Here is a 108353-nt window from a genome sequence, read left to right on the forward strand (position 1 = left end):
ATTTCCTTCTCCATTAATGGTAATGAATATAGTAATAAATATCAATATCATATGGGGGAATTCTTTTTTTGACCATATCACCCAGCCTTACATAAATGTCTCTTTACTAGCTGGAAGATACTGCAACACGCATTTAATGATACTGATCTTTGTTTGACAACATCAAATAAACCTAAGCTTTATTTCCAGACAGACATCACTTAAAGCATTAACACAGTTTGGAGAGTCAGATGTTGATTCAGTAAACAATTCTTCAGACCAATTCAAACCAATACAGGCCCATCAATTTCATCATTAAATATCTGGTCCCAAATTAACTAGACCCTGAGTGCGATCTTCTTTTAGGCTAAACTCACAGTTTCGGATACTTGCACCTCTGTTACCCATTCATGGCACATTGCTTTAAAATTTCATTAGCGTGGATTTAAATCTGTTGCATTTTGGCAAACAAATCAGGACATGGCTGAGCTCATGACAGAACTTGATAACATTTGATAAAAAAAAAAAAAATTAAAAAGACAGTTGAGTTTCAGACACATTTTATTACAGTTACAAGACTGATTATAAGGGAGATCAAATTACAAAATCCTGCGTAACAGAAGTGAAACCATAAAATATCAAAACTAAAATCGAATGAGGATGACTCGTTATTTTGATGGCGGTCTTCCAGCGGTCCGTTGAACAGAAGTGGGCGGAGTCATTACATGGCTTCTTCAAATCAGAGGATCACCAGGCTCAAAATACATGGAAAGGCTCATAACGTAACCATAACAATGACATTTCTTTAAGACTCATAATAAAAAAAAAGAAAATCTCTCCATTTCTAGTATATTAATAATTACCTGTTAGAACGACCATTCATAATTAGTCAAAACCAACTTCAAGAAACATTTACAGTAAAGCCAAAATGATTTGACATAAGCTAAGCAAAAGACTTTCTATTGCAAAACTTAATGAAACGATGCCACCATGTGGTCACCATGTCTAACTGCATGAAGGACTGAGTGTAGAAGATCATGAAACCGTACACTTCCCCAAGCTCCTCTATTCCTGCCTTCTTCACCTCAGTGCTGATGGATGGCAGAACCAGGAACGATGGGTAGATGGGTAAGAACAGTGCTTGCTAGAGTCGATACAGCAACCAATGGGAGATACAGGCTGGAGAGCTCAATCAAATGGAATCAAAGTTCATTTAGATTGTGATCTCATTCATTCGCTGTCAAATTTTATGGAGTTCACTGAGGTGGAGATGGCACCACCAACGTAACTGCCACGCTTCTTCTTGGTCTTTTCATGCCGGAAAGATTTGCCCTTGGTAAATTTAAGCACATTGTTGGCTTTCTGGCCCCAGTCTCCGTTGGCGCCCATCTTGAAGTAAATAATCAAGAGTCAAACAAATGAAACAAAGCACTACAGATGCACGAGGACAATCTCCTTACAGTAAATAATGGCCTAATATGCATTCACACGGTTAGAATCTCACCTTTGCGTCAAATGAATTGTCTGCCAGTCGGGGGTCCACTTCAATTTCCTCGTCTCTTACTCTACGGAAAGGAGCATTGCTTTCCTTTACAAGCCACACAACCGAGAAACAAACAGAAAATGCATTTAAGCAGAAGTGCATAACCAAACAGTCGTGGTAATATGGCTGTGTGGAGCTTCCTACAGCGGGAACGGAGAATTTACCTCTCCTAACAGACAATTTAATAATAATTATTATTATTTTTAAAAATGTGTTTGACAAAATGTGTGTTTTACCAGTTTTAAAACTTGTCCACCAGACAAAAATGTAATTCTATTTGAAGACTTGGTCTAAACTTCTCAAATCATATTAGAGCTGCACAATTAATCAGTAAAAGATCGTGATCTTACTCCTCAATGGCCACGATGCCATGTCTATTATGCCTGTTTCACATGGCAAGCCTCAGAAGAGCGTGAATTGCCGCTGCCCATGTTAACGAATGATGCGTGTCCACTGGTGCGTTTTCAGTTCATTAATATGGAAGCTGAGGTTCACGCTCGCGCTTGTGTAAAGCTGAACTTCAACAGAAATGAAATGAAAACGCTCGCTCTGCTTCTCGCCGGTGGACACGCACATGAGAGGGCGACATCACGCTTCAGATGTGAACGCTCATTCATTGAAATGGGCAGTGACAAAACACGTGCTGCTGACGCTTGCCGCGTGAAACGGTTTAAAACTAAGACTCAAGTTAAGCTTTGAAAGTACGATCATCACTGCAACGTTCGTGCTGCCGCTGATCTGCAGAAAGCAGCTGCTATATGTGAATGTCATCTTTCCAGGAATCCGAATCCTGGGTGTGTTTGAATATGCACTGAGCCGACATCAACACACACAATCACAGGCATTTACCTTCTGTTTGGTTCTGGGAAAGGTCTGAGGTGTGGATGTGGTGACTTTATTCTTGGGTGTTGTCTTGCTCTGTGTGCCTGCGATCAGGAGGAAGAGAGACAAAAAAACAAATGTGAGTGCTTTAAAATGAAAGTTCAACCATTCACAATAAAAACTTACAACAGTTTTATCAACAGTTTTACACTGACATTTTAACTTTGTCCTTCCACATCAGTGTCCTAACAAGATGGAGCAAACCTAATTTGCTTCAACCTAATGTGCTGTGTATGTTTTTTAGAACATCACATTGTTAGCATACCAACATGCAAACTCTATAAACACCACTGTATTCAATTATGACTTGTGTTCATTCATGTAAGAGCAGTAAAGCTGTAAACATTTTTTAATAGGGCTGTCGCTTTAACGCGTTCATTTAATTGGTTATGGGGAAAAGTAATGTGTTTAAAGTATTAACGCACCCGACCTCCGCAGGTCATCTTACATTACAAATTCGATTGTGACTAAATAAGAGACAAACGCTGACTTTATTTTTGAGTGTCATTTTACAAAAAAAAAAAAAAAAAAAATAGCATTTCACTGTGCCACCATTGTTTTTCTATGTAAATATACCCTTGATGTTTGTCTTTAACTATTGCACTTACATCTTGCACAGTCAATAAAAAAAAAAAATAGTCTTGGCTTTTTTCCCAATTCCACTGACCTTTGTCTTGAGTGAAGGCAAAAACGCATCTTCTGTGAACGTGCTAAATGGTGCTCACATCCCGCACATAAGTGCCATGTTTTTATAATAACATCTCAAGTTAGTTTAACTCTAAACTTATACATTATAAAATGTCTCGAGACTTAGCTTTTTTATTTTCAAGTGCTCAGTGGTGCAGGCGAAATTGTTGAAAGTTTAGATTTTTTTTGTGTTTATGTAATACATAACGCTCTGTTAAAGGTAATGAGAACTGGCCTGAGAGCCAGTAACACAAACACACGTTTGCATCAGATATATGGAGCGCTGATAATACCGTTTGTTGCAGAAGGGGTCTTGGTTTCCTCTTCCTCAGACGAGTCCTCAGAAGAGCTGCTGGCTTTGGCTTTAGCAGCCTGTGCTTTTTTAGCGGGTGGAGTTTTGACAGCCGGAGTTTTGACAGCCGGTGTTTTAGACGGCTCCTCTTCATCAGAACTGCTGTCATCCGAGGATGAAGACTCTGCTGTCTTATTGGCCGGCGTCTTCGCTGCAGAGGTGGGGGTTTGTTTCGCAGCCTTCCCATTGGTCACTGCAGGCTTGGCGGGAGTCTTCTTCACTTCCGTCTCAGAGTCTGAGCTGTCAGATGAATCTGAGCTACTGCTCTCGGCTTTCTTCACGGCTGGCTTCACCACTGGCTTCGCGACTGGTTTAACTGCTGCTGCTTTGGGCGCCACAGCAACCTTTACTTTCTTCTCGTCTTCACTGGAACTGTCGTCTTCACTGCTGCTGGACTTGGCTGTGGTCTTACTGGCTGGAGCCGGTGGTTTAGCAGCAGAGGCAGGGCTCTTAGCAGTAGCAGCCACTGCTGGTTTCGGGGTCTCGTCCTCTGAATCAGAGCTGTCAGTCTCAGAGTCTGAACTGCTCCCGGCTGCTTTAGCTGCAGGTTTAGCTGGGGTAGCCGGTTTGGAGACCGGCGTGGTGACGGCTTTCTTCTGTGGTTCCTCATCTGATGAGCTGTCTGAATCTGAACTGCTTTCAGCGGCTTTAGCTGCAGGGGTAGATTTGGCTGCAGGGGTAGATTTGGCTGAGGTAGCCACAGGTTTAGGTTTGGATACAGGTGTGGCCGCGGCTTTCTTTTGAGGTTCCTCTTCATCTGAAGAGCTGTCCGAGTCTGAGCTGCTCTCCGCTGGTTTATTGGTTGGTTTTGCAGGTTTGGATACCGGTGTGGTGGCAGGTTTCTTCTGAGTGCTCAAAGGCTTGGACGTGGCTGCCGGTTTAGCTGGTGCCTCATCTTCAGAGCTGTCCGAATCTGTGGGAGGTAAAACAGATCTATAAGCTAATACAATCTTGAACATGATATTACTCCATTTCTCTGGATCACTTCACTTATACTTGCATCATTACAAACCTGCATGAACAACTAACCTGCATGAACAACTATGATGAAACAAATGTTAGTTGATATTCCAAATAATGCCAAAAATTTTCAAAACAGGCAGTTGAGATTTGCTATAAATTAACGAGTTCTGCATGCAAGAAAAAAGTGGCTAGATATAATGTATCCAATTTTAGTATATGGAGCTGTACGATAGCTTACATTTTTGCGATGATATGATAAGCGAGTTATTATATAGTATATATTGCTTTACACCAGTCTACTGTATGCAGGGTATGTACAGATAATGTCAAATGACATTCCAGGATTTTCAAGGACTTTAAGCACTGCTTTTTTTGCATGCACTAAAATGCATTTTTGAACCATTTTAACTGAAAGCAACTTGCACTAATGTCTTAAAATATGTGCCATTGTTTTGTCTCAAGATGCACATCAGTAATGCTTTTTTTCTTCTAAAGAACGCTTATAAATGCTACTTAAATGTCCTAATTGAACTAAGACCTAGTCCTGGCTTAACCTAAGCCCTGTATGCAATGACTGTGCAGAGTAATGGTATGGGAACATTAACAAAGCCCTAGAATTTTCAATGAATAATGGCAAAATGGGCATAAACTTCCTATACAGTTCTTTTTCGATTCTTTGTAATAACAAAAGAAAACAAAGGGCTTTACCTGTAAAAAAAAAAAGTAAAGCATTTCTTTGTAAATAATTACAAAGTAATTACATTTCAATCTAAGGATTTACTTGCCCCAAAAATTGATTTTCTGTTTTTTTTACTCAAATTAGATATAAGGTATCCAAAATACAACTTAATATATATTAAAACTATTATTGTTCAATAAATAATCATTTATATTATTGTTAACGTACTTGGTATAGGCGGATCTTTTGTGACGTCATTGTTTATGTTTGTCGCGTTGCATCATGGGAATCGTGTGGCAGGAAACACCGCTAGATACCTCTAGATACCTGTAATTTGATTGTTTTGCACGTTTGGAGGAGGATTTAGAGAAGAGGATGGTTCACTCTTGCTGTGTGGTCGAGTACGGCTCGTTGGGGGCCTGATAAAAAGTTTTTCCGAATTCCCTCCGAAAAGGATCGCGAAAAACGAAAGAAATGGTTGCGTGCAATTAGGCGATTGAACCTGGACGCTCCGAAGAAAGCCTGGATTCCTGCAGCTAACGTTACTGATCGAGTTTGTGAGGCTCATTTTGTTCATGGTAGGCCTAAGTCTAGTGACTATGTATTTATAGAAGATTGAATAAAAAAAATTATAAAACTGAGTCAAATCAACCGAGTCATATGTTTTCGCGTTCTGATTCAGGTGTCCCAAACCGCGATCCACAGCACCCAGACTATGTTCCTCACATCAAAATGGGCTATTCTGGATCGCAAAACTTAAAAGCAAAAGAAAAGGCTGTTCTAACCTCTGCTTTTAGCACGATCACTGCTTTCTGTTTGGCAGAAAAGATCGGCCCAACTTTTCGAAAAAACAAAATAATCATAGGCCTCCAGACTTTTGAAAGCCTTTAATCTTTCATGAGTGAAGGGTCCAGGGGTTTCTATTAAATAAGAATAAATGTCTCCCCAGCAGATTGGTGGCCAAGACACGGGCAAGTCGGACCAACGTTTTTTGTCATCCCAGATCTCATATGGGCTTTGAATAACTTCGATTTTGTCACCAATACAAATTTTGAGCTTCTCTCCAAACCTCCTCCGGTCTTCAGATGTTAAAGTGCTTATATATTGTGGATTTCACCCGCTAACTCTCTTGAAAATGCTCGTCGCGTCTTTACTGCCCGCAATACTGTTTGTTTTGTTGCCACACAACCACTCGCGCATGCGTACAAAGATGTCAACAAAGATCCTCCTATAGAGAAACAGTCTGATGGGGGTTTATCAACAACTTCAGTGCAGGTTATATAGTTGCAACAGTAGGTGGCGACAAGAGACCGACTTTAAGAGCGAGTTAGTAGACCATTCATTTAAAAAAAAAATGCTGATTCATTCTGGAACGAAGCAAGGTTGTAAACAAAGAAATTATTATTTTAACTTTGAACGACACCTTAAGGCGCAACCGACAAGCAAAACGGGGTGAAGCTGAATCTGACGCTTCACAAAGAGATCAATTCATTGACCAGTGCCATATCAATCATGGGAAATCCCCTTAACCATTGAAAGGATATTATGACAAAGATCTTTTTTCTCATTTAATTAGATTTTTCTTGACCTGAAGAAAGAAAGATGTATCATATACCTGGAAATATATGAGCAACACCACACTCACAGCCAAGTGAAATGGCTCCATATCTATATCAGACAGGCTGCAGCGTTAATTTAGTGTGAAAAGATTATATTTGTGTGTGTTTTTATTATTAAACTAATTTTATAATTCAAGCACTTTTCAAGTTCCTCTTCATAAATATGGCTTTTTCCAAGGGTTTTGCAGGACTTAATTTAAAAAATAACAATCAAGCATTATAGTACATAATGTGAGTGCACTATGTTTCCAAGTAATTTTGGATATAATATAACTGGATATAATGACGACAACTGACCTGAACTTGAGGAATCATCTTTCTTAGCAGTTGTCTTTTGAGGTGCAGCTTTAGCAGGGGTTGCCTTTGGAGTAGCAGCTTTTACAGGAGTTTTCTTTTGAGGAGCAGCTTTAGCAGGAGTTGTCTTTGGAGTTGCAGATTTAGCAGGAGTTGCCTTGGCAGGAGTAGGCTTTGTGGCCGGTTCGTCATCCTCAGACTCTGAGCTGGATGATGAAGATTCTTTTGCAGCAGGCGTGACTTTAGCTGCCGTTTTCTTGGCTGGCGCAGGTTTAACTGGGACAACTTTAGCTGCTGGTTTCTTGGCCTCTTCATCGTCAGAGTCTTCAGAGCTAGAGGATTCATCAGCAGCTGGAGTCACTTTAGCAGGTACGGCTTTAGCTTGAGTGACTTTAGCAGGTGTAGATTTAGCAGATGCAGCTTTTGCAGGTGTGACTTTGACAGCTGGCTTTGCTGCTTCGTCCTCTGAGCTTGAAGAATCTGAACTTGAAGAGTCCTTTTTCTGAGCAGGAGCAACCTTTGTAGGAGGCTTCTTAAGTGGGGCTGCTTTCACGGGCACAGCTTTGACCGCTGGCTTCTTTGCTTCATCCTCTGAGCTTGAATCTGAGAAAAAGAAAGTTCATTAGCACTAAAGTGACACAGAGGGGAAAAAACAAACCCCCAAAAGTGACTTCATGGCGATAATCTGCAGAGAGTGACGTACCAGAGCTGTCAGAACTGGAGTCCTTCTTAGCAGTAGCTTTGGGAGTCACAGTCTTCACTGCGGCTGCTTGGAAAAAGGATGGGAAAAAGAAATTATATTTTGCTTGAAGAAATTACACCTATACCAGAGATGCAAATGAGCCTGTGCTCCCCATGTACAATGCGTCCGCTTTTCGTTTTATGTGCTGAAATCGTGCTTTTTGATCTGTCCCTATACAAATAATGTCGTTTTAGGATTAACAGGGTTCCTTACACATTTTCAGACTCAAATTTCAAGACCTCATGTCAAACGACTTTTCAGACCATATCTAACAAATGGTTCACACAGCATTATTTTCGGTAAATAGTAGTCATCTGTAAATATTTTTATGTTCTCTGTTTTTCTCAAAGTGATAACATGCGCTTGCATGATGAAAAGAAACATATCGGCCGATACCGAGCTGGCCTATAAATCGTGCATCCCTAATTTTCTGTATTCAAAGTATAATTTATAGCCGATTCATGAAAGCACACAAGTTGAATTCTTTAATAATGCTTAACGTTGCTTACAGACCATGCAAGGCCCAAATCCTTGGAGATAATCTTTACTAAGATTATCAATAATGCAACAATTATAACAGCCTTGAGCAAAAATCAGTGTAATGCATGGCCTCTCATAACTTATAGCTGTAGTAAATTCTACAGGACACTAGGGCTGTGCAATTAAAAGCGAGTTTTGATTTCGGCTTCCAATGATTTTGAAACTACTATAATCGAGATAAAACTATTATTGTGCCGCATTCCGGTGTGCTTTGCTCCTCCTTAAAAGCGTGCAAATCAGTAAAATCATTTAACATGATATTCGTAAAATGGGACGTGCTTTATATTAAAAAGAGTTATTAAAAGCGTGTGTCAAAATGCCCAGCTTTGCGAGTATTTAAGTAAACAGTCAATTATGTCACAAGTGAACGTTAACAGTTGTATATCCGGTGTGTAACAACAATTTTATGTTGGATCTGTGCATTCGGTCTTAAAGTTACAGCAGCCTAATATACTTGCTGTCTGTGTCATTAATGTTGACAAACCTAAACAAGAATAAATTTTTTTTTTTTTTTTTTTAAATCACTGCTCTCAACTGAAGGACTTTTGTAGCTTTAATAAGAATCACAAGTTTAAAACTTACAGTAAAGTTTATTTTACATTTGATTACGTATTCATTTCTGTAGCAGGCTGTTAGCTGAATACTAAGCACTGTTATTTTTATAATCTTGTTTTTCTATTGTATTTTATCTATTGTTTCTAATTTGCTTTTTTGTTTTTATTGCATTACTGACAGTTTACTTATTTTCAAAAGTTTAAGGACTTTTTTTTTGCCTGCATTAGTTTGCCTAGTATTGTGCTGTGGTACTGAAATTGGTATTGAGAACTGTGAAAATTACAATGCAGATATCATAGCAACCTTATTTCCAGCAAATATATACTTGCTATACTATTTACAATGTATATCACCATCGTAAAAAATATATATTACTATAAGGATTTGGTCATATGGCCTGCTCACAATCGAGTTAAATAATAGTGATTATGATTTTTGTCTTAATGGAGCAGCCCTACAGGACACCTCAAACTCTTACCGGGGGCTTTGATTGGAGCACGAGTTGTCAGTGCTGCAGGGGGCGGGACGGCACTGAATTGTCCTGTGAATAGAGATGCTTAATCAATTTCACATTGGTGTCCTTTTTCAGAAAATAATTTTTGCCTCATATAAGGTGCACTAAGGTTTTTTAACAAATGTTCAAATGAAATATGTTCATGACAGAGTCATATACTGTCCTGAAAAGCAGTTTAATGTTATGTTGAGATCACATGATCTGGTGAATGCTGCACCCATGTTGAAGTTTTCAGTGTAAAGACCAAGATCACTGTAATATTGGTAATATAAGCCAGAAAAACCCTCTTTTTAAGTGCACCTTTAAGACAGATGTGAAAGAAATACCAGTAATACCAGTCTTGGCTTTCTTAGTAGGAGGGGCATCTTCCTCGTCTGAGGATGACTCCTCACTGCTGGACTCTGCAGGGGCCGCAGGTTTGGCTGGAGGGGTCTTCACTGGGACTGCTGCTTTTACTGCTTTCTGTGATAGTGAAAAACAACACAAAAAAACAAATTACATATAAATGTGGAACTGTGAAATTTGTGAACGTTTTTCACATTAAAAAGTACATAAATCATGGTTTATAACACTACTTTATTCTTAAGTCCCGGTATGTTAGCCAAAATAAAAAGGAACTTTACCAATCTCATTTGATTACATTTTACAGTAGGGGTTTGCGATATCATGATTTTTGATCGTGGACAATTAAAAGTCTCCACAATCTGCTTTTGAAGAAATATCGTAGTATCGCGCTACAGTGCATTCTATCAGTGGCAGTTCTAGCACCTCTGTCTCAACACACTGTACAACGTGACGTACGATCACATCACGTGTTAACGCAGAGGTAGAGTTACACTCACGGGACACTGCAATTCACTAAAGTTCATTATTAGCATGTGCTTTAATGCCTTATCGGTTAAACATTTCATTCGCGTGCTGATGCGCTGTTCTAACATGAGCTTTCCTGAGCGCTTACACCTGAAGCGCACAGGCACTAGAAGCCTGCAAACAGCGCCTGGTTACAAAGGCTGCGTTCACACTGCAGGCTGAAACGACCCAATTCCGATTTTTTTGCCCCTATGCGACCTGTATCTGATCTTTTCATGACAGTCTGAACGACACAGATCCGATCTTTTCAAATGCGACCCAGGCCACTTGGGTATGTGGTCCCAAATCCGATACATATCCGATCTTTTCAAATGCGACTTCAGTCTGAACGGCCAGGTCGCATGTATCCGACCCGCACGTCATTGATACGCGAAAAACGTCATAATCCTGCGTTGAAGTAGTCGTCGGTTTGAAAACGGACTGGATATTCGTCGAGCTGAGGTAAATCTGCCGAACGGGTCGACCTCGACGAGCCCGTTAATTAAAAAATAAATAAATAAAAGCCCACGGCCATTATATATACGTTATGTTAACTTATTTGTGCTGAATCTGATATTAGATAGGTCAGCGGCTGCTGTCTGGCTCTTGTGTAACGGTCGCTGCGCGCGCTCGTGTGTGTGTGTGTGTGTGTGTGTGTGTGTGTGTGAGAGAGAATCACAGTTAAAGTTTAGCTACTTCCGCAAACAACAAGTGACGTCGTTGACCGTTGAGTACTCTTCTGCGCATGCGGGTCACTTCTGGGTCATTTCACGTTCACACAGGAGATCACAAAAGGTCGCATTTAATTGGAAATGTGAACGGCCTTGCAAAAAAATCGAATTTTTTCAAAAAATCGGAATTGAGCATTAAGCCCTGCAGTGTGAACGTAGCAGTAACCAAGTTATCTTTCGAGTCTTATTGCGCTAATACACACAAGGTTTACATTAACACAGTCGATTACGTCTAAAGTGAAAGCAAACATTTGAGAGAAAATCGAGTGTGTGCTGTCATATGCATGTATATTAGATGCGTGCAGGTCTTAAAGAGACAGTAGCCTAATGGTAAACATACTGCCGCTTGTCCTTAAAGGGACAGTTCACCCAAATATGAAAATTCTGTCCTTATTTACTCGCTCTAATGTTGTTCAAAACCTGTATTAATTTCTTTCTTGTGCTGAACACAAAATATGATATTTTGAAGAATGTGGCTAAAAAAACAGCTGCTGGTCCCCATTAACTTACATAGTAGGAAAAAATATGACGGAAGTCACTGGGGACCAGCAACTGTTTGGTTACCCACATTCTTCAAAATAACTTCTTTTCAACAGAAGAAAGAAACTTATTTGGGTTTTAAACAACTTGAGAGGGTAAATTATGGCAATCTTTATTTTTGGGTGAACTATCCCTTTAATGTTAATAAAAAAATAAATAAAAAAACAGAAAATCACTCAATGCTCTTAACTGAGAACTTTAATGGTAGCTTTAATAAGAATCAATATATAATTTATATAGTGAAGTCTATGTAGTGTTTTATTTGTATATTTGTTCATTTCTTAAATGTTACTGTTAAATACACCTACTGTAGCTGAAAAAATAAAGCACTGTTTATTTCATTTGTAGATTGTGTTAAGTGTAAGTAATATGTATCTTTGTTCTTATCTTTTAATAGCAAAGAAAATAATGACAGATTTTTATCTTGGTCACTTTGGCCTAAATGTCAGCCATTCTTTTTTTATTTTATATTTTGTTTCCTTGTAAGACTGTTTTTAAAATAGGGACATTAGTTTGGCTGTAATGCTCAGTCACTTGCAAAACATTAAAACCATCATGAAAAAGAATCATAATCCGTGTATCATTCGTTCAGTCGTTTTTTGAATTAATATTGAATATAGAAAAATGAGAAAACGGTCCCTTTTTCGTTTTTTCATTTTTTACAAAAAAAAACGAAAAACAAGAATTCAGCTGGATTTCTCGTTTTTCGTTCTCAGTTAGAAAAATGAATAAACAGCTTGAATATTCGATTTCTACACGTGGGCGGGAATTAAACGCCCCTTTCCTCTGATTTGTCAGCCGAAGATCAAACTGTTCCGTCATCAGTTCTGCACAGCAGAATAAGAGTCCTCCGTTGTGCGGATTCTTAACGTATTTATTGCAACTACATTTAATCTTTTTCTCATCAAACCACCAGACTAACGAATGTCTTGACACAACCCGTACCGGGGAATAGACTAGATAGGGCTTTCTTCTGTGTATATATAAATTCACCTACGATTTGCATCAGCCGGCTGTTAGCCTATATTGTCGCACTCGCCCAGTAATTCATATATATATATATATATATATATATATATATATATATATATATATATATATATATATATATATATATATATATAAATTAAGATATAAATCAATATAATTAGTTGTAAATTAAATATTTTTAACACTAATACAAAAAGAAAAGAATAATGCATTGACTATATAATTGGCCTATATTAACGTTAACGTATAAACTGTCATTCAGACTGACTAGCCTATCTAACAACTGGAGAAGTTTTATGATGTTGGCCTTGTGTTTCATTAAAATGTATTATAATTTATATCTCTAGGATGCGCGCTTGTGCGTGGCGCGCCGGGTCATGTTGAGAGGGAAACGCGCGCGTCACATCGTTGTAAAAAAAGCATATTCATAAATAGTGTAAAAGACCGGTAAATAAAATACAACATTAACATTATAAACACTATTAATAACATAATATGCGTATTTTAACGAGAAACTGAAACTGTACAGGAGCAGACGTTGGTTTCGGGCATCTCTCATTCGTCCAGTAGCCTATCCATATTTGCAATGTAACATTTGGATGCTAATTAATAATGTAAAGAAGGCTTCGTACTTCATTCGAGTCCCAATACTACACGTAAATCAGCATCTCCACAGCAAGGGAAATTAGTTTGGAATGTCAACAGACCAATTAAGCAGAATAACGTTTTATATGTTTGGTTGACTGTTTTATTTTAATAACGAACAGGCTGCGACACCCGACATCACTTGGATGTGTTGCTCAACAGGGGATTTAATAGCTTCTGTCGTTTAATACTCTCATTCGAAACAGTAACATTATATGTCTATTTGTGTACTTTCAAAATGACTACAACATATCATATGCCTTTGAAATTATTATATAAGAATAATAATTATTATAAATGATTATTATATTCTTTCTGGCGCACACCAAAAATCAACCAAAATAGCCTACAGCCAATAGCCTTCTTGGCGCGCCTATATATTTTTGAAGGTCAACATTAAGATTAATCACAGCGTGCTTGTTAAAAAAAAAAACCCTGTGACTTGACTTTACAATCCGGAAAATAGCAAATTATTTCACGGACCCCCTGGCACTTGAGAACTCCTGGTCTACACAGAAGAAAGCCCCGTCTAGTCTATTCCCCGGTACGGGTTGTGTCGAGACATTCGTTAGTCTGGTTATTTGATGAGAAAAAGATTAAATGTAGTTGCAATAAATGCGTTAGGAATCCGCACAACGGAGGACTCTTATTCTGCTGTGCAGAACTGATGACGGAACAGTTTGATCTTCGGCTGACAAATCAGAGGAAATGGGCGTTTAATTCCCGCCCACGTGTAGAAATCGAATATTCAAGCTGTTTATTCATTTTTCTAACTGAGAACGAAAAACGAGAAATCCAGCTGAATTCTTGTTTTTCGTTTTTTTGTAAAAAATGAAAAAACGAAAAAGGAACCGTTTTCTTATTTTTCTATATTCAATATTAATTCAAAAAACGACTGAACGAATGATACACGGATTAATCATGATTAAATCGTGAATCAATTTAACTTAGTAATAAGTAATTAAAACAATTTGGGAAACAGAAAACATGGAATTTGGGGTAAAAAAAAAAAAAAATACTGAATTCTGATGCATGTTAGTATGTTAAAAGACCTTAGCTGGAGCCTCATCCTCAGATTCACTGGAGCTGTCCTCACTGCTGCTGCTGTCCTGCTTCTTCTGAGCTGCAGGGACAGGGGTGGATGCCGATGTAGGGGTCCCTGCCACAGGCTTGGCCCCTGGAGACCACAGATCATCACTTTGAACATGCAACTGACTTTGAGTAAAGCTAGTATGCCCCGAATAATACACGGTAGGGCTGGGCGATATGGCCTAAAAAAAACCCCAGATTTTTTCACAAAAAATCCGATTTACGATTTAAATAGATTTTTTTTCTTCCCCTACTTAAAATCAATCTGCAGATGACAAAGAAATTGTTCAAAACAATTTTTAACTTTTATTTTGTTTTGATTTTCCCTTCTGGGATTTGATTTGGATTTTCCCCTTGGGGTTAAAGTGCAATCAGAAACAACAAGACAAAAAAAAAAGATGGCAGGCCCTGCCTTTGTAAACAGTGAAAATGTAACATAACGTAACATAACATGAAATGGGTGGATTGGGATTGGTGGGGAACGTGAAAAAAAAAATTGTACATCACAATAAAGTGTATTGTGATAGTCAAAACATTTGGTAACTAAACAGAATTTTATTAAGTTTAGTGACAACACAATGTTTACATGGTACAATGACTGGTATGCTACTGTTTTTATTATTGCTTTCACAATTTCAATTCTTGTGATTTGATTCTGATCTTGATTCAATATCGATTCCTTTGGATAAACACTAGGTACAGTAGATACATGTTAATTTAAAGCCCTGTCGGCTGGTATTATTATTAAAGGTTAAAAATAACATCTCAAATTAAATATGCGTTTTTTTATAATAACAAGTTCAACATTATAATATTTTAATGATATAGGTAAAAATATAATAAATATGTAATATAGTTATCATATTTAGCAAAATACTACTCTCTACAGCAATTATTTTAAAGTCCAACTAACGTGCTATGGTCATTAATGGGCTTTCCAGAGGTAAATGTAACTTTACGTGACGTATTGTCCTCTAGATGTTATTATAGACCTCTTTCCGCAGTTGAAAAACAGATTCATTTCGGTAAGTTGAACTGTATCTTTCAAATGACCTATTGATCATTCGTGTTTATTTAGCCTAACGTACAATTAACTAGTAGTAAAGAGTAACAGATGATCGATTCACGTGCCGCTTGAACTGTCAGTGATCAGTCAAGCGCCAAAACTGTGTTTTTGTTTGAATTTCATAATTAAATCGACAGAATCTGAGAGCTGAGAATTTGTTTCATAGCAATAGTAACCTTCTCTGTCTTGTCTGTCGGTGTCAGTGTCCTCTTTGCTTCGCGACTTTTCTATGCGTGAGAAAATGGATGTGTGGCGTGAGAGCGTTTAAAAAGTGACAATTGCGTGAGTCTCACGGTGAATTCATGAGAGTTGGCAGCCCTGCGGATTCAGTTTGTAAGACTGTAGGTTGTTTTTTGGCGGGTGTGTTTGTGCTGCCGCGGTCTTGCCGTGTTGTTTGTGTATCTCTATGCCAAACGCGTGGGGGAAGAGCTGAGCCCATTCAGAGCTACGGGAGCCCAGAGGGGAGCGTCGGCAAACGTTAAAGAGAAAACCGATTTTTATAAAAATAAAAATCGACGTAAACTGCACATTCGAATTAATCGATAAAATCTATTTATCGCCCAGCCCTAATACACGGGTGTAGTAGTGATTGAGAATATGAACTCGTGCTTCAGCTCACCTTTAGCTGGAGTTTTGGCGGGCTCCTCATCAGAGTCGGACTCTTCACTGCTGGAACTGGTGTCTTTCTTTCTGGCTGCTGCCACTGGCTGAACAGCAGGTTTCACAGCTGCAGGTTTCTGCACAACAATTCAACACGCCAAGATTCAGGAAGAGGCATTCTAGCAGAGAAATCCCACACGCTCATGTAAACAACATCAACTTCCTGACCTTTGCTGCTGTTTTAGCCGGAGCTTCATCCTCAGAGTCACTGGAGTCTTCAGAGCTGCTCTCTTTAGCGGCTACAGCTGCTGGCTTCTGTGGAGCAGGAGCTTTCACTGGAAACACACAGTACATCATATCAGTGTACAATGTAGTGTTTAAAAACAACCAAGAAATTAACACTTATTCAACAAGGACATATTCATTTGATCAAGTGTCAGTCAAGACATTTATAATGTTACAAATATTTCAATTTCAAAGACAAAAACAATTTTCCAAAAACCAGGGATTCGATAAGGCGCACGCATTTCGATTCCGCTTTATCGATTCCAGGTCATGTGACAAAAAACAACCGACCTTTCCGTACCAACATCGAAAGCTCGGCCGAGCATCTGATCATAACTGTACAGGGTGGGTTTTTATTGACCATCTCTATATATCTAGTAGTAAAGCTAATGCAAGGTCTAGAAATCATTTAATACTTTGCTGATACTTCCTCGTCATCATAGAAGGCAAAGTTCATCATAGTACGTCACATTCATGACTGACCGCAGCAAGCGTTAAAAAGTTTGGTTATGTTTTTTTTTTTAAAAGACGAGAATATAGAAAAATGCAACACATGCAACAAGTACATTTCATCCAAGGGAGGAAGCACATAAAATATGATGAAGCATTGCTTCAACAATGCATTAATTTAAAGGAATGAAAACATGTTTGAGTTGATGTCTCCCAGCCAGATATATCGAAAATTAGCAACAGCAGCATCTCTCACTCAGGTAAAAACATACAGATGAGCCAACTGCATAATTCAAGAGAAACTGAGAATCTATTTGGTTTAAAATCATTTTTGTTTTGTTTAAAATGGAGATTACGATTACATCTACACAGAATAACATTTTCCAGTCTATAAAAAAATAAATTAAAAAAACTAATTTGATTCATTATTTATTTAATGAGTGGATGATTCACCATTTTTTTTAATTAATCTCAAGTTTTCTTGAATAAATGATTCATCGAAAAATAAAATTTAACAGTGGATTTAAGCTACCTTCTGGAGTAATACTGTAATCAACACAATCTTTATTTGACAAGATGGCAGGCCCTGCCTTTGTAAACAGTGAAAATGTAACATAACATAACATAACATGTAATGGGTGGATTGGGATTGGTGGGGAACGTGAAAAAAAAAAATTTACATCACAATAAAGTGTATTGTGATTGTCAAAACATTTGGTAACTAAACAGAATTTTATTAAGTTTAGTGACAACACAATGTTTACATGGTACAATGACTGGTATGCTACTGTTTTTATTATTGCTTTCACAATTTCAATTCAATTCTTGTGATTTGATTCTGATCTTGATTCAATATCGATTCCTTTGGATAAATACTAGGTACAGTAGATACATGTTAATTTAAAGCCCTGTCGGCTGGTATTATTATTAAAGGTTAAAAATAACATCTCAAATTAAATATTATGCATTTTTTTATAATAACAAGTTCAACATTATAATATTTTAATGATATAGGTAAAAATATAATAAATATGTAATATAGTTATCATATTTAGCAAAATACTACTCTCTACAGCAATTATTTTAAAGTCCAACTAACGTGCTATGGTCATTAAATGGCTTTCCAGAGGTAAAAGTAACTTTACGTGACGTATTGTCCTCTAGATGTTATTATAGACCTCTTTCCGCAGTTGAAAAACACAGATTGATCGATTTTATTTCATTTCGGTAAGTTGAACTGTATCTTTCAAAATAAAAATTAAATTTAACAGTGGATTTAAGCTACCTTCTGGAGTAATATTGTAATCAACACAATCTTTATTTGAAGAGACTCCTTTCAATTCAGCCATTTTATTGGTTATTGCTTAAAATTAGCAAGAATAAAAGGTAGAAATATTAATTCTTCAAGAATATGCCCTTTGTTTTTTTAATACTGGAATCAGAAACAAGAACCGATAAGAACCGGATTCGATAAGAAGAATCGCTCAAATTGAAGACATACCCAACCCTAGACCCCCTTTACACTTGTATTTAGCGTCCTCCGCTTGTGATCCGATCGACCAAAACGCATCTCGATACCAGGTGTAAACAGGGCCTTTAAGTGGAATCCTAATAAGAAACTTGTTAAATCCCTATGAGAAAGATAAAGTGACAGCTATGTACCTTGTACTGCTTTCTTGGCAGGTGCTGCAGCTTCCTCTTCACTGCTGGAGTCTTCACTGCTTGAACTCTCTGCATCTTTCTTTGCTTTCTTGGCTGACGGGCCATTGACAGTCGCAGGGCCACTGGTGACCGCTTTACGCTTTTTGGTTTCTGGGGACCTTGAGGAAAGAAGTTGTAGTGATTACAACCCAACAGTGGAAATGACAGCAAAACTACGGGCATGAGCAAGAGTAATAGTGAGCTACAGTTGCCATTTAAACAATTAAAGATAGCTTATACATACTTCACCCAGAAATTGAAGATGTCCAGGAGGCTGTCGTCATTTTGGTCCTGGGGTTTCTGATGAGAGGAAACAGATAAGATTGCAAATTCTAAAACTTAAATACCCAAATGCTACGTATATATAAATGTAAAGTAGTAGAAACTCAAAATGTGAGGGGTGATCAGCAGCAGAGACACTCTAAAACTAAAAGATATTAAGACTTCTGTGGCTATATAAAACATTTGTAAGAATAATTAATGCAGCATGTCAATTTTGCATTCTTGTTTATTTTTGTCAACTGTTATGTTGTATAAATGTATTACTTAGTTATCCCAGGCTTTATATGTTTTACTGTAAGGTCTGTAAAATGTTATACATTTATAGTTTGATTCCAACATTGTCCAACACTGAACCTGTTGCAAATGTCTATCTAAGAAGAATAGTGATGAATATAATTCATTCTGGACTAAGAATAAAAATGTAAACGCAAAAAAACTGCTGTAATGGCACAGGTCGAAATTATAAAACAACCGGCAGAAATTAAATGTATTAAAGCACATCCTATAAAGCGGCTCGTAAACACGTGTTCGGCACAAACTGCGTGTCAGTTCCACGCGTGTGCAGAACTACGCGCCCCGATCGACACATCACAGGACCACTGCCTCCGCGCGCACGAAGGCTTCTAATAAACACGTGAAAGGCTCTTACCACTTTAGACTGCTTTATAAACTCTTTCGCAGCTTTGGCGAACTTATTCTCCACGAGGAAAGAGTACACATGCTGGTAGAGATCGCTGGGCACCTTGCCGTCTTGCGCCATCTTCGCTGCACTCATGTGGAGGAGGAGCGCGATTGGCTATTTCAACGTCACGTGGAGCCGATGAAAATGGCGCACGATGAGTGCGTCATACTAAATGTACGATTATAACATTTTCGACTTTTAGATAGGACTTGCTGAATTCTTCTTTCATGAATTCAGGTTTTTGAAATCCCACAACCTCCTCCTCATTCTTGCTTCCATCCCACTGTAACGTTACTCTCGCAAATGAAAAAGCTAAATAGTTGACATTATTTTCAATGAGTTAAGTGCCTTGTAGCTTATCACCCCTTGTGTAGATTTGTTTATGTACACTATTTTTTATATATATATTTTTTAATTCGTTTAATGTCTTTTCATTTGGATTTTCAAAATTCTACCACTGTCATAGGCTATGCACATGCACTTCTTATGATTGTCTGCCTTTTGTAGTTTGTTAATATTTTCACTTGATGTCTGTTTTGTTTACAAATATTAAGTATAAGTTCGTTTATACATTATACCACGCACATTGGTGAAGTTGTCAAATAAATGGGTAGTTGTGCACACATTAATAATTAGCACCAGGCCTATTAATTTGTAGTTGTTTGTGTGTGGGTTGTGAAATGCTTAAAAACCACGAAAAGAAAGTCTCAAAATCCAAATGAATCAAGATGAGATTGCCTCAGAAAAGACTTCAATGATTGAACGTGTCACCTGATCCACAAACGCACATCTTCTTTGTTGCATGCGCAAATTATGATACACTAATAAAAAAAAACATTTGTATTCACAAAAAAATGTCTCTATTTGTACAAATTGCTACACATTCATTCAATTTAGAATTTTGCACACGAAAGTTGAAAGGCATTTGGTTGCAGATAGTAAAACATATGTGCAACCTTTATCAAGTTCATGGATTATAGTGCTTGCACGTGTTAATTATTGTGATACTATAATAGACAGTATGATATTCACCCATAGGCGTGCGATCTAGTCTGTAAACCCTATTTTCTGATTCACACTCCGGATCAGAAGGTGGCGGAAATGCACCAATAAGCTGGAAGCCAACCGACGTAAAATAGCAGGAAGAAGAAGAAGAAGAAAGCATAATCCTCCAATGCTGTAGGTGGCGCACTGCATCAACCTCCACATGTCTTTCCACAGTATCCTTGAAGAAGATACACATGCACTTAAGAGCAGGCTCTGTGTGACATTTGTCTTTGCGATAACAGCACCGGGAGATGCCGCGTTATGAGCTGTCCGTGATCCTGAAGGCGATGCAGAGGCCGGAGACCGCGGCGGTGTTGCGGCGCACCGTGGAGACGCTGTTCGAGCGCGGCGCGGTGGTGCGGGGTCTGGAGAACCTTGGGGAACGCAGGCTGCCCTACAACATCTCCAAACACAACTGTCTCCACACGCACGGAGGATACTTCTCCGTGGACTTCCACGCCTCGCCGAACATCCTCAGCGGGCTGTTAGATCACCTCGAACGAGACATTGACGTGCTGCGTCCGACTGTTATAAAGAAAGACGTCGAGGTTTCCAAGGCGCAGTGCTGTGGCCTACAGAACGAGAAAGCAAAGAGTACATCCCGTTAAATGTGAGAATTTCATGTTTCCCTCGTCTGTTTTTACTCCGAAGATTGGGATAACTTAATGGGTTCAGATTTGGAAATAATATAAAACTATGAATAGATTGTTCATAATTAAGTAGTATTTTAACCTGTGTGGACTTGAGGAGAGTTGAGTTCATTGCTACAAATCAAAAGTTTAAACGCAAGTTGCCATAGTCTTTTCTACCCAGTTATCTGAAGCGGAACGAACAAGAGAAAACATATGGCGGGACTTGATTTTGTCCTTTCGGAATTGATTAGATGGTTGTGGTTTGCTATTGGTCGATCTTATGTGAGTGACAGTTTGTCCCGCCCTCGCGCCAGTAAACACGTCATCAGAGATGCTGCATCCGAAATTGCATACTAAGTAGGTACTTCTTTTGAATTACTTCAAGGCTTCACACAAAGTACATTTTATATAGTACTACGAATGTGTGTAGTATGAATGTAATCCGGACTTACTACATTCACCATGTCATTATCACATGACCTACCAGCCTCAGTTGCATTGCTTCACCTCCATTCACAAATCCTCTCCCGTGGCCTCATGGGATAGTAAAGTGTCCATTGTATGCACACTTCAGAGTCTTGCTGGAAGTAGTAGGTCATCCAGGTACGTTTTGCGTATACTCCACATGAGTACTGTGAATTCAGACATGATACTTTTGTCACAAACTGTTTTTACCAATTAATATATGTGACCCTGGATCACAAAACCAGTCTTAAGTCGCACGGGTATTTGTGGCAATAGCCAACAATATGGGTCAAAATTAAAAAAAAAAAATTTTATGCCAAAAATCATTAGTATATTAAGTAAAGATCATGTTCCATGAAGATATTTAGTAAATTTCCTACCGTAAATATATAAAACATTTATTTTTGTGAGTGAATGCAGCACAGTTGTGAACATAAATGGACACTTTAAAGGAGATTTTCTCAATGTTTAGATTTTTTTGCACCCTCAGATTCCAGATTTTCAAATAGTTGTATCTCGACCAGGAATTGTTCTAACAGACCATACATCAATGGAAAACGTATTCATTCAGCTTTCAGATGATGTATAAATGTCAATAAAAAAAATAAAAGACCCATGTGACTGATTTTGTGATCAAGGGTCACTCACACATTAGGGAATTATGCAATTTCGGATGCAGCCGAGATGTCGTTGCAAGTGGGAGGCGAAGTTATTTTGATCACAAGGTCACATGAATAAAAAAAACCCCGATGTGCATGGATAGATCATTTATAATAAATAGCCTACTGCAATGCAATATTCTATGAAAAACAATAATTGTTCTTTTGATTTAAAGTAATTGCAAAAATGCAAAAGAAAAATTAAGTTAGTGTTGGGAAAAAAAAGGTCAATCATAGTTTCTTTTCAGGTGCCACTTGGATTGATCTGCAATGAAATCTGTGCCAAAGTGTTCAAAATGTTCTTGGGTTCACAGTCACACTTCTGCTGTAGTGTCTGTCATTTATTATTATTTTTTTTAATAAGCCTGTTGTTGATCATATGTTCCACAAGTGAATTCCTGTCGTTTCCCCCTAGGACTGTGAAGATCACCTCATCTGCTGGATTATGTGAACGGACAAGACAAGCTAGTAAAAGCCAGCAGCCTTCTTATGGCTTTGGAGCAGTGCATTTACTTCAGCTAATGATGTCATGTGTATTTCTGCAAAGAACTCTGTACATATGATCTCTTTGCTGGATCAATATTGTTTTTGGAGTATTTAATTTTAGTATGACAGAATCTGCTTTAATAATTACATGCTCAGAAATAAATGATACAAAATTCTTTATTTCAGTCTATAGCAGTCATTCTCTTCCACTAAAGGGACAGACATAAAGAGCTACATTTAAGTGGAGTAGAGGAAAGCTATAGAATAAATGATTTAGCCCCAGGACACAGTCATGTGAGAAGTGCTATAGAGATTGTTGTGCAAGACTCAAAGAAATCCACTCTACTTTTCCTTGTAGAGAATGTAAAAAAAAAAGGTCAGCAGAGAAAAGATACACCAGTTATTGCATACACAAGTTTTTAATCGATTCAAAAGCAAAACAAACAAGGTACTGAAATTAACAATACAAAGTTAATTTTCAAAGTTTTTTCTCAGTCTCTTATCATATGGTTCATAACCCTAACTACTTTGTTCTTAAATCTTGTTTTTGGTTGAGTGGTTTTATTCATTCTTTATCTCATGCAGAGATGTTTCCCTTAACTAATGTCATCAACATCAATTGAATCAACATAATTGAATAAATTAAAGTTACTTGTATTATTAGGTTAAAATTAAAGAGGTGTCCAATACTACAACTGTGTCATAAGTTTGATTTTTAATAAATGGGTTATAGTTGATACAGCATTATTTTTGGGTAAGCTGTTCCTAGTCAAAACTATTTTTGATAAAAGAGTCTTATTAAATGAAGGGGAAAAGCCACATAAAAGTGAATGTTCCAGGGGCACTTTGATGAAAATATGGTAACCATGGTACTGTACTATATATATACTATTAAAATTGTTGTATATTGATTTACATGGTACTGTAGTCAAGTCACCTTTATTTATATAGTGCTTTTTACTATCCAGATTGTATCAAAGCAGCTTCACAGTGACAACATGAAAATAATACAACAAAGTTTGTTTCTAGAAGAAAATTGCGTCATCGTCCACCCTAAGTAAGGCAGATCAATAATATTGTTGAATATTAAAGGTCCCCAACTAAGCAAGCCAAAAGCCAAGGCAACAGTGGCAAGGAACCAAAACTCCATTAGTGACAGAATGGAGAAAAAACCTTGGGAGAACCCAGGCTCAGTCGGGGCAGTTCTCCTCTGGCCAACGAGCGAACAGTGTATGATTATGATCCAGGCACCATTACAGGTCAGAAAACCTGTAATGTACTATATACACTATTAAAATAGTTGTATACATATATAATGGTTAACATACTGTTATTACCACAGTAGATGTCTTACAAAACATGGTAATATAATGGTGATTTTGTAATTGTAGAAATGACAATAGTAGCCTAAATGGAAATTAAATGGTAGCCTACTGTACAAAAGTATCAAACCATTGTTTTAATTTTAAACCATTGTAAAAATCGTTTCAATCTTTAACTTGCATATTTGACATAAATTTGTATTCCCAACATTAAATATTATTCTTAAAATTCTTCTTTTGCAGGGTTTATATGATTCACAATTTCAAAGGGCGCCTCTTTACATTTAGGGTTCACAGGAAATGAAAGAAAATCGGTCCTAATTTCACACACTTCTTTCTCCTCATAATCACGGAAATATGACCTTTTTACAGGTCCTGGGAAACATTATTGCACTAAACAATTCCTCAAAAATGTGTTAAGAGCATTTTCTATCACCAAAGCTTACATTTTATATCGTAAGATCGTGTATATTTTAGGTACTACCAGTGAATATTGCAAATGTTCCTTTACTCATTTAATCATTGGCATTGAAATACTCTAGATGATTTTATCATAGACTTTAAGGAGCACCTTAGATATGTTAATATGCAGAGGTGGACAGTAACAAAGTACATTTACTTGAGTACTGTACTTAAGTACACTTTTTGAGTATCTACTTTACTTGAGTATTATTTTTTGTGGAAACTTTTTACTTTAACTTCACTACATTTGAAAGACAAATATCGTACTTTTTACTTCACTACAATTCTGTCAAGGTCCTTGAGTAGAAAGTAACATCAGTCAGTGGATGATTTTGGTTGCAGGGGTTGCATTTTGGTTGGAAATGCAAGTCGGGTTTACGTCAGAACCCTGCATCTGATTGACATCAGAACCCGACGTCAGATTGACGTTGGATATTGATTGAAAATAAAAGTAGGGTTGACGTCAGAACCTGACTGATGTTGGTTTCTGACGTCAACCCGATTTTCATTTTCAACCACAATACAACGTCTGTCCAATGTTGGAGATCAACGTCAATCTGACATTGGATTCTGACATAAACCTGATTTTCATTTTCAACGTTGGGTTTGGTTTTCTAAATGCGAATTTTGTCACTTTTTTGCACACTAGCTTATAGATAACAGTAACGCTAACATATTCATACTAAAAGCCAAAAAACTTTAAATAGGGCAATATTTGAGGGAACAGCCATTTGGGTGTCCGAAACCATTGTGGACGTTATTGAGTGCACTTATTCAATCTCACATTCAATCCCACTACTGGAACTGTGTTCTAGAAATAAATGTGATATTGATATGAGGGTAGGTATGCAGGCATAGATTCAGAGGGATACGGTACTTTAAGTATTACATACAACAATGCAACAATAATAAAACAATGCACTGACATTTACTTTTTACTTTTGATACTTAAGTATTTTTAAAAACGAGTACTTCTGTACTTTTACTTAAGTAAAAATAGGTCTTTACAACTTTTACTTGTAACGGAGTAATATTTGACCAGTAGTATCTGTACTTTCACTCAAGTAAGGAAGTTGTGTACTTCGTCCACCTCTGTTAATATGTTCCTTAAGTTTTGTCCACACAATTTGAAATGATAAAGGTCTCTGCTCATGAAGCCACGCCCCAGTCAGTCACGCGGTCAGCTGACAGTGAGATCAGCATAAAGCCTCCTCATCATCACACGACCCATCGATTCACTGCAGCACAAACACCATCAGCAGACCCAGACCAGACACATAACACGATACTGCTGCTCGATAGAAGCGTTCCCGAAGACATGATGCTTCTCACGCTTCTCTTTATCTCCACGGGTAATATATGTTTTGGTTTTACTGAGCTCCACATTATTGTGTGTGTTATTTCCTTGTAAGAAGTGTGTCATAGCTGCAGTTAATGGCGGAGGGAGTGTTTGGTAAACATGTCATGTAAGTTAGCTGCTAACGTTAGGTTACCGAAAGTCAAGCCCGCTTAAATGGAAATGTTATCTTTGAATACACGTCCTAACTTGTTCTTCTGTTCAAGAAAGCCAGAATAAAGAATCTTATCTAATAATAGCAATATTAATATTGTGTTCCCGTTTTGTTTTTTGCAAATCTTTCGTGTGTTGACGTGCTGTGCTAACTGGCTAACTTAACGTTAACGTTAGGTGAACAACAGACTGCTAGAGCCCAGCCCACGCAACGTTAAGTCTCATGACTTTCCGGTGTTTAAAAAAATATTCGAAATGATTTATTTGCGTTGACTTATCTGGTATTTGGGTTTTTTTTTTATACGCATGTGTGTTTTTGCGCAGTCAGATATTTTTAACCTGTCTAAACTCTGACTAGTGAGTTTTAATCTTTATCTGCCGATTGTTTTGTCTGAAACTGATGTAAATGGGTTGGTTTATTATAGTCATGAATGCATTACATTTTAATTTCGTTTCTTGTACTTAATGTGAATCATGTCCGCATTATGACTCATCACTTCTTATATCGTTCGTCTCGTGCTTGATCGATTTAAATGATTTCATCACATTTATCTCTTTCTTTTGAGCCCTGATAGATGTCCGTGTCTGGATGTTGTTGACACAGTAAATGCAACCTGATTATCAGCGTTGCCTTTATGCTGATGTACTCAGACTGTGTTTTAACTCCAAGTTTTCTTCTTAGATCTGACAAATCAATGACAAATTTTGATATGCGTTATCATTTGTATCCAAGCAAGTGTTGTTGCTTGTCTGTTCTCAGTCCCAGGGATAAGATCTCTGTCCACCAGTGGTTGCCACATCCTCTTCTGTGTTCCTCTTTAGGATTCCTCTTTAGGATTTCTGCTTGCAGTCACTATTTAACTTTTTCTTTTAAATCTTTTTGCAGAGACGTCTGAAAGCATAGTCTTTCATAAATGTTTGGTCAAGTCAGAGCTTCTAGCTTGTGAAAAATGATTTATTAATAAAACCACACATTTCTCTCAACCACAGAATGTTCCACTTCTCAATGACACGCAGTTTTCTCAGTAATTGCACAAGAGGAAGCTGGACGCGATTGGCCAAATAGACCCGGGGCATGACTATTTATAAAAGTTTAGTGAAATGATTTGGCTTTGGCATCTCGAGTATGTGATCATGTTTGCTCTTGACTTATCACTAGGATCACTTTTGCATTTCAGGTAGTTTATCACATTAAGATTATTTTTTTAATGTAACATCAACTGTTTTTGTTTACAACTTTGCTTTATGAAGTTCACTCCAGTGAAATTTAAAAACGTATTCCATGTACTCGGTCTCCATTAAAGGGTTAGTTCACCCAAAAATGAAAATCCTGACAGTAATTACGCACCCTCATGTTGTTCCAACCCCGTAAGACTTTCGTTCCTCTTCAGAACACAAATTAAGATATTTTTGATGAAATCTGCGAGCTGTCTCAGTCCTCCATAGGCTGCTTGGTAATTGATATCTGCCATCCCAGAAAAGTAAGCAAAGACATTGTTAAATTAGTCCAAGTGATTGCAGTGGCTCAACCTTAAGTTTATTAAGCGACGAGAATACTTTTTGTGCCCAAAACCCCCCCAAAAATAACGACTTTATTCAACTATTAATTTTCTTCTTTGTGGGCCTCTGAGTGAGTTCACGTAGTGTAACAGTGCAGCGCATCTGGGTTGTAAGTCAGAACGTAGGCTCACTATTGGCCAACGCTGGTCATGTGTGTGTGATGCTGGCCAATAGTGAGCCTACATTCTGACACACAACCCAGAAGTGCTGCACTGTTACACTACGTGAAGTAATTACTGACAGAATCTTCTTTTTTTTTTAACTAACCCTTTAATATGAGCTCAAACTGCATGTACACATTTATAACAGAATTTGAAAAATGTTGTTTAGAGTAGTTTCTTGTCATTACTTGACATGCTATGTCAACTACACATTCCCACAATGAGTCGACTGTTTTGTCTAGTAGTGATCGGTGATTAAAGCCTGTTTTCTGGATTTAGGCCTATCATAAGTGCTGGTAAAATTTAAGTACTTTATGGTGTGCAGGGCAAAACACTTTCATAACTTGAATGATACCCAGTTTTACAGCCAGTTCTTAGGACATAGTTTATTGCATGGCACTTTCCCATAATCTGTACTTCTGCACCTTCTCGCATATTAAGATATTTTTCTGATTTGATTTTGACCACTAATATGAATTGCAGAGCAGAAGTGAAAGTCTGGTGGTTTAACAAACCGTAGTGTTTTTCATAGGGATGTGCATGACTACTTGAAAATGACAGCTGCAATTGATCATTAAAACGATGATTGCTGTGACTTTAAAAAAATATTACTTTTTTCTGATTGGCTATAGCGGCATTTTGGTAAGTACCCAAAGGTCTAATTGGTTGGCATGGGCATTTAGTGATGCCTGGATGCACTTACATAGACAGTTAAATCTGCTAGATGTGCAGCGCCAATCTGTGGACCAAAATGTCCACCCCTTGCTTTTCATTGGTAATGGTATACTTGGTGCCTTTTGCTTTTGGTTTCTTTGTTTAAAAAGAGTTTAGTCCTTTGGGAATGTTTCCAAGTTTAAGCTGGGAGTACACAGTATGCTTGTATGGTCGCGACTCGTATTGTGTGCTGAGTACCTTTCAAGCTCCTGATCATTTTTAAACTGGTTTAAAAAATTCGGGGAGTCGGCCTGATTTTGACGAGTGCATAGGCTGTCCCCATTGCCAAATCATACACAACAAAGTCATATTATGCTAGATCAATGAATATTATAGCCCAGTGACTTCAACCCTACAGTTTGTGCATACACTCACACACACTCGTGCACACAAAAATACTTTCTAGTGGTGTCATAAGTCATTACAGTAAAATACAAGTGTTAAGTCATTTGTTAGAAGTGCACTTGCTGTTTCACATCTGGGTTTTGTGAACTTGTCTTTTGTACAGTCAGCTATAGAGGGTGATGCTGAGCTGGCAGAAACAGAGACTGGATCATAAGACTGCTCACGCTCCTAGTTTTTGTCAGTGCATGTGTCATATGTCAGATTATCTCGCCTATGAATTTCGGACTGGAGTCTGCAGTTTTTTTTTTTTGCTTTGTTTTTTAATGTTGATTTCAGGAGTAGGAGGAATAATTCAGATCCAAAGCTGCCATTCTGATTGTGCAACTAGAGTTCAGTTTCTTATGATCAGCTCGAAGCGGAAAGAAATCTGCTTTCACTGGCTTCACATGAGCCTGTTTATTCCTGATTTGACTGTTCGTGTCATGGAAAGTTTTAAAGGAACTATAATTAGGCGTTGTACTTGGTGGAATCAGTATTAACTGGCTTAAGTTCTGGGGACTTTCCAGGCACATGCTGTCAAAACTGTAATAAAAAAAAAAAAGAAGAAATTGTGTCCCACACTCCCCACCCCCGTTTTTGTTTCAAATCCAGTTTCAGTTCTGTAAAGTTGCTTTGCTCTAACATCTTAAACTAGTCTCAATAGCAGTTCAGCTCAGAAATTCTGATTGTGAAAGCCTAAAGTTTGAATAACCTGTTATAGATCACCTGGATGCAATTCTACCTGTATACAAAGTTAAAGCGGAAAATTGTTAAAGAGACAGCTTCCTTATTCAACGACAACAATACTACTAGAATACAAAACATGTTCTAAACTTCTTCTTCTTTTCTTTTTAAAATTAAAATTAAGTGTCATAATTTTTGGAAGGCTGATCCGATAAGAAAAATATGGTACAGATAGAAGTGCTATTTGATGTTGCATGGGTCATCTCACATTTGTGTCCATTGCAGCTGTTCGTAACACATCTAATGTTTTCTTGTTAGCTGTGGCGAGTCCCCTGTTGGGTACGGAGCAGTGTGCCCGCGGTCCCCCCTACTGGTGCCAGAATGTCAAGACTGCTTCTCTTTGTGATGCCGTCCAACACTGCCAACAGAATGTGTGGAACAAGCCTCAGATGGTGCGTTGACCTGATTCTCAGAAGCTCTTTAGTATGCCAGTGCATAATTCCTGAGCACTAAGTGTATAAAACCTTTCTTGCAGAAAACTGTGCCATGTGATCTGTGCAAAGAGGTGTTGATGGTGGTGGAGCAGCTTTTGAAGGATAATGCCACAGAGGTATGCAAACATGATAACACTGGTGTTTTGAGTGCTTTTAATGGAGGTCAAAGTCTAAATTCTTATGTTGAATCTAGAGCGAACTCCTCGGATACATGGAGAAGGCCTGTCAGCTGATCCCTGATGAGGGCCTGTCTGGCCAGTGCAAGGAGATTGTTGACAACTACTTCCCCATTCTCATGGGCATCATCCAAGGAGAGCTGGTGAGCTGAATGCTTCCCTTTTAACAATTTCCCTTTTAGTTGATTTGTGATTTGTACATGGTGAGTGTTTAGTAACAGTACTCTTTCAAACACAAGCTGCCTCTTTATGAGCAGAAACACTGACTACGTTTACAAGCTGTTAAAATTCAGGTTATGGTAGGGTTAAGGTCACTATTTGGGTTTCTGAAACATTCAGAATAACCCGTTTACATGCGTGAGTAGAGAGTTACTCCTGTATACATGGAATTTGTAATCAATTGGCAATATCCCGATGTAAACGGCGACGCACGGTTAGCGTCTGGACGTACGGACAACGTTAAGACGCAATGTGCGTCATTTCCGATTCTTCCTGTATCCAAAGGCAACAGCAGCAGCACGCGGATAATGAATAGTTCAGGGCAGATAGCGATCGCCTTTGTTTGCGCTTTCCTCCTCGCTTCAAAAGTGTGGTGCTGTGCTGCGTCTCGCCATGTTTACCTCTACTTGTTTACTTCCGGTATACTGCACGCGGGTTTTTGTATGCGCCGTCTCTACTCAAAAGACCAAGATTCCTTGTGAATAGAACATGCGCAGAACACAAATCAATGTTCCTTTTGATGGTGATATGCCGATACGCGTTTACATGACCAAATATTCGGGTTAGAAAAGGGGTACCCCAGGGATAATATCCGGGTTTTTAAAAACCGGGATATGAGCCCGGGTTTTTGCCGGTGTTTACATGGCCGTGCGCGACCGGGTTATTGCTAATATCCCGGTTTTGAACGGGTTATTGGCTGCATGTAAACGTAGTCAATGATCATGCTTTTACAAACCTATTTGCTTAAAATCAAGCCCAAATTTTACTTCGGTTTTTACGGGTAAACAAGTCTCCGCGTGGCTCAAATTTCTTCACCAGAATATTCTTCGTTCTGCCCGATTTTTGTAACCCTGCGTACTTTGAACACGCAGGTCACACATGTGCATTGAATTTGTTTTGCATTAATCAGTTGTTCCACAAGGTGACAACACTTCCCTGGGACATTGGTTCACGGTAGAAGGCGAGACTAAAGAGACAGAACAAAATCCCGGAGACTGCAACAACATACGCGTGCATTGACTAGGGGTGTGGACGAATAGTAGAATATTTGATCTCTAATTATTATTAAAAAATAAAATACTATTATAACTATAACATTATAGTAAAAAAAAAATTCTAATTTTACATTTAATCTCAACATTAATGTAGTAACAAAGTATATATATATTATTCAACTATTGCTTTGCATAACGATCATTGTATATTACATTTAAAGGGATAATTCACCCAAAAATGAAAATTAGGCCATGAGTTACTCTCCCTCAATCCATCCTTGGTGTATATGACATTCTTCTTTCAGACGAATTCAATCCAAAGTTATATTAATGTCCTGGCTCTTCCAAGCTTTATAACTTTCTGTTTTGAAGTCCATAAAAGTGCCTCTATCCATCATAAAAGTGCTCCACACTGCTCCGGGGGGATAATAAAGGCTTTCTGAAGCAAAGTGATGCGTTTGTGTGAGAAAAATATTCATATTTAATATTGAATAACATAACATGAGTAAAATTCTAGCTTCCGGCCAAACGGCCATACGCAGTCTACTTGCGCAACTTCCACAACTTGTGACGTCAGAAGTAGCGTAAATATCAGCAGTACGTTGCATTACTCGCATAAGTTGTGCTTTACACTCAAGTGGAATCCGTATGTTTGTTTGGCCGGAAGCTAGTTATTTTACTTTATAAAGTTTTAAATATGCATATTTTTCTTACACATGCTTCGCTTCTATCACATGCAAAATCTGAGGTGAATGACATTTTGTTTTCCACTCCAGATATGCACTCTTCAAAACGATATAATTGTAATATGTAACACTAACACGACTATTTTTAGAAAAGCTACGTTTCTTACAAAGCAAAACATTAAATGTGCAAAAAATGTAACTACTAGTATTTCCAAGTCGACGAGCACCAGTATCGTTAAGTGACTATTCGAATAGTCTCGCACATGCTGATAATTAAATGCCTAATATTAGCTGATATGCTAATATCTCATTTGACTATTACATCAGACCCTATAAGACCTTATGTAGCCCCTCCACTTTTCAGCGCTGTGCTCGTTGTCTCTTGCCTTCAGGTCTGTATTTTCACAGCGATCTTGCGTATTTATAAATGAACGGCTTGTTTTAAAATCTTCCCTGTCTACTGACATTAAGACATTAAAAATCTGCTTTAAACATTACAATCCTCATGATAATTTTCGTTAACTTTGCATTAATTAAATCCACTTCAAAAGCTAATTTCTCCTGGACAGCAATGCCATAGAAATATACAGAGCGACCGCAAAAACGGAAGTTCAAAGACAGTATTCTTAAGATGGCTGCACCCTTGTTTCTCTGGCGCATAAGGTCTATAGAGTGCACCACTTCATCAGAACGTTGATTGTGGCTTTTACAAAACCAAATAGAGAAGTTGGTCTAACAATGGAAATCGTTTTATTCTCAACTGCAGTAAAAGAACTGGGGAAAATTGAAGCTAAACTCACACATTTTCTTGACTCCAAAACTAACTAAAAGCTTTAGTGTGACTAGACTTTAAATAGATAACCATCTTATCAGCGCTAGACCAAAGCAGCCTTTGTGTTATGGTCTCTTCCTTCCTGTTGAGCCTCATCAGTCACAATCCTCTTTAAAGAACTGAAGGGGGTCAGTGTATTCAGCTGCAGATCCTCTTTGTGTGTATCATGTTTGACAATGCTTCTGTTGTCCTTCATCTTGCAGGATGACCCCGGTGTGGTGTGTGCTGCTATGGGCCTGTGTGTGTCCCAGCAGGCAGGTCTGGCTAAAGCTCAGCTCATGTCCAACGAGATCCCCCAAGTGGAACTGAACCAGCATGAACTGAACCCCTTCCTGCTCAACATCCCCCAGCTGCTCTACCCCCAAGAGAAAGTCAAGGAGAGCTCAAAACAGGTGAAGCTGTCACACGCCTGTTTTAATGGGGATAAAAAGCCATGGGGATTCTAAATGTTGAACTTGATGAATATTATGTAGTGTTGCCATTAGGGATGTAAACGATTAATCGACGATCGATTAATTGTCTAATACATTTAATCGATACAACTTATCGATCATCGATTAAGCAAGTTCATGCGTGTGCGTGCTGCTCAACCGCGAAACAAAGCGAGCGCGTTTTGTTTGGGACCATTTTACACCTTAATCATGACTAAGTTTGCGTGTTCATTCGCAGCCTTTTGTTTTTTGCAAATGTAAGTTGTAATAGTGTTTATTTTGTGTATGCCTATCTTTATCTGATTTATCTTATATTGGATGCATTTGTACCCCTTGAATTAACGCTGTAGTAAAGCGTGATCCGCTTCAGCGCGCGCAGCTCAAACGGCAATGCACGACTAATTATGACTATTGGGACTGTTATATTACATAACATTATAAAGAGAACAATATTGTAATAAAACATTGTGAATTATTTGAGTTTAGTTGCCGTGTCGCTCCAGGAAGAGCGCGTCCACAACATGAGTCATTCTGAATGAATGGCACGTAACTTAGTTCAAGTTCACTTGTGCATTCACGTCATTTTGTGCAGAAATAATTTGTAATGTTTATTTTGAATATATCTGATAAATCTCATATAGGATGCGTTTCTTTGAGTTAAATAACGCGCTAGCAAAGAGCTCCAGTTTAACTGCCTATTCATTCAGCGCGCGCAGCTCAAACAGTAATGCATGACTAATAATAACAATGAATAATTAGGGACTAATATATTACTTAACATGAGAACACTATTGTATTAAATCGTTGTGAATGAATGCATTGGGTTTAGTTGCCGTCTTCAGTGCGTTGTTCCAGGGAGAGCACGTCCACAACACTCACACATTCTAAGAACGCATCTGAGGCGGCGTTGGTGACACGTTGTATTAGTAGTAGTCATTATATTTGATAATTAAATAATTTAATTAAATGATCAATCACATCAAAACATTTTACAATCCTACTAGCCCTTTATTTAGATTAAAAAAACCATTCTCATTCATTTGGTGAGGAACATAGCGTTTTGAGCAGGATTTGCAGACCCTGTCATGCTGTGGCTATATCCACTGGAGCAGATGCATATTGCAGTATTAAGGCTAACGATTAATTGATCGTTAATTTAAACGACGATCGATCATGGGAATTTGTGAAAATTGACATCCCTAGTTGCCATGAATGTGTCATCCTGTATGTTCCCTAACTGGCTGGTTTTCTCTTCTGTGTGCAGATGAGTGGAGATGTAGTGTGCAAGGACTGTGTTACGTTCCTCACTGACACTCAGGAGGAGGCCAAAGCCAACGCCTCATTTATCAGCGCTCTGATCGCACAAGTGGAGAGCCAGTGTGAGCTTCTGGGACCTGGCATGTCTGACATGGTGAGAACATGAGCATTGAGTTTACGGAGTTTGTGTGCTCAACGTAAAGCTGCCATGCTTTGGTGTGCATTGCATGTCTGGTACATATCTTGCTATCTTATCTTTGTTTTTTTGTTTGTTTTTTTAACAGTGCAAAGAGTACATCAGCCAGTACGGCCCACTGGTCTTTCAACAGCTCATGTCTATGGTAAGTCATTTTGCATAAAATGTCTTCTCATTTGTGTAGGCATTTCAGTAGTTTCATTCTTCCATTCTTCACTCCCAAAATGGAATTTGAGTTCCACTCTTGTGGCACACCACAGTGAGTTATAAAGGGGTCATATGAGGAATCAAATTTTAATATACTTATCATAGTGTGCTCTATAATTTCCAGAACTCTACTTTCTCCCCAGCGAAAGCGCATTTATTGGAAGTTGGATTAGTTTAAAAATCAAACACTTTTGCAGCTCTCTTGCAGGTGCATATTAAATGCAAATTTGGGAATTTAAATTAACTAGGTTGAAACTTCAAGTTCTCCTGTTTAAAATGATATATGGCACTGACTGCTATAATGGGTTAGAAAAACAAAGAAAAGTACAGGTGAGTCAGGTGCCCCAAAAATGTTCTAGGTCTTTAAGGGTTAACATGAACTAACAATGAATAATACGTCTAAAGCATTGATAATCATAGTTAATTTCCTCATTTACCAACACATGATTTAAATCAAAAGTTGTATCTGCTAATATTTAATGGACCTAAGCTAACATGATCAATGAAGAGTTATTTTCATTAACGGTCACAAAGGTTAACAAATGTACAGTAACAAATGTATTGCTCATTGTTATTTAATGTTAGTAAATGCATTAAACAACATTAACGGAACCTTGTTGTAAAGTATTACCCATTTCAGCAAAGTGCTTTCAACATTCAGAAACTTTGTCCGGCCTTGTTTATACTTCCTAAGCAGGAAGAGTAGAGTAAATACTCCAATCATTTTAGTTCTGAGGTTTAGGAATAAAAAGTGAAATGAGTCTGTGTGGAGCACCTGCGGTCTTTGAAGGATCCTAGTGTTACAAAGGAGCAGCTGAAGTTTGTCTCGAACGGGATCCCAAGTCATTTCACATTGATGCCTATTATTATATTGTCACGGTATAATGCAGAATTTGCAACTAGGCTGATACTGAAAGAGGGGGATAAAAACTGTTGGGATTGTTTAGTCTATAATGCAAAGAGGGTGTTTCTATTAAAGGCACAAGCAGCAAAAAGCATCCTGTTTAAAGGGTCAAAGAGAGGGTGGAAAATGGTCGTGAAAATGAATTCTGACCGCTGCATAAATGACTAGCTTTTATAAGTGGACCGCAGGAGGAAAACACTATTAAAATATGACCCCTTTAATTTGTAGAGCTTGTTGGAAATGAACAAAGCTGCTTGTGTTCCCTTTTCCTGTTAAGACTCTCTGCCTGTCTGCCAGCTTAATCCACATCTCTAATCACTTGTCTTTTTTTTTTCTCCCCATTCTTTACTCCCACCTTCATTTTTTCTTTTTTTCTTGTGGTTTTGTTTGCTCTGGTCTTCAGGAGCAGGTAGGTTTCTCTGAGCTGCTAGTCTCATCTAGCTTGTCTTTCAATCTGTCCTGTGGCTAATCACCTGTGCTGTTTTCTAATCCAAGCCACCATTGCTAATCTGTGCTGTTGTGTAGAATAGCCACTCACACGTTCTTAAAATAGACCTAACCTTGAGGGTTTCATGTTTGTTTGATTGTAGATGTAGTACCAGAGTGATCTTCAATTTATCATAACATTTGTCACACATAATGCACTATCTGTGAGCAGGGTTGGGAACCATGTACTGGTTATTATTCAGTAACTGGTTCTATTTAACAAAAGATCATTAATTTCCATGCAATTTTTGCTCCTCATTCTTCACCAGAAGGATGGAAGTGACACTAAAATCTCGTTTCCTGAATGTCATTCAGTGGCAATCAAAAATAAGACTACACAATTCCACTAACATGTAAACTGGCATGTCAATCATCCTCTACTTTTCATTTAATCTATATTTTCCTGCTGTATTGGAGAGAAGTAGCACATTGATCTGCCAGTCGTGGGTCTTTTATGTGGAGAATTCTCATATTCTTGAATAATGATGCATTAAGTTAATGGCCAAATGGATCTTTTATAAAAGTTCATGTTGCAAATGAAATCAGATGAAAAATAATTCAGGTTAAATGTTTATTAGTCACTCAAACCCCTTTATCTAAACCTCTCCACTTAACCATTGGTCGTGCACATCCGCCATGTTTGCAGTTTAACACTTTATTCGTGTATGTAGTTCTGAACTTAATCCTCCTCCAAAGCACAATGGGTTGTGGGCAATATTAGTGTGCACGGATCCACACTTCGAAAAAACAGAAATAATAGACCATCTGGGGACTTTTGCCATACTCTTTTCAACATGCTATGCTTTGGGATACACTTATTTCGCATACTATTTAGGGAACAAAATGTATTCAGTTAACTCTTGAAGGCGTTTTTAACAAAGTTAATCATATGGTTTGAGAGTTTAGTAAAAATAAATTGTAAACACCTGATAGTTTTACCATAAATTTATCGCCATGAAAATAGCGACAGAAGCTGGCCTGGCGTGTATTTATAAAAAAAAAGGATGGACACGTCACAGTCTGCACATTTGGACACGGGCAATTTATGTGTTTGAATTGGTCTTGCATTGACTCCCTCAGTGACCGAATCGGTCTGAACGAATCTGGACTTGGGGCCTGTCCCAATACCCACACTTACAGTTTTTACACTCCTCTATTTGCATGATGTGTTTCTGGTATTTAACCAGTGTTCAAGTGGGTGTGCGGAACTCTTATCTGATGGGACACACTTATAGTGATGACGTTTTTACGGAGCTGTATTTACACATTTTGATTTTCAATACTGTAAATATCTGAACCGTCATCAATAGGTAACGGGCGACAGTTTATTAATTGTGGTGCTTTTAATTGACCAAATCAATTGCAAACATTTTAAATGCCTCTCATCTCTCTGCACCAATAAAATGTGCAAAACTTTAGTTTTACTACCAAATTAAATGTAATGTCTAATTAATTTAAATTAACTGCAAAGTTTTCCTCAATCTCACGATATCGGGTCATGTGAGTTTTTAAACATGATGAATGATGGGTATTAGATATAGTATGGCATTAATGTGCGTTAAGGGCACAGAGTTTTGAGTTTTATCCGACATGGGACAGTCTTGTGCGCTCACCGGTGTGTGCATGTCATCTCAAGTGACTAAGACCATGAGTGTGGGTGTTGGGAAAGGCCCTTAAAGTAAGTTGCCTTTGTGTCCAATTACTAAAAGAATTGTTAACTCAATCATTTGAGAACTGATTAACCGTTATTCACTTAACCACATGAGTTAGATGAACAAGTTGGTTCATCAGATCACACTTGCACATGTGGTAGTCCTCAGACTGGCAGGGTGATGTGGGATACTGTGGGCATGAGGTGGAGCAGGATCATGGGTAATCTGTTAGTCAGAGGGATGCTGCATGATGATCCTAGATGTTGTATTAGCAACAGTCAGTGCATGCCTGAGACTCTGCTCATGTTGACACGTCATGTTACTCAGTGAGTGTCTGTGCCTCCTACCATTTCTCCAGCAACCCAAGGATATCTGTGCTCGAGCTGGCTTCTGCCCCATCAAGAAGTCTTCTGTGCCCATGGAGATGCTGATGCCTGCCAAATCCATCCCTGCCAAATCCATCCCTGCAGTCAAGATGTTTCCTGCAACCAAACTGGAAACACCTGTCCTATCCAAGCCTGCTAAGGTACAAAATATAGCTTCTGCATTCTTAAGAAAGTAGGAACCATCCATACGTTAGGATCAATGTTGTGGGTTTTTTTTTCTTCAATTTTGATAATGTAAATGAACTGACTACAAGTTGTTGGCAATAAATGTGAGCTCTAAATATTCAAATAAAACTCGAGTAGGGAAGCTGTGTAAAAATGTAGGCTGTTTTCTTGATGCACATGCATTTGTTTTTAGAATCTGGTGCGAGTGCGTGACTCTCCTCAGTGTGCCATCTGTGAGTTTGTGATGAAGGAACTTGAGAGCATGATTGAGGATCACACATCTGAGGTATGAAGCCAACATTGACAATCTTAATTTTACGAGTTTAAAAACCTCATTTCGATGCTACAACAAATAACGGAGAGTACCAGTAGAGTACATGGAAATAAATTAGGCAAGCGAGATGTCGAGGGTTGATAAAGCCAGCGAGGCAACCTTATCAGCAGGTGGGACTGATGTAAAAAGGTCTTCATTCATTGAAGAGAAAGCACATTTATTAAAGTGTAATGGCATGCATGCTGGTTTTTGCAGCATTGGCCAACAAGCCGCTGCAAAAAAAAGTCCATCACAGTTGGAGACTAACAATCTTTAAAAAAACTAAATCTTGTTTTAATTTGCTTTCGTTTATCTTCAAAACAATTGGAAGATATTTTTTTGTGACACCTGGGGCCTTTACAATGAAGCGCCGTTACAGGATTGGTTTCAAGTTGACGACCAGCATCTGTGACAAAGCCTGATTGGGTTGATTTGGTTATCAACTTTGTCAACTCTGGTATTGATCCTGAGCTCATGGTTAACTATGGCGTGTGTACATGAAAGTGTGAGATCAGTAGCAGTGACTTAGTGCAGCAGATGTTCACTTTGCTGACAGCTGATTGGTCCAATTTTGGTTTGACCTCTTACCCAGAACAAAACCTGCCTCCAAACAGGTTAGCACTATGGCGTCGAACACTGGTATAAGACTCCATGGTACTTTCAACCAAGGGTTGCCACAAACTAATGGCGAAAAACAAATTCATGATGCAGTCCCCTGGACTTGTCCCTCATTGAAAGTCTACCCAAAACATTTGCTTTAAATCTGTGATGCAAGTAGACGGGATTCCCCTGTTGAAGCTGACATTTGTTGTGAATTTTTAGGCAGAGATTGTGCAGGCTGTGGAGAAAGTCTGCAATATTTTGCCATCCTCACTCACGGCTCAGTGCAAGGACCTTATTGAGACCTACGGGCAGGCCATCATTGATCTGCTTGTGCAGGAGGCGGATCCCAAAACACTCTGCTCTTTACTCGCGCTCTGCAATGGGGTCAGCCATGTCCGTAAGTGATGTTTGTTTTCTGCATAATGTTCCATTTTGTTTCTCTGTTGGATGCAAGACATTTCCATTATTGCCTTGCTCTTGCTTATTTGTCCTGTCTTGCAGCTGTAATGGAAAAGGAACAGTTTGAGGCGGGTGGTTTCTGTGACGTGTGTAAGATGGCAGTGCGTTATGTGGACGGGATCCTGGAGCAGAACGCCACTCAGGCAGAGATTGAGGAGGCCGTGATGAAGGTCTGCAGCTTCCTGCCTGAAGCAGTCAGAGATCAGGTACATCAAACCTGTCATTATTCTTACATCCGTACTTCACACTTGCAGTACTTCCAACAGAACCACAAATGATTGATTACAATTCAGTTGAAATGTGTCACCACTGAGCTGTTGTCTAACTTCATGTAGGGCACTATGAAATCTGTTTTACTTTACCCAAATTAATTTTGTCCATTTTAATGATTTAATTCAAAGCATGTCTAATCAACTGAATTTATGAAACTTTAACAATTTAATAATATATTCATGTTTACTATAATAGGGCCCTATGAATAAAAAAAAAAAATAATTCCATTAATTACTATTACTTGAAGTATGTTCTACTGTACAATAGTAATTTGTCAATTTCAAATTAAATCATACTTTTTAAGTTTGTGTATCTGATGGTAGTTTTATAAAACAAATGATGAAATGCTGGTGAAGTGACTCTGGAGATCAAGTTCATGTGGAATGTCTACATATAGACAGTGAGACTTGATATTCACAGACACTTTTCCATATTGTGATTTGATAATGTACAGCCCTACTTTTTTCGATCCAAGTTTTGCCAAATTCCATGTCATACTGTGAATGCCGTTTCATGACTGGTTTCTGTCCGTGCTTTCCACATCACATAAATCATAGGGCTCTAAACATGCCGTGTGTATCATTCACTTTGCAAAAGCTGGTACTTGTTAGTGAATTGATTTGAACAGCATTGAGAATCAGACACTGATTTATACAGGCTGTGTGTTAGGCTTGCTGTGGTAGTCGATGTGTGTACACGGTTTTTGGCCGTACACTGACTGCATTACTTGCCCACTGCGGCAACTGAACTAATTTTTAATTTCTATAAAAAAGCTAAACGACAGTTAGACAACGGACGCTACAATTATAAACCGAAAGAGTCTGCTCCTCTTCATACAGCACAAGCTGCAGAGTCACAGCCGGAGTCAGATTTCACTTATGATAGGAGAGTAAAGGGAGATGACTGAAAAGATGATGGCGAAGGATTAGCACGCCATATACTGACCTTCATTATAGGCCTATATACAGATTTCCAAATGAAAAGAGCATTCATTCAAATGCGATTCCTCTCTCCCTGTGTTATGGCAAGTTTATATACTGGTGTGTAAATATCCCTACGGTGTATGTGACTGCTCTCCTCTCCGCAGTGTAACCAGCTCATCGAGCAGTACGAGCCTCTGCTGGTGCAGCTGCTGCTCCAGACACTCGACCCTGACTTCGTCTGCATGGTAAGATTGAAGATTTACACTGCTCTCTCAAACTCCAATCATGTGATCAAATGATGAGCCCAGACTGAGGTGCTGTTGTTGTTTGTGGATCCAGAAACTGGGAGCATGTCCTGAGGCTGTGCAGAGGCTGCTGGGAATGGAGCGGTGCAGCTGGGGACCAGCATACTGGTGTAAGAATGTGCAGACCGCCGCTCGCTGTAATGTGAGTATTGCCTTTCCGGCTCCAGAAGATGCACATTCATGTGTGGAGCATATAATATTGTCTTACACCACAACAGGCTGTGATGTAAATGAAGCTTCGGTGTTTGTGTGTCGTAGGCCATGGACCACTGCAGGCGTCACGTGTGGAACTGAAGGATGAGGAGAACGTTCCAGAACAATCTTGGGAAACTAAAGGAGAATTGCTGTAGCGCTGCTTTTCTGTTTTGAAATCAATACCTGGGTTTTCTTTTAATAAGTGACATTTGAAATTGATCTGTCACATCTAATTTAACAGCCTTGTTTCAGGGGAAAGAAAGCTTTTACTGAAAGGACATGTACACTTTTGAGGGGGCAGGGGTCTGGAGGGAGGTGTGACTGGCAGGTGTAGATATATGAGAAATACTTGCACTGAAACTGGAATTATTATTTTTTAGTGTTTAAGTTGTACAATCCTTTAAATATGCACATAGCATCTGAGAGTTGCAAGAGAACTTTATATGGAAATAGATTGTGCCTTTTAATGGAAGAGGTGGTCTGAGACCCCTGAGAATAAAGATGAAATGATTTAGGATGCTCTAATATGCCTGCCTCCCTTTTTAACTGCAAATACACCTGCAAGGCCAGTGATTTAAACTTTTACTTTTAATGGGTGACATTTTGGTCCTAATATAAGTTGATTCTCTAACTTTGTCATTTTGTGTTTGTTATTAATGAGCTGATGGGGAAAGTGATGTTGACATTCATTTGATCCACTAATCCCTCACTGATTTATCAGTCACTGCTCCCTATGTCAAATTTTATCCTTATGCTTCACACTGTTCAGACTGAGCCTTTGTTTTTAAAAAATAAAAATTAAACCTCAAACCCCTTCTCTGTGGCTTCTTTGTTTTTAAATGCCTTTTTTTCTTTTCTTTTTTTTCTCTGTATAATGTATAAACAGTAATTTAAAGTAATAACTTGATCTTACAATGTAAGCATGACTTTTCCAATAATTTAGTCTGCTTAAACCCGGCCCTTTCTAAAGTTGTGAGCATATTTACCATTGCTTGCTGAAATTACACTTGAGGTTGAAGTTTGCAGATTTTGTGTTAAAGTTAAAGTGTTAAAGTTGGTCATGCAAATTCACCACGATGAAAAAACACCCCAGAAAGTTACTTGTTTTGAGTGTCTGTGTGAGCAGTGCTTCAAGAATTGTTACATTGACAATAGACCTTTTTATTTTGTCTCTGATTTCTGGTCAAAAGTTTTAATAATATGATCACACCTCAAAAGCAAATTCACATTCAGATCTGCCTCCATTTGAGTGCAACGTCCACCTCTCCACTGATGGATAAAGCTAAGGCTGTGTTTAATTCCCTTGCTAACTTCCATCTTGTTAATTCAGATGTACATCATGGCATGAGAGTGCCCACTACTGGCTGAACCCTTGCAATGTGTTTAAAGGGATAGTTCACTTTGAAATAAATTTTTGGTATGTTTTAGCTTACCTCAAGGGCATCCAAGATGTAGGTGTCTTTTTTTCCGCAGTAGTTTCAATTTTGATATTTTTAGGTCAAACCGTTCTTGTCTGTCAGTCATATAATGCAGGTCTATGGTCATTATCTCAAAGAGCATGCACAGAGTCCAAATTAAAACAATTCCCCGTCGTCCAAATTAAACAATTCCCCATCGTAAGTACACATTGATGGCCTAAGACACGAAACGAGCGGTTTGTGTGAGAAAACGAACAGTATTTATATCGTTTTTACCATTTATACACAGCCATGTCCGAGTGATCTGATCTGACGTGTGCGCAGACTGGTGCATAGATATATACACACTAGATGTCGCCTTGTCTACGGCAGTTCATTGGAACGAATGTCTTTAAGGCGACATCTAGTGTATATATCTATGCACCAGTCTGCGTACACGTCAGATCAGATCACTCGGACATGGCTGTGTATAAGTGGTAAAAACGATATAAATACTGTTCGTTTTCTCACACAAACCGCTGTGTGCATGCTCTTTGAGACAGTGACCATAGACCTGCATTATATGACTGACAGACATGAATGGTTTGACCTAAAAATATCAAAATTGAAACTACTGCGGAAAAAAAGACACCTACATCTTGGATGCCCTTGAGGTAAGCTAAAACATACCAAAAATTAATTTCAAAGTGAACCATCCCTTTAAATGGATGCACTAAGACCTTGATCACCTGGACTTGAGCAGATTTATATAAAAATGTTCCTTTATAAATGAGGCAACATTCTACAGGCCTGTTTGTATGCTTTGGCTATTAAATGTAATAAATATTTAAATATAATTTAAAAAATACACAAACGAAAACAATACAATGAACTATAACTGTAAGAAACTCAGCTTAAGGTAGTTACAAATATTAATGGGGTTAAATGTAAAAATAACTCTAATATCATTCACTAGAGTTGTGGGGGTAAATTAAAGGCAATATGCTGTGATGTTGCATTGTGGTCTATGGATCTGCCTGAGGTTTACATCTCAAGTAGACTTGATCCCTCTGTCAAAATCGAGGGGTCGAGGGTCTGTCAAAATAAACTCTCAAAATTCCCAACAACTTAAAATTCTTGAAATCACATCAGTTTCCCTTCATTTTCAATATTTTGCAGTAATTCTCAAAATACACTTACTGTATTTAAGTAAATCATGTTGGGGGGAAAAGTGTATCAAAGGTTTTTACTAATAGTTTTAGTAATTTAGCAACCTTGGCAAAGATGCAGCATGTGTCAAAAAGATGAAAACAATACAATTTGGCTTTAAAAAATTTGCCAAACAAATAAAATCACATTTAAGGCATTAAATCATAATATACTTTTTCAGGTCCACAGCATCTGTATTCAGTTCACAACAAATGAAAAATGTACAAATATTCATATAATTTTATACTTCACATCACAGGTATTTTCAGAGGTAGAAGATATGAGATAACCGAGGTAGAGTTATGTGGATGCTGTGTAAGGCTGACATTTCAGTCTTTTATGGTTGAAAAGCTGAAAACTAATTTCCTGATTTCAGGGTTCAGAATTTTAAAAAACAGAACCAGTGTCATTGCATCACTTCCAGCGATTGATCCGACGCAGTTGCACGTACGCCAGAATCAGAAACACGATCATAATGCCTGTCAGAGCTACCTGGTTCTGCCAAAAACCCCAAGTGCTGTGGTCGATCTCTTGATGATCCAGGTACATGTCTCCTGTCATCCTGCCGGTCAGAGAAAGAGAGAGAGAGAGTTTCTTAGGTGTGCAGCTGAAATCTAAACATCTCACTGACCTCTTGTGGCCACTTCGGCTCAAAAGATTTGATCATTCTGTTTATTTCCAGTAGGTGGCGCTGTTGAGCTTGAGCGAGTCCTACCTGGTGTAGTTACTGGTGAAGACTTGATCTTTTAGTTCATTGATGGCAAGTGCCTGAAGAGAGACAGTGTGGTTGGGTTACTGCTGAACTGCAAATTTATATACAGCCTCAAATTTGTTGTAAAATGTTTTATGGTCTTACATTGTAGCCATATCGGAAAATACTGGCCCATTTCAGCCAGGACATCCAGCTCAGCATTGAATTCAGGTTCACCAGGAAACCCCCAAACACCTGAGAAAGCACAGAGGACAGGAAAACCAGAGCTATGACCCCAAAAAATGATATACGTGAATCCCATGAGGGTTAGACTCTAGACATGACCTTCATGTCAAAAATGGACATTTACTTAATATATCTGGAATCTAAGAGCATTTTCACACCTGGCTCGTTTGAAGACTTTAATTTGGAAACTGGCACATTTTCTCTGATAGTTTGTTTCACACCATACACCATATTTGTTTGGATTTAAATAGGGAAATGATTAAAAGTCTATGATTGGATCATTATTGCAGTGATTATTATGTTTCTAGTAGTTATATGTTTGGCAGCAGTTCTTCTAACCATAATTGATGGAGTGTGTAGCTCCTCTGAGTCCAGACCTTAAATTAATTGAAAGTGTTTGGGATGTGCTGGAGACTTTACAGAGTGCTGGATTCTTGCATTGTCAATACAAGGTCTTGACCAAAAAATGTATGCACCTCTTAATAGAAAATAAAAAAACATCACAACATGTATATCCATGAAGAGGTGCGTACATTTTTGGTCAAGATCTTGTATATATTTACACTTTGAAATGTTAAAAAGCAAACTAAACCAATGAGAAAGTGCAACATTGTACGTCTCTGTTTTGTAACAAAGCAAACAATCTAAAGCTCTGAAAACACTCTCTAAAAGGCCATTCACCCACAACACATTCTTGCAATTAAAAACGTGAGACCAGGTTACAGGAACTAAAAAACGAGTGCAACGGTCGATCATGTCCGTCTAGCGCGTAAAATTAAGTCAAGTCAAGTCAAGTTTATTTGTATAGCGCTTTTCACAATACAGATTGTATCAAAGCAGCTTCACAGTATTAAATTAAAATAATACAACAAAGTTTGTTTCAAGAGGAATTTATTGATTGATAAAATTAAATATCCCCAAAATATCCCCAACTGAGCAAGCCAAAGGCAACAGTGGCAAGGAACCGAAAAACTCCATCAAGTGACCTAATGGTGTCCTAAAACTCCATCAGGTGACCTAATGGAGAAAAAAAAACCTTGGGAGAACCCAGGCTCAGTCGGGGGCCAGTTCTCCTCTGGCATTTATGAGCTAGAGGCCGGATTGTAGTTTGAACTATAGGATTATATGAATGCCTGGCTGAAGAGATGCGACTTTAATCTAGTTTTAAACTGGGAGAGCGAGTCTGAGCAACGAACAGTATCAGGAAGACTATTCCAGAGTTTTGGAGCCAAATGTGAAAATGCTCTCCCTCCTTTGGTGGTTCTGGATATCCTAGGTATGACCAAAAGCCTTGAATTTAGTGATCTTAAAGAGCGCGATGGATTATAGGGCGATAGAAGATCCGTTAAATAGACTGGAGCTAAGCCGTTTAGGGCTTTATAAGTCAGTAGCAATACCTTGTAATTAATACGGAGCTTTATAGGTAACCAATGCAGTGATGATAAAATCGGTGTTATATGATCATATTTTCTTGATCTCGTAAGAACTCTAGCGGCGGCATTTTGGACTAACTGTAGCTTGTTTATTGAGGATGCAGGACAACCAGCTAATAAGGCATTACAGTAATCCAGTCTCGAGGTCATGAATGCATGAACTAACTTTTCTGCATCAGAAACTGATAGCATATTACGTAGCTTAGCAATGTTTCTAAGGTGGAAAAATGCTGTTTTTGTAACATATGAAATATGATTTTCAAAAGACAGGTTGCAATCGAGTATAACACCCAGGTCTTTTACTGTAGAGGATAAAGTAACAGGACATCCTATGATGTTAAAGTTGTATTGTGCGAGGTTTTGTGGGCGGTTTTTTTAACCGATAAGTATTACCTCTTGTCTTGTCTTGTCTGGATTTAATAAAAGAAAATTACGCGTCATCCAATCTTTTATATCTTTAACACACTCTGTCAATTTGGAAAATTTAGCGTTTTCATCCGGCCTTGATGAAATTAGAGCAGTATAATGGAAAATGATGGAAAACCATACTCTGTGTGAACCTGCCCCTAAGTAAATATCTTCTGTTCCACCACACTCACCATCATAAAGACAAACGGCAGTGCGATGAGGATGTTAGCCATGGCGAAGGAGCCCACACTGGCACTGACCAAGAAGGCCAAGCTCACCGCTGACAGACTGACCATGCTCATGGTCAGACAGTACAGGAAGAACGCCTCCACATCAGGCTTCAGACCTGAACTCATAAAAAAGGGCAGATTATGTTCATACGTGTCATTTTAGGAGATGGTAACAAGAGGTCAAAACCTAGTGCTTTCTTGCTGTCTTTTAAGGCGGCAAGAGTCCGATCTGAAACGCTCTACATTGTGCATCAACTCTTTGATCACAACTGATTTCAATAGCATGTTACTAAGCTAATAACGCAATACTCTATTATAAGCAAAACATTTACTATCTACTTTATACAATACTTTAAATTTGTAAAATTGTGCCTCTTGCTTCATTTACCATTTTGGATTTTTGTTGTAATTCATTATGGGATTGTCTTCTTGGAAAAGGATACATGTGACCTTTGTCCAGAGAAGGTATCATAGAAGGTAGTGCCACTACTTACCCATCATGAAGTACGGGATGGCAGAAAAGATGAAGACGGGGAGGATGCGGTTTGGAATGAGGTCAGCAAACACTTTAGACAGGAAGTAGACAGAGGTGCGGTAGAAACCGCTCGAGTTCTCATGGCTGAAGATGAGAGGAACATGTGTTAATGGTCTTCTTCTAACAAGCTGGAAAGCTCATGTTTAGAGGTTGACTCACATGAAGAGCACTCTCTCGCTGATGAAGAGCTCCACCGCAGACAGATTGCCAAACACCATGTTGATGACCAGAAAAAAGAAAGCTCCCGTTCTGAAGAGAGAATTTTTTTTAAACATTTGTCAGTATTTACATATTTTCTTCATAACCTCTGCAATTCGCTCTGCCATGCTGGAAATCAGCTTCTGGGCCAAATCCCAAATGATTGTGAACCATTCTTGCCTTATTAGTGCTCAGAGTTTATCACAATTTGTGGGCTTGTCCACTCACCGTTTGAGGATTGACCACAGGTTCTCTATGGGCTCTCTAAGATCCAGGGAGTTGCCTGGCCATGAATTTAAAATTTGAATGCAATGATCTGCGAGCCACTTCATGATCATGATTCACCTTGTGACATGATGCTCATCATGCTGGAAAATGCATGGATCATCACCAAATTGCTCCTGGATCGGTAGGAGAGGTTCTCTTGCAGGATGTTTTGATACCATTCTTTATTCAGGCAGTTTTTTTGTTTGTTTGTGAGAGAGCCACTCCCTTGGATGAAAAGCAACCCCACACATGGATGGTCTCATGATGCTTCACTGTTGGCCCGACACCAGACTCAGGGTCGCGTTCACCTTTTCTTCTCTGGACAATCGATTTTTCCAGAAGTCCCAAACAGCCAGAAGAGGGCTTCATCAGAGAAAATAACTTTGCACGTGTCTTCTGCTGTCCAATCCTTGTATTTCATGCAGAATTTCAGATAGTCCTTGATGTTTTCTCAGAGAGAAATAGCTTATTTGCTGCCCTTCTTGACACCAGGCCAAATTCTTCGCCTCACTGTGCGTTCAGATGCACTCGAAATCACCTTTTGCCAATATTGAGCAAGCACTGCACTGGTGGTGACATGATTCAGTAGGAGATGGTCCTGGTGCTTTCTGGACACTCTGGGACGTCCTAAAGCCTTCTTCACTGCAGTTAAACCTCTCTCCTTGAAGTTCTTGATGATCCGGTAAATGGTTCTTTCAGGTGCAATATTCTTTGCAGCAATTCCCTTACATGTGAGGCCATTGATGCAAAGCAATGATGGCTGCAAGTCTTTCTTTGAAAGTCACCATTGCTAACACAAGCAATATATATTCATAATTCACGTACCATGAATGCAAATTTTCAAAATGGTGGCAAAAAGTTAAGTTAGAACCTAATGAACACTAACTTTGAGCCATGGGTCTGGTAGCAGGGTCTCACCTGTTCTGAAGAGCCTCTGGTAAAGTGTGTGGGATCTGGTAGTATATCAGTCCCACTAAAATACCAAAGAAAATGTTGAGGAACAGTTGGGCGTAGGACGTCTGAGGATTCCTCAAGATGTTTCTTACAGTGCGGCCACTCACCAGAAGGAGCTGCAACATAGACATATGCTCATTACAAATGTACAGAGTTCAAATCACCTATAATTTTATAGTGTTTTTTACTGGGGATGCACCGATATGAACATTTTAACCGATATGATAATTCTTTATATTTGAAAGCCAATAAACGATATATCGGCCGATAAATCTAATTCCAAATTTTTATACATTTTGAGAGCCTGATTACAAAACAAAAATCTCACTATTAAAAGCTGTGTCCCAAGTACACAATTATAATGTTCTCATTAAATTTTTATGTAGCCTAAATGACAGACTTGCGCTGCACGTTGCACTAAACTATTTTCCTTTTTTGAAGTGCTTTCAATCATATTTCAAGCAATTCAAAACCATCATCATGAAGCGTCTCAGCTGAAGGAAATAATACATTTATTATTTATTAATACATTTATTAATACATCTGCCAAATTTCCTTATCGGGCCGATAACTATAATATTAAAAATGATCATATATCGGCCGATACCGATATGGTGGCCGATATATCGTGCATCCCTATTTTATACAATACATATTGTTTCAAAGCAGCTTTGCAGTGATAAACTAATAATGATTCAAGGATGCAAAGAGACTTCAATTCTGCTGTAAAGCAGCATTAAAAAGAACATAATAAACAGTCATTATTCAGTTGAAATCAGTGCAGTGTTGATTCAGTTTAATTCAATAACTGTGTAAAGTTCATCAATTATGGAAGGTCATCTATTGATGTTATTCTTGGTTATATACCTGATGAGTCAACATAGGTAAAGCTAACCAGTTGCGTCTACGTACCTGGTAATAGAAAGGTGTTGCATAACCGACCCGGTCACCTTTAGTGACCTCAGGGTCAAGCCCATCTGAAATCTGACCGAGTCTGTCTTTCACTTTGATGAAATGAGTGGACTGTCTGTAAACTACTGCCAGAGGGTTCTCATTTTCCACAGTCTCCTCACTGCTGCTGCACTTTTCTATAAACACCCCAAACACAGATGGTTAGCTGATCACATAGTAGTCCATAAATGTAAAACTTATATTTTAGAGTTACCACGAATAAAAACGTAGAAATGTCCATGTGAAGTACCAAGAATTACAACCAGTAGTGGCCAAAAGTATTGGGGATATTTGATTTTAATGACCATACAAATAAAAAAAAAACCATCAAAATATGAGGAAAACATTTTGTATTTTTTAAATATTTTAAATAATAGGGAAGAACAAAACACTAAACTTTGTTAAGGTATTTATCTGACAAAAAAGGCAAAAACTACACCTACAGGTTTTATTTTACTATGCAAAACAATAATGTATAAAAAACAAAAAGCTCAAAGGAAAAAGCATACACTACAACATAATCAGTTCTTTCATTGGTTCGCTCTTGTTTTTGAATGTGTTCATAATTTCTTTGTATGGCCAAAATGTATGTCTGCACAGTTTGGCATGTGTCATTGCTTTGTCACAAATAAAACAATTGACTCTAAGCACAACTATGCAATATGCTTTCAAAATCTTTTTAATAATATTTAAATGAAGGGTGAAAATGTCAATTTTCCTAGACCAAACATCTATTTTGGCCACTACCGTATGTTCACTAAAATGTCATTTTAAACTGACAGTTCCAGTTTTGCATTCTGATTGGTCAATATTAACTTACAGCCGTGATAAAATATATATAGCCTCCAGTACTGATGACTGAAACTGTCCTGTCGGCCAATTTCTCTTTTTACAAATTTGTATCCTTAATTTGTATGATGCAGCAAAAATTATAATACAATTTTATTATATTATAATTTTTTATTAGAAGTATGACAAAATTAGATTTTAAGTATATGTAATATGTTATTGAAAAGTCTGCTCACTATTTGATAAAAATACAGTAATATCATGAAATATCATTACAATAACATTTTTGATTATATATATCTTTTTTTTTTAATGTAATTTATTCCTATGAATATTCAGCATTATTACTCCAGTCTTCAGTGTCACATGATCATTCACAAATCATTCAATTATACTGATTTGGTGTTCAAGAAACATTTCTTATTGTTATCTGCATAAAAAGTTATGTTTATTTTGTAGCATTATAAGCGTCTTTACTGTCAGATTGGATCAATTTAATGTGCTGAATAATTTTTTTTTTTTTTTAAACCACAACAGCACCTGATTTATTGTTGTGAATCTGAGGAAGGACAGTTCCATTTATGACATCCAGGAAGAAGTCTGCCGGGTTGTTGAATGGCGCACACTTGTAGCCTACGACACAGCGACACAAGTTTGAGAATCATAGTACACATGCAATGATGTAATTAGCGAATCACAGCTCATTTGCTTTTGAATTTTTGGATTATCATCAGTATGTCAGTACCCAAGTCCTCAAAGTAGGTAATGGCTTTGTCGGCGGCCCCTGCGTAGATGATTTCTCCTTTATTCATGAGGGTGAGGTGGTCAAACTGGCTGAAGATGGAGTAGCGTGGCTGGTGAATGGAGAAGATGACAGTCTTCCCCTTTTTGGAGAGCCTGAGTAACACAACAAGAAGTGTAAAACCAGTGTAAAAACTAGTTCAAGTAAATGAACAAAACATCAATCAATCTCTAACTCGCCCATGATCAAAACAGACAAAAAACACCTTGTGACTGTGCTTTGCATTTGAAGTGGAATGTGGTTTCTTCTGACAGCTACACAGTACAAAAACCTTGAAGGTGAAAACATGTTACATGTTGTGTAACTTTCCGGAAGTTTCAACACAACTTAAAATGATCTGTGACAGGCTGTCATTTACCACACATTCCCTCAATCTGAAGCACAGTAAAACATGTAGATTATGCATTATGAAAGGATGTCTATGGGAAGAATGCACCAGAGGGTTTCAAAGCAGAAATATGAAGCTTGTACTTTTTTAAAGCACTTCATACAATGTTTTGAGAGACCAAACCACACTTTTATGAAAAGGGTGAAGTATACTAAGGCTTTTTGTTGTCTCAGCATATTAACCCTATAAAGCCTACTGTATCATATTTGAAACACAAATTTCTAATGCCTCTAAATTATCAACATGATCAAAACTTTGCTGAAAATCCTTTGGTACACAATCTACTACATGATTTCTGTCGTCTGATTAATAGTTTATATTTTTTTAGTAAAAGGCCTTTTCACATGAGTCTTTTTGCTGTAAAATCTGAAATCTACATATATATTTTTTAAATGAACGTAAGAAGAATACATTTTATATTGTACTATTTCAAGATGAGCATTTACTGGAATGAAGCAGCTTATAATTATTTGATTTTCCATCCATTTATTTTATTTTAAATCATGTTAAAATGTGAGTATCAAAAATGATAAATCAGGCTTTTGTTTTGAGGAATGTTTATTTGTCCATCTCTAAATCATCATTGTATTGCACTGCATTATATGTTTTGCCCCCACAATAAAAACTACAGAGCTTTGATCATAAAACTAAGTATCTTACTAAGATTGTTGGGAAATATAGAGTGACAACTTATATTTATATGATATATTATATATATATTTATATATAAGTAATCTGCGGTACTGTTATAAAGATCGCATGTGTAAGAACTGATTTTCCTGCTAAGACAAAACTCACCCTGCAATAAAGCAATAAAACGCACTGGACACAAGATCGCAAAGAAGATCGCACAGGAGGACATTGTCCTGTCCAAACTTTTCTCCTTCCTTATCTCTGCCCTTCTACCTTCCTCTCCCCCTGAGTCAAGTTACCAAAAGTTCACTAAGAACTTTCCCATTGGAAAACACACACACCACTGTATGTCTCTGTCAGGAATGCATTGCTTACTTTTAGAGTCATCTTTGAGTAATTGATGTCATGCATTTATTATTTCTGAATTGGTTTTTAATCACTTGTGTAATTGGCATGATACATTTTTACCTGACAAATAAATGTTACATCTTGATTTATTCTGAAGTATTCTGAAATCATTCTTCCTAGTAGATTAATGTGCAGTCTGGTGTTACGGCAAATCTCTGTGTCCAGGATAGATCAAACCGAAGGCACTAATGAATGGAGCATGGGGCACATTATTAAGGAGACCTTCCGATTTCTGACTATCACTGACTTAGCACGTTGCAAGCTCGCAGCTATTAAAAAAATTACACCTTTGTTATGAGTCAGCAGTGAGCAGCCGCTTAGGATAAAATAGTTGCACGGCACCCTCTGACTATTTCAGAACTGGCTAGTTTGTGATCGTGAGCGCACATTTGTGACGTGACGTCTCAAAGCGACACCGGGTCCTTAATGAACGAATATTTGAAATGATGAGATACCCAGAGTAATCAAAGATCTTCATAATCAATATTTATGATTATTTTCTAATAAGAAACACGATCTTAATTTGATTATCATTTGAAATTGGAGTCAGATTAAGCGCAAAGCTAAAGTAATATTGAAACTAAATTCCAATAAATTAAGTGAACTTCACTGGAGCGTTGAAAAGACATACACGCATTATCCCTTCGCCCATACCGTTGGACTTCCGTCGTTGGGCCAGTGGGTGGTCTTTACACATGGATTTACATGACATGCTATCAGAATTTCATCTTACTTTTTGGCCATGTAAATATCAGCAACTGCAACAAATTACATATTTTTGTTTGGGCCTCTGAATAAAATTAAGGTTTATTCCTCCTCGATAAGGAGCTCCATATTCTCATACTATATGAGCCACAGAAGCCTGATGCATCAAATATGGTACTCAACAAAAAACACATTTAAAAAAAATATGTTGTCTAAAGATTCAATAAACTCTTCTATTAAAAAAATTATAATAATCGGACAATTGTTTAATATGTCAGGCTTTCCAGGTGAAAGGAAGAGTTCACCCAAAAATTTAAATTTCCATATTATTTACTAACCCCAAGGACACCTATGATGATGCACGTTTTCTGAAAATGACGGATGGTTTTGCTAGAACAGACCCTTATTCGTCAGCTGGGGTCATGTGGAGCCCTTTCAGGACGCCTTAATATGGATTTTTGACTGTCAAAATGGTCTAGACTACATTGGGCACCATTTACTTGCATTACATGGAGAAAAATCCTGTGGACTTGAATCCTCCAAAACCTTAATTTCTCTTCAGCTGAGAAAAGAAAGTTATATACATCTTGGATGGCATTGGGGTGATTAAATAATCAAGAAATGAACATTTTTGGGTAAACTATTGCTTTAAGCTGGGTGTTTTTTTTTGTTTTTAGTTTTAAATGGCTCACTTGTAGTGAACCTAGAACACTGTTTACAGCAGAGGAAGTAGGTATATTTGATGAGAGCGTGTGGTACTTCTGCAGTAGTTCCATGATGGAGTTGGCAGTGTTGGCGTCCAGGCCTGTGGTGGGCTCATCCAGGTACAGGAGAGAGGGGGAGGTGATGAGCTCCATACCGATGCTGCACCTCTTCTTCTCTCCACCAGAAACACCACGCAAAAACATCGTCCCAATCTGAGACGAAACAAGCCCATATAAAGGACACATTCCTCCCCGTCACACAGTATATTCTGACACAGCTCCCAATCGTTTTGTTAGAAATAGTTTTTGTGTGACTGAAGCACATGTGACCTTGACCCAGTTCTTTCAAACACTCAGTCTGAAGTAGGGCTGAACGATATTCTGTTTTAACATCGACATCGCGATGTGCACATGAGCGATAGTCACATCACCGGAACATGCGATGTGAAGGGTAGTAGCACCCATGATGTATTAAGAGAACGGTAGCACCAGGGTAGCACACAGTAAACACGAGTTTGTTGTATGGCTTGTTGCTGGGGTGACATGCACGTTCCGCGTTGCCTGCACAGTGATTGGTTCGCTGTGCCGTTGCTCACCGCTCACAGCCAACATTTACTGGCAATCTAAAAATAGGCGACGAAGAGGATCCGCTGCAAAAAAATTATGATTTCGTACCAAAAAGAAAGTCAAAATCAGGACTATTTCGGCTACAAAAAGGAGGATGTTGACCAAAAAGAGGTACTTTGCCTGGAGTGTTATAAAGTTGTGGCCACAAAACAAGGAGGTTGGGGGTTGGTGTAAAGCTGCTGTTTTATTTAAAAATGTGTTCTGCTTTTGTGTTTACAGAAATATGTTCTAATTTTGTGTTTACAGAAATATGTTCTAATTTTGGAATAAAATATTAAGTGACCTTTTTGTCACTTGTAATGAAGCTTGCTTATTAGTGAAATTATTAATATCATGGAATGGTAATTATTGACTTTAGCCTGGATTGATGGCTCGCAATATCGCAATATATATCGTTGGGGACAAAATATCGCAATGTAATTTTTTTCCAATATCGTGCAGCCCTAGTCTGAAGAGAGGATGTTTTGTTCATACCAACACAACAAATCATTTTCAACATTCCTCTTCACGAGGCTGAAGTCCATTACCTTAGTGTCTGCGCAGTCTTTGAGGCCGAGCTCCTGGATGACGGAATCGACCCTCTTCTCTTTGTCGGATGAGGAATACTCCTTTCGTGACAAACGAAGATTGGCAGAGAAGGCCAAGTTCTCTCTTACGGTCAGAGTACCCATCAGAATGTCATTCTGAAAGACAAACAAAAGGAAATGTATGATTTCATCATATTTGCTACCAATTATCCAGCAATTCTTATACAAATCATACTGTAAAATAAAAACATTATATACACTACCGTTCAAAAGTTTTTAGTTTTTTTAAAGAAATAAATACTTTTATTCAGAAAGGACACATAACATTTATCAAAACTGACAGACATTATATTGTCACAAAAGATTTCTTTGTTAAAATGCTGTTCTTTTAAACGTTCTATTCATCAAAGAATCCTGTATCAAAGTTATCACAGTTTCCACAAAAATATTAAGCAGCACAACTGTTTTCAAAATTGATCATAATAATAAATAATAATAATAATAATAATAAAAAAGCAGCAAATCAGCTTATTAGAATGATTTCTGAAGGATCATGTGACACTGAAGACTGAAAATTCAGCTTTGATCACAGGAATAAATTTAATTTTAAAATAAAAACAATGGTTATTTTAAATGTAAAACTATTTCACAATATCACTTTTTTACTGTATTTGTTTTTTATTTTATTTTTCTATGTAGGAGTCAAATATACATTACAGAATTAAAAGAAAAATTGGATACACTCAGTCCAGCTGACTTCCTACAAATTTCACAATAAAGTCGTAATATTTACAGAACCTGAATTATTCACAACAAAATAAAAATAAATAAATAAGGTTGAGAACAAAAAAATATATATATGCATGTATAATTGTGCATGCATGTATAATGAAAATAAAAAGAATAGGGTACAGTAGTCAAGTGGAAACTTTACATAATTACACAGTTTAATGTACAACAATAATCTATGATTATATAATTATTATATTATATAATTACTATTTCTCAATTTTCCACAAATTCCTTCCATCTTTTCGACTACAGAGCCCCTTTTTGCTTTTTTAATTCTAAAGAAAAGGTAAGGAATTCCATCTTATATATTTCAATTACAATTGCTTTCCAGTCCTCTATAGCGGGTGAAGTATGTTGAAGCCATTTACGAGTAAAAGTCTTTTTAGCTGCAACCAGAAATATTCTCCATAGGCATGTATAATTGCTTTCATGCGTTATAGAAATATTTTATGTAATGGGTATTTTCAACATTAAATGTACAGAGAAAGGCAAGTATATACTTTGCTCAGGTCAAAGGCCATATATACTTAACCAAAAAGTGCTAAACACAGTAGAACTAACAGTCATATGATTAGCTAAGATCAGTACAAACCAATCACCAGAACAAATCACAGTGAAGAAGATTTTTACTCAACTGTTTGATATAAATGTACATGTATCAATCTATTCAGGAGACTCACTTGGTTGTTGTGACCAGTGATCTCCCGGCTGTGAATAAAACTTCATTTCTACAAAGAGCAACTTGGGAGTCGTGTCAGGTATATGAGCTGAGAAATAGAGTCTATGCTCAAAAGACAACAGCAGAACATCAAGTGTGATTGAGGTAGTAATAGTAGCTTCATCGACGGGACGCTGTCACCTTACTTCAGGGATGTATTGTATTGTATTGTATTGTATTTTTAACAGCTGCAAGTGGTAAAGAAGTCAGATTATGTAGGTTGTATTCGTATTAAGAATTTCCACGACACATGGAAATCCAGATTTCTCAAATATAAGACACAAAACTGGAATGGAATTTTGATATTTAAAATAGCCTCTAATGTACTGTGTACATCTTTCCAAAATAAAAGAATGACTGGACACGCCTAGAATATATGGTAATGAGTTGCTACTTTACTGTATTTTTGATCAATCAGATAAATGCAGCCTTGGGGAGCATTAGACTTCTTTAAAAAATATATATAAAAATCTTACTGACCCTAAACTTTTGAACAGCAATGTATACATCAATTCTTTAGTAATGTGTCTTTTGAAGAACTAAATTAATTAATTTAAAGGGGACCTCTAGGTGCAACCTCTTCCTGAGTCTCTCCATAAGGCTGCACTCTGCTACGGGTTATTTCTGAGATTTTGGATGATTGAGATTTGCGTGTTTTGTTATTGCCAGAGTATCCGAAGCTCATGTATAGGATCGGCCGTCTTCTGAACAGGGGTGGAGAGCAGCAGCTCATTTGCATTTAAAGGGACACACAAAAACGGCGTGTTTTTGCTCACACCCAAAAAGGGACAAATTTGACAAGCTATAATAAATGGTCTGGGGGGTATTTTGAGCTGAAATTTCACAGACACATTCTGGGGACACCATAGATTTATATTACATCTTGTGAAAAGAGGCATAATACGTCACCTTTAAAATATTTAGAAAGCCACAGAGAGTTTTGTCTCCTCACCTGAACAACATATGCAGAGCAGAGTCTGAGGTCAGAGGTCACGATGGCGTTGTCAACTAGAACTTGACCTGATTTTAAGCCTTTAGGATCTTTTCGTCCTGCAATCACATCCAGAAGCCTGAAGACAGACACACTGAAGTTAATATAATATATTATATGCAGATAACTACTTAAAAATAATAGTTAAATAAAACAATTGAACGCTTAAAAGGTATAGGGAACCAAACAACATTGGACTAGCAGCTGTAAAATCTGATCTGTAGATTTTAATCATGTACACACAAAGGTGGTCTTAATAATTCATTAATCCCACTCCATAACTCTGAGGGGGATTCTTTTTTTAGGGACTGGCAACTAAAAACAGCTGGCAAAGACCCACCTCCCTCTGTAGCTGAGCAGATTGTGTGAGATTTTTACTCTTCCATTGTAGTCATAGAGGATTGGAACAACATAAAAATTATGACAGAATTGTCCTTTTTGGGCGAATTATCCTTTTAAGAGATGCTTGAAAGTGAATGAATCTCACTGTGCAGTGACTAAGAAAAACACATTTATTTTGTAAAATATTTTATATATAAACCCGTGCTTGTGATATTTTTCCTTAAAATGAATCTCACTTATTTTGATATTTTGTCAGATATTTTTAGCATCCAAATACTATTAAAAAGAATCAACAAAAATAAATGAACATGCGCTTACGATGTCTTTCCACTTCCAGTAGGGCCCATTATAGCATTCATTCCTGGGTTCATGATACCACTGCAACAGATTGAAAACAACAAATGAAAACATCACTTTTTGAACTGCTCTTAACTAGACAAGGAGTTATTTGGATTGCGAACAGCTGTGAAATATATATCACTGTTTCTTCTTCATACACAGCTGATATTAACTAAAATACCCATTGACTCTGACATTAAAAGTAATGGTGGTTGGCCAATATGAGTTTTTTGGTATCTAGAGAACAAGGTGGCTGATTTTGATGCAGACATCATTTTTATTACAAACTGAAATAACTAATTTTAATATATTTGAAAATGTAATGTATTCCTTTGACGGGAAAGTTGAATTTTCAGCATCATTGCTGCAGTCTTTAGTGTCACAAGATCCTTCAGAAATCATTCTAATATGATTAGGGCAGCCAAGGCCTAATGGTTAGAGAGTCAGACTGGTAACCCAAAGGTTGTGGGTTCGATTCTCAATACCGTCAGAAATGATTTGATGCTCAAGAAACACGTCTTATCAATGTTGAAAAAGGTTTTTGTTGCTTAATATTTTCAAGGAAACTGTGAGACACTACAATTCAAAAGTAATATTTAAAAGAAGAATAAATAAATAAATAAATAAATGAATAAATAAGAAATTAATACTTCTTCTCCCGGCAAGGATACATTGATCAAAAGTGAAATTTATAAAGTTACAAAAGATTTCTGTCAAATAAATGCTGGTCTTTTAAACTTTCCTTTCATCACTCATGTCTCATGGTTTCCACAAAAATACTAAGCAGCAAAACTTACACTGATAATAATAAGAACCATTATTCATAATTGAACACCAATAATAACTGATAATAATTGAGCACCAAATCAGCATATTAGAATGATTTCTGAAATATCATGTCACATTGAAGACTGGAGTAATGATGCCAAAAATTCACAGGAATAAATTACATTTTATAAATATATTAAAATAGAATGTTTTAAATTGTAATGATATTTCACAATCGTACTGTTTTAACTGTATGTTTGATCAGATAAATGCAGTCTTGGTGAGCAGAAGAGACTTCTTTCAACAACATAAAAAAATATTTAACGAGTCCAAACTTTTGACCAGTATTGTAAAACCTACCAGTCAAAAGTTTGAATTCATGTTTCTCATTACCTACAGGTTTATGCTTACACTCCTGGGCACAAAAAAATGGGCTAAGCCAAACATTTTTAGTGGCCTTTTAATTTATAATTAATTTCACAAATCATTGGTCAGGAAATTAGCAAGAAACGCACAAATACTGTAGATGATGTAACTTAGCACAGAATAGCCTTCCCCAACTGGCAGACAGGTTTTTACAGGAAGAGCCAGTGTTGTTCCACACAATGTTAATGGTTTCACACAGTTCATGAGTAGATGAAAAATGTCTCCCAGTTAATTGAGTTTAATGTGAGACCAAACATTCACTACAGGGCTCAAATCTGGACTCTGACCAGGCCAAAACATGAGCCTGATGGACTTGTTATCAAGCCACTTCTTGGTTGTCTTTGCAATTTGGGCAGGAGCATTGTCTTGTTAATAAAAATAACTTCCAATTACAACTTTTAATTTGTGGGAAGCAAGCCATTCTGCAATATTCTTCTGTACTCCGAAGCATTAAATGACTTTTCACAGTGAAGTAGCTCATCAATACCAGCAGCTAGCAATGACACTCTTCCTCCATGCTTCACTTTGGTAGAGATATGCATTATATTTTTTACCATATTTTCGATACAGCTCTGAAACATCACCAAGCAACTTGTGTACCAATGTAATTCATCGCTCCACTCACAACTTTCTATATTCTGCCAAAAACGTAATTCTGCCGTTGATGTTTTTCTGATACAGCAATGGCTTTTTAAGTAGTGCATTTCTTTTTGAATTTCCTTACCAATCATTTGTGGTTAAAGGGATACTCCACCGAAAAATGAAAATTCTGTCATCATATACTCACCCTCATGTTGTTTCAAACCTGTATGAATTTCTTTCTTCTGCTGAACAGAAAGGAAGATATCTAGAAGAATGTGAGTAACCAGACAGTTTTAGATACCATTGACTTCCATAGTAGGAAAAAAATATACTATGGAAGTCAATGGTATCTAAAACTGTCTGGTTACTGACATTCTTCTAGATATCTTCCTTTCTGTTCAGGAAAGGAAAGAAATTCATACAGGTTTGAAACAACATGAGGATGAGTATATGACAGAATTTTCATTTTTCGGTGGAGTATCCCTTTAAGACAATTAAAAGCTTAGAGTTTAGCCATTTTGGGCTTGGCCCATATTTTTGCCCTGGAGTGTCCTTGCTTAAAGAACCAGTAGCTGAGCCCAAACTTTTGACTAGCAGAACATGTCGTTACCTGACATCTTTGAGGATGTCCTTCACGACCCACTGCCTACTAAACATTCCTAATCGTTCTTTGACACGGTAACGTAGTTGATGGAAGGTGACAGTAGGACCTGGAGTCTGGAAACATGGCATGGACTCATCTGTGTCTATCGACGACTGCTCTCTGTCTATCGACGACTGCTCGTTCACAACCACCTCCTCCAACATGATGCCTTCTTCTGTCTGCGGGAGATACGTGAGGATTTCAATAAACAACCTAAACAAGTACATTTCATTTGTAGCACTGACAACATGTAAAGTTCATAAAAAATACAAGCAAAAGTCATAATAATTATCTGCATTAATGTGTCAAACGTATACAACATGTTATAATTTCGTCATTCATGATTGTAACTGTTTCTGTAAACATCTGCTTAAGTTTAAGGATGCTGTAATATGTTTGATATTTGAACCACCTTTTGGAAGATTTCTGTCATTTTATCAAAACGATACAGACAGCCCTTGATTAAGCCAGGATTAGGCCGTAACTTTTATAAAGGTGCTAGAAATACAAACTACTGATGTGCATCTTGAGACAAAATATTTTAAGATATGCCAGTGCAAGTTGATTTCCAAGCATTTTAGTCTGGGACTAGGCTTCAGCATTGTTTGTGAAAACGGGGAGTGATGTTTTAAAGTTAGACAACCAACTAATAGCACAGAACATTCATTAAATCCATTGTTACGACTTACTGATGCTGGTGCTGTTGTTATTATCCCACAAAAATGATGTCACTTCCTGGAGTATGAACCTGTCTTTTGTTACAGTATTGCACTGCAATAAAGATTAGGGTTGATAGCCGAGAAGCGGTTCTTATTCAGAACAAGTTTCATTGTTTAGTACGAAACACCGTTTTTACTACAGTATTGACTGGCGCCGAATCACCGCTGCGTGAAATCTACCGCGTGTGCGAGAAACACACAGCGCGAGAAACACACAGCGCGAATCATACAGCGCCTGACTCCCGAACTAATGAATCTTATGAGCCGATTCATATGAGTGAATCATAAAGATACATCACAGTCAGTTTATTCTGACTCCCGAACAAAAGACTCTTAAGAGCTGGTTAATTTTAATGACTCAAAAAATAACTGCATGCGTTATTGGCACTGGCAGAACTTAACTTCCTGATTTACTGAGTTCCAAGCGACAGATCAGAAATTATAACTGCAACTGTGAAAAACGGGCACATTTTAGGTTCTTGGCTGATTTTAGGTCTTCACTTTCCTGACAAGTTATTTGCTTTCAAATGTAACGCCCTAGAAGTACAAACTGTAATATCAGTGAATTTCGAGTGTTCCGATGTCCCATAAATCGCAGGCGAAATCGTCAACATACCTTTTACTACATTTCGGGCTCAAGAAGAAAACGGTGACATGACTTGTGTAATTTATCATTATCCTGATAGTAAAATAATGCTTTTCACTGTTCTTGGTAAACACTATCGTTATAAGAAATTCAACTAGTTTAATTCTCAAATCGTGAAGGGCATACACCAAATGGAACTTCCGAATTTCCACGGAATTCCCTCTTTTGTTCCTCCTTCAGTCGTTAAGTAGACATTCTCCTCTTTCAGGTGGTCTTTTTTATATTAAACCCCTAACAATAATGCAAAGAATTAGCCTACATACCATGTCTTCGAGGAAATGTGCTCCGGTCGGTGTGTTTTAGTCCACTAGTGGTGGACCTGCCTTTGGTCAGTTTGTATGTGGGTGGGCTTTAACTCACACTTCCAAGAACATCACAAAGTCGAAACAAACAACTGATAAATGTATCTCTCCATATGTATTCTGCACATCATTGTACATCTCAGCTTTACAGTCACACACAACTGCTGCAGCCTGCAGGATGAATGAACAGGTTAAGAGTGTTGAAGAGATAGGTCACCCAAAAATTCTGTCATCATTAACTCACCCTCAAAGTGTTCCAAACCTGTATGTCTTTGCTCTGCTGAACACAAAGGAAGATATTTTGATGAATGTTTGTTACCAAACAGTTGTGGGGCAACAATGATTCCATAGTAAAAAAAAAAAAAAAAAATCCCCCATTTTAACTGTGCAATCCCTTTTGAACTATCACTTTACGTTTGTTTCTTCATGCAAAAGGCAAATAAGTGAGAAGGAAGTGATCAGACAGAGTTGACACTTACAGTCTATAGGTGAGGAGTGTGAAATTTCAGATTAGTACTGTATGTTTTCTATTTGAATTGTCTCAATATTTAAATAGGCTAATTCTTCAATCACAAATTAATGGAAAAATGTTAATGTTTCTTATAACTGAAAAACTAATATGATCCCCAATATTTCTTAATTTTAACAAATGTATTGGTAAACTTTACAATAAGGTTCCGTTTCGATACAGTTCACTCGTATTGCGTCGCTGGACGCGATGGGGAAAAACAAATTTTTATCTGAATGTTGAAACCTTTTTTATTAAATAAAGTAGTGAAACTGCACAAGCCATAGCAGTGCAGGAATTTGCGTTGAGTTTATTGGCTGAACAGTGACAACTCCACAAACCTATGGCGACGCAGCGTATGTGCGCGAACCAATCGGAGCGGGCTCTGAAGCCCGCCAGAATGGGCGGAGCATCCGTCTATAAGACGGGGCTCGTCTCGCCATAGGATTCAGATTAAATCTCCTTCAGCGATGATCGACATCTCTTCGCTGAACTCCTGGACAAGCTGAAGCCCTTCAAGTAGTAGAACGAGCCTTGCAGCGGAACGAGCTGACTCAGCGCTCTGCAATCAAGCAGACTACAGCTGCAAGCAGCCTGCTGATCGGCACACTCTCGAACAGGCTGACACAGCGCTGCTGACAGCTGATTTCAGCACTTCCCCTGCGGATATCCAGCTTGCATTCAAAGAGCAAATCTTTAAAAAAGCAAATTTCACGGCATTGTTGCAAATGTCGATCCCTCTGCACCCATCTGACGAGCACAGTAAGTGCGTCGCCTGTCTGGGGAAATCCCATGCAGAAGCCGTGCTCACCGAGATGAGCTGCTCTCACTGCGAGAGCATGAGTTTCTCCTCTCTACGCTAGCGGATCGCTTTCTTTTCAGAGAACGGCCCTGCCCCTCGTGCTCTCCCGTTTTCTTCCACCCCAAGCTGATACCAAACCAGTGTGAGGAGGAAGGTGGTTTCGACAGACGCTTCCAACACGGGTTGGAGAACTCTTTGCGAAGGCAGACCGACTTCCGGCTCCTGGTCGAGGACGAAAAAGCGGCTACATATCAACTGAGTGGAAATGCTGGTGGTTTTTCTAGCCCTCAAAGCCTTCCTACCAGACACGATAGGACACCGCGTCTTAGTCCGCTGGGACAACATGGCAGTGGTGTACTACATAAACTACCAGGGTGGACTCAGATCAAGGCCTCTGTACAAGCTGTCCAGAAGCCTCCTCTTATGGGCACATCGTAACCTGCACTGCCTGAACCAGGGAGCAGACATGCTGTTGACATGAGCAACCCTAGGCGGTTCTGAGAATATGGAGTATCTTCGGGAACTTTCACTGACCAATATTTTAGGTCAAAGAGCAGGGAATTGCTCTTTCCTCCAGTTGCGCTGCTCCCTCAGGTAATCAAACGGATCAGGGAGGACAGACGCTTAGTCTTTCTAGTGGCCCCTCTCTGGCAGACACAGCCTTGATTCCTTGAGTTGATGCAACTGTTAGCAACAGCCCCATTGCCAATTCCCCTGAGGAAGGACAACCTTTCCAAGGCGAAAGGAACGATTTGGCCTCCATGGCCACTCAACAGGAACTTATGGACCTCCCATCGGGAGTCCTGGACACTATATCTGAGGCTAGAGCCCCGTCCACAAGACGCCTCTACGCCTTTAAGTGGTCTGTTTTCTCCAACTGGTGGTGGTCATACCCCTTACACACTTAAAGTCTATGTGGTCTATAGCAGCATACCACGCTTCTGTGGCCGGCCAGATACTTGGCAGGAACAACCTGGTTGTTCGTTTTCTCAAAGGGGCTAGGAGGCTCAACCCCTCGTACCTCCTGTCGACGGCCCTTAGGGCCCTCAAAGGACTTCCCTTTGAATCGCTATAGTCGGTCGAATTACGACCACTTTCGCTTATGACCGCCCTCCTGCTAGCATTAGCATCGGTCAAGCGAGTGGGTGATTTGCAAGCGCTCTCCGTGAGCGCATCTTGCCTTGAGTTTGGGCCTAATGACTGCAAAGTCATCCTCAAACCAAGACATGGCTATGTGCCTAAAGTGCTGTCTACTCCATTCATGGCACAGGTCATTTCACTAACTGCTCTTCCCGTTTCTGAAGACGAGCGAGAATTGAGCTTACTCTGCCCCGTGTGGGCCCTAAGAGTATATACAGTATCAAGCCCTCTGCCAAGTTCAGACAGTCAGAGCAGCTGTGAGCTTCGTGTGTGCTTCAGAGGCCGCACCAAAGGGCACCCGGTCACGAAGCAAAGATTATCCCGCTGGATAGTGGACTCTATTGCTTTGGCCTATACTTCGATGGGCCTTCAATGCCCCATCGGTGTAAGAGCACACTCCACTTCTTGGGGGTGGTCCAGTGGTGTATCTATTGGCGACATCTGTGTAGCGGCCGGCTGGTCCTCGCCGTCCACCTTCACCAGGTTTTATAACCTGGACATTCCTGTGTTACAAGCACAAGTCCTCTCTATTTAGCTGAAGTTGACCTCGGAGTGACCAGCTAATATCTCCCTGGAGGCTCAGACCCAGGGTCCGAGACCCTTTTCTGTCGAGTGAATACTTTGCCCTTGTTTAGCCCTACTGCACTCAAGGCCCTTATTTCAAGTGTCTTAAGCTGGGGCCTTAGAACGATTGTCGTTCTGCAATTATAGCGGGGCGTGATTGGATTGGTTCCTCATCACGTCTAGCGACAATGCGAGTAAACCATATCGATAGGGAACTTACTCTGTTACTAACGTAACCTTGGTTCCCTGAGATAACGGGAACGAGTATTGCGTAGCTTGCCTTGCTATTATGCTACATGACAAGGCGTCCGTCGATTCAGTCGAGTTAATCTGAATCCTTATGGCGAGACGAGCCCAGTTTTATAGACGGATGCTCCGCCCAGTCTGGCGATCTTCAGGGCCCGCTCGGCTGGCTACCATCCAATTGGTTCGTGCACATACGCTACATCACCATAGGTTCGTGGAGTTGTCACAGCTCAGCCATTAGACTCACGCAGATTCCTGCACTGTTATGGCTTGTGCGTTATGCGTTATTTAATAAAAAGTCTTCAACATTCAGAGAAAAAGGATTATTTCTCCATCACGTCTAGCGATGCAGTACTCGTTCCCGTTATCTCAGGGAACCGAGGTTACGTTAGTAACCGAGTACGTTTCATTTGTTAACATTAGTTAACTACTTAGTTAACACAAACTAACAATGAGCAATACTTCTACAGCATTTACTAATCTTATTTAATGTTAATCTCAACATTTACTAAAACATTTTTAAGGTTAAAAGTTGTATCTGTTAATATTACATAAAAACACAAAAGCGTATAAAGGAGACAGTCATATAATTATGGATAGGGTCACAGGTTTAAGATCACACCCTTGAAGATCACAAACTTGAAGATTTTAATTGTCCAAAAGTGTAAATACACTTACTAATTCTTTATTATAAACATTTCCCCTTTTTTTTTAAAATAGTAATCAAAACTAAGAAATAATCAAAAATGTATTTGACAAAATATATTTAAATCTATAAAATATATTTGAGCTGCTTCTTTGTCCAGATTCCAGCTCTGCACACTCCGGGGCCCGTATCCCTAAAGAATTTTTGTGCAAAAAGTGGCTCCTAGCGGCCAAATTCTAAGAAAATTCTCAGAGTCATGACGTTTTCTTAGAATTTCCCCTAAAAGTGACACGAAAATCCCAGTTAATATAAAAGCTATTCCTCAAGATTCCTAGCGCTTAAAAGGGCTCCTAAGGCGAGATCTGCTAAGAGCAGGGAAGAGGACTTTTAGTGGCTTAGGAGTTCCCCTAAGCAGCTGCACAAAACCTTTTTTTCTCCATTTTCTGTGTTTGTAGGATATTTGTTAACAAGCCTTCATAAATAGACCAGCCAGGAATCACAGACATTGATAAAAGCTGAGCCGTGTTACCCTCGTTAAGACCACACTGAGTTGTAACGTTGCAATTTCTACTTCATTAAGGACAGCCCCTTGAGATAGGCCATCTTGTTTTCAATGGGGTCCATATGGGAGTGAAAGTACAAAATATGCCAGCTAGGATATTAATATGAGCAAATAAGACATGAATCATTATTTGAACAGGGTGTAATGAGCTTAAGTTTTCACATATTTTAGATTCTAATGTTAGGCTATAACCCCTACAGCTTACTATTCATTTTCCAGATATTTTCTTGAATGTGAAATATTATTTACAATTACAGTCTGCATACGATTAGAGTGTTTAATTATGTTTATTGATTTGAGGGTACATCCTTTGCTCATTATCACCAAAAGTTCATTTTCATCAAACTTGTAGGATCAACCAATCACGGCTTTTGAAATGATGACTCATACCTAGCAATGGGGTCAACCACACCTCCTCACTAAGATAGGATTTTCCATCCATTCCTTGCTCAGAGTTCACTGAAAATGTTCTGGAATCACTTCTAAGCTTAAACTCTTGGCAAGGAATTTTTAGGTTAAGTTAGGAGCTCTCTGAGAGGATTCTCAGAATCTTTAGGGATACGGGCCCAGGTTTCTTACACCCAACTTAATGAAGTGCATCCTGGGAAGCTTTTCTTTATCAGCATTGAAGGACTTCAGATGTGTGCTGGACACTTATTGGCTGCTTTTCCTTCCTCTGCTTCAACTCTTAAAAAAAGGTCTAAATTAATGTGTATCATTTATATTTTCCAACAAAATAAATTTTTTGCATTCAAGCATAACCTGTCAGGTCAAAAGTATAAGAGACAATTGTATAGCTGATAGGTTTATATTTTTGCATTTATAATATGTTAGATATGCAATTTTTTTGCATTGAACATTTAAAATGTACTATCACTAAAACCTTTAAACCCTTAAAGCACACTAAAACCCTAGTTTATGTCTTAAACCTTCTAGTTTATGTCTGTGTATTATGGCAGGAAAATAATATACAATGCTTCTTTTTATACAAATATTTTATTCAAGGTTCTGAACATGACCACATATCTTCTATTAAAAGATGACAATAAAAATTGTAAAAAAGTAAAAGATTAAAATAAAGAAAAAACCTATACATGTCATTAAGACCATTAAAATGCATAAAGACTGTAACAAAAAAATATGAGAGAAAAATGGTGTGCTGTAGTGTAAATGATCAGTCTTGTGACAATCCTTTTAAAAGTCTGAAGGGCAGCCTGTCATAGACACTCAGATACAGTGAACGAGCGCCACAGAGACGGCTGAACCCACAGCTAGCCCTAGCGTGAGGAAGAAGGACATGATGACACCTGCAGGTTCAGCCAGCTCCCGCGGCACGACTTTGGGCCCGTAGATCATGGGCAGTGTGCCCAGGTACCCGTTAGAAATCCCCAGCAGACAGATGAAGACCACGGGGAAGAGGTCATGTGCAAAAAATACATTGTGCAGGTGATACCGCGGCTGATAGTTGCAGAACATGAACAGAGGAACTAAGACGGTTCTGGAGATGACCAGCAATGGCAGCACGCGACTGGTCGGACCCGGCACTTGCAACCAGGCCGTGACCTGGCGGCCACAGAAGTCTGCAACATTGTACAGTAAAAAACTAGTCAGAGGCACAAAGTATGTGGTAGTCAAAGGGTTTCCAGAGTCTTTATTCATTGACTGGATTCCAGAGGAGACGGCGGGGAAAATCATGATGGAGATGAAAAAAACGTAGAAGACGCAGGCGCCCAGCACCCAGGTCTTCTTCAGGATGGGTCTGAGGGGGGGCACGGATACATCTGACGAGTCTGAGCTGCTGGTGTGGCTGTTAGACTCACTAAAGGGGGCAGCAGCCAGGTCCATGTAATATCTGAAAGACAGATTGACACCTGGTATTATGGTCAATGAAAATGAAAGAAAGAAAAGAAAATGAAAACTGCAATTCATACAGACAATGACTGATGAATACGTTTTCCAATTCTGCGTTAAAATTGTGTTGTGGGTCTTAAAGTAAAAATGTTTAGGTGGTGTAACTGTCTGGGTACTGAAATAAATGGTTTCATTGATTATTATATATTATTGTTATAAAATAATACATAATGGACTAATAATATATAATAGACAGATTTTTTTTAAATAGTATTTTGTCAAATCTTTTATAATTTCTATGAAATACTATACATTTCTATTGTCACAGCTAGTTGTGTTCGTTTCTGTTCAAAAACTCTTATTTTGAATGCTATTTCTGTTCCATTGCTTCTGTTTTTTTCCTTTGTTTATTTCATGTTTCCTTGGTTTCTAAGTATGTTTTCATCAGTTTCTATAGTTACAAATTATTTTCTTCACCTGTGTCAAGTTTAGTGCTTTTATTATATTGTGTTTATACTGTATATTTCTTCAGTTTGTTGTCTTTGTTTGAATACAAGACTGTTTCTTTGTGTTTCCCTTTTTGGATTATTCTTTTTGCTATCATCGTCTTGTGGATAATCTTGTTTTGGTTATTTAAAAAATAAAGACTGCTGCATTAAGACCCTCGCCTCTTCTACTGCTGAAACGTAACATCTATAAATAAATAATAAATAATATCAATGATTTTAAAACTTTTTTTCTTTTGTTTGAAAAGACAATGTAGTGCAACCAACACGTAGGAAGCCTTTTTGTGTTGTGATAAGAAAAACATAAAACTTAAATTAAATTAAATTAAAAACAGTAAATTATCTTAAGCAGAAAACCCCTGTAGGTTGTGCGTGAAGGTCACTATGTGGACTGTAAGGAGAGATCAGTTGATTTAAAAAAAGGTGAGGAAACACGTTGCCTCAAAATTATTAAGTAAATAAACTTCACGTGTAATTGAAAAAAATTATTTATGTGAACTTGACAATTCAACATAACTTAATTTTTTCAATTACGCATGGTTAATTTACTTAATAATTTTAAGGCAACAGGTTTCCTCGCTTTTTTAAGTTAAGTCAACTGATCACTTTTTACAGTGTGTTTAAGAATTATACTGATAAAAAAAAAAAAAGTATTTAATAATAGACTCTCAGTAACCATTTTGAGCATTTTGCCAGTGATTTGTGTGCTGTTGTTTTGTTATTGCTTTATTATTTTCCAAATTTCTCTTCTGCTCACCAAGACTGCATTTGTTTGCTCAAAATAACAATATTGTAAAATATAAATACAATTCAAAATGTTCTATTTGAATATATTTATTGCTGTGATCAAAGCTGAATTTTCAGCATCATTACTCCAGTCTTCAGTGTCACATGATCCTTCAGAAATCATTCTAATATGCTGATTTGCTGCTCAAGAAACATTTCTTATCATTATTGAAAAACAGTTGTTCTGGTTATTTATTTATTTTTGTAGAAACCATGAAATTTTTTCAGGATTCTTTGATGACTATAAAGTCTGAAAGAACAACATTTATATGAAATAGAAATCTTTTGTAACATAATAAATGTCGGTAGCTCTTTATTTTACAGTCCTGTTCCCCATGTACATACTATGTACGTATTATAGTAATTACAATAATTAGGGTAATAACTGTACTAACCCTGAACCTACCCCTAAACCTAACCTTAACCCATGTAGTTACCTTACATTACCCAGTACTTTCTAAGGTAAGTACACTGTAAGTAAACATACTGTAAAATAAAGTGCAACCTAAATGTCTTTACTGTTTTTTGATACCGGTAATTACCGGTAATGCCGGCATTACCGGCTTTTGATACCGGTAATGCATCCATGCTGAATAAAAGTAAAATTTTCTCTTTTTTTAAAGTCTTACTGACCCCAACATTTTGAACAGTAGTGTCTTCTAACCAAAAAAAAAGAAGAAAAAGAAAAAGAAACCGATGCTATATGCCATGAAAATAGTGCTGACCAAAAGAACAGACAACATTAAAATGATCTTCTTCAAAATAAGGATTTACACTCAATGATTTAGACAAAAACACAAAACATAAGTGATTCTCTTGCATCATTATTTAAATAATTTCTTGTGATTTAAACAAGTAATAATTAAATGATTTAGCGATACTGTCTTATGTGATATAATGGCATCATGTAAATTCAGCACTCTAGTGCCACTTAATGGTATCTCAGAGTACTGCATTTACACCAATAGTTTTAATCCAAAAATGATATCATCATTTACCCTTGTATTGTTCTAAAATCTTCTTTGCTTTCTTTCTTCTTTGGAACAAAGGAGATATTTAGCAGAATCTCCAAGATGCTCTTTTCCGTAAGATGAAAGTAAATGTTTGAATCTGAATGAGATTTCAGAGCTTTTCTTCCAAAAAATCCATCATATTGTTTCAGAAGATTTAGAATATCATTCACAAATCATATGAACTTTAATTATACTTTCATGGTTCTTTTACTGCATTGTTGTGGTTTGATAGAGTCTGGACATTGTATTGTCAGTGACATTGTATGGAAGAGAGATTCTGCTAAACTTCTCTTTTTGTGTCTGGCTGACCGACAGATTTGATAATCAGCATAAATGAGGCTGAAATGAGTTTCGTAGATGTAGGACTTAAAAAAAGAGAAATCCCTAAACCCAAGTGTATAACAATAGTATATTGGCACATCGTCAACTCCTGATCTCAACCTCACAACTGTGTCATGAAACTGTGGTGTCACGAAACCGCTGATGAAACTCAAGGATCCACTACCAGCAGCACAGTTCCTCTTTCTGCTCCCTTTCAACAGGGACACTGTGTATATCATGTGGTGAGGGTTTACGGCAGATACTCATGAGACAAATGAAAGAAAACTATGTTCCTTTTGTATTCGTAGGGTCAAATGTTTAATGTAGTGAAATGTTCATAATGGTTATCAAGTGTTGGGTGGTATGACGACATATACAGTGCAATGATGGAAATGTGTCAGCTGGTCTGTTCACACCTGAAATGTGTTTGTGCTACATGTTATGGAGACTCACTCACCTCGAGTAAGGCAGTGTGGGCAGCAGCAGGTACATGATGATACAGATAACAGTGAAGACGTCAGCTGTGATGAAGTACACCAGTGCACTGTCGGTCACGTCACTTGAGGCAGCCAGATCTACTATCGACGCCAATGCACTCAAAGTGCCGCCCATGGCCTGACCTGAAGTCAAAAGATGCAAGATTAAGCATGGTTTGTACTCGCCATGTCCTCAAGATCACTTGGTTGCATGTAACAAAAAATTATGTCATCACAGTGCTGGCAGACATGCACGTTGACTTTGCTAGACCCTATTTTGCATCGGTGTGCATCCCATTTTTTTTGTAACTTGAGCGAGCATGTTGTGGAAAGAAAGATGTGGAAAGAACATGTGATGTGGGAAGTTATTCAGTTAAAGATTACCTGGGAAAATGAATTAAAAAAATAAAATGATGTGCATGGGTAAATCATTTATAAATACTGCAATATTACATCAAAAACAAGAATTGCTCATTTTGATTTCATGGTGACGGGGGTTAGAATTGTTGCATATTAATAAAAAAATAGTATTCGAAAAAAGAATTGTTGCATATTTCCAGATAAATAGCCACAAATAAATGTAAAGAGATTCACAAATATTAAACAAATTCTCAAACAATTAGAATGAGATCCACAAATATATACAAAAGTTTTACAAAAGTGTATTCAATTCACAAATAAATAAAATGGGGTGAACCACAGCATGTTTAAAACTAGCAGGTACAACTCAATTCGCTAGAGAATTGTTAATAATAGCGGTTACAGCTGGGCTCAAGGTTTCAAACACGTCCTTGAAAACACGAGTTGGCATGACATCAGACTCACAGCTGGAACATTTAGCCTTGGAAACAATATCAGCTAGCGGAGCAGCGATAACTGGATGAAAACAAGCTAGCGAACCAGTTGGTGAGCAAATCAAAGGGGGATCATATGTTACTGGCTTAATAAAACTTAATTATCTAAATTTTTTAAAAGGTTCTCACAGTTTTCCCGAGATGGAACAAGAGAAGGAACTGGTAAGGGATTTAGCACTGAATCAAATGTCTTAAACAGCATTCTCGGTCGGTTAGCATTTTCAGTGATGAGTTTTGTGAGGAATTCAGACTTAGCCTCTTTCACTGACTTTTGGATAACTGGTCACTTGGAGTTCGTCTCTTTTCCACTTTCGCTCTGCCTTCCGACACTCTTGTCTAAGAGAGCGGGTTTTTATTATTTAACCAAGGCTGAGCAGTGCCCTTTCCCTTGGCTTTCCTGGACTTAAGGGGAGCAACAGAGTCTATCGAAATGGAGCAGGATTTAGTCAAATCCTCCACCATCTCTTCAACTCTAATTCGTCAAAGAAGATGGCATCCGCAAAGTTAGTTTGATAGTACTCTGAAAATAAACTGGCAGTGGAAGGTTGAATGAAACCAGAATAACTCACAAACTGAGAGCAAGTAGAGGTGGGAAAAACACAGACAGATTCAAACACGATTGGCAAATGGTCAGAGATAGCAGCATCAATCACTCTCAGATTTGTTATGGGACAACACCAAATCCAATGTGTGCCCCAAATTGTGAGTAGGGCTAAAAACTGATTGTGACAGATTTAAAGATTCAATGAGACATAAAAACTCTTTCACCGAAGGTTTAGATGGACAGCAAAGGTGAATATTAAAGTCTCCAAGAATCAACAGTCTATCACAACGAGACACAATATTAGAGAGGAACTCTGGGAATTGTTGAATAAAATCCTTGTTAAATTTTATTCATTTTATTAAATTTGATAAATCTTGAAGGATTATATGATATGGAAATGACTTATAATTTTTTCCCAGACCAGAATATTGAGACGATTTTCTTTTTCTCTGACTCTCTTTAGCCTATAGGGCTGGCCTAATGTGTTTTTGTCGAGGGGTCTAAGGTGACGCTAACTTCCAGGCTGGCCTACAAAAATGTGTCATCACCACAGCACTTTATTACTGAGACCACGAGAAAATAATGTTGTTCCCTGAACACAAGATCGCATGGCCACAACATAAGGATGTTGTTACCTTGATGAAATGATCTTTGGCCGCCTATGACTTATTATCACGTTCCCACGAGTTAAAATGTTTTGGCCACAATAAAACTAATTGAACCTAACACGTACCTTCCCAGTAACAGTAATAGCGTGTTTGGTTACTGACTCTGTTCCCTCCCTTAAATAAAACATGATTGGTTGGAGTGAGCGCGTGCTATGATTGGCTAAATATGAGTGGCTGTTATCTGATTGGCTAAAGTAGACAGTGGGTCGAGTCTACCTATTTGTGGGCGTCTTAACGCTAGAAATGTTTCAAAATCCACAAATTTGTGTAGCAGAGAATTCATAATTCGTGTTATGCGGTCCACAAAAAAACAGCAGGCAAAGTTGTATTTGTGACACGAACACATATTTGTGGATACTTTTTTATTTGTGACTCAAAATCTATTTATCTAGAAATATGCAACAATTCTAACCCCATACATTTTTTTGACATAAACACAAAAACTAGATTGAAGTTTGAGGATTGTTCTGCCAGACTACTACTTCTCACAGCTACTTTCAGTTTCTTTAAATCATTTTTTTCTCCAAACCTCACCCTATAATTTCAGCAAACAGTACAATGGCAAGAGCACTGACAATAAGGCTGTGTCCATCAAATCATTTTTTATCCAGCTGAAAACGCCTAGCTGTGGGTGCAGTTTTCCAGTTGAGATGCATTGATTGGCATGAAATGGAATATCCACGGCAGTGTTACTAGTATTTGATTTTGCAAATAGTTTGTTTCTGAATATAAAAATGTTGGCACAATGTAAAGTGCTTGCTCTGGCCCTTGTTTTAAATGATCTTGTTCCGTAGTTGTACTTCTTGTTGTCGTCTCTTGTCGTTGTACAAGAAGGACGTGACGGTGGTCAATTTCTGTTCCTCCGTTGACAGCTACGCAACTACCACTTTGACGCTTCAAAAAGTTCATTAAGAGATCGTAAAACTAATCCATATGAATTAAGCAGTTTAGTCCAAATGTTCGGAAGAAACTTCATTGCTTTATATGATGAACAGATTTAATTTAGGCTTTTATTCCCATTTAACATTAATCAGCAAAAAATAAAAATAGAAGCTCAACCGTACATGCTTGACGCGCAAGAACAAACCTCATTGGTTCTAGTGGAAGCTTAAATGTGCTGCGTAACATGAGAATGAACCTCATTGGTTCTTGCACCTCAAGCAAACATGCTTGAGCTTCTGTTTACCACAACTGATGTGTGAGTTGATCAATGTTTATATGTGAATAAAAGCCAAAACTCAATCTGTTCATCATATAAAGCGATTGTGTCTCTTCAGAAAATTTGGACTAAACCGCTCAATTCATATGGATTAGTTTTACGATCTCTTTATTAACCAAAGTGGTAGTTGCGTAGCTGTCAATGTAGGGAAAGAAAGCTCTCAGATTTCATTAAAAAGATCTTCATTTGTGTTCCGAAGATGAACGTTGAAAGTCTTATGGGTTTGGATTGGAGCGACATGAGGTTGAGTAAATGACAGAATTTTCATTTTTGGGTGAACTAACCCTTTAAATACGTGGCGCTCCCATTGAAAACAATTGAAAAAATACGTTAACCTTAGGAAAAAACACTTTGGTGGACAAACAGCCTAAATGTCTGAGGTGTGCGTGAGATAAGCGGAAAGTCTAGCCAAAAGTATTGTAACAATGTGCTGGTGGCATATGGGACATTTTTTATTCAGTCAACTCAGGAGAAAGTTCAGCTGTACCTGATATGATAGCTTGAGATATCCTCATGGGAAAATGGCCACTGATACCGAACACACTGCCAGAGAAGATGTTGGACGCCCCACTGACCAGCGCCACACTGGCCAGTGTACCCCCAAAAAACTGCATCATACAGCCAGACATGTCCACTTTCACCAGCACTGTGGTCACCACAAACACAACCAAGATCACCAGGAGAGAGAACAGTATCCGGACCCGAGAGGACAACCTGAAAGAAATACACATACATAAAACAGATACTTTTGCTAAAACGCTACAGAAAACGAGAATGCAGCAAATACAATTATTTGTATCTGTTATGCAGGTGACTCCGACCGTTTAAGTTGATGTGTGGCACCTTTAGATGTTTGTTTTTCCATACATTTATCATTATTAATCTGCATATTAAGAGCATTTCATAATAAACAATGTTATACTTTGGAGAATTATTTAAAGATAGCAAGGAATGACAAAAAACTTTGAAATCACTAGTTAACTTTGTTTTGTCCTCATGATGAGAGTTTTGATTATTAGTTTATGTACAATGTTTGTTTTTAGTAGTTTATTACTTTGTGCAAAATATGAAAATGGTCCATACTTTTCTTAAGAGGTAAACCCTGCACCCCCGGTATGTTTTCTCAGTCTCAAGGCTTCTATGTGCCATTCACATGTCTAAATGTAAAAAAAAAACAAACAAAAAAAACATCTGATCTAACCTTTTTATATCCATATCCAGTTGGGAGAAACATGTACTTTTTTTGGTAAATATAGATACAAATTCTTAGACATCACAACTTTGGCTCTTGGCCTCAGGGCCCAAGAATCTCATCTTTGATGATTATTTTGAGCGTTTAGGATGTTTTCTTTTACAAAGTACTACGACTGCCCCAATGGAAATGTACAACTGTTCCAAAAAAGTATTGTCCGCACCTCCGCTGGGAAGCAAATACAGAGACCAGACCTCTTGAAACTTTAATTAAATACCCCTGATCTAGAGATGTGTTTTGGTTTTTCTTGGTTTTTGCTATATATATATATATATATATATATATATATATATATATATATATATATATATATCTATAGGCACCATACTGCCATCAGCCACCCTGCTGTCTAGATACTGATATCAATACTGGTTACTGCTAGTTAAACCTCGCCAACACTGGTGCACCAATTAGGAAATTTGAGGCAGATGGTATATTCAAAGATCAGTGCACTCCTACTTGCCAATTATTTTTTTATTTTTTTACAGCAATTTCTTGCAGTGTAGGCTTATTGAAATGCTGCTTATGCTCCTTCAGTAGTTTGCAGAAAGTCAAGCAATGTTCTGAAGTCGATTTAGCCCCTGTTTACAGGTCGACATCAATGCCGAGGGCCAACATTATTTAAATTTTTTTGGGGCAATCCAGTTTGTATGATCCTATCACTCATCCCAATTCAGTTAGTTTTCACGCAAAACAGCAGTGTGCTCATCAAGCATGATGTTTCTCCTTTACTTGCTGGCCAAAAAGATCTCATTTGCAACTTGTATTGACTCTTTAAAATTAGAGGGAATCCTGGATGTCAACATGTGATGTTGGAAAACAGACACAGTGAATCTTTATTCTCTAAGAGTACAGGAATTGGCAACAGTTACAAAGATACCACAGTACACTTGAACAGGACACTGTGTGTGTTAACTGATTTAATTTAGGCTGAGACAGATGTTTTGTTTGTGCTGCACAAGAAGTTGCAACCATTTGCGCCTGTTTTAGAAAACATTTTAGTTTTTTTATGGGAAGACAAACAAATGCTACTTATCAACTGCTGTAGAATCTGAACTGCAAATCCCAAAGTCCCTCCTTGATTTATAGGCATTTGGAATCATAAAGCACATGCTCTGGCTGGATAATACAGAAAGTGTGCAGATTGTTTTACCTGTTGACCAGGAGGTAGTTGAGGATGAGACACAGCACTGATGGAATTGTGGAAGCGATGGAGATGTAACTCTCAAAGTAATCCTGGACACCAGACCCACAAAAAAACATCAGTCAACTCACGTTACTCAAAATCAATACATGTATCAGTGGTGTATGTAAGGGACAATGCCAGTACATTTTCCTAAATAACACTTATTTTATGGCTATTACTAACCCAATCAATAAATGGGCATGAAATATTATTATTATTATGCAAGAATAAATAGATAGCAGAATGATAAAAGAGGAAACTAGCACAGCTACATAAGGCAATGGTTACCTAGGACAACAGTCAATTACATAGTTAGCTTTAGGTCATTATACAAACATATCTGATCGCAAAATACCACAATTGACCAATCAGAATCAGACGTATTGCAGAAAGTATTCAGCTTTATTTTCATATCAAGTTGTGACAGACCAATAGGCTGCCTTGATTGGCTGCTATTTGACATTATTTGACATGAGATCATTACCTGATAATAGTTATTCTGTGTTTATATGTCCAGTATCAGATTTGTAAATAGATAAGATAACCCACATTTTCTGTTTCCAAATATTTTTGAGAAACCTTGTGTACAATAAAGGTTAATTTCAGCAATTTTATCGGTTTTTATTCACAATAATTAATAGTATTATATAATTTATTGACATGTATTGGTCACCCAGGTCTCTAGATATCATCCACTGAAAAACTTTGTACAAATTACAGACAGAAAAATATAGTAAAGATAAATGTTTATAGTTAAGAAGCCATAGGTATGCCCTGTTCTGTTGTTTTCATTGTGTTTTGGTTCTGTCCTGTGACCTAGTTTTCCTCAGTAATTTAGATTACTGTTGGAAATGTCAGAAGCGAAGACCAGGAGCTTTGTTTGTATCTGCAGCAGGATTTTTTCATCAAGTAGCTGCAGTCATCAAGTCTGAGGAGCTTTACATTGTATTTTATAGGCTTTATAAGTGGGCAGTCCTTAAAGGTGTTGACCTTACACAGCCTTAGAAGTGACTAAAACAAAAGCATCTAAAGACAATACAGGCAATTACCCCCGACTGTGAAGAAAATAGTACCCCAAATGGTATAAACAGTAGCTGGTCACGAGAACTAAGACTATGTAAACATTCAGTTTGACTCTCAGTAGGAAGATCAAAGACTGACAAACCCCCCCTCACTGGAAACTGATGCCATCATGTTCACCTTGAATGCCCAATACAGTGTAGTTCCCCTTAGTTTTTCATATGATGTCATGATGTGATGATTCTTAACTTTGATGATTATTTTGAGCGTTTAGGATGTTTTCTTTTACAAAGTATTACGACTGCCCCGATGGAAATGTTTTACAAATGACCTATTACTATCTGTTGTTGTCATGATGCATGTGAATCTCAGAGCTCGTGCAAACATATCCACATCGCTATGATCAGATGCTTCCTTAACTGCTGCTTTCTTACCGCTGTGTGCAGCACATATTTAAATATTCATCTAAACGTCTCTCTCAGCAGCGTAAAAGGCACATATCGCTGCAAAGGTATTTCCAACTTCTTACTTCTAAGCGAACAATAAAGAACTTTGCAATGAGTATATCAGGGCCTTGAATCACGTTCAGTCTCTAGGTATGTTACGTGTGCACGAGTACGAGCACGAGCATCAAGTTGCTGGCTGCAGTTCACTTAACCGCCACCGGTGTCGCTAATAACAAGTGTTTCTGAATTCTGAATTCTGCATATAACCCCTTTAAAGCTAAGCAATAAATATGTCAGTCATCCTTAGTGATGCATCTTACAATTCCTTGAGAAATATGCCACATGCTCAAAAGGACAGAGCTCATGTGCTCCTGATGACTGGCACGCACAAACACAAGTGGAAGAGTCTCATAATATGACACACTTATGGAAGTAGAATAATGTCAAATGTTTTTGAAATAAAAAGCCTGTTGAATTGCACTACTTGAAAAAAAATAGGCATTGCATTAACCATGCTTGCATTTTAATGCATTGTATTTTTAGTGCTTACATTTTTATGGGCTGAAATTCAACATGGTTGAATATTTAAGCTGTGAATATTTCAATTAAAAACATTTCAAACACCTTTTCATTATTAAAAATTCAATAATCCATATTCACCTTTCATATTTCACTTCCAAAATATTCAAACTGTTTAAAAATACAACCAATAATATTCAACAGGCAATTTTCGGTCCATTTTATTTCGCTTTGCAAATTCGCTTCCACAAATTCAGTGGTTCAAATTCGACAGTAAATTCAACATTGACGTCCAAGAACTGCAGGAAAAGCAGTAGATTGCCGAGCATACTCTCCATCTGCTGTTAGTCGACCTCACCAGCAGATGGTGCAAAAGCGCGTGTTGAAGACCAGCAACAGTTAGAACAAGTCATTCATTCATAAAACTCATTTACAGCAATGTAAGTGTATTTGTGATTATTATGACGGCTGTTTTATGTTAAATTCAGTGTCTTCACGGTTACTTTTCCTGTGTAGCCTACATGCATCTTTCTCTACCGTGAACGAGATTATAATGTTATTCCCCGATGCGGATATACAGATCCAATGTTACATTTTTGAGGTTGACATATATTTCTCTTGGTTGTTTAGTTGCCTTAACTTTATATTGTGGATGTGCTGCATGCAGGCTATTAGGGTTTCCCTCAATACTTAAGGATTCCCCTGCTGGACATATACAACGCTTAACGTAGCTTAATGGACTACAGTGATGTAAAAGACCAAACTCGCAGGCAAGCAGATGGACTCAGAATAACGCGCAAAGCTTAATGCTGAGCGTTTCCTAGTGATAGATTGGCATACAGATGGCTTGATGTTGGACATTCGAACATTTAGGGACCGTCTCTAAAGTGTATACGACTTTGGTATACACGTTTCTAACTCCGATAGCATTTGAATAGAACGACTTACAGTCATAAAACCTACTGTAAAGTGTTCATTTAGTGTCAGGCATAATGCGCACCCTTTGGATTTTTGATATTTATTCAAATAAATTTAAGTTTGCTATTGAAGTTAGAAACGTGTATGCCAATGTTGTATGAAACTTTAGAGACGGTCCCTAAATGTGCGAATGTCCAATGTCAAGCCAATTTTTACATTTAGTCATTTAGCAGAAGCTTTTATCCAAAGCGATTTACAGTTAAACTAACAATAGGAGGACAATATGCAAGTGCTGTGACAGTTTAAGCTAATGCAATACACGTATGCATAATATAGGTATGTGTTGATTTTATGCCAGTATATCACGAAACGCTCAGCATGAAACTTTGCGCGTTAAATTCATATTCTGAGTCCATCTTCTTGCCTGTAGCCTATATAATAGCCTATACAGCCTACTTCCCTAATAAGGTGCAAGATTGGTCTTTCATATCACTGTATCAACGGAAGGGAAATCCTTGAGTATGAGGTATTGAGGGAAACCGATTATAATCCTGTTCATGGTAGAGAAAGCTGATGACATGTAGAATACACAGGGAAAGTAACAATGAAGTTATTGAATGAAACATAAACACAGCTTTTGTGTGTTTATCATCTTTTCCGCATATACTGACACAGATAATCATTTTCATTTTATGAATGAATGTCTTCGTCAACAACAAGCGCTTTTGCACCATCTGCTGGTGAGGTCGACTAACAGCAGATGGAGAGTATGCTCGGCAATCTACTGCTTTTCCTGCAGTTCCTGGACGTCAATGTTGAATTTACTGTCGAATTTGAACCACTGAATTTGTGGAAGCGAATTTGCAAAGCGAAATAAAATGGACCGAAAATTGCCTGTTGAATATTATTGGTTGTATTTTTAAATAGTTTGAATATTTTGGAAGTGAAATATGAAAGGTGAATATGGATTATTGAATTTTTAATAATGAAAAGGTGTTTGAAATGTTTTTAATTGAAATATTCACAGCTTAAATATTCAACCATGTTGAATTTCAGCCCATAAAAATGTAAGCACTAAAAATACAATGCATTAAAATGCAAGCATGGTTAATGCAATGCCTATTTTTTTTCAAGTAGTGCAATTCAACAGGCTTTTTATTTCAAAAACATTTGACATTATTCTACTTCCATACACACTATCATTTTTACCATTTCCTGCCCTGTCAGATAAAACTAAAGTTTAAAGCAGAAGTGAGAGTGACAAACAGGGAAGAAAAGAAAAAAATCTAATCATACTTTTGAATTTGCAACTTATGCGTTTAGTCTCTTCAGAAAAAGCGACCAGATTTCTGTTTATGGCACCTTAACCAAGAATGCTTAACTTAGTTTAAAAGTTAATGATCCAAATACTAGAACCGATGTAAAAACCTGATGGTTTTTCTTTGTGTTTAAAATCATGTGATCTGCCTTTGACACCCCAGCAACTAACAGAGAAATACAAACATAAAAGCCTGCTAATTCAATATATTTAGAAACAAACATGAAAATGGGCGTAATTAGATCAACTGCAGTCTAGAAGGAATGACAACAGTAGGGGATGTGAACAACTATGGGGCCATTCACACAGAATGTCTTTTTGCTTTGAAAAACATGAGACGGGCAGTGGTACATTTTTGAACACGTGTGATGCACAAGATGCTGCAAAAAATGTGAGCACAATGGTGCGTCTAGTGTGTGTTTACATAGAAAAACAATGGAAAAGTAGCGTAGTGGAAAAAACACGTTCTGTCACGTGCAAATCAGCCCTAACACTATAAATCACACACTAATGCAACTAATGTCCCCATCTAAAGGGGACATGTTCTACCCATTACTACTTTCTTTTACCTTCCGTGACCCTAGAAAACAAAAAGAGGTCCTGTGATTCTGCACATGAAAAGAGCAGTTCTGTCAAATATCACAAGACCTTGAGAATGCTGGGGTGAGCAGAAAGCACAGAAACATTGTGATTCCTTTAAATAGTTCTTCAGTGTGGTATCAAGTAGGTGACAAACACTTTCTCTGTCATCTGACACGCTTTAGCAACATCTGGCACATGTCTGTGCAATGTACTGTATATACTGTGTAAAACCTACTATTCTTCAAAGCCGCACTGTAATTTTTTTCTGTAATTTTACAGAAAAAAAATCAATAAAACCTTTAAATTGCCACGGTAAAATCCTGTCCGTTGGTTTACTGTAAGTTCTGTCATGACAACTCTGAGTGTTTGGCTTGGTAATGGGTATGACAATGTTAATATATTTGGTCTTGGTGGAATAGATCTGCTACGATGCTTCTTCTGCAGAGCAAGAACAGGACTTGCTACTGCCAATACATACATGACACGCTGCTGTGAGCAAGTAAGACATGCTGCTTCTGTACAATATAGCGTACATGAATTAGCCGTAGCAAATCTATACAGGTGGAGCTGGGGAAGGTGGAGGGTTTCTGAAAGCACACTGCACTACTAAGTCAAATGCTAACCAAGTATTTGAAGGCTGAGCACACAAGCTTATCGGCTACTGATACAACAGGAACCAATCAGCTCTGTCCTATAGAGAATGATGTGATTGCAAGCAGATTGAGTTAAGGACCTATTAGCCTGCGCCAGCAAGAGTTTCATGACACAACTTTTAGTAAACGACTTAACATCAAATTATATTGTAAAATACTTTGCTAAATAATAATAAATAATGTGTTGCTAAATACTGTCAAATGTCAATAGTTTTGTATGTAAAAATTACAATATAATTTAAAGCAAAACAGTAAAATAAACTCGCAATTGTGAGAAAGAATTTAGAAATGAGAGATATAAACTCGCAATTGCAAGTTTCTGAATTGTCAGATTTCCCCCCCCATTTTTTTTTTTTACGTACATTTTCTGTTATTTATTTAATGTTTATTGCTTCATTTTAGTGTCATATGTGTTACGCTGATGGTGTTTTGTCTTTGTGTTTATGACCCTGTGCACCATGTTTTATGGAAAGGCCACTTATAGTTTTACCACCTGTATTATTGTGGTGCTTATTACATTTTTAGGTAAAAAAGCAATTTTTGGTACTTTAAGTAGATTAGTTTATAATTAACATTATATTGCTTAATATACAATTATAAGTTGTAAAATATTCAAAAATACACATACTAAAATACTGTCATCATATTTTTCATGGTGAATTTCTGGCAACCACGGCTGCCCGTTTCTTTTCTTTTCTTTTTTACAGTGTGCAAATAGATAAAATCATGTAAATTATAAACAAAAGATTTATTTAATTTTGTAACACACTTACGCTGAGGTCATTGTGAGGTTCCTCCTGACCAGCAGGGCTGGAGTTGTTGCTGAGCTTGTACAGCCAGTACTGTTTGGCTGTGATGAAGACATTCCAGGGCAGCAGAGAGCCGATGCCCATCAGGAAGAAGATGATGTACACTAGATTGTAGGAGTCCTCCGGGCAGCGACGGGTCGCCAGGGGTCCCGCTGGCTGCTGTCGGGACAGCAATGGGGAATTGTCGCCCCCCGCCGCCTCACCTTCTGAATGCTCTTCGTCAGACATGGAGGAGATGGCAGTGGGAATGTAGGAAGAGTTCGTGCTGGCCTGAAGAGACTTACCATCCATTCTCAAAGAGAGAGGATGGAGGAAGGGAAATCCAACGGATTGTATAAGTGAGGGTGACCAGGATAAACTAATGCTGGAAAAGAGAGAAAAAGAGGAGAAGGGTAAAAACTAGAAATTAAAAACTAGATTTTTACATTTTCAGAGTAAAAAAAGTGAGTGGTGCCTGTCCTTGCAAAGCTTGCCAATACAATAATGGGGGTAAACCGGTGTGAATCTTACAAAAACTGTCAGGAATATAACTATATGGACATTTTTTGCCCCAAAATCAAAAAGACCAAAAATGCATAAATGATATTTTGCTTATAAATTTTCATTTAATCTTTTAGCAGATGCTTTTGTCCAAAGCGACTTACAAATGAGGAAAACAATAGAAGCAGTTGAACCAACAAAAGAGAACAATATGTGACTCTTTTTGTCTTGTTTTCAGTCCAAATATCAAACAAATGATCAAATCAAGCAAAATGATCTGCCAATGGGCTAAGAGATCTTATTTTCAGATAATTTTGCTTGTTTTAAGATATTAAATATAATTTAGATATTTTTTTTTCCTCCCAGAAAACAAGACAAAGGGCCAGATTTACTAAACAGGGCTAATTATCCTGAGAAGGCAATTCCACAAAAGCGCCGATGGGAGTGGAAAGTTCAGCGCTTGATCTACTGACGACAAGCAAATTAAAGAACACAGAGGCAGCCAGATCATTTCCATAATGACCAACGCAATCCACCAATAGCAGAGCAAATTAGCATCTGGTTTAGGACATGCTTTTTTGGGGCATTGACGAGCGCAAACCTTAGTAAATCACCTTGCGTGATTCATTTCAATACTTTCCTCCCATAAATTTTGCGTCTGAAAGGGAAACTCCTACAAATGCTTTTGCAATAAGGGAGGCCAATTCTATTTTAAATAGAAATAGTTCTATTTAATTCTAAAAAAATATTTTTTTGATATTGGGACTGGAAACAAGACAAATACTGAGTATGAAAAGCATCTTTGGCAGTTAGTTCTTTTTTTTTTTAAAGTAGAAAACAAAGATACAATTGAAATAGAATAGAAAGTGGTACTAGTAATGAGTCAAGTGTTCTGGGCAGTGGTTTGGTGGTTTTCATTTGGACATAGAGAAACAAAGCTGCAACCGTGGGAAGCAACTAAAGCTTTTTTTGCCTCAGGCATTTTAGAATGACTAAAACAACTTTTGAGATGGTGTCCAATGAGATTTTTAGTGCAGTTATCTAATCAAATGAATTTTTTTGTTGCACATTAATGGTAAATGCGTTTCCACTGTAGTTTATGAGCATGTCTTCATAAAAAAATATCCACTTCAACTAAGTGCAGTTTGTTGTTGTTGTTGTTGTTTTTTAAGCACACCTTACCTGGTGTTTCCATTCAGCATATCTGCATAAGAATACATTGGTGCTTGAGAAAGGCTATTCAGATCTCTAGACATGGCTCAGTTTCTCCCTTTTGGGATATTTATGCCTGTTTATCATCCACCAGGCGAAAATCATAAGTCTGATAAAAAAAGTAAAATAAGTAACTCATGATTTAAAAAGTAATCTAATAGAATGCCTTACCTCCATAAGTCACATGATCATGCATGTCCATGTTTGCTTAAGCAATAAAGAGGAAGGAATTTCAAAAATAAAACAACCACTACAATAAAACACAGAATCCATAAAAAACGTACCAGACCGTCAGCCCCTCTGCTGCTGTGAGATTACTGTCAGTCTGCTTTTAAAATCAGTCTGCCATTCTGGAGATGCTGGCCGCTCAGATCATGAGGAAGAAAGAAGGAAACACTCCGTCAGGACTCACAGCGCTGCAAGAGACATGAGAAAACACCTCCACCACATTACTCAAAGTACAGCATGTGAGCCAGTTACACAGAACAATCTGTCTCTATCCCAATCCCCTCTGATGCGTCACTCAAGGAATGCTGGAGTAACTGGTAATGCCTTATGTGCATTTGCTCACACTAATTACAAAATTCTCACATGCTCTTCCTGTACTCCACTCAATCACATGACACCAGACTGACATTTACCTAGAAGACTACAGACATACCCACTGTGTTATAACAAATTTCACTCTCTAATATACAGCTGATAATATGATATCCTCATCAATGAACAGTGCACATTTACTATTTTTTATTACAAGTTTAAATAAATATTGTGTAACATAAGTCTTCATTTAAATTCATAAATTTTGCCTTTATTTTATTTACTAGCATTAAATTGCACTGTTGCCCATTGCTCACTCTCCCAGCTAACAGGGAACGTTCTCAGAACTTTCGCCAATGTTCTGGCAAGGTTCTCTCAAAGTTATGAGCAAACATTCTTCCAGTAATGTTAATATAATGGTTGTTATTTATACATCGTTTTTTTTTACATATTAGTTGCACTTTCGTTTAATGTTTTTTTAAATGTTACTACTTGTTTCAGAACGTTCAGAGAACATTCAGAAATAACCTTTTCACAACTAATGGGAATGTTAGCAGAACATTCTTAGAACATATTTTTGTTAGCTGGGCTGCTCTGTCAAAAAAAGACAACAGTCATTCACCAATAGTAACGGTGGCAAATACGATCACTACAGTGCAAAAGGTTTTATGCAGAGCCATTAGAAAGATAAGATGTCATTACAAAAGGGTACAGTTGATAGTGTTCGATGGTAAAATCATGGAACTAAATGATTACCATACACATGTAATATAGAGTTCACATGCTACTACAAAGAATACTCGACAATATAGACACCAAGAAAAAAATATGTATTTATTGGAAGCTGCTCGTTCATTTAGTTCTAAAGTTCTCAAATATGTTTTACTGAAAAATGTACTTTCTCTCAGAGGTTTTTCCTAAAATTCATTAGAAGAAAAAGACAAACGAGACAACTGTTGGCATACAGTAAAAGAGTATAAACATATAAAATCAGTGTGAAGAGGAGCTCGGATAATTTGTTCTTGTAGAATTTGCAGCAACAAAATGTATCAGTTTGTTCTCTCACTCTCAATGCTGTCTGGGAGAAACAAATGAGATCATAAAGAGGGTTAAATGTAATTTTGTTCTTTCCTATAGGTGCTCCTAGGCAGCAGCATTTCTGCTTATCGTGAATCGTGATACGTCGTTGGTCAGCTGGGTTTCGAGACAGCACATGTCACTCACCCAATTCCGAAACAGTGAAGGGAAGTGTTTCAGTATGACAGGAAAGACAGATTCAGCATTTTTAAAAATGTGTAGGAAAATGACATTTCAAACAGAAAACCAAGTTATAGCTAAGAAAAGAAATCAGAAGTCAGACGAATGATATACAAAGTTGAGGTAAAGTTACTGTATAGTAATAAATGTAACGTACAGCTGTTAAGAGAGACGAAACAGCTGTTTTGGAGGCTATATAATGACAATATTACACTTACACCAGATAAAAGTCTCGTGTTTAACCTTGTTTAGTCTAATGTTTATCGCAATCAGGTGACTAGTATATGACATTCCTTCACATATGAATCAATTCAAACCTGCTGAACTAGGTTGAACTGCAACAGTATGAATTTGCACGTAAGATACTCACCAATAGCTTGATTTGAGCTGAGTTCATCTTTCTTGTACCTGGTTTCCACATATAGACAATAACTACACACTCTGAGTCGACGTGGTGCCCATTACACAAACATAGGAGAGTTCACAACAACAACATTCGTATAGTGTACAGTACAGTTCACTTGGTGTAACAGTTATAACACGAATTCAAATTAAAAGCTTCACGGCAAGTTAAAAGTCATGTAAGTTAACCAAAAAAGAGACACATTTATGATAATGAATTCTGTGTTCACGAAATTGCAGTCAGCAGAGGATTTTATACAGAAAGAGTATACAAAATAAAGTCTCAACAGGTAGATTATTTTAACTTTAAATTTAAAGGTAAACCCATTTGTCCTCTTACAACCTGAAACATCCACTAATAAAGTAAGGTAAGTTGATGAGTAATAAATAATAATATATATTTTTTAGAGTAATACACATTATTTAAGTGTGCCGTGTTTATCAGTGTAATACTTACTTAGTGTATTATTGTAAAAACACTGCTAACACCCAGTAAATTAAAATGTTTTAGATTTCATTTCGCAATCCACACAACAGCACATTATGGGGTTTGCTTATAAAAGTAATCTTGCGTGGCTTTTATTTTGAAATACACGGGAATTGAACGTCGCTCATTTTTCCTGTGTTCGCCGGAAGTGCTTTGTCGTGTGTGTGTATACAGGTAAGGGCTTTTTAAATAACATAAACATACTTGTGTGAAAATATGATTATAATAAGTGTTTAATGAGCTGTCTCGGGAGGGCGTCGCATTGATCTTTTTTTGTCCAGAAAAGCAATTGTGCAGTAAAAACACGCAGTCCCCAACACACGTGGATAAAGCTGGACATCTCCATACAATCACATTAAATCTGTACACTTGTTATAATCTTGTATTTTTTCTGTGTATTATTTATTAGATATGCTTTTATTGTTATATAATATTATAACAATAACATTAATGTGGTGTCCACAACTGTATATTAAAGCGTCTCTCATACATTCCCCCACAGCCAAATATTAAGGAATTTAAAACGTCCAGCCTAGGCCTGAAAAGTCAAGCTAATTAAAGCTTAGAATATCATGTAGACGTCTAAATATTCCTATTCAAATGTATTTTTAAAATGTATTTATTTTTTCAGGTCATTTTTCCCCCCAGGTTTTTCAGGTCATTCAGTGTCAGTTTGTAGGAACTTTATTATTTATATCAAATTGATTTAAATATATCATTATTTTTTCAGTCAGACAATGGCTGATGACGGTCAAGCAGAGGATTATCCCACCGAAATCGAGGAAAACCTCAATGATTTTGACTCCTCTGTGAGCTCTGTGGAGAATATGGTCCAAACACTTGTGTCTGTATCCAGAAGTGACCATCTGCGTAAGGTATGTGGAATCAAATGCACAAATCAACAGTTAAATTAACTTGTTACATATGAATGGCTTGTTATTGGAATGTTTGAATCTTTTTGTACCTCATTTCCAGCTGGATCCTCTTGATCAAGCTAAATTGGATCTGATGTCTGCATATGCCCTCAACTCTATGTTCTGGAGTAAGATTTTACACCTTCGTGTTTTACTTGTCAGGTGTAATGAAATTTAAAAGGTTATGACAAGATTGAACTTTCCTCCTTAGTGTATCTGGTGACACAAGGAGTCAATCCGAAAGACCATGCGATCAAACAAGAATTGGTAAGAAAAGACTGTCATTTTACTTAAAATGTTTTTGGTTAAAATTACAACTTAAAATTCATCAGTAGCATTTGTGACATTGTGGATAACCACAGTAAATAATTTTAATTACCTATAATTTAATTCATTTAACTCATGATAACATTTGAAATATTGCATATCATTTTGTACAGACAAGGTTAGTAAGTTATTTTAATCACTCTAGTGTCATTGTCGTCAAACTTTAAATTTGAAATTGTATGAATTAGCTTGTAAACAATGTATCACTAGAAAAAAAAAAAAAATGTTATGGCATAAATGTTCTTTAAAATTCCATCAAGAACCATAGGTTTTTTTGAGGCCCTGTTTACACTTTTGCGGTTTTGTTTTAACACGCCATCCTCGTCCATACTGGCGCTTCCATTGCATTTCAGAAACGATCTCCGTCCACACTTCACAACCGAAAACGCATTTCACATAACCATTCATGCACACTGGGCATGCACTTACAAGTGTAAACTGTTGCCGATTGCTCTAATAATAATAGCTTGTCTCTTGCACATGTGGGCAGCTGCAGTATTATAAATGCAGAGTTTAACTGCACAATGGCTGCTAAAAAAAGGACAACAAAGTCAGCAAAGCTTGCAGTTCTGTCTCCATGTTATTGTTTACACGGTTGTCGAGGCTGGCCTGTTACAGAGCCGGTGAGAGAGATGGCTCTGGGCTGCTTTCCAGTCCAAAATTGTCATGCCCTTCACTTGCTAACTTCCCTCCATCTCGTTCACTTGGATGTACGTCATTGCTTACGTTGCACGAGTGCCCACTACTGCCGGAAACTGCAATGGGCTGAATTGGAACGTCCTAAGCCCTTGATCACTTGGAATCAGCTATGGAGTTGATTTATAATTTTTTTTTAAATCCCTTTAAGAATTTGTTTAATGCAGCATCCAAATGTCCCTCGGTCAAAATCGAGGGAGCGAGGGTCTGTCCATATAAACTTCCCTCGTCCACTTCAAAATGGCGCCAGGGATTCCCCTGAGGGGAAGTTTGCAAGTGCGTGTCGCAAGTGCAGGACAATCGGTCAGTCTGTGAAACGGTCAGAGCGCGCAGGTGGTCTTTCTTAAATATCCAGTTCTCCTGTTGTTTCAGTTTACCATTTAAGTCAAGTCCAACAGTAGTTTCGATTCTTATCGGGCTTATGCTACTCTGAACAATGCCTGAACTTCGTATTCTGAGCACTTCTTGCGTTGTTTCTTGCCTTTTCATGATGGCTCGCTTAATTTAGTCCTAATTTGTAAGTCGCTTTGGACAAAAGCGTCTGCTAAATTACTAAATGTAAATGTCTAAAAGTGGACTAGAACGCAGCCTTGGTCTGTTATTGTTGTGTTCAGGTAGCGTAATGTGGGCCGCCACGCCATCTTTTTCAGAAGTCTCAGTTTATACTGAAACGCAATCCTGGAGTTTTCAAACTAAAAAGGGGTCTGTAAACTCCAGCGTAGTGTAGACGCCAGGCGTAACCGTAGCGAAAGTTCAGCATTTTAAAACAAAAACGCATTAGTGTAAACAGGGCCTAAGAGCGATAAACTGACATTGTTAGGGCATGTGTAACCACATAAAAAAAAAAAATAAAAAAAAAAATCTTTTGTTGAATGATAATCAATATTATACCATAAATTCAAAGTCCATATCCATAGCAGTTACGGCAATGTGCAACAAGTGTCTCATACCAGCCGCCAAGCGAACGCACAGTAACCTTATAACTTTCAACACACTCAAATGTGTTTTTAGTATGATTATTTTGAGTTAAACAGCACTGCATTACCCCACAATTTTAATACGTAAAATAAAGTGTCCTGTCCTGTGTGAGTAGTAATTCATCACTTTTGGCTGTTTGATTGGAATGAAATAAAATATTGTGAATTTAAATGATGAAACGTAACCGTAACAAAGTTCAAGATCAGGGAAGAAAGAGGCAGACGTTAAATGTAACTTTAATCGTAAAATATGCATGAACAACAAAACGAAAGGATGACTGCAGCATATAGGCATAATAAAAACAGCAAGGTAAAATGTCCCGGGCTCTCGCCCCGCCCTGCTTCATACCATAGTAACTTTAATAGCCTACATGAACATGAGTCCCGGCGGATTGCTTTCCATTGGCTTGAAGTTGAAGACGACACATCCCATGATTCCACGCTCATTCACGGCGTCATCAAGCTATGCTTTTATTATTGTTCTGAATAAGCGACCTCTAGTGGCGAAAATTACAAGCTGTGGCTTTAACAGGGTTTCTGCGGGTCTTAAAATGGTCTTAAACCTCCGGTTTCACAGACAAGGCTTAAGCCTAGTTCCAGACTAAATGCAACTTGCACTGACATATCTTAAAATATGTCAGCGCCATTGCATTGTTTTTTTCTAAGGAAGGTTTATAAAAGCTGCTAAACTGTCCCAAATAGAACCAAGCCCTAATCTTGGATCAATCTAAAAACCAGGCCAAAAAGTCTTAATTCAGGTCTCTAAATTATGGTCTTAATTTACGTCAGTTAAGGCATTAAAAAGGTCTTAAATCAGAGCAGAGCATTAAATGTTGCCCGCATTGCAAAAATCTTGTTTCCCAATACACATATCTAAACATATTTAAGTTAAGATACATTGTTTTGGAAAAACTGAACCAAATTAAGTGAGTTCATGCTTAAAACAAGAACAAATATCTGTCAATAAGTTATGAAAAGTTCCCTTGATTTTTCTGAGCCCACTATTCTTGTTTTAATCAAAGTCACTGCGCTTTGATTAATTTCACAAAAAGCAGGAACATCACTTTTTTTGCAGTGTTATCATCAGAATGAAAAGTAAAAGTTGGGAGCAGAGGTATTCAAGCTACTTGTTTTGTAAAATGAATAAAAATGAATGGATATCTGTTGGAAGTTATATTTTCGAACCCTGTAGTGTTGCTAATACAACTCATTGTGTTTCTCCCTAGACATTTACATTTACAAAACATATTGTTTTCCCTTCAATGTATTCCTTAAGTTTTCTTTACTTGGTCTTAAAGATCTTTTAAAAAATGTACTTTCGTAAAACCAGCAGAAACCCTGATTAAATCTGTGAACAGAAACCCAGTATGTAAAAGTAGAATTCTGTGTAAAGTCACTACTTGTCTTTGTGAATATTGGTTTAGTATTTGTACTAACAGAGAATGGAAACTAACATCCTCCTCCACCTCACAGGAGAGAATCAGGACATATATGAACAAAGTTAAAGAGATCACGGACAAAAGAAAAGCTGCACGTCTGGACAAAGGTGCAGCATCACGGTTTGTCCGGAATGCACTGTGGGAGCCAGAGGACAAGAAAAGAAAGGACACGAAAAGGAAGGACACAACTGAACATTCCCACAAAGGAAAACACATAAGGTTTTCTTGATTGAGTTGACTGGCGAAACACATTGAATCATTTCTACAAATATTTAGCAGACTTTGAGATATCGCAACAAATATCTCAATGCACTTGGACTTGCTTAAGAAGCTTGCTATTTACCACGTGACTGTCCATGATGCCGTGTTGTTCATGGTGTACATGTGTTGAGTAGCATCATTCTTTTCAAGATGGCTTGTTTCTAACAAAAAATCTAAGTTACTCACCCCATGTTAGTTAGATACTTTTTTTTTTTAGCATTTCTTTAATTGTTTTATTCTTTCCTATAGTCTTAAGTTTGTTTTATATCTGGGGTTACAAAATCTAAAATGTGTGATGTGGACCATCAATAATACCAGTCCCATTAAAACTACTAAATCCTATTTTTCTTGTCAATTCATTTGGAAGGATTGTCTTCTGATTCAGTGTTTTTCTTTCTTTCTTTTCTTTCTGTTTTTGTATTTAGATTTCTGGAAATTATGAATCCTTTATGTAGTGATGGGAGAAATGAAGCGTTTCGAAACTTTGAATCAATTGAACTAACTGCTTCACAAAATGATTCCCTGTATCGAAACGCCACACATTGGTAATTCCTGCCGGTTAGAACGGTGTAAATGCAGACTAAAAAACTCTGCACAAACACATAAAAACACATTTTATAAACCAACTGCAAATGATTTATTAAAAGTGTATTCTATTTAATGCAATTAACAAATCATCTAATGCAACTAAATATGAAGTGTTTCTATTATGTTATTTTATTCAATTGTAGATAAACAGCTTATAAACGGCTTGTTTTATGGAAACCTTGGTTAATCAGCCACGAAGATATTTTTAACTACTACTCTTCCTTTTTATTATACATGTTATTAAATTTCAACAAATGTATCATATTGATCCGAGATCAAATCATATATCTGGTTAGTTTTTTTTATTTTTATTACTAACAAGCATTGGTCAATACTGAAGCCACATTTCAAAAGCTCTTCACAAAGTCAGCGAACCAGAGGTCTATATGGACCAAACTGTGAATCATTTTTTATTGCTTTCCCACAAAATGCATTCAATGACCACAGAAGGGCCTCCTGACAGCAGGGATTCCTACTGCACATATAGGATTATACTAGACATGTTTTTTGAGGGGGGAGGGGGGGCTTGTTGTTATTGTCGTTGTTTTGTAATTATTATTGCTTCAGGATTTTGTTTCAATTTTTTTTTTTTTTTGCTTATACATTTTCTCAATTGCTTAGACACAATTCTGGGAACAACTCACCATTTTCTCAAATCTTCACAAACAATTAAAAAAACTCACACCCAACGGTACAGACAGCTGAATACCTATTCAGACTTTTCCCTCAGACAACAATACACACAAACTGTCAAAAACACAGACTACATGACTGTTTGTTACACACTAGAGGGATTCATCCAAAACACCGCTACCAAACGTTTACAATAGGTTTTCAGTTAAATAATTTGGAACTTTGTGAAATCACAGCACTGACTGATAACTCTTTCAGGGACAACCCTGACAAAAGAAATGCAAAAAAGTACTGTAATAAATACCTCTTACATGAGTGGATAAATCAATACTCCTGTACATGCTGTTTTGGACAAAAACCTGACCTTTGAAATGAAATGTCACACTGACAAAACATGTAAGGAAGAGTCCATGCACAGTAAAAATACTTACATTTTCAAAAGCTTTATTTCCAAACACAGAAAATATTCAGGTTCCCTTTCATTCAGTCACTACTAGTTACGTTAGTGTATGATGAAATGGGGGTTTCGCTTAGAAGCCTATCACCTTTGAGTTCTACAAAACGAGCCAATGGAAATGCCATGGGTCTGCGGAATTTGCATAGCACAACTCTGCCCCACCGCGTGGGTATAAAAGGAGGACGCTGGCAATCACGCATCAGATTTTTGCTTCGGAGCCAAGAGCATCTATTCACTCCTCTGCAAGCCTGTTTCTGAGTTCTTCGTGAAATCTACGAGACGAGCGGCTCTCCAGTGTGTTGGTGCAATGGTGCGTTCCAGCGAGATCACATTGCCTGCTGCTGATCTGTGCAGTGATCTGCCAACAGTTTGTGTGCTTCTCCTTGGGCGCTTCAGCACTCTGCTGAGCTTTTTCATCTCATCACAAAAGAGCTTGTGCGTGGCACATCTTTTTAAAGATGTCTCGCCCGTGCACTTCTGGGTGCGGTTGGCTCATTTTACCATCTGATGGGCACAATTGCTGCCTGGCACTACTCATTTTGAGGTACATTATGAAATGATGCAACTGTAACTCCTCACCATCGGCATTAACAAGTGCATGTCCATCAACAAACCAATTATTTTACTTGTACTTATTTATTTCCTTTTTTTTTTATGTCCTTGGGCAGTGAAAAAATACTCCCTTTACCGTCACATTGTAGAGCACAGCGTCTACTCAAAATGATGCTATCCAGTCTCCACAGGAATCAGCTGCAGTGTTTGAGGTTCAAGTTTTCCCTGGTGTCTGCACGCGCGATAAGTGGGCGGGCAATATGCTAATGTTTCGTCTTCATGTCACAACGAAACAGCTTATGACTTGTTTGAAAAACGATTCATTTCATTGACACAGAGTCGACTCTTACATTTTAAAGACAATAACTTTATATATACGGTGCACTTTCAGATTGAAAACTTTGCAGGATGTTTTCATTCACTTACAGCTATGTTACACAATACATGAAAGGTAATTTTCAAAAATCCATAATAGGGGCACTTTAAGACATGGCTCATATGACCTTTGCTATTGGCAGAACAAATGAGGCCTGGGAATGTATGCTCTCTTTTTAATAAAATATAAATTAAAATAATTATTATGATTAGTTAGAAAACAACTATTATTACTTAAAGGGACATTGTGTAGGAATTTCTCCCATCTAGTGGTGAAATTGTATTTTGCATTCAAACGAATAATGCTCTCCAGCGCCTCACTTTTTCAAATGCGCGTTGCATCTACGGTAGCCGTTATGTACCTAAAAGCTATGACAGGATGTCTTATAATAGCACTTCGAGTTTTTCTTCGGGTGAACATGTTTGTTATTTAAAACAAACTGAAACTTGAAACAACGAAAAAAAGAATGTTACAGTATGAACTACTGACTGTCAAAAACATTAACTATGGTAATTAGTAGTAATGCCTTCTTTACTCGTTATATTTTTTGAAGTATGTGCATTGTTAGATATCATCATCATCAGAGCCTTCTCTAACGTTACTTTACTCAATAGCTGCTATTCATCAAAGAGTCTGTTTAACTTTTAACTATAAATGTTCGACTGTCTATATAATAAAGTACACAACCAAGCAATGAAAAAAAAGCTTGTAATTAAGACTGTAACATTGACTTACCTGTCGAGAAGAAAGCAGGCAACTTCAGGGTCTCTTTTGAAAGCTTTCTCCTGCATTAGCTATCCTGACAGTAACCCTTGTTTTTGTAATCTCCGGTCACGTTTCCTTTTACGATCTATTTTGGACTTTTTCGACGACGAGGACTCCTTATCCTGTGACTCATATGTATGTATGAATGAACGGTGTATAAATAACCGTGCAGTGCAGCCTTTTAAACTTGCAGGGGCAGTGACAAGCGCCTCTCACTGCTCTGCTCCTCCGCTTCTGCTGGCTTCAGTCACGTGACGCTGGCTCTGAACGAAACGCGTTGTGGAAACGCGTTGGCCTAGTACTTTTTGTCCCTCTCTGCTATTATAGTTTTTCAAGATGGCGGAACTACATGGAAGCCTCCGTGGACTTACCCGTCCCATGTATATAAAGATAATAAATTCTTCGTTTACGAGGATTAGTCTGAACATTGGCATAGGTATTTGTACACCATTGAGGGCATATTTATGAATAAAAATATAGATTTTAGATAATAAAATACCTAAAAAGCTACACATTGTCCCTTTAATATTGTGAAAAAAAATTTTGGTCACCCCTAATGTCCCATTTATGCAGGTATTAAGCAGAAACAGGGCGTCGTCAGGTGGATAGCTTGGAAATATTTGCATTACCTGGGATTTGTAACATAAAAAAATTGAATTTAACAGCAAAATGGAAGTTACATAATCGTAAATGTTATGTGCAAGGTCAGGCGCTTGAATGCTGTTACTGTTATTGAATACCGTTTCTTTTTTCATTTTTGTAGGTTGCCATCAAGCGGATGCGCAAGACTTGCAACGATCTTTATCTTGCTATTGTAAGTTGGCCAAAAGCTGAATGTGTATTTAGTTGTTTAAGTGCTGATTACTGTAGTCAACACACCTGTAGGAAGCATTAGGTGTAAATGTAATATTGACAAATAAGCCTGGAAAGGCTCTGTTGATCGTATCTACAAAGACCAAGGAGAAGTACCTTTAAAAATTGTGTTTTCTTCAGATTTTTCGTCTTTCTTTTCTCTAGCCTGGGTGTCCCGAACCTCTCATTACAGAAGTGGCTCTGCTGCTAATGATGAGGCAAGAACGGTCGTCACACGGTCGGATGCCCCTCCCACGATTGTTGATTGACAGCAGCGTTTCAACACAGACCCGCCCTGAGCGAGCTGTTGTCATCATAGTCCGCCATTGTTGATACGCTGGAGCAGAATGGCGTCTAACAACGATTGTGGTGTTCTGTTCTTGGGTGTAATAACGAACACAGCAGTTTGATGTTCCTAAATCCGAACCGCGGTAGACGCAGTGGCTGAGTTTTGTTTTCGAAGGGAATATTCCCCACGATCAACGTCAATGCTTTCATGTTTGCTCGAATCATTTCTCACCAGACTGCTTTATAAACAAGGGTCAGTATAAAGCTAAAGTAAAAAGTTTTTCATGACCATTAGCTGTAACATCAATCTGTCAATGAACTAACGTATACATCAGTAAACACATAGCGTTCGTATCTCACTACTGTACCCTGCCAGTACATACAAAGATAGATCAAAGTGATTACGTTAACCAACCATTCCGAAACGTCCTGGTCGAGCCTTAATTGTCGAACTTCTTCGGGGCCGTCATCTTGTTCCGGGTCCGACTCTGGTTCAAATTGATACGGTTGCACAAATGTGTCCTCAGAGACTCCCGCTGCCATTCTTTCTCCAAAATATACCCTCAACTGTTGTCAAGGCAACACTCCACGTGTCTTGTGTCAAAACGCCCCACAGAACAGAGGGGCGGGGTGAGCAAAGCTCATTATCATTTAAAGACACATGCACTTAAACGGCGTGCTGAAAACAGCTGTTTTTGACCAGGTAAAATGAGTGTTTTCTTACAATACTAATGATCATTTTTAATTAAAGTATATTACAAACTTTTCATTTAGACCCTAAAGACTCATATTAACTTGGCAAAAAATGCAATTATATGACGCCTTTTATAAAATGTGTACAGAATGCAGTGATCTGATTAGCCAGTGCCTAACCCTGGATCCAACTAAACGCCCGACGTTAGAGCAGATCTTACAGATCAGATCTAGAAGTGGATTAGAAATGATCTACTGTAGGATGGAGAACTTCAGGAGATTCACTCGATCAGTGATTTCAGGTGTGAGGAAGAGTAACAGACAGAGTAGGATTATTAGCATTTGTCTTCAATTCTGGATTATTTGTAGTGAGGTTTTCAAATTTGTGTTAATTGTAATGTTCTTTTTATAGTCAAGTCACCTTCATTTATATTGCGCTTTAAACAATACAGATAGTTTCAAAGCGGCTTCATGGTAATAAACAGAAAAATGAATGAGATGAATGAACGAACAGAATGAGTAATGCAATTGCAAGAATTCAATCCTGTTGTGTAAATCAGCTTTTTGTTTTTATTTTAAATAAACAAACAAAAAAACATTCATGAGTTGACTTGCTTATATAATCTTTGTATTGGACAGGAAATAACATACTTGCTGTGGAGGGCTCGAGCTCGAGACTTGACCTGAAGCCTGAAGTCCAACCCCATCCTGACAGGAACTCAAGCCGCCACACTAGAGATCAGAGCCTGTCCACGTCTGAGCCAGAACATGAGAGACTGAAGACTGGAAAGATGTCATCAAATCATCACAGACACTTTTGCTTTGTTTTAAAAGTCAAGTCATCTTTATGTATATAGTGCTTTATAAATGACCAATCTGTATATATGACCCCTTTGAATAAATGCTTTCAATGAATACAAAAGAAGAAATGCTTTTAAACATTCCCGATCTATGACAAAACTTAGAAATGAAAATGCAAGGGCCTACTTGTAAAGTTCAAGGAAGACGATGATGAAGGTATACAAGGTTTATTAGATAAATATTACAAGGATAATAGCCAACGTGCAATACATAACAATACAGGAGCAAGAACTGGGGCCCGTTCTTCGTACGTCGCTAACTCGGTTAGCTGGATTTGATTGTTGACGATTTGGCATGATCTTGGATTGTTTGGTTCTTCTACGCTCATCCTGGACTTGCTGTCATAGCAACAGGTCCGTAAGCTTAAACCTGCTCGTGAGCAGGCTTATTTCATGTAAACAGGATTAGACTGCGGCTTTATAAACGGAGCTGATACGGGAAGTCCAGCGCAGCACTTTCTGAGAGATAATTTTTTCTCGTGACTCGTGAGATTGTCGTTTACATTATTAAATTGATGGAAACGCACATTTATTTTCGACTTGTCGGAGTCGGGCTTTAACCACAGCACAAACTGTTTGCATTGCCCTAAGATTATTTGCGAGTGGCTCTTTCCTTTACACTATTGGAGATGCGGAGAACTTGATGGAAAGTGCTGTCTGTCGTGTCATTCGGAGTTTACCTGGCGCTTTTAGGTTTAAAAAACAGTTTTAGGTTTTTTTGTGGCATTTCCAAGCCACTGAAGACGCAATGTTGTAAAGCAGGGTTTTTTTAAGCAGGTTTTTTTTTTTTTGGCTATCATAATTTTTTATGAAGATCATGCCATCATGACATGCCAATTACAGTATATGTCACTCAGGCTTATAGGCTAGACCATAGACTGCCATCAAGGCCTCAATGAAGGGGATTTTGTGAACAGAAAGGGGGTTCACAATGTAAATGTGCAGCCCAGTTACTATTGTGATTCTTAATATTCCAGATTAGTAATATTATATCAAATTAAAAAAAGGCAGTTGACTAAAATCTTTCATATCACAAATGTGAAAGCAAAATGGCCAGGATCTGTGCATGACTTAAGAATTTTCAGAGATTCACATTTATGCACATTATTTGAAAGTGGTAAGGAAAGTTCCACAATTAAATATCAAGCTCACTGTATTACATACACTTATGCTGATACTAACAGAACTGCATTTCTTCATAGGTGATTATGACATGTTCCTGCCTGCAGACAGGTGTTTTATGACCCCATTCCCTGACCCAAACCAGTTACAATGCAGCTCTAGCCAGGACAAGGGCACACAATGAAATGAACTTTGGCTAACTAAAGGGAAGTTTTCAGTGTCTGAAAAGTCTGAGGGGTTGCACACCTGACAGGGCCTGTGACATTGTTGCATGTGCCATATTACACAACATTGCCAAAAAAAGAAAGAAAAAAGCCAGTGGTCAAGTGCCTGCAACAAGAGATATTAGACACATGCCTCATGCAACAAATAAAAAGGAAAAGTTGGCTATACACTGCCCACCTGTAGGCCTATGTCTCCTCTGCCTGTGCTGACTCTTCTGTAGGCCTTTCTGCAGATGTGGAATCCTGCAACTTATATTGCAGCCATAAAGCATACAAGTATAAATGAAGTAAAGTTATGCACTTGCAGGTAGGCTAGTTCCTCCATATGACAGTTATCTGAGTGAGTTTATTCACTGTCCAGTGCAATGGAAACAAATGGACATTACAAAGTCTTATACTTTCTTTCCTTTGGAAAGTTAGAAAATGTCCACTTACTGCACATACAGTATTTCAGCCACCACTTTCTTGGGAACAGATACAAGTGTTGGTGTATTATGTAAAAGTGCACGCAAGAGGAAAACACAATGTCATTGCAATGAACTACACTCGGGAAAAATGTCATCAATAACTCATGGCAAAATATTTTTACATTAACATAAGTTTATCAGTTTTCATTTTCACAAGTCAGAGCAATTCATCATTACTCAAGATTTAACAGTTGAAATGACTATACGGCCTTAATTTAATGCAGCAAAAATTATTTTACAGTGTAGGCTACTAAGATCTTTTTCTTGATTGCAGACAACCATATATTTAACAGTGCCTTTTATAAAAGAGACTATAATATAACTAAAAATTACCATTATGTAGAATATTTTTGTACTTCACTTTTATTTTGTTCCCATGTTCTAGTGTGGTGACTCTGACATTACAATGAACAAATTATGCAACTATTAAAATACAAAAATATAGGCTATTAAGTGATAAAAAACATCTAACATGGCCACTTCTAATGGATTTAAATTGTCTGCTACCTTTTGCCCAGTGGCGGAGCCAGGATTTTTCCATAGGGGTGGCCAGGCAAGGGCCAGCAACCAGTCTGGGGTGGCACAGAAATCTTAATTATTTTATAATAAAAAATTATTTGATAATGTATTGGACTGTTTTAGTGCCTACACAACTGAATAAAGTTAATTTGTACTTAATTGTAAGAGATAGTAGTGAATTAGGAATCATGGAATACTGAGTGAATTTTATATTTTTTTGTTATTACCCACCACCTCATATTAAAATTAATTAAATAGTAATAAAAGGGCACACACTTTATAGCTAAAGTTCAACTTGCTTGCTTATTTTTGATCAAATAAATGCAGGCTTGATGCGCATAAGAGACTTCTTTAAAATAAAATAAAATAAAAACATAAAAATAATAATGTGTCAAAAAAATTTAAACAGTAGTAGTAGGCTACTGTACTATTATACTATTGCTGCATAATTATCAAAAATGTTAAAGTCCTTTCATGTCACCATTTCGCGTGTTTGTTGTCCACCTACACTTCACATAATAGGCCTGTAGGTGGCGCCTGGGCTTCATTTAACAGATAGTTTGATCAAATGGTAAACGGTGTATCAAAATTCATTGACTAAGTAAAAAGTGACTTTAATACTAGGCTACTTCCCCATTAATGTGACTTTTGGTGCTGGTTTTGTGCAGTGCTTTGTAATTTAGCATCCATTGTTTAAACGACGCAGATTCAGATCGCTTCATAAATGTAAATTCGTCTGTCCATCTAATTTTCAAACAATTTATGAATGACTGGAAAATTACCGCTCCACTTCACATTGTCGAAACAGGCTTCATTGAATTATGTAATATTTTAAAATATGTGATATGTTGATTTTTTTGAATATGTTGAATATGTGATATGTTGAATTGAATCGACACTTTTATTATTGGGAAAAAAAACGTTTAAAAATTGGTCATTCCTTCCTGCCGTCGAGCCACATAAGCCTACTCACTGAAATAACTATATTTGCCTCGAGAGCATCGGCTCCCGAGCAGAATGTGTATACCTACGTTTACACTAGTGCATTTTCATTTTAAATAATTTAGGCTACTTTAGTTTTGTACACATTTCATGTACATAATTTCATGACATTTTTTGTATCATCTGGACTTAAGTAAAACATATCCAAAAGAATTTTTGAAATATTTAATATATTTAGGATTTTATTAGTTGTGACACAGTTCACGTTGCCTGATTAAAGGACCAAGTCGTTAATCTGTTAACTGTTACTGGCCTATCTGATCTAATGTTGACAAATGATATATCATTCGAAAGCTTACGAACTCAAGATTCAGCCTGTGTGAAAACGGTGTTTTGAAATCGGACCATAAAAATGGTAGGCTACTTTAACCCCTTAACTCTCACCCCTCTTTTTGAGAATGGACATTAAAATGCACTATTCAAACTTAAATGGTTGTAATTCAAGAATGCTTTTGGTTATAGATCTAAGTTTGGTCTTGTTAAAAAAAAAATCTAAATATACTGTAAATCAAATATACTGTAGGGCCTACTTAATATTCTTTTATATAAAATATATATTTAAATTTGAAGTTCATATCACAAAACTTGAAGTTCCCATGAGATTTTGTTTAGGCGTAATACCAAAAATAGCCACCAGGTGACATACATTCCATTGAATTTAACTGTATGCATTCTGCCATAACAAATTAATACATTTCTGTCTAAATATCACTTCTGTCACAAAATATCGAACCTTGAGACTCAGACCTTTCTGACAATATTTTGTCAAGATTAGAAAAGGTTTTGATCATAAATTATGAAACATGATTACGCCCAAAAGGGGAGGAGCCCGATAAAATAATTTAGAGTACCGTTTCTATGGTAACGCAATGTCCCATTTCAAAACGGTTTTCACAGGATGAATTCTGAGTTTGTAAGCTTTCAAATGATACCTAATTTATGATAACTACTAAAATATGATGTAATAAAAAAGGCGATAAAAAAGATAATATTACATTTTAGAGGATAATATTATATACTATACTTTTTAGAGGACAATATTATTTGATAAAAATTTTTTTTAACAAATACTAGATTATATGTTTTATTATGAACTTTTAGCATGAAAACCAAAGTTTCAATTATCAAAAGTGTGTGCGTCGACTTTTTGTGACAAACGCCAGAACTCCTGTTATGATGTCGTTTTTTTGAGGTGCACTCTTGTCATAAATTTATCTATTACTGTTCCTACATAATTTGTAACAAAACCTTTCCAACGATATATAGTTTGTCATGATTAGATTAGGATTTAATTGTAATATAGTGAATTAAAAACTCAAAATACAAAGATGGTCAAAATTAATCCCTTTTTTATACCCTAAAAAGGCAACGTGACTCAGGAGTCACATATATTTAAAAAAGTGCTAAATAACAACATGGACAACATATTCATTAATTTTCTTCTTCAGCACCTTAAGACAATGTTCAAAATTAATGTTAGCAGTATTATTATTATTTTTCCAGAAGAAAAGTAAGTTTAATATATATTTACTTTCCTCAAAATCTGAATGTCCTGCATCACCGGTAGCCATGTTGGATTTAGGTCAGGCTGACTAATTTATCACAAAAAACTTGAAGCAAATCATGTGACCAGCATACTCAAGACAGACCAGGCTGTGATAAATGATGAAAAGGATTTGATGAAAAAAATAGTTCTTATGCCCCAAAAAAGACAATAAAAACTATGTGACTCCCAGGTCACGTTGCCTGTTTTAGGGTTAAGTTGGCTATAATTATCTATATAAAATGTCTAAATATTTGTATTTAAGACATTTTATATATATTTGTTGATAATTATAGCCTACTTAATTATACAATTATATAATAATAAATTGATCAATAAAAACCAAGACAAATAATTTGTATATATTTGCTGATAATTAAAGTCTCTCTCTTTCTCTCACAGTTTTTCACAGATAGTTCACTGTTGCACACGAACAGCCATTCGGTTATACACTTTTTTTGAACATCATGTCTTGCAGCCATCAATTATGCTTATCCATCAAACTGAGCATGTCCACCATGCCCTCCTGTTTCAGAGAAACAGAACCCTTAAGCCCCTTAGATGAGCATGAGCTCACCATAGCCCTCCTCGCAGGGAGGTGGTGGGCAATAATGGAGGTAGAGGATTGTTTACGCTCATCATTTGAGAAGAACGGGTGTGGGCTCACTTCAGGCCAGTGGGGAATAGTGGAGGCCCCACAAGGAGCCCCAACTCCTGCTAGGTACCAGCAGGGAGAGCCTGTGCCTGCCCAGTCCCCTGCGGGAGCACCCATGCCAGACGGGTCCCCACAGGGAACACCTGTACCTAAAGCATTAGTGACCACTGTGTCCTCTGAGGAAACACCTTTGCCCACCTCATTCCAAGAGGATGCACACGTGCCCACTGTTTCCCCAGGGGAAGCACATGTGCCTGCCTTGTCATCTGAGGAAGCACCCATGTATGCAGGATCCCCTGAGGAAGCACCAGTGCCCGCTGCCTCCCCACAGGGAGCACCTGTACCTGCCAGGCCCTCATTCAGGAGAAAAGTGAGGATCCCTAATAATATGAGATTGCATCTGAAAAGGGATGTCATCTTGACACCTTTGCCCTTAAGGCCCCCCATGGGACCACCTACGTTTGGCAGGACATCAAAAGGAGCACCAGTGCCCAGCACGTCTCTAGAGGAAGTACCTGTGCCCATCTCATCCCAAGAGGATGCACCAGTGCCCACAGCCTCCCCAGAGGAAATACCAATGCCCACCACATCCTCTGAGGAAGCACCTGTACGCGCCTTGTCCCAAGAGGAAGCACTCATGCATGCAGCATCCCCTGAGGAAGCACCAGTGCCCGCTGCCTTTCCACAGGGAGCACCTGTACCTGCCAGGCCCTCATTCAAGAGAAAAGTGAGGATCCCTAATAATATGAGATTGCATCTGAAAAGGGATGTCATCTTGACACCTTTGCCCTTAAGGCCCCCCATGGGACCACCTACGTTTGCCAGGACATCAAAAGGAGCACCAGTGCCCAGCACGTCTCTAGAGGAAGCACCTGTACCTGCCTCATCCTCAGAGGAAGCATCAGTGCCCACTGTCCCAGCTCCAGACCTGGTTTCCTGGCATTGAAGGTAAGAACATCAGCCAGGTCCAAAACAACATATAGTTTTCTCATAGATTATTAGTATATTATTTTCACCAATTGTGTCACTTAATGATTTTTTTTTTTTTTTAAATGCAGTAGTTTCTAACTCTAAACACGCTGAAGAAGAGAAGGCTGAGTTCAGAAGGAAGCTCCAGACCTGGTGTTACGACCGCTAGGGGTCAGCCGCAACAGGAAAAGGAAGAGAGTCACACTACCAGAGAGATGACGTGTAATATGAATTTTATTGACCATAAAGGGTTAGCGTCAGGGGCAGACAAGGCCAAAATAACAAACCAAACAATCTTTTTAGAATCTAAATGACCTTAAACAAAAGAAAGAAATGAAAATACAGTTCAACTTACCTAACTCCCTTACCCATAAACAAAATGAAAAAGCAATACAAATAAAATGGCGTCTAACCCCCTACATCCCTTAATCTGGTAACAATGTATATACAATAATATTTACACGCTTATTTAAAAAAGTATCAGGTTGACAAGTTAGAATCGGAATCCAAGGAGTAGTCAAACAGGCAATAGTCAGATATAGGAGAAAACCAGAAGTAGTTACATTCAACAAACACTCACAGTTTCACTAAACACTATCTCTTTGGCATGACACTTCAATCACAGTTTCACTAAACACTATCTCTTTGGCACGACACTTCAATCACAATTTCACTAAACACTATCTCTCTGGCACGACACTCTTACTCAATAAAATAATGGTGAAACGAACAAAGCTGAAGAGAAGCACAATCAATGGTACGAACGCGAAGCACAAAGTCAGCAAGGCTCAAAAGCAACCATGGTGTGTCAGGGCCGGTCCTTATATCCAGGTCAGGTGCATAGCTGGTCCAATCACAGTCCTCCACAGATTAACAGAGGTAACGCCCATCTGAAACACAAACTTGTGTACACCCAAGCGTGCCGCACAAGCCCTGAAAAGTGAAGCCAAAACGTCTCGATCGCCCCCCGGTGACTGGTCCTAGTATAGGTCATAAGTCCCGCCTCCCCGTGTTATTCAACGGGACGTGAGACCAACTAAACAATTAAATACACTTCAAATATATTGTAACGTTCACAGGCAAGGACGAGACGTTTTCAAATAACCAAGGGTGTTTATTAGAGGCTGTTGTCGGCCACAGCCCACGCCGTACACACCCGACTTATCAGAGAACCGCACTTGAACCAGCGAGGCGCTCTACTGCCCCTATATTCCAGGTTTCCCCCCCTAACTCCCACGGGGTGGAGCCATGTTCCATATTGAACTTGAACATCGAATCACATTGACTCACATAAAATGAATAAAGTGCAACATTAACATTAAATGCATCCTTATTTGTAACAGAACACGTTACACTATCCCCCTCTAACTGAAGTCCTCGACCCTGAGGACAAAGTCTCTAAATCTGACTGGGGTTCTCCGCTCCCTCCTAGGACGCCCCCTGAGGAGAATGTGATTTTGGATTTCAGGTGCCGCTTCCTCTGAGCTCTGCGAATGATCACCCTGAGGGATGTCAGGTAGCGGTGTCACCTGCTGGCCACTACTGGCCATATCAGCTGGTCCAATTACCCCCTCAGTCCCCCTTTGAGTCTCACTGATGTGTGCAGGAAGTACTGTAACACCCTCTGGTGTCGCGGTGCCCCGGTAAGGGGCCAGCCTATCACGATGCAGTACCACTTTGCGCCCCCGTGGAGGCAACTGCACCCGATACACCACCTCCCCCAGCTTGTCCAATATCAGGCATGGTCCCACCCAGTGGCTGTCCAGCTTAGGGCACCTTCCTCTCTTTCTAACTGGGCTGTAAACCCACACTAGCTCTCCGACCCGAAAGTTGCAACCCCGAGCATGCAGGTCATACGCTCTTTTTTGCCGCACCCCTGAGGTCACCAGGTGCCTCCTGGCATATGCATGGGCAGAGTCCAAGCGGTCCTGGAGCTGTCTAGCATATTCGGGTCCAGCAGGAACAGGAGGGGCATCAGGGGGTCGCCCAAAGGCCAACTCTGCAGGGGTTCTAATCTCCCTACCCAACATGAGCAGGGCCGGAGTGCATGAGGTAGAGTCCTGAATAGCAGAGCGACATGCCATTAAGACCAGTGGCAGATGGGTGTCCCAATCGTGCTGATGAGTTGATGTTAAAATGGACAACTGTTCAGCTAGTGTCCTGTTGAATCGCTCCACGAGCCCGTCGCTTTGAGGATGGAGTGGGGTGGTGCGGGTCTTGTTGATTCCCAAACGCTCACACATTAAAGAGAATACCTTGGACTCGAAGTTTCTGCCTTGATCACTATGGATACTCTGGGGCACCCCAAACCTACTAAACATGCCTTCCACCAAAACATTGGCAACAGTCTCAGCCTCCTGGTTAGGCAGTGCAAAGGCCTCAGGCCATTTCGTAAAGTAATCCATAGCGGTCAAAACAAAGCGATTTCCCTGCGTGGTGCGAGGAAATGGCCCCATGACGTCCACCCCCACCCGCTGCATCGGCTCCCCCACCAGAAACTGCTGCAGCTGGGCCC

At 38.0% G+C, this 108353-nt stretch overlaps 6 protein-coding genes and 1 long non-coding RNA gene across 14 annotated transcripts; 3 read left to right on the forward strand and 4 right to left on the reverse strand.

Annotated features, from left to right (window-relative positions):
* Positions 1–522: 522 nt before the first annotated feature.
* nolc1 (nucleolar and coiled-body phosphoprotein 1) lies at positions 523–19384 on the reverse strand. Of its 4 annotated transcripts, none has more exons than XM_082154602.1 (14): positions 19227–19384; positions 18540–18595; positions 18257–18414; positions 16088–16194; positions 15879–15996; positions 14157–14281; positions 9685–9811; positions 9314–9376; positions 7702–7764; positions 7002–7601; positions 3385–4356; positions 2372–2448; positions 1484–1567; positions 523–1368 (listed from the first exon to the last, which is right to left on the reverse strand). In XM_082154602.1, the coding sequence occupies exons 1-14, from the start codon at positions 19350–19352 to the stop codon at positions 1210–1212; spliced, it is 2835 nt and encodes a 944-aa protein (XP_082010728.1). In that variant the 5' UTR covers positions 19353–19384; the 3' UTR covers positions 523–1209. The 4 variants fall into 4 exon arrangements, with proteins under 4 accessions (XP_082010728.1, XP_082010727.1, XP_082010726.1 ...); XM_082154601.1 differs by having other exon boundaries at positions 7702–7767; XM_082154600.1 differs by having other exon boundaries at positions 9308–9376.
* Positions 19385–20463: 1079 nt separating this feature from the next.
* mrps6 (mitochondrial ribosomal protein S6) lies at positions 20464–22728 on the forward strand. The gene is made up of 2 exons (XM_082154674.1): positions 20464–20916; positions 22478–22728. Exon 1 carries the CDS (start codon positions 20558–20560, stop codon positions 20912–20914), a length of 357 nt encoding a protein of 118 aa, XP_082010800.1. The 5' UTR covers positions 20464–20557; the 3' UTR covers positions 20915–20916; positions 22478–22728.
* Positions 22729–25523: 2795 nt separating this feature from the next.
* Positions 25524–42316, forward strand: psap (prosaposin). Its single transcript, XM_082154623.1, has 14 exons — positions 25524–25684; positions 29664–29797; positions 29881–29955; positions 30033–30158; positions 32951–33139; positions 34443–34589; positions 34720–34776; positions 38239–38406; positions 38625–38717; positions 39567–39744; positions 39849–40012; positions 41167–41247; positions 41342–41449; positions 41566–42316. The coding sequence occupies exons 1-14, from the start codon at positions 25651–25653 to the stop codon at positions 41599–41601; spliced, it is 1590 nt and encodes a 529-aa protein (XP_082010749.1). The 5' UTR covers positions 25524–25650; the 3' UTR covers positions 41602–42316.
* Positions 41869–63156, reverse strand: abcg2c (ATP-binding cassette, sub-family G (WHITE), member 2c). Of its 4 annotated transcripts, XR_014201754.1 has the most exons (17): positions 62834–63156; positions 61173–61384; positions 58766–58825; positions 58067–58184; positions 55605–55760; positions 54506–54663; positions 51556–51707; positions 51351–51443; positions 49983–50158; positions 49035–49186; positions 47811–47900; positions 47611–47735; positions 47078–47232; positions 44965–45054; positions 44824–44876; positions 42387–44670; positions 41869–42345 (listed from the first exon to the last, which is right to left on the reverse strand). XR_014201754.1 is itself a non-coding variant. In XM_082154610.1 (16 exons), exons 1-16 carry the CDS (start codon positions 62834–62836, stop codon positions 44523–44525), a joined length of 1941 nt encoding a protein of 646 aa, XP_082010736.1. In that variant the 5' UTR covers positions 62837–63156; the 3' UTR covers positions 41869–44522. The 4 variants fall into 4 exon arrangements, 3 of the variants coding, with proteins under 3 accessions (XP_082010736.1, XP_082010738.1, XP_082010737.1); XM_082154610.1 differs by having other exon boundaries at positions 41869–44670; XM_082154612.1 differs by lacking the exon at positions 62834–63156 and adding an exon at positions 61888–62771 and having other exon boundaries at positions 41869–44670; positions 61173–61380.
* Positions 41869–107976, reverse strand: LOC309487122. Its single transcript, XR_014201760.1, has 2 exons — positions 106893–107976; positions 41869–43578 (listed from the first exon to the last, which is right to left on the reverse strand). It is a non-coding gene; the product is annotated as an uncharacterized lncRNA (long non-coding RNA).
* On the reverse strand, positions 68318–88489 carry slc29a3 (solute carrier family 29 member 3). 2 transcript variants are annotated; one of them, XM_082153942.1, is made up of 7 exons: positions 88141–88489; positions 86258–86389; positions 84246–84645; positions 77984–78066; positions 76066–76292; positions 72275–72437; positions 68318–69192 (listed from the first exon to the last, which is right to left on the reverse strand). In XM_082153942.1, exons 3-7 carry the CDS (start codon positions 84570–84572, stop codon positions 68568–68570), a joined length of 1425 nt encoding a protein of 474 aa, XP_082010068.1. In that variant the 5' UTR covers positions 84573–84645; positions 86258–86389; positions 88141–88489; the 3' UTR covers positions 68318–68567. The 2 variants fall into 2 exon arrangements, with proteins under 2 accessions (XP_082010068.1, XP_082010069.1); XM_082153943.1 differs by lacking the exon at positions 88141–88489 and having other exon boundaries at positions 86258–87701.
* On the forward strand, positions 88738–93615 carry c1d (C1D nuclear receptor corepressor). Its single transcript, XM_082153944.1, has 5 exons — positions 88738–88833; positions 89390–89534; positions 89635–89701; positions 89785–89840; positions 93047–93615. The coding sequence occupies exons 2-5, from the start codon at positions 89397–89399 to the stop codon at positions 93239–93241; spliced, it is 456 nt and encodes a 151-aa protein (XP_082010070.1). The 5' UTR covers positions 88738–88833; positions 89390–89396; the 3' UTR covers positions 93242–93615.
* Positions 107977–108353: the final 377 nt, after the last annotated feature.

This window comes from Leuciscus leuciscus (genome assembly GCF_965113295.1).
Source record: "Leuciscus leuciscus genome assembly, chromosome: 22".
Classification (NCBI taxonomy): domain Eukaryota; kingdom Metazoa; phylum Chordata; class Actinopteri; order Cypriniformes; family Leuciscidae; genus Leuciscus; species Leuciscus leuciscus.

Coding starts and splice junctions, on each gene's coding strand:
- nolc1 (XM_082154600.1), bottom strand. CDS start 19,352: ATGAGTGCAGCGAAGATGGCGCAAGACGGCAAGGTGCCCAGCGATCTC. Junction 14,282..15,878: donor CGCCAAAACTCCAGCTAAAG/GTGAGCTGAAGC, acceptor TGTGGTCTCCAG/GGGCCAAGCCTGTGGCAGGG. Junction 2,449..3,384: donor GACCCCTTCTGCAACAAACG/GTATTATCAGCG, acceptor TCCTGATCGCAG/GCACACAGAGCAAGACAACA.
- mrps6 (XM_082154674.1), top strand. CDS start 20,558: ATGCCGCGTTATGAGCTGTCCGTGATCCTGAAGGCGATGCAGAGGCCG.
- psap (XM_082154623.1), top strand. CDS start 25,651: ATGATGCTTCTCACGCTTCTCTTTATCTCCACGG. Junction 39,745..39,848: donor CAATGGGGTCAGCCATGTCC/GTAAGTGATGTT, acceptor CCTGTCTTGCAG/CTGTAATGGAAAAGGAACAG. Junction 41,450..41,565: donor AGACCGCCGCTCGCTGTAAT/GTGAGTATTGCC, acceptor TGTGTGTCGTAG/GCCATGGACCACTGCAGGCG.
- abcg2c (XM_082154610.1), bottom strand. Junction 58,185..58,765: donor ACTGGAAGTGGAAAGACATC/GTAAGCGCATGT, acceptor GTCTGTCTTCAG/GCTTCTGGATGTGATTGCAG. Junction 44,877..44,964: donor TTTTCCGATATGGCTACAAT/GTAAGACCATAA, acceptor GTCTCTCTTCAG/GCACTTGCCATCAATGAACT.
- slc29a3 (XM_082153942.1), bottom strand. CDS start 84,572: ATGGATGGTAAGTCTCTTCAGGCCAGCACGAACTCTTCCTACATTCCC. Junction 76,293..77,983: donor AACTACCTCCTGGTCAACAG/GTAAAACAATCT, acceptor TATTTCTTTCAG/GTTGTCCTCTCGGGTCCGGA. Junction 69,193..72,274: donor CCCACACTGCCTTACTCGAG/GTGAGTGAGTCT, acceptor TCTGTCTTTCAG/ATATTACATGGACCTGGCTG.
- c1d (XM_082153944.1), top strand. CDS start 89,397: ATGGCTGATGACGGTCAAGCAGAGGATTATCCCACCGAAATCGAGGAA. Junction 89,702..89,784: donor CCTCAACTCTATGTTCTGGA/GTAAGATTTTAC, acceptor TTTCCTCCTTAG/TGTATCTGGTGACACAAGGA. Junction 89,841..93,046: donor ATGCGATCAAACAAGAATTG/GTAAGAAAAGAC, acceptor TCCACCTCACAG/GAGAGAATCAGGACATATAT.